Here is a 144,179-nt window from a genome sequence, read left to right on the forward strand (position 1 = left end):
CTCAAACCTGCTTCCATTAAAACGGTCATTATGAGGCAGATACTAATTACTTAAACTGAAAACAGTTCTCATGTAATTCTTTGAAAACACCCTTGTTAGAGGGGCTTGGGGAAGTGAAATACATATTTAAGATCAAGAGAGATTCCAAAAATTATTTTAGTATTCTAATCCAGTTTTCAGCATTCTTAAATACAACTTCAAAGGAAATTAATATTTCCTTCAAATTACTTTCTTCTTGTCACCCTTCCCTACACCTGTTGGAATTAGCATATAAATGAAAAACAAGTGCATCCAGGGGACAAATCCAGCTAAGAACAGAAAACTTTGACCCAGATCCTCAAAGGTATTTAAACTCCTAGCTTCCATGAATTTCATTCCAAGTTAGGAGTCTAAATATCTTTGAGGATCTGGTCCTTTACATCTAACAAATAACCCACAAAAGGGACCATTAAGGTCTGGCCTCCTAGAACCTGGCTACTCCTCATGCTTTCAGACATACACCAATCTCTTAACAGCTTATGAAGAAATTTCCCCTACAGGCAGTTTGCTATATAATGGTCTATTATGGAGCATCACCTGACTGGCCCTTGTTAGTGACAGAATATTGGACTAAATGGGCCAGGGACTTTATCCAATGTGGAATTCTGATGTTCCTAATTTGCAGTAATGACAGAACCATCCACTGTGAATGACTGAAATTTATGATTTAATGACTAGTTGAACTAATTGAATAAACAAACCAAACAGGATAAATAAGGAAAAGAATGTCATTTATTAATTTCAGTGATTGTAATTTATGAAATATCAATACATTTATACAAATGTACTAGTAAATACATTAGTATATTTTGAATTACAAAATGAAAGTTTTACTAACAGGAGACCTCATTACAGTGTTCTCCTATGATTTTATTATCTTGTTTATTTTCAATTCACAAAAGTCTCAATAGATGCCCACCCCATGATCTGGAAGACATTAAAACACAGTAGTATACACATTATTACATCTTTGCTGAGATTTATGGGGACATTGCTAATATTTTTTTAATGTGCATTGATTAATGAAGTGCAGATTAGCGAGGCTCTACTTAATGTTTTGATAACTATTCAATTAATTATCAATTAATTCAATTATGTGGAAATTAGAATGTAGGCCTACTCCCAAGTGGTTACACAGTTAAGTTCTAAGAGCTTGATCCTCCCATTGAAATCAATATCAATGGAATAGGATCAAGACTTAATAGCTGATGGACGTGCAGTCCACTAATTCTTTTCTCTGTTTCAGTTTGCCACTTCATATGGGTCGTAATACAAAGCCCAACAAAGTTAGTGGAAATAATCCCTTTGTATGAGTCTTGGATCCCATTCACGCACTTAAACGAGTCATCAGTCAGAACAGTTATCTAGCATGAAGAATTCTACTGGAATTCTAAAAGGAAGAATATATTTGCAATAAAGATAACTATAAGGCTCTATATATTTGGTAGCACATAACTACTTGTTCATTTACGTATTGCAGCTTTTCAAACTGGTTTAACTCAGGTGAGCCAGGACTCCTCTCTTCCTTGACAGTGTCACAATTACTAGCAAGCTAGATGGACCAGACTTAGTGACAGCTATAAACTACTTTGCTGGTCTGCCATGGCTCTTGTCAAGTTCTCATAAGAGAAAATTACCTTTCACGTGTTGTGTTTGATATCCTTAGTAGTCACAAATTTGTCCAGACCTTTGACAGCCAAGTCTGTTAGATAAGCATGTGTTTTGGACAACGCAAGTATAGAAATATATCTTAGAAAAACAGATAGGCCAAAGATACTTATTTAATTGATACGAAGTTAGAAGGCTTTGCTTAAAAATAAAAGGCAATTCCCCCATGCTACTTCCATAGTATGCTGAGACACTGAATCCATCCATGTGAGTACCAATGCTTTTCTCTTGGCTATCCCATGCCTGCCCTGTTCGGGGCCAGTGTAGAATCCACTTCTGCAAGCTGCAGAAGTTACCCACTCTCTGATTCCCGCTGCACAGTCCCACACGGGCTTACATAGTATGCTGGCCTTCCATCCCCGAAAAACTTTATACATTTATTGCAGAGTCTGTCAGCAAAGAGGATACTACAATGTTAATGGCATTCCGTAGCTAAAGATACTCAAAATAAACTATATCTCATCTGTTTAAACCATTGAGGGCTGTATCCCAGTGCACAAGAACTTAAAAAGTCTGCTATAAGGTACAAATGAGCAATCTCTTCTGAAATCTTTGCAACATCTTCCTGTTTGCTGGGCTTAATTTTCATAACTAGTGAGATCACTGTATCCGTTTAAACAAAGCAAAAGGAAAACTCTTTGCTGTTTAATCTGTGCACTGCAATGAAACAATTTCAGTTAAAAGAACAGTTAGCGTTTTCTGGGAGAATGCCCTTGACCTTAGAGAATATTTACTCTTTGTAATATGTGAACTGCAGTTGTAAAAGTATTTTATTTCAGAAATTATTATTAAAAAAGTGGAAGAAGAATATGGTTTAGTGTGTCCAAGAGGCCTCTGGATAATCACCTCCCAGGCAAGCTTCCATCACAAAGCGGATATGCTTAGTTCTAAAGATATTAAGCAACATGATGCTTGGTGCTCTTTGCTCAGTGTCAGTTCTTGGAATAGCATTGTCTAGCTTTGTGGAGGCCTCTTTCCTCCATCACGGGTCAAATACTACTGCAATGGCAGTTACAGCTAGCTGTGAAGTAGCCCAACATGACAGACACACTCAAGGCCTTGCCTACATCTGGGATTGCCAGGTGCCCAGTTTTCGACCAGAGCCCCCTCCTGCATCCCAAACCCCACATCCCCATCCCGGAATCCACACCACTTCCCACACCCCAACTCCCTGACCCAGCCTGGAGCCCCCTCCTGCATTCCAAATCCTTTGGCCCCATCCCCCAGCCTGGAGCCCCCTCCTGCACCCTGAACCCCTCATTTCTGGTCCAACCTAGAGCTCACACACCCAGTTAGAGCCTTCACCCCCTCTCACACCCCAACTCCCTGCTCCAGCTCAGTGAAAGTGAGTGAGGGTGGAGGAGAGCGAACCACTGAGGGAGGGGAAATGTAGTGACTGGGGGGTGGGGCTCAGGGTAGGGGTAGGGGCAGGGCTAGGGTGTTCAGTTTTGTGTGATTAGAACAGTAGTGGGCAACCCACAGGCTGCACACAGCCTGTCAGGATAATCCACTGGCAGGCTGTGAGACAATGTTTACATTGACCATCCGCAGGCAGGACCGCCTGCAGCTCCCAGTGGTTGTGATTTGCCGTTCCTGGCCAATAGGAGCTGCAGGAAGCAGTGGCCAGCACATCCCTGTGGACCATGCAACTTCCTGTAGGTTACCCATCACTGGATTAGAAAGTTGGCAACCCTTTATATCCCTAACTGTGCCAGCTGCCTCATCGGACTCCACCAGCAACACATGATTATGGGGGTTTAGTGTCTGAATAAAAAGAGTTAATGTGAACGCTTGTGCTAGTGAGTTTGCTAGTGAAGACAAGCCCTTAGATTTAAACTCTTCAGGGCAGGGTTTTTTCAGGTAGATGTTTTTACAGTGGCTAGCACAACGGCGCTCTTATCCCTTATTGGGGTCTCAAGATACTAATACAATATGTAAAATAAATAATAATATACAGAAGCCTCGGGAGCAACCTTTGCGAAACAAATAAAGTCTATACATTAACTGAGGAAATATTTTAATTAATGTTTTTAATCAATAATATATAAAAGTTTGAATTTCTAGTTAAAGTTTTTTTTCAAAAAAAAGTGTACTGCCTTTGAAAACACAGACCATATTATGGAACTCAAAAGCTGAAAGCAGCACCATAAAAGAGTGCAATATCTTACCAGAATTTAGATCTAGAAAAGACCTAAACATTCACCTAGGTCACCTCACTGGGGGCCAGTTCACGGAGTCATAGAATTTAAGGCTAGAAGGGACTACCAGATCATCTAGTCAGATTTCCTTTATATTCCAGACCACCACCATCACCCGCACCTACACACAGAACCACTTTTTCAAAATTGTTCCCTACAATATATTCTCTGTTGCTCTATCCAGTCTTGTTTGGAAAATCCTTTTACAGTTTACTAAAACTCACCATAAGGAAGTATGTTCTGATATTTGGCCTAAACTTTTTTCTGTCTATTTTTGCCCTGTTATTCTTAGCTGCCCTCTAGAGCACCCTAAACAATTCTTCTTTCTCCTCCGTGTTTAATCCTTTCAAAAACAAGACCTTTAGTTCAAGTTTGGCTTTGTGCAAGAAGATTTCTGAATTAGAGCTACTGTCTACTTAGGGCTTTCCCCCAATATTCACCTGGATTTCTAAAGAAGAGAGGCTCTCATCAAAGTTAAAAAGCATTTGAAGACTTTGTAACTGAGGATGTTCATTCAGGTTGAGTGTGTATGTAGTTTTATGGAACTATATTGGGATACCCACATTTTGCCCAATTGAGGTCACACTTGATAAGCAGCATGTACAGACCCCACTTTCATGACTACAGAGAGAGAAATGGGCTTGGGATGCACAAGGTGGGGGCACATGCATTCCATGGCATAAAGCCCAGTTCTACAGTCCAAATGGGGCACAGTCAAAGTACACCTCTCTTTGCAGCCTATAGTCCTCTCCACTGCTTCTGCCCACCGGGTCTACAGAGGCTATTTCCATAGCTGCAACCTAAAGATTATTTTCTCTTGCCGTCCCAGAGAGATGCCCACGTATACAGCACACTTCTTCGGGTGGGCAATGGGTCTATGGATTTGGATCTATTCTCATCTTTAATGAGGAGGGAGGCAAAAATTACAAGCTCCAGAATTAAATCTTCATTTTGCATCTTAAACTGAGACATCACAATATGTTTTCCTTTGGATTTATAGTTCTGTTCTTTATCTTCTAGAGGGTTAAGAAACCTGGTACTTATTCTTCAGCAGGAAAAAATGACAGCACTGCAAATCAAACCACCAAAATAACTCTAAAACTGGAAGATACAGTGAAATCCTGCTTATCTTGCCCCTATGAATATTCCAATATTCCAATTTACTTTGGTCCCTACAATTTAATATTCTGTTGTGATAAAAAGTGATTTAATGATAGTAATCAATCACTTTTCACATTATACAAAATATTATTGATAAATGGACATTTGTCTTAATCTTCCTGAATAGTTAAAGCAACGGGGGGGCGGGGTCGAGGATAGCTCAGTGGTTTGCACATTGGCCTGCTAAACCCAGGGCTGTGAGCTCAGTTCTTGAGGGGGCCACCTAAGGATCGGGGGCAAAATCAGTATTTGGTCCTGCTAGTGAAGGCAGGGGGCTGGAATCAATGGCCTTTCAGGGTCCCTTCCAGCTCTCTGAGATAGGTATATCTCCATATATTATATTTTTCCCTGCTACTAGTTTATTCCACTGATTTACATTTGTCAGCAACAGATTGAAAGAGAACTATCTATATTATGAACATCTAGCGAACTTTTCATCATCATTTTATTCCTATTCAAAGAAAAGTCAAACTTTTGGCACAAACTACTCAAACAGCATCCCTTTCAGTTTTAAGCTTTTCAAAGTGGATTCTGACATTTGTTTTATTGTTTTGGATTTTGGAGTGGTGGGGGGGAGCAGGAGAGAGGAAGGGGTATTAAAACCTTCACACGTTGTGGCCCCTTTAATTTCCATATTGCAAACAGTTTGATATTGCAGGGATAGTTACTGGAGCTTTGTACATTTAAGCTCCATCCTGCAAACATACATATTTAAGTTTAAGCATGTAAATGGTGGATGTGAAAAGTTAAAGTCTGCAAAGTTAATTACACTGGGCCAAACAACAAAGTAATCTTGAACATAGGATTTGTATATCTCCAAATGTTTTAAAAGGCATTTCTGTTATGGAGTGCATCATGTGCATCTCATTTTAACAAGACTAAGGAAACCCACATCCATGGGTACAGACAGTTAACACTGCTGTATTCTCTGGAATCTGAGCTTTTTCTAGTGGTGCAGGTTATCCTTTCCAGTGTAAGATATTGCCTTTTATTAGAACCTCTCTGTTCATAGCATAACAATAGCAACAAACAGGATGTGAAGTTTGCAAAAACTAGAATTAGCCTGGGGAACAAAAGAGTTAGAGGGGACTTGACTGAGATATTCCAACAGTATAAAAGTATAGTGAAAACTAATCATTCCCTTGTTTTTATCCTTTAACATAATACACCTCTACCTCGATATAACGTGACCCAATATAACACAAATTCAGATATAACGTGGTAAAGCAGTGCTCCGGGGGGGCAGGGCTGCACACTCCGGTGGATCAAAGCAAGTTCAATATAACGCGGTTTCACCTATAATGCAGTAAGATTTTTTGGTTCCCAAGGACAGCGTTATATCAAGGTAGAGGTGTACTAGAACAACAGGTCACTTGATGGGGAAATCCTGAATTCTGTACTTAGGCAAACTCCCATTGACTTAAAGGGAGTTTTATATAAATAAGTACTGAGTTAAGGCCCTGATCTTTCAACATTTATGCATGTGCTTAACTTTACTCCTGTGAGTGATCCCATTGATTTTATAGGACCGACTCATGTGAATAAAGTTAAACATCTGTATGTTCGTAGGACCGGTGACTAAGGGTACGTCTTCACTACCTGCCGTATCAGCGGGTAGCAATCAATTGCTCGGGGATCGATATATCGCGTCTCATCTAGACGCAATATATCGATCCCCGAACGTGCTTATATCGATTCCGTAACTCCACCAACTCGAACGGAGTTGTGGAATCGACAGGGGGAGCCGCGGACATCGATCCCGCGCCGTGAGGACGGTGAGTAATTCGATCTTAGATACTTCGACTTCAGCTACGTTATTCACATAGCTGAAGTTGCGTATCTAAGATCGATTTTCCCCCATAGTGTAGACCAGCCCTAAGAATTGAAGAATTTGGCCTTTCATTAATTAATCTTCATTAATTTAGAATAAAATGAAAGGAAAATACTAGTTCATAAAGCACATAGTTAACTTGTGAATTCACTACCACAGAAGGTCATTGAGTCAAACACTGTCATTGAAATTTTTTAAAAGGTTGTAGAACACAACAATGATCAATCACATTTGTAACCGTTGTACATCTGTAGGTATAATAAACAAAAATATCTGTTCTAAACATACTATGATAAAGATAATCAGATTTCATACTTCAGGGCTTAAGATGATCATTGACACACTGGAAGGGTCAGAAGGAAGCTGTTGACTATCCACTCATCATCCTATATGCAATTTTGCATAAAGAGTTAGGTGCATTATATTTTTTTTGTTGATGTTGTTTTTTAAACTTCCACTGCCACAGCAAGATACTGGATTTAATGGATCAATATTTTGAACCAGTAAAGCACTTCCTTTGCAACTACTCCATGCATTCTACCATGATGCAACCTTCCAGTCTACCATAACGAGCTAACACTACTTTTTAAATAGCCAAAACAAAATATTCTTCTTAATGCAAGGGCCAGGAGGCTCTTTATTATGTTTTAACTCTAAAACTCATACCTCCAAATGGAAGACCCACTTTACATTCACCAAATGAGACTCATTCCTTATCCTAGCTCAGAAAATGCATATCCAAGTAAGTTTTCAAAAAACAACTTCTTTGTAAATTCAGGGATCAGAATGCTACAAAAATTGGAGATATTGCCACATCTGATTTGAGACATTCTGAACTATGAAACCAATATAAACGTGGAGGACTCAGAACTCTTTTGAGTTATTTCAGATTTCATTAAAGAGACAAACAGTGGGCTATGCCAATTTAATTTCAGCATTGATGTTACTTCAGTCAAACTGCAGTTTAGCCAACCTACATCATATAAATAACTTTTACAAAGTTGCAAAATTTGCAGTTCTCTACTATACATCTCCTTAGTTTTCTAATTACTTCCTCCTCCATGCAGACAAAACAGAACAATGTATTTGCAGTTGTTCATTCCTACATAGGACTCTGCTGAATCTCACTGCATGCAATGTTATCACTCATCTACTGAGCTGAATGAGAATGTTTTCACTTACAAGATACCTGGTGGCATCTCCCATTAGTTTAATAGCATTTCATACATTTTGTTCAGTCTAAACAAAGCACCTAAAAAAACCCCTTTCAATATTAGAGGTATTTTTGAAAGATCTTATAGAATAAATGAACATTGTCTCTTGGCTTTGCAAGATTATGTCAGGAATAACATTACTCATAAATATCAGGAACAAAGCACACCAAATCAAAACAATCTCAGAAAAAGAATCAAAAAAGATTTTAAAAGGCTGCAAAATGCTTTGAATTTTTTTTTTTTTAAATTCAACTACGGTCTTAAAATTTGTTGCTATGAGTTTTATTTTTCACTTCCCATCTTTTATGGACAGACAATGCCAAAATTATGATGGACCAACATCATTTTCTAGATATGTGACAGGTTCCACTAACTGTACTTGTATTAAAACCCTCTCTACAAATCTCTTTGCACTCTGAAATACTAAACAGCTGTATCTACCTACCTATACATTCAATCTGCTTTATTTACAGTGCCTTGAGAGAGACAGAAAGGACACCATGATACATAACTGCCAGACTATCCCACATCAGTTTCAGCTTTTACTCTGAATAAAAGAGTACCATAATAAAATAAGTTATATCAATGAGTTTCTTTCCAGACATCAATTTTAAAAAAAACCCTGCTACCCAGAGACAGAAAAAAAAAAAAGTTAACTTTGTACTTTATGGAATACAAAATAACAATTAAAAAAAAACCTCTCACTCTTAATTAAAAATAAATCATAACAAATAAACTTACTAATAAGAGATTTCTTTTTGACCATTCTTCTTTTAAATTTGTTTTTTCAGACAAATGATCTTTACTAATTATAAAGGAAAATATTTCCTAAGCCATATGCATTTTTTAAGTCACACAAATAGATAAAGTCTTTTTTTATTATTATTTTTAAACTGACACTTTCTATCAAAGCCCTCTGTACTTTTCCCCCCTCTCTACTACCTCCAAGATGGTAGGAAAGTTGTTGTTTTGGAGGGCAGAGGAGCTGCTCTCTGATGTTATGTCCTCTCAGTGCCTGTAGTGGTGCTGTAGGAGGCTGCTGGCTCTCTTCTTGAGCAGCCCCAGCAGCCCTGCCTTCTTTGCTGGAGAATATATTCAGGGATTCCCCTTAATAATCACCTACCCTCTGAGCACTTTGTACTTTTAAAATAATAAAAAGCCCCCCAAAGCTTTCTCCCCCACAAAAGCAGGATCTCCTCAGAGCCAGGGGGGCAGCAGCTGCTCAGCACAGAGCCCGAGCCCATTCCCGGTCCCTCTGCTGGGGAGGAAACTCTGATCTGTCAGCCCAGCAGAGGGAAAGGGGGGAGAGGCGAGAGAGGAGAAAAAAAAAGCAGCTGGAAAGGTAAGCCAGGCCCGGCCTGCATCCTCGGGCTCGCGTAGCGCGGCAGGCGGCGCGCAGGAGGCAGGGCGGGCGGCCACGCGGACTACGCGAGCCCGGGGATTCGACGGAGTGCTGTAGGCCGCAGTGGGGGTGAGGGCTGTCGGAGGGATTTTTAAGACTTTCGGGTGCTAGGACGGCAGGAAAGCGGGGGTGAAGCGGCCGCTGGATCCCGGGGGACTGGAAGCGGCGCCTCAGTGTGTTTGAATGTAAGGTTAAGGGCGGAGAAGGGGGCGGGTAGGCCTCAGCCCGGCGGGGCCTAGCCGCTCCCCGCCCCCGCCGGTCCCCCCGCTGCGGCCCCCCACTCACGAAGACGGACGGGCTCCTCCTGCCCTGCATGCTGCTGCATTGGGCTCCACGGGTTTGGGGGGTTCGCCGAGGCCGCAGCAGGGGCTGGAGCCTCCCCGCGGCCGCCGGACGGGGATGTGGGGGGAGCGGAGCGGAGCCCCCGGGGGGGGGGGCGGCGGAGGAATTTCATAGGATCATATAATTACTGAAGTTATTTTAATTATAATTAGGGATTGAGAATGACGACCCCCCCCATCGCAGCCTGGGAGGCGGGTCCCGCGGGGGTGTTTGGGGGTGGGGGGGAGATTTAACAGCAGCCGGCGGCCTTTAAAGTTTAATGTAAGGTTTTCTTTCTGCCCCCTCCCAATAACCTGCCTGTTTTATACCTGCTGCTGCTATTTATAAGTAAAATCATGGGGAGAGTATTTTCTTCTTTACTAAATGGGGGGGGTGGGGGTTAAATCCTTCCCTTCCCCGCCCCCTCAACCAACCCGTCTCCCTCCTTTCTGTTTCATTATAGCCTCCTCGAACATGTGCATGTCAATTTTGCTTTGAGTTATTTTGTTTGAATTATAACTTTTTATGAGGTCCCGCCTTGGTTTGTGGAGGAGGCTAAAGGTTTGGGGACCTGGGGAATTGTTAAATGGACATAGGTTGGTCTCACTAGAAGCAGCCTTGCATCACTTGACTCCAACTCATTCTGTAATTTTGAGTGTGAATAAATCTTTCCCCCTCTTTTAGTGCCCCTCTTGCAGGGTCATTATATCTTTCCAGCTAACTTCTGTGTCTTTTTGAGAGTTTTGCAGGCGCTGTCATTGATAGTCCAAGCACACTGACACATGCAGCGTTCTTGGACTGACTCTAGATTTGTGAATGGGGTGTGTAAACTCCTCCTTATTTGAGGTCTGATCCTGCAGACAATTATTTTGTATAGGGTTTACTACCAGGAGTACGTTACGTAAGCCCTATGCTTAGTACTAAGTGTTTGCAGGTTGGGGCTGTTGGTCAGTTTTGTATAAAAAGGCTAAGGAAAGAGGTTTCCACAGACCACTCTTTGATAACAAGAAAGTAAAAACTTTTGCATCCAAAGGTGTTTTAAAACTTGGATCTTGATCCTGTAGTCAGACTCTGATAATCTGTGTGCAGGTCATTATCTCTGTATGGAATCTCACTCCCTAATTGCAATATCAAGGCCTGATTTATCAGTCATTTATAATGGCAAGTAATGAATTTGATGTGAATATAATTCTACCCAGGAACCCTCTTTACAATCCTAGTACATAAAACTGAAAACAAAAGCAGTTTTCCTGGGGAAAAGTCAAGTGTGTTAGCTATCCTTAAGAGGGTCCACTGTGGGAGACAGGCAAGTAAAATAGCTCTGATTTTTAATAGCTATAGATACTAGTGATTTTGTTCCAGTGCATTTTAAAATTTTTTATTAATTGCTTTGTACATATAACCTTGAAGCATTTTTAAAAGCAAAAAAAAGCTTGACTTGGCACCTGATATTCCACTTACAGATTTCAGAATAACCAAGTTGTAGTTAGCCCTAATTTTGTTACGTAGCAACCTGCAATAAATGTCTGTGTTCCCCGTTATGGGCACTTCTTGAGAGTTGATTTGCCATTCTTTGTTTGTAAATTTAGCAGTATGTCCTGTCCATATATTACTGTCCCATGTATCAAAAGTAGCTCATGCTTGGACTTTGCTAGCAAAGTATTACACTGGCTGACAACCCATCCTCCAGAGCACTATTCTGTTGTAAGAAACTGGCACTTGGAAACCAATGGGACAGCTTTAAATTTGTCAGAGCTGACTTATGGACTTCTAAGTGAAAGATCCCAATGCTGTTTTTATTTATACAAAGTTTCTACTTTTTATTTTTATTCTTGTTTTTGGAAAAATTATAGAAACTAACATCATTAAGAAAACATCCCAAATTATCTATATTTTCTTTTCATGTGTGCAATTCATGTTTTCATGAAAATGTAGGCTCTGATCCTGCAAATATTTATGCATGTGCTTACTTTTATACATTGTTTGTTGTAAATTACCAAAGCGCCATTGTGAAGCTATGACAGTTTACAGCAGCTGAGGGTCTGCTCTGTGAGTACCCCCAGTGACTTATTTCACACACTGTGAGTGGTCCTATGGAAATTAGTGGTGCTGTTCAGTGTGTAAAGATAAGCTTATGTGCAAGTCTTTGCAGCACTGGGAATGAAGGTGCATGTTTGATTTTTGTTAAACCTTATATGCAAGTGCATCATTGGAATTATTTCATATAAGTACTTCATAATGTCATGGCCCTCTCCCAGCAGATGTGGAATAGCTGCTAGATGTATTGCAGAATTTGTCTGAAGACAATTAGTTCACTTTCAAACCGTGCAAGTTAAAGTTATAAAGGAGGCCTTTTCAGGAGACATTTCTGGATTATCAAGGTTTTCACTGTCTGTCCTTCGCCTTTACATTTTCTCACTGGATTCTAGTTTGTTTTGACATTTATTTTGTACCAGTACAATAATTTTGTTTTGTTTTTTAATCTTATGATGGCTAAAAGATTCCATTTATTCCTTTTTCCAAAGACCTGTTTCCTGCAAAGAGAGCCTGCTCTGGCAGAGCAACATATGTGCAGAGAGCCTGTAGAAGTTAGTGTGGGTCTGGGTGGGCACATGGCTCTGCCTTTGTGAGTCTGACTGCAGGATTGTGGCTTTAGCATTTATCTTTAAATGCTGCAGTCTGTGTTAATGATAATTTAGAAGACATAGATCCTGATCTTGCAACCCTCACTGACAAGAATAATCCCATTGAAGTCAATGGGAATATTTCCTTGAGTAAGGTTTGCAGTCTCAGGCTATTTTGCTGTATATATCTCCCCTTCTGAGGATTCCCCTTTGCAGTTTAACTCCCGGCTTCCCCATCTTAAATGGTTACTGGTATTTAATGTTTGTGTATCTTCGTACTACTTTTTCCATGTGCTGATTATTGGGTAAAATGGATCAGCTAGAATTAAAATCCTTACTTCTGTGCACTTTCCAAAGGAGAATAAATAGAAGAATCAGTTCAGTTTTGTATCAATAAAAGTTAGTTTCTAAGTAGGTTCATTTGCTGCTGCCAGTTGTAATCCAAGCATTGTCTGACCATTATTAATCAGAGTAACACAATTATTTTACTACATTTTAGTATATTTTAAAATGTAATTCTGTTGATCAGTACTGAGACTGAAGGTACCACATTCTCACTTAGTATATTTTGGTTCCATGCAACCGCTTTGTGCAGACTTGGAGCCCTAATAGTTCTGAGAAGACAGAATGAGGACAATATTGTCACTTCTAGCTTCCTAGGTAGATTTTAATATATGAAAAAATAGTCAAATATAGAATTACAGATCATTAGAGAAAAATGCTATTATGATTAAATTAACATGTTTCTAAAATCTGAGAGCCAACATGGAAAGCAATACTAGTAAGCTGCCATGTAGGACCTGAATCACTTTGTTTCCTAAAATAACATTCAGTATAAAGTGTTAAATATTTTTTGCTTAAATCATGGCAACATTTTTTTAGTCAATGCATTTTATGTCAGCAGTGATAATTCAGTAATACAAGGTAGGGAGTGTGTGTTTGTTTGTATATGTACATGTTTGGTCAGTCACTGTTGTACCCCAATGAGCCTTGATCCCGCAAATTGACCTTGAGTGAACACTGGCACTCATGTGGAGCACTGTTGCTCTTGGTAGGGCTCTTCAAAGATCTCACAGATGAGGGCCAGGGACGTTCTAATTATGTTTTGTTAACTCTTGTCGCTGACTATCGTTCCCTCCATGCTACTATAAGTCTGTTCTGTCAGAAGATGGAAGATAGTTCTATCTGGCTAATGGAGTCTTTTGATTTTGTTCTGTTGTTGTTTCCAGAATTATAGCATATTTGGTTTTGTGACTGAATGTAGTAATGACCCGAGCTGTTAAATGGAATTAAACTAAAGTAATGATTAGATCATAGTATGGGAATAAGGGTTGTAGCTTTATGGTACTGATGAAGATCAAAATGAGGAGTGATGTGACTTTACTCTGTAGAATAGAAAACTCTTTAAGGAAAGACTAGATGGTGCAAGATTGGTAATATGAAATGGAACATGTCAGCTCTATCACTGATTCTAATCCAGCCCCTATCAGTAACAACTGGAAGTTTTATTCCTGTATGGTGTCTTTCAAATGGCTGGGCTGTGAGATGAGTTGGGTGATCTCAGTCAAGTTCTGAATAGATCAGATGCATGTCTCACAAACCACCAAAATTGCTATGCTTATGGGCAGTCTCAGCAGGGAAGCTAAAGATTTAACAAGTGTGAAAGCCAAACATCTGATACCTAGAGGTGGGCTTTCCAGGTCAGGGTTGAGGAGCAGTGTTGGAACTAGCACAACTTCTATGGATGCTGTATCTGTGAGTAAATAGAGGACTTCGGTCTCCTTGGCCATCAGATTGGCACATTTTAGAAACTCATACATGGAAAATGTATTTGTCTGTCATATGCCATGCGTACACATGAACCAATATCATAACACAAAATCCACACTACACATTTGAAAATACAAAACAACCAAACTGAAGTGACATCTTTAATTATGACAAGTGTTTGGAAACTACAGTGTGAAACTTTAAACTTAGTCCTCATAATTATACATCTTTTAGCCCCAGACAGATAATTTGCAATCCAATTTACAATGCACTTGAGGATTCCATTCCCTAAATGTGCCTCATACAGATAGAAATGTATATCTACAAGCATGCATTTTAAAATGTAACTAATCTGTGCATTAAAATATTATTATAATATTTGCAGTACAAGTGTCTTCTGAAAATTATGAAGGAGTGTATCCTTGGTGTGCTAGATTCTCCCTCTGTGACTGGGTCACCAATTTCCATCCTAGAGTAGAGCACATATCACACAGCAAGTTTCTGCATAAGATAATACTGACATTCAGTATATGATTATACAAGGGGAAATCTCTGCCAGTTTGCTGGGGGATCATACCACAGAGTGGCTTTGCCTTGTTCAGCCCAGCCTCACAACATATTCCCTCATGATGCTGAATTAGCTCTCATATACACAGACAGAATTACCAGAGGAACAGGTTTTCTCTTTTATTTATCCTCTCAGTAGCAAAACATGGAGAGAATGATGTGTTCCTAGATTTGAAATGTTACAGTATTTTGCTGAGACAAAATGGGTGAGGTAGTACCATTTATTGGACCAACTTCTGTTGTTGGAGAAAGAGACAAGCTTTTGAGCTACACAGCGCTGCTCTTCAGGTCACACTGCAAACACCTGTATTTTGCTGATACCTGTTTTGTGGATCCTCTGGTGTATTTCTCCCTGTTGCTGCTGACTAATATTAAACCTCACTTCTTTAAAATTATCTATTAATATATAGCCCATGCTTCTAAAAATGTGACTTCTGGTTTTCATACACAGATCTGGTTTTTAAGTAGCTTGTGTGCATACATGGGATAACTGCATGCACAAATTTGGAGAGTGAGTTGAAGCAGTCTCTAGCATAGGCACAAAAGATACAAATCAAGTTTCAGAAGGTTTTATGCCCTGATATTTTGGGTGTAAAGCACTTGGCTTTCCAGAGGAAGTCCACATTTCACAGTCTTCATCTGTTACTGAATATTGTGGGACAAAAATAATTTCTCTTCCACCCACTGTTTAACAAACATGGTTTCAGTTCTTTTCAGATAAGCTACTTGCGCTTATTGCAATGTATTGCTCTACTTGCTTATTTAGTGGCAAGAAATATTCTGTAAAAAAGAACTGTATTTCATTCACTGTAAAATACAAGTTCAGATCAAAATGAAAAAATATAAAGTTCTTGCAATATGTATATGCTGTGGTAATAAAAAGAAAAAGCTTCTTTAGATCCAGGGTTTCATTTTGTTTACATAGGCTCTGATCCTGAAATCAGACCCACAGATCCTGCACAGCTCCTCTGACTTCATTGTATGGGCACTGGGATCTGCCCCTGAAAATCGAATTGCAATATTAAGACATAGGCAGCTGCTCCAGTTTTATGTAATGGCTAGATTTGTTTTTGTTATCGTTGTATATTATTAAATCTACTGCTATATGATTACAGTGATGCAAGTGATCACTTCCTATCAGACAGAATATTTCACAAGGTACTGTTCACATGAGTTTGTCCTGGTGCATATGCACAGAATCCAGTAATTCTAACCCAGTGATTGATATGGACTGGAATATGTGGGGTCTGGCCTAATAGTCAGAGCAGGAATCAGGTCTAGTGGGAGCCAAGTGTCAGCACCAGACTCAACTGCCAATTACCAGAGCCAGGGATCAAGTCAGAGTCAGAACCAGGAATTGAAGCTGAGGGTCAGAGCTGAGATTAGATGCCAAATGCCAGAGCCAACGGTCAAGCAGCGTCAGAGGCGAGGGTCAGAACCAGGACTGGTAACTGATGATTGGAAGCAAGTTGTAAGGGCAGGCAACTGGAGGAGAGGCCAGGGTCAAGCAAAGAGCAGAAGCACAGTGGGAGGAGGAGCAAAGGCAGGAGCCAGGAACAGAGCAGGAATCAGAAACATGGGGGTTAGGTGCAGGAGGTAGGCACAAGCAGAGTCCAGTGCAGCCACAACAGGAAGTCATCTTGTTGCGGGCGAACTTCCTGTGCCTCCTTCTGACTTAGTGTGGTTGGACCAGTCGGTGGAGTCAAGCAGTCCTCCAATCAGAGCTCCTGGGGGTGGTGCCTTTGCGAACGCTGTAGTGCAGTGGTTCTCAAACTTTTGTACTGGTGTCCCCTTTCACATAGCAAGCCTCTGAGTGCAGCCCCCCTTTATAAATTAAAAAACACTTTTTAATATATTTAATATCATTATAAATGCTGGAGGCAAAACGGGGTTTGGGGTAGAGCCTGACAGCTCACGACCCCCTCCATGTGATAACCTTGTGACCTCCTGAAAGGTCCTGACCCCCAGTTTGAAAACCCCTGCTGCAGTGCTATTAGCTTGTCCGTCCACCATATTTCAGCAGACATTGGGTGCAGGGCCAGGATCGAGCAGCTGTTTGGGGGTACCCAGTCCTGGGTTCATGACCTGATACTTCACAGCGATTTCCCCCCTCCCCCAAAGATCCATTGCTTTCTGTTATTATTAATTGTTTATACTTTATATGACATCATAGTTCTGCGTGGTGCCTTACACATAAATAAAAAGGAAAACACTGTGCCTGTCCTGAGGAGCTTACATTTGAAGTTAATTCCAGAAACACAGCTAGCATGATAACAGACCTCAGTGGAAAAGTGATAGGGAAGTCTCTTAATGGAGAAGGGAATTCCGTTCATGGAAATTGGCTATGGGCAAACTACAGCAATGAAACTGGTTGGTTAGGGTATATCTTCTTAGTTATGTTGGAACAGTTTTAAATAACTTTTTTGATTTTCTTTGGTGTATCAGCTTTGAAAATCTTCACAAAATAAATTTGTGAGGAAAGATTTGAATGAGACCGTGATTGACCAGTGAAAGATTAGTCAAGGCCTATAAAGAAAGAAGGCATGAAGAAATGAATAGGAGAAGAAAACAGTGGGTGTAATTAGGTGGGTGACTTTTGTGGCTGAGAGAGAAGGGGATGAGGTGGGGAATAGGTAGTAAAGAGGCCAGCAGTGAAATTTCTGTGGCAGTCGTATGTATGTATTTTTCCCTCTCTGGAAGGAAGAAAAAGTTGACCTATCGGGCTGAATTCATCTCTGTGTTACACACTTCAAACCTTATTGACTCCATTGGTTTTGTATGATGTAACTGAGGGCAGAACTTGGCATACAGTGTTCTACTAATGGTTATAGAGGAAATAATTAAAGAACAGAAATCTGGCTTGTTGTGGACACAAACCTTATTCTGAGCTCACTTACACTCGGGACTTGATCAGCTTGAAATCTTGTCAGTAAAATGAGTTAAACTTACGTTGGGAGGGTCCTATGCTAATTTTTGTGGTTTTACAGTCACATTTTCCTATTTAAAAAAAAATCCTTTTCCATTGTGCGTATGAAAACTGCCACAATTTCCCCCCTCCCCTTGCAGCTCCCTGCTGCTTTCTGTTCTAGTAACCTTGGCTTTTCCTTGTAACAGTAGGAATAGGCTTTTTGGACAAAAGTCTGAATTCTTTATTTTTTAAGTTGTGTGTGTCTATTTTGACATCAATACAAGTTATCCTGGGGGTAAAGCAGGTGTTTGAACAAGACTTCCTAATCTGTATCAAAAACAGTCTTGTTCCTTCCAAGATGTTTGAGATCTCCATAAAGCTTTACTTCCTTTACAATGTATGTTTTTAATACAATTAAATCACTTTTATCACCTCTATTTTAGTTCCACAAATGCTCATCAGAGAGAGAGAACACGGCCAGCCAATGAATAAAATACTTTATTTAACAGAATGCATTATCTGGATTGCTGATTTTATGATGAAAGATTATTTTTATTTTATAAAAATTTGTCTTAAATTAGTTCCTCAAAATGAAATCTTGAGAATGGCTAATATATTTTTGGATGATGCAGGGAATGATTCTCTTGTTGGTACCATGTCAGTGATATGTATATGAACACTGTACAGTTAGTGTGATTTTGATTTCAGGGCAAAGCTTTTGAAACAGTTTGAAAATGTGATAACTTTCCAAACCATAGTTTCAAAAGGGAATCCTTTTGTCTAATAGTTGGCAAGGCCTTCCTAATAAGGCTACTTAAGTGTGTTTTATAGAAACATCTTTCCCTTGATTAATCCATTTTTGTGAGATCATTGTGCTGAAATACTGTTTCTCCCTACAGTAGACTTGATTCTTCACTGTCGTGCTACTTGATCAGTCACGTATGCCAATGAAAAGCAGGCAGAAAATGCTGCTGATTTCATAGCATTTTACACTGATTGTACACAGGTAAATGACTGCACAAGATGCAAGGCAGTGGAGAGTAAGTCCCAGTGTCTGCAGTCTTTGCATTTTAGCATCTGCAATGGAACTGTGTCTTTAATAGAACTATTTTTTGTGGGAGGGGGGGGAACAGGAGGTGTAAGTTTAAAAACTGTTAAAATTAAGAATAGAAATAAATACTTTTCTGTATGTTTTTTGTTACAGGAAATGGTATAAAAATATAGTTTAAATAATTTCTTAGTGAGTCACCCAGTTTTCAGAGGTGGCTGTGGTTGCTACAGGTGCTCTATACCTCTGAAACTCAGGCTACTTATTTAGGTGCCTAAATGTGCCTAATGGTAGACATCCCAAGTTTTCAAGGATTTGCCCAAATGGATTACCAAACTTGTGTTAAATAATCTCCGTTAACCCACATCCTCCTCTGCAAAAGCCCAGGAGAACAGTTGGAATGTACAGCTTCTCCTGCATGTCACCAAATCCAAGCTGTGACTAACCAAAGAGGAAAGCAAATTTACCAGGCAGTTAACTAGAGCACCTCAGATTATCTCAACAGCCACAGTAGTAGATGAAGCAATCTTTCAAATAGCTGGGATTGAAACCATTTATGGCTTTAAAGAGCAGATCCAGTGCCTTAACAGTCTTTGCTTTATTATTATTGTTATTTGTGCTGCTGTAGCGCCTAGGAGCCCTGTTCATGGACCAGGACCCCACTGTGCTAGGCGCTGCACAAACACAGAACAGAAAGATGGTCCCTGTCCCAAAAAGCTTCCAGTCTAACTATGACAAGAGACAACAGATGGATACAGACAGACTGGGAAGTACAAGGAAACAATAGATCTCCAATCCATTCTGATGGGATATATTCTGGTGACTGGTTTTGAATTTCTATAGTACTCGCTCCTTGGTGCATTCAGAGAAATTGGTTAAAGTAATTGATGTTGTCTTGAATAGTATAATTTGGGGTATGATAAGATGTTGATTTATATTTGTGCTTCATTGTTCTGGTGCAAATGAAGTACTAAAGTCGCATGTGTGTATGCGCGCGCAGAGAGTGATCTGGTATAAAAGTTTTATTGCATGTGTTTGGAATGGCCCTTGTTATTCACAGATGAGTTATGTAGCTCCCTCCAAACTTATCAGTAAACACTTTACAACATATTACCCCATCATGTATTCAGTGGCATATGTAACATATGTTACATGTAAAACTGTCGGGAATGTTTTATAGAATTTGTTCAGTTTATTGAAATTATTTCTTATATCCCTTTCCTTGTAAATCCAGGTGCTTTTGCTACCCGAAGTACCACTGTGCAATGCTTGGTGTGAGAGACATTTTAACTAACACTCACACAAATGACTTAAAACAGCTTTTCTAGACCTAAAAATGTCACAACACTAAAGTAGTTTTCTCAGGGAGCTATCAGGCGGGAAGTGATCACTAGACCATAGTGAGAAGCTCCCATTTCCAATATATAAAGCTCCCTTTCTAGTCCTGTGGGGCCACTGGATAATTAACTTTTACGGTATGACATTTTCATTTATAGAAAAGCTGTTGTGGCCCAGGACTGACCTGTGCTTCAGATAGGAGTGCAATTTTTTGGGTGGGGAGGAGGAAACCTTTCTCTGGCAGACTTTGAAGCTCCACAGTGATTTGCAATATTAAAATATTTCCCAGGAAGAAGGATTAGTGGGGGAGAGGATAGGTCAGCTGATCCTGGGTATGTGTTAAATTACACAAGCATATGACAAATCAACTTATCACATGAATAGCACTTCTACGTACATGGTGTACAAAACTTAATAATTGAAAAAATGGAGCACAGCAATTTCAGGACTGCGTTTCAATTCTTCAGGGTTGCTTGTTTAGTTAATAGTTGAACTCAATCATTACAAACAGTTTTGCACAATGTAAGTTGGGCATTAGCAAAGCAGCTGTATCATGTATGTAGAGCTGAACCTAATTGAAAGCTGCTCTGGAAAAGAAGGAAGTGATTGCTAAAAACTCCAGAGTGGTGGGAAATCACAAATGAAAGGGGTGGCATGTGAGATCACAGATTTATTTCTATATACCTTAGGAACCTCTGCATTTAAAAAATGACTCCGTGCTACAGCTAATGGGTGAAATCCTGGCTTTCCTGAAATCAGTGGGGGTTCTGCTGTTGACTTCAGTAGAGCCAGGATTTCACCCAATAAGCATGACAAAGTAAGTAAAATCTGGCTGGCCTTGGGAAAGGCTGATTACAGATTTATGCAGAGTCTGTGGGGATTACAAATTCCAAATACCATACACCAGATGTGGGCCATGCAGCTATAACAAAAACGTACCTGTGCTGCGTGAGTGCTGAAATTAAATTTTAACATATCAGGGCTGCTCTCTTCAGAAGGTTATTCTGAGCAAGGTATTCCACTGAATACTAGCGTGCAAAAATTTGGGTTAGTGATATGTCTACATTCCATTTAATAATTGGCTGTGGATTATCTAATTAATCCAGTTTGTTGAGTGTTGGCTGAGCCACGTGCTGAGAAACAACATCCAACACCTTGCCTACTATGCAAAACGGTCCCGTCTGCTTTAATCTTGACCGATTTGGACCTTTTTTATATTTTCCTTAGACAATCTGCTTCATCTGACTCGTCATCATTCCAGGATAGTGGTCTGCTTGGGGCTCTTTCCTAACATTGATATGGTACAGAAGATTTAAAATCAGGTACTGTCGTGTGCCCTTCCCCTCAGCAAAAACAAAATGCAGAACTTAATGCATCTTTTTTTCCATGTGATTTATCTTAACATTTTTGGTTCTTTCAGCTGATGTTCACAAGGAATAGAGTCACGTGATGTATGAAGGCAAACACATACACTTCTCTGAGGTTGACAATAAGCCCTTGTGCTCATATAGCCCCAAACTGTGCAAGCAAAGGCGACTTAACGGCTACGCCTTCTGTATCAGACACGTTCTGGAGGACAAGACTGCCCCCTTCAAGCAATGTGAATATGTGGCCAAGTATAACAGCCAACGCTGCACCAACCCTATCCCCAAATCTGAGGACCGTAGGTGAGTGATGGTGGCCCTCCATGAATTGGAAATAGCTTCAGTCAACTTGGCTACAAGTTTGGTCTTACTGATTGGGAACTGTCTTCATGGTTAGGGAGAAAGGGGTCAAACAGATTGAATATCAGTATGTTTCTGTAAGTCTTTCTTTTATTTTTTTTTAAAGACCAGTGTGGGGTTTTTTTGTTGTTTGTGGGGAATCAGATGGAAAAGGAAGAAGCAAAGTATATATTCAAGCAAGATTATTGCTTTTCCTCAAAGTTCACTTCAAACTCTACTGATCAAACCTTTACATAATACTTACTTTTCCACTTCATTTGTTTCTCTACTGAGTATACCTGGGAATTGATGCTCTTAAAAGGTGCTTGAATTGCTTGAGGAAGATTGTGGTTGGACATCTGGGTTTGGAGGGGTTGGAAAAACATATAACTGGGGAGTTGCAAGAGTGCATAGGCTCCTGGTGAGAGTTTGGGGAGCTCAAGGGAGAGTCAAAGTTCAGGGCTCCCTCAGTTTAGGTACTCACATGTCCCCTGTAACCATATTATTTGAACACTTCACACATGTTAATAAATATATCTTCAGAGTATCCCTGGCGGGAGGGAAGTATTACTATTTCACAGTAGGAGGATTGAGGCACAGAAATTAAATGACTTGCCCAAGGTTACATAGGAAGTCTGTGGCAGAGCCAGGAATTGGAACCAGACTTCCAGAATCCCAATCCTGTGCCTTAGCCACAAGACCATTCTTCCTTGCCCTTTAAGACTGGTTTAAATATTGACATCATTGGAGTTGCACGGGGTATAAGTAAGGACAGAATTTGGTTTTAATTTCCTTATGTTGTGTCTGACTTGCCTACAAGTTGTGGTCAGAAATGTGGCTGACTTCTAAGTTTGGCTGCATGGTGCCCATGATATTATATTTCTGAAGAGACACTATCACACCATTAGTATAGTATTTCAAACGATGAAATAAACTGTTTATTCACTATCTGAGATTGGAATTTGTACCATGGAAATAATTATTTTTAACCCCAAAAGTAAACAGAATATGACAAAAAAGAAATGGACAGCTCTTCACTGACCTTTCATTTTATTAGCTGCCATTCCCTAACCTTTCACATTATTACTAGTGTTCCCACTGTGCCCTACATATAACTTCCTTTTCGGTTCCCAGCTCCATCTGTTGTCTGAAACAACAGTTGGATTGTGCTCTAAATTAACTTGCACTTCACCTGCCATTTTAGTTGAGACTGATGAAGTGAGAAGAACGTTTACCAAAAGCTCTAAGGCAAATGCTCAGATGGCACAGAATGAATAATTTCAAGTCATGATTTGATAATCATTGACCATTCCTCTGCTAATATCCGGTAAAGACTGGAGATAAGTTTAAAAAAAAAATCATGGAAATTGTCAGATCAAACGATACATTGTCATTTCAGATGCAAGAACTAAGTGGGCCAAAATCCCTGTTTACCTTCTAACCATACTTTTTATAAAACCTCCAAAACGTAAGTGAAAGTTCCTAGGTCCCATGCGTCCCCGTGTAATTTGATATTAATCTTTCAAGCGTGAAACCAATTCATTGTGTAAAATAAAGTGTATCAAAATGTGTACAGTACACTGTGCTAACTTCTGGAGTGCGTTGTATCAGAATAACTAAACCGCACGACAAGCATTGCATTACAGCATTTGAAAGCTGAGGATAGCAGGTGTGTGAAGAAGGGAGTAAAACTTGAATCTCAAATGAGAGATGTTGGAATGAATATTTTCAAAGACGGCGTCTCAGAATAGAGTTTGCAGTTTAGCAATAGGGTTTCATGAGTTTCCAATAATAATTTGAGAGCAGGCACAAAATGACAGTTCTTGGCTGATGTGGCTATATCTATGTCATAGGAGACTGACTTTTCACAGTCAGTTCAGTATGGAGATATTTGCCATTTCTTCATCCTTTGCTTGCCACCTTTAATTTTCTATGCCAAGACTTTTGTATTTCATCTGACAGACAACCCACTTTTGTTCTACAGTTTGTTACATAATTGGGTAGGATCAGAAGTAAGCCATAGAACGCTTTGATAACTTTCATCTCCATCCTATATAATTTGGAAGCTTATTTAAAAAAAAAACTTACAACACTTTGCACTCACATGCAAAAAGCCTCAGATCTGATCAGAAGACGATAAAATTATTTCCTGACCCCCAAGCAGAAAAATAGTTAATATTCCTTTAACTTATTAAATTAATTATTAACCATTCAAGTTCTTCAAATTAAATCTATTAGTACACGACTTCATCACTTCAATTAGAAGTCTATTCTGCCTATTCAAGCCTCTCTGCAAAATTACATGTTCCCTCTTAACTTTGAATTTGTCCCCTAATTCTGATCTGTCCAAGTACTGCAAATAGATAATGAAGCTCAATTGTATTATTTTAATTATGTTACGTTACACTTTATATAGATTAAACACTTATCATTTCATTTCTTAATTGTCTTCTTTCAAAATGAAATACATCCACATTTGTCAGTCTCTTCTGAATTGTAAGTCCCTCCTTTCCATTTTTTCATCTTTCTTAACATATGTGATACTCTTCAACTTAACGAGATCTTTCTTTCAGTAAGGTAATTGGAACTCATCACTACTCCAAGCTCTTGTATACACTAGAAAGCAAAGTGTGTTAGACATCAGGTGTAAACATGGTTCCCCTAATCCCTTCACCCTTGAAGTGATTGTTCTGCTGGAAGTCAGTGGAGCTTAATATCCTTTGTATACTCCACATTTGACTGTTAGTTCTAATAGATATCAACCACATTCCCTTACAGTGTGTGTTGATCACAGTTCACCCTGTCTACGCCAGAGTGACAGGTGTTTTTATCACTGATTTTTGGGGTGGGGAAGGAGAAATGATCGTATTTGACATTCAGCATAAAGTACTTATGGCTTCCGATTTTCAGTTTTAACTGATAAACATCAATAATACACTACTCATCAATAGAAATTGGTGTTTATCCAATAAACATCAGAAATGGTTACTTGTGTATATAAGGGCTAATCTACAAGGAGCAGTAATTTGGACTACAGGGGTATGATTTTAACTGCACTAATGTGTTGCACATTAATTGGTCTATGTCGACCCTGCTGATGTGCACTAAAGATTCTCTAGTGTGCTTTAATGTACTGCTATGTTTGAAACAGTACTATGTTAAAGTGCACAAGGGAACATTACAGAGATTACTCATTACAGTATATTCTAAGAGAGCCCTGAACTACCTCTTCTTCCCCCCCCAATTTAGGACATATATATAAAACTCACAAATTGCTAAAAATAACCCCCCAAAAATGAAATTAATAAACTCAGAAAAACAGAAGCCCTAACAATACACATAGCTTAAAGAACAGACTCACTCTTTGTTTGTAGCATAGGAATGGCCTGCACGTGGTGGTCTAACCAGTGTTTCATGAAATGATAGCCTGATATCTTTGGATTTGTATCTAGAGAGATTACCTGTATAAGTAAATGTTCTATTAACTTTAAATCCTGCAGTACTATCCGTTAAGGATTTAAAAGATCCAGAGTTTTTCCCTCTACCATATTAAAGAGAAAATGTCAGATTAAAAATTATTTATATAAAAACAAATAGTTTGAAACTGGCAGTTTTTTGCAATCTAACTCCCTGTCCTTTCTTACTTATTTTTTTGTGTTTCCTTTGATTTGTGCAATGAAAATAGATTACTCAGTTTCACCTTCTGGCTCGTGCCCATGTACAGGGCTGCGTTGTTTGCAATACAAACACTGCAGGGAAATGTTTAAACCAAACAAAACTATTTTCATTGGATTAACCAAAAAAACAAAACAAAAAAAAAAACCCAGCATGGAAACATTTCCATTGTGCTTGTTTTGTACTTTTTTTCCCATTAAATCATTCTGACAGTGTCTCTTGCTAGACTGACACCTATATTAGTTAAAAATACTTAATTTCTTAACAATAAGCATGTGAGTACTCCCATTGACTTCAACAGAAGCAGTATTATGTCCTGAATGACTTTTATCTATTACAGCTGTCAATTTACAAAAAAAAAAAAAAAAAGTACTTCAGTATGCCTTCTGCAGGAATCGCCTTCTCACACTTTTCCACAAAGATTGCACACATTTAGTATCAGCCCTCTGCTTTCTACCTATTAATTCATTACCTTTTGTAATCTATTAACTACCTTACATTTAGACAATAGTCTATAGCAGGGATTATCAAACTTCATTGCACTATGACTCGCTTCTGACAACAAAAATTACTACATGACCCCGGAGGGGGACGGGGACCGAAGCCTGAGTCCACCTGATTCCCACTGTGCCATGTGGGGGAGTCAAAGCCTGAGCCCCACTGCCCTGGGTGGGATAGTGGTCAAAGCTGAAGTCCAAGGATTTCAACCCCAGCCAGGGAGCCTATAACCTGAGCCCCACTGCCCAGGGCTGGATCCCTCAGGCTTCGGCTTCAGCCCTGAGCCTCAGCAAGTCTAAGATGCCCTGGCAACCCCATTAAAATGGGGTTGTGACCCACTTTGGGGTTCTGATCCACAGCTTGAGAACCACTGATCAGTAGTGTTAAATTTTGTCATGAGGTTTTGAAAATATTAACTCAATTGTTCCTCTCCACATAGACGAAAAATAATTTCATTTTAAAATGCATACTGACTCATAGCTATTAAATAGTACCTCCCCGAACAGGTCTGTAAGCTATCAATAAATATCTCCAGTTTTTAATACAGATGTTAAACTTTCAAGCCTGTAATTTTCAGCCTCCTTCCTTGAATCTGTCTCTTTAAATATAAGAATTGTGGTCCCCAATCCTGCAACTTGAAATAGGCAGATCTCCATTGGCAACAGAGACTCTACACAGGTGCAGAGAAATCATAGTTGCTATTTCCCAATCACCTGGTGGTTCTAGAGTATCTAGACAGCCTAGAATTAATTGTTTATCTGTTAGATTCCCTAATCTAGTATGTCATCTGTCACTGTAGATCATCATTACTTTTAGTCCTTTAGTGTTAATACATTTGAGACAGACTGTCAGTGGTTTTAAAGTAAAATTAACTAGAAAAGAGTTCATTTGATAGCAGCTTGAAATCCATATTTGTGCTATAATGTGAGTGTACATTTTCATTACATTATATAAACAATGCACAGTGATGCCAGGATAGAACTTTTTTGCCTATATTAATATAGTTTTTGATCTGATTTACTCAGTTGCTCTTTATGATATGTACTTAACCATAGAAAGTAACATACAGTTAAAGCCATTTATTTAGTTGCTTAATCATCAAACACAAATAGTGGCCCTTCTCAGCAAAGATCTCCAATTCGAGACTGTCCCTGGAAAAAGCCTCTTGTAATTTGTGTCTCAGTCACAGAAGTGTATTAGCTCTATCTTGTCAACGTACATCATACTGAAACCATGCAAATTTACTCTCTGTGAAAGAACAGCCTGATAGCAGAGATAGTAGTCTTTATTATAATTTTAAATGTGGGATTTTAAAATGATTCCATTTGACTGGCCCTTAATAGCTTTCTTCTTGTCAGGGCCCTTCAGTTTATATTCTAATGCAGTGGTTCTCAAATATATATATTTTTTTTTCACGGACAACTTCAAAATTGCTGAGGATCTTGGCAGACCACTTAATGATCTTTCCAAATGTTGCTTGTACCGTTCGCTAACTATTGTAAAGCACTTTGGATAAAACCGCTATATAAATAAAACAATAATAATAAATTGTTTTTTGTTCTACAAATAAAAAGCACACAACTCATATTTTAATACACCTCTACCCCGATATAACGCTGTCCTCGGGAGCCAAAAAATCTTAGCGCATTATAGGTGAAACCACGTTATATCGAACTTGCTTTGATCCTCCGGAGCGTGCAGCCCTGCCCCCCCAGAGCACTGCTTTATCGCGTTGAATCCAAATTCATGTTATATCAGGTCACGTTATATTGGAGTAGAGGTGTATCAGTATTCTTACCTTTCTAATGCAATGGATGTACCCTCTCCCCTGCCGCGGCAGTTCCTGAGCTGGGGCTGGGAAGTAGGGGGGCTTCTCTCCCTCTCTTCCCCACCGCAGCAGCCTCCGAGTTGGGGCTGGGAAGGAAGCGGGTCTCTCCCTCCACTGCAGCAGCCACCGAGCTGGGGCTGGGAAGGAGTGGGGTCTCTCCCCGGCAGCCACAGCCCTGTAGCTGGGGAACGTTGCCTCTTTCTCTGGCCACCGCAGCCCTGCATATCCCAAATGCCCCCTACCCCCTCTTCTCACCCCACTGTCCCCTCCCACATACCCCCTATTCCTCCCAAGGCCACCACCTCACCTTACATTTGTGTCTTCTGCAGGATCCAGGCACCTAATTAGTGGAGCCACGTCTGTGCGGCTCCACCAATTAGTTGAGTGGCTCTTCATTCTCTTGTGTGAGGTCGCCAAGGCACGCACCTTAGCAGGAGTTATCCACAGAACACCTGACTGGAGCTCGCAGACCACTGGTGGTCCACGGATCACAGTTTGAGAACCTCTGTTCTAATGTATCATACAGTCCATTTGTCTTGTTCACCTTGCCCTGTATGTGTCCGTTAAGGATATGAGGGATAGATAAATATATATATTTTTTAAAGGATAGGTATTTGGCTCTCATATGAATAACATACTAAGACTTTTTAAAAATCCAAAAATGATAAATTCTCTCATGTGGAAGTTTTTATTTTATATTATGGATCTGAAAGATGGGAGGTGATTGTAGAAACTCATTAGTACACAAACATGAGTTAATAATCTAATTTTTTCAGTGGCAGGTCAGATGGTTTTTGTTGTTGTTGGGGTTTCCTGTTTGTGGTTTCATCTTTTTTGCTTTCTTAAGCGTGTTTGTTTTAAAGAAGAGAAAAAGGAACTTACTGTTTTCACTTTTGAAGGTACTGCAACAGCCACCTACAGGTACTTGGCTTTATACCTAAAAAGGAGAGGAAGAAAAAGAATGATCCAATAGAGGAGGTGAAGGTCAGGCACCAGATGGATGCTATGGCCTTCAGTCTGACAGTGCCCACGCTGGCCTTGAAGATGTCCAATGGACTGGATGGGATGTCCCTCTCTCCACCCGGGGCTAGGCTTCCTCTCCACTACCTGGAAGCAGAGTTAGAAGATCCCTTTGCTTTCAATGAGGAGGATGACGACTTAAAGAAAGGGGCAACGGTGAGGAAAAAGTTGCAGAGCAAGTTGGCCCAAAACCGGCAGCGCCAGAGAGAAACAGAGATTTTAAAAGTTCACCAAGAGCACTTTAGCCCCCTTCCTGCACCTTTGCAGCAGCAGCCACTGCAGCAGCAGCAGCAGCAGCACTCCCATCTGCCACCTTTATCAACTTCTTTAAAGCCTACAGGGCTATCGCAGGGCTTAGTCTGCAAGTCACCTCAACCTCAGAACACCAGCCTACCAATGCAGGGAGTGGCACCCACCACACACACTATAGCACAAGCAAGGCAGATGTCTAACAAGAGACCCCTGCCTCTCCTGCCACCCACCAGGGCTCCTGTCATGGACCCACCAAGGACTGATCGGGTCCTCATGAAAGCCACAGCCTTTTCTCCACACTCATCCTGCATGAGCCGGCTACAGAGACTGGTGAAACTGTGCACTCGAAAACAGCAGCTGGAAACTGATCTGTTTCCACATTTAGGTAGGTAGATAATTACGTACATCACTGCACTGTTTTTTCTGGTTGCTATGAGAGTATATGCCTTTAAATTCATCAGGACATGCACTTATACCTTTCTGAAAGGGGGAAATATGTCAAGAGATGTATAGGCAGGTCACATCTGTTTTACCACCTTTTTTTTTATTTTTTATCACTTGTTAAAAAAAATGCTAGTTAATGATTTTGAGAGGCCAAACTGAGGTATAACTCACTCTCAGGTGTGTATGTTTTTTGTTTTTGTTGTTCGTTTTCAAGTGAAGTGGTAAAGATGGTCCTGAGTGTTCCTAGGCTGAGTGTATAGACCAGATAGACATAGAGGCTATGTTGTAAAACCCGAATATTAAACTAATGAAAAAAGGAGATTGTAGAATGAAAGTGCAAATACAACTTTGAGGCTTTGAATGTGCATTCTGTGCACTCCCAAAACACCAGTTGACTTCATTGGGAATTTTGAGCGCAAACTGCGAAGATATGGGATCTGATTCAGTAAAAGAGAGACTAGTGGTATATTCCACTAGAGAATGAGCATTCAGAAGCTGATTGTGAAGGTGCTGTTCTTCCATGATTATCTGCAGAAGTTGTCCATTTTACCCATTAATAATATATACTATTATTAATTTATTATTATGCAGACACCACAGTAATAAGTTTTAATCATTGTGTTAACTGCCTATATGGTAGGTTTGTTTTTAATTTAAATTGTTTTACTGAGTTCTGCTTGTGGAAATACGGCTTTTTGAAATTTTAAGAGGTATTTGAATATGGATAAGGTGGTGGCTCATTGTCTCCATTGTAAATGGAGGTTGAGATACATACACCGCTGTTACCTTGCTTTTTAATTTAGCTTTAGATTATAGTTTAGTTTTACAGGGGTAAGAAAGTGGGCAGTAAATAGGAGAAACAAGAACTAGAAATGTAATACAATAGAAATAGAAACAGCAAGCCATTTGTATCTTAAAAATTTTTTACTTCTAGTATGGGGGCAATTATTTAACTAGTGGCACACATCACAAACATCTCTAATTTTTGCTATTTCAATAAATCATTTTTAATTTGCTATTAAGATCTGCCTTTTGGCACCTGTGGGACAATTTGGCTGTTTGTTGGGAAGCTAATTAGTATCCTACAGCATGTCTCTTAAGGATGTTGTTCTGAAAGAACTGTTTCATGATTCTCTGGATAATGCAGTTAATTTGAGGAATGAGGATACCAGGACCATCTCAAGTGTCAAGATTCCCAAATAGGTTAGAAAGTTGTCTGGCCTCATGAGCCTGCATAAGAGTAGTATTCTACATGTGATGCATTTTGTCACATGTGTCACATTCTACAGTAACACTTTCTATAAAAATAAGTTTTCCTATTGTACTTAGTTTTAGGAAAATGTTTGATCAGATATATATATATAAAATTGTGGAAATGTTATGCTATAATAAATGTGATAATGAAAATAAGATTATAGCATTTTATAACTGCTAATTAACATAATACACTTAATTATACATTAGCTGTGTGGGAGTAGATAAATACTTACTTGCGGGCTCACAGTATGGACTATTCTTAGAGACTTTTTTTCCTGGTAGAAAAACTTCTGGGATTTCTATTTAAGAAAATACCTAGTACTAGAGTTGACAGGCACAAGATATGAATCTTACTTTCAGCATCTTTAAAAAGATACCCTTAATTTTTAGTAAAACTATGCAAACTGATGTTTGTATAAACAAAATGGAAAAAAGGTCCAGTGCTCCCCATTCCCCTTTCAGGAGTTAAAAGATTTAACAGCCCTACTTATGATATTAGTTTTTAATTTGTGCCAAAAAATTGATTACACTGCATCCATTGTGCATGTGCCTTTATGGAATGTCAATTTAGCTAGTTTATTTTTCAAGTAAAATAAATTGAAGTGTAAGTCTGTTTTTATTTTTCAAGTTTCTTAGCGTTTACACCTGAGCCAAACTTCAAAGTCTAAAAATAGGCTCAAAGATAACATTTTCAAAAGTACCTAAGTGACTTAAGAACCAGAATTTAGGTTTCCAATTCCCGACTCTTAAATCAAAGTCCTGTGTCCTAAATCACATAGGTGCTTTTGAAATTTTTACCCCAAATCTGTATTTAGGTTCCTAAATTAACACAGGGAAGCTAGCCTCTAGACACCTGCTCTGGAAACTTGGCCCCAAATCTTCTTGGATAAAATACAATAATAAGGGGCCATTTCATTTTTATTTATTTTTTTTTTTGAAAAGCTTAACACTCTGTCCCCAACTCCTGCTCTATATTTAGGGCCATATGTAAAAACACATGAGAGAAGAACAAAAAAATCAGCTGATTTGGAAGGGAAACTGCGTTTTCCCATCCTTCTCTAAAAGATCAGCAAGGATAGGGTGGGGCCATGAAAAGATGCAGAAGATGAGAATCCATAGGAACCCTGGCTTGATCCTGCCCAGACATCTGGAGGGACTTCCCTCCATGGTCCTTCCTGGTTGACCTTTTCAGCAAAGTCCTGCAGTGCTATGTAGGATACTGTCCTGGGCTCTTTGGTAATGAGGGACACAAAAATCACAGAATGAATTGATCCTGCTCCAAAAATTGTTAATTAATCTGGTATTCTTGTGTGTACTTAAGCTGTGTAGGAAGGTGAACACGCTGCTTAAGAGTGACTGACCCCAGCTCTTGTGTCTTCCCCCTGGAGCGGAAGCCCCTTTCTCACTGATATCTGGTGGAGATGGCAGGTGATTTACACAGGAAAGAACAGAGGAACAAACTGTGTAGCTGTGTATCCCCCTCTGTCCTTATAGCTTTCTCCCATGGTTTTGCTATTCTCCAAGCTTTTCTGTAGGGGGAGCAGAGGGTCTATAATATGTACAGAAATAAGAAACAGGGTTATGTAATTTATTTAGACCATTTACTATTAATTATTGGACTGTCCACTCTTCATGGTAGGGACTTCTTCTTTATCTTCATAAAAAATCTAACATTGAGCACAGCAGAGATATTTGTCTTTACATAAGACTGGTGGTAGTTTTGGCTTTTATTTAATATATTTAGGGACAAAGAAGGCCAATAAAGAGATAAAAGGGATAAAACTGATCATTGAAAAATGCAGTTACATGCTGTTTATACACTATAATGAAGCTGCTATCGTAACTGTTACTGAGAAAATTACTTAATAAATCAAATATAATGCATCCTCACTACTATGCTATGTACGACATAGAACAGGCAGAGGCCGTTGGTGGTGGTTATTGCCACAGGTTATTCACAGATATTTGAGGATTACAGTCTCTCTTCATCCAGTCTTCATGTTTCCAATTCTCCTCTACTCAGGGCTGGACTGGTCTGAAGACAGTGGAGAAGAGTTGGAGGATTCAGAGCAAACTTCACCATACCAGGTTGCATGGTCTATTCGGGAAACTCTCAGATATGAAAGACATGAGTAAGTATCCTTTTTTGTATTGTTCGTATTGGCCCCTATTCAGCAAAGCAGTTTAACATGGGCTTTACTTTAAGCAAAGCTAGTGGGGCTTAAGTGCTTTGCTGAATTAAGACCTTTTATTATAAAGCAGTACTAGGTCAACATGTTGTTAAACTCTATCCAGAAGCTCTGCCTCAAATATCAGAAATGCGATCGGGAATCACAGTAACAGACTGAGAGTAGACTTCTAAATTCCATTTTACATTTGATGAGAACATAAATCTGATCTCTTCTCTGGATGAGGAGAATAATTAAAAAAAACTAATGTACAAAGAGAATAGAATATTTCTTAGAAGATAAAATGGGAGGATGAATTTTAAACCTTATTGTAGCAGCCTATAGTATTTTTCAAAATCTTTTGTTGTTTCTGTCTTTTGAAAATTGTACTAATCAATAATTTTGTCACTGAATTGTTCTTTTGCTTCTGGAGACAGTGGGTTCACTTTTGGTTTTAAGTTTGGTCTTATCATAATCCTGCTAAAAGATCAAATGTCATTATCAGGCAATGCCCAGGACTAGAATGCAAGTTATTTTAACTAGGGCTAAGATTCTGCAAAGATGGTTTTTTTTCCCCTTTCCCTGTGAGGATTGTTTCAGTTCATTTATTTGTAAGAGCTACGATTCTGACTCAGTCCCACAGAACCAGCAGTCTGCTGCTGAAGTAGGGCAGGGATAAAGGCCTAGATTCAGGAAAGGACCTAAACATGTGCTTAAATCCCACTTAATGGGGTTTAAGCAGACACTGAAATGCTTTTTGAATCAGGATGACTTTCTGTATTGGGGCCAAAATCAGGACTTATCTTTTCTGTTTTTACTACCTTTTAGTAATAATTTTGTTAATAAATTAATTTGTTTGTGATACAGTAGGGAGGAATATAGGATTGATAGTTTGCATAACTGTTCTTTTCATTGATAATTGAGAAGTGGTATTAAGCCTTCATCGACTAACCAGTAACATCAGGTTCTAGGTTTTAATTATAAACTGGCAGTACCTTTGTACTGCTGGTGCAGAACAGCTTAAAATGTTGTGCAAATATCTGTAATCCATGAGTGTGCCGTCTCACAACAGGATATGTTCCTATGTGTCTCTATGTTAATGTCATTTTAGCATGCAGGGAGTGAAGTATACCATTCAGAGTATTGTAATTAAATTGAGATAATCTAGAAGAAAGGAGTTTGAGGCATGTTAATCACAAAATGAAATCACAGCCTTTTTTAAGTTTTGTTATAGCTTGTATAATATGGTTCAGTTTCAGTACAGAACCAGATATTTTCCTTGTGTCTAAAAGCATTGAACCTTCTTCCAGAAGACATGGATTGGGTATGGTGGTAATACTTCTGTGCTCTTGCAAATGTGATATTTAAAACTGCAAAACTGAACTGCTAGGACACCAGCTTGCAGAAAAACATACCAATTTGTAAAGGCATTTTCATGGTGAACTGCAAAAGGGTGATCAAAATTGAGAGAAGGCCGGAAATATATGGTGAATGCCCTCACCTAGCCAAACTTTGATGACAATCAGCAGACCAAAACCATCCCTTTTAATATTCCTTTTCCCCAATTAAAAAGAAATTTTTTTTAAGCTGACATGAAAGTCAGTTGCTCTTTTGGGATCACAAGGCAGAAAAACAGCGAGCTTTCATAGAAGTTACAAATATTTTTAAAATAAAGCTAAATTAAAGCTTTTTTCCCCCGGTATTCCTCACAGCCTGGCTATTAGGGAACATAATATTAGGGAGCAAATGGAAAACTACAGTCAGCATGGAAGTATGTCTAGTTCATCTGTTAAACCAAATATAACCTTCAAAAAAGATCATGTGTCCAGTCAAAGAACTCTTCCTATGACTATAGTCTTCCCCTCCTTAACATTTGATTGGAATGTTACCTCCCAATTTCTTTTTCAGCTTATAGTGGGTTGTGCATTAGTTTCCTAGTCTGTGGTTTATTTTTTATTTGGTGGTGGTTGTTTTTTTACTTTTGCTGTATCCTCCATGTTCTTTTCACATGTTGATTTTTCTATTTCATTTAACATTGTGCACTTCACTTAAAACACCCTCTTCATTGACCATAACTGATAAATTATTGTACATCATTTGCAACTCTTACACTTCTATTAATCTGCCCAGTTCTACTCATAGACTCATAGACTTTAGGGTCAGACTCTTCAGCACCTTTTCTAATTTTGTTTATGGATAAACGTTGACACATTTGCTTGTTTGTAGTTGTTCAAAATTGTATTTCTGTTTGTCAAGCTTCAGTAAAGATTGTTATTAACTAAATATCTATTCCTTATTCTACTTTGACATTCTGCACCATGTTCTCTGTTTCTGAAGATATATTAATTTAAACTGTTCCATGGATGAGTTTGGTTTGTTAAAGTGGCTCTGCCTTACTAATTTAATAGCTACTCAAATTGATAGCAAGCTAACCAAAGGCAGCTAGCACCTTGTTTTTTACTTTCTTATGAATTTTGCATTGATTTTAATGGAAAACTTGAATCTTTTCCTAAAACTTAAATTCTAAAATCAGGTATCGAAATCTGAGGATTGGCTTTTTTTAAATTAACGCTGTATTTAACAATAAACATAGTAAAACTTAACTCATTCCATCTTTGACCAGATCAGCTGTGATGGGTAGAATCTCCTATTGATTCCTATGGGATGGCATTCTGCTTTAAACCATGCTCTTAGGAAAGTTTCAACTCTTATCTGAATATTTTATTTGTAGTGAATGTATTCCTGTTTTAAATTAACTTGTGTTGGTTTCGTAGACAGACACTGTGCACTATCCTTCACCTCCCCTTTGGCTTGTGTCCCAGTTGCTGCAGGGCAGGAAGATAGTGGAGCTGAATGCCAGAGAAATCTTATTTGTATTCCTACTCAGGCCTCACTGAAAATAACAATGGAAATACTCCTCAAGTAAGAAGGAGTAATAGAGTACACTATGCTGCCAAACAAAACAAAACAAAACAAACTGAAATTCAACAACATGGCAATGAGTCTCTCAGCCTGGGTTAACTGACGTAGGCTCACAGGGGTTGCCTTAAAAAGAGGGGAAAAACAGCAGTGCAGACACTCACAGCAGGGCTCTGAGACCCTCCTCCCTGGCTGGATTTCATAGCCTGGGTTCCAGCCCGAGGAAGAGCATTGACACTGCTATTGTTAGCCCCGTAGCACAAGCCCTGTGAGCCTGAGATAGTTGACATGGGCTCTGAGACTCGCTGCCCAGGTCGTTTGTTTTTTTTATTTCCCACCCCCTCTCCTGTGTAGACGTACCCATAGAACAGTGGTGAAAGTAATTTACAGGACTTACCGGTACTGCCGGAGTCCTGAGGGTGGGGCGTGCCCTCATCCGGAAGAGGCGGTGCCTCTCAAGATTTATAAAGGCAGCAAAGAGTCCTGTGGCATCTTATAGACTAACAGACATATTGGAGCATGAGCTTTCGTGGGTGAATACCCACTTCGTTGGATGCATGCTCTTTAAATCCGGCCCCAGCCCGGCTGCTGGAGCCACGGGCGGGATTCAAAGGGCTCTGGGCTGCCTGCAGCCGCGGGAGCTCTGAGCCCTTTAAATCCTGGCCCCAGTCCAGCTGGTAGAGCCGCTGCTGTGGGGAGCCCAGAGCCCTTAAAATCTGAGACTCGCTGCCCAGGTCTTTTTTCCTTTTTTCACCCCCCTCTCCTGTGTAGACGTACCCACAGAACAGAAGCCGGTGCGGTCCGGCATGGTGTACTGGCTCTTGCTGGTATGCCATATCGAACCATACTGGCTTACTTTCACCTCTACCATAGAGGCAAGTGATTGACATTGAGTGCAATTCAGCATTCACCAGGGTTGGGGGAGAGAATAATAGTGGTCAAAGCACACATTTTAAACCCAGCTCTGGGAGAAAGCTGTAAAAGGTTGAAATACAGGACTGTCAGCAGGGCCGTCCTTAGGATTTATGGGGCCCTATGCAGTATTATTAAACTGGTGCCCTATGCCGGATGGCAGCCCAAGCTCAAAGCCTGGCGGGGGATGGGGAGGAGGGACTTGACAGCAAAGGATAATGAGATGCCCAGCCTGCCTCATGGTGGCGGAGAGTCACAGTTCCCCTCAGAGACTTCCATGCACTCTCCCTCATGCAGAATGGACATGAAGAAAGTACCTAATTAAAAGGACTAAACTTTGGGAATAAAAAATGTCAGTCACAGGTTTTTTGATATGCCCTGAAGTTTGTCAGAGATTTATTTGCAAAAACTTCATAGTAAGGGTGAGTCAGCTGTGCTGCTGAATATAACATTACATATAATGGAATACATGATGCAGCTCTTCTCTGTTTTACATTTTCTTCATCAGTATTTCTAAGCTGAATTTATATTTTAAATGTACTCAAATCTTAAGCCAGCATTCCAGATTACTACATATTTAACTCACTGAAACAAAGACATTCTTTTAAATTAATCAGAGAGGTTTAGTGTGTTCATAACAATGTTCATTACTTTTAGAAAAAGGGAACAGTAATTTACTTTGTGCGATCTCCATAACAAGAGACATGTTTATGAAATTTCACCAACTTTAAAAAAATATGTTTCCAAAGATTTTAGGTATAACAAGGATTTTATCTTACTAAAGTACTGATTTTGCTGGAGGGTACTTTTAAAACTAGTTTGTCTGATAGTCAGAAGTAAAGAAAGGGAACTCTTTGTCCAGCTATCTGGAAGGGAAGGACTGTTGTCCCTTTAAGGGCTCTCTTCAGTGGGGAGTGGCGGGAGAGGTGGTGAAGGGATGGACAGAAAGGACAGGAAGACTTGGAAGCACTTTTTTTTTTAACTATAGTAATTAAAATGTGTATTTTAGATAAGGGAGGTCTTTTGAAGGATTTATTTAAAAAACTATGTGTGAAGATCCACACATTTAAGGCTAAAGATGATTGTGCATCTAAAACTCTATGCAAGCATTTTTTAGAAATGTGATTTTATAATCTTCTCCAGCTCACTAATGAAATATTTTTAAAGCAAATTTTAAACTAAGGTCCTGTAGACTGACATGTTCTGTGTAAATATTACATTAATGCACAACTGTTTTTGTCAGTAAAGTCAGAAACTGACAGTATAAAAATTTATTTGGGCATAAGCTTTAGTGGGCATCTGATGAAATGGGTTCTAGTCCACAAAAGGTTATGCCCAAATAATTTGTTAGTCTTTGAGGAGACACAAGGACTTGTCCTTGTTTTTGCTGATACAGACTAACAGGACTACCACTCTGAAACCTGTCAGTATATACCTTGGGGTTGGCAAATGCCTGTTAAATGGCTTTATTACCCCTTGAATGTCTCTTTAATAGTTTCAATGTTGTGCTAATAGGTCTGGCAGGCTGGAGGTTTTTTCACTTTTAACTACTAGATTCCCTCCCAAGGAAGACTCATCAGGCTAGAGCAGCCATCTGTGGGAGCCTGCAGGAAGGGTCAGAACAGGGATAGGAAAACAAGAGGCTGGACACTAAGACCCAATGGTGCCCCAAATTTTCAGGTGCCCTACGCAGCTGCCTATGTTGCCTATGCCTAAGGACGGCCCTGACTGTCAGGATGCCTGGGTTCTATTCCTAGAACTGCTACTGACTGATTATGTGAACCCAGCAGGGTGTAGGTTACAGCCTCTGCCTTAATTTCATCCTCTGAGATGGATGTAAGTATGCTCACCCTGCTCTTGAAAGCACCTTGGGATCTGTGGATAATTGGTTCTGTATAAGTGCAAAGAATTGATAATCCATTAGTGTTTGCAGAGTCCTTGGTATTCCTAAGATCAGGGATCTCAAACGCAATTTACCTTAGGGCCAGTGCCAGTTCTCAAATCCTCCCAGCGGGCCAATAGTGTCACTGAAGCTGGTGTTCAGAAAAGAAAACATTTTATATTAGTTTTATTATTTCTAAAAAATTCAAATTAAAAAATATATCATACAACTTTATACAGTTCTTCGCCTCCCGGAGAGTTTTAGTGTGACCAGCCACCTGGCAATGCTTCAGTTCTGTCAATTTGTGGTTGATTGGCCTCAGTGACTGATCAGTTGAAACCTTCAGAATTGCATAAAGGTGTGCATCAGATAGTTGTGTTCAGTATTTTGACTTGTATTTATTGTGGAAAAAAGTGGTGTTGCCTCCATGGCTGACTCTGCCCAGCAACTAATGAAGGTATCTCTGTCCCTCTCCCCCAGCCAATGGGAGCTGCGGGGGGCAGTGCCTGTAGCTGAGATTGCTGGCATGTGTCTGCCTGCATCTCCTCCCCTGGCTGCAGTGGGGAGGTTCTCCGGCGGCAGATGGCCCATGGGACAGGACTTTGAGACCCCTGCCTTAGAGGGAGGAGGTTGTGCTCTTTAATGTTGACACCTAGTGGCGACTCTCAGCACTGAAGCAGGATGGCGATGCCTGAGGCAATGCAGACATTTGCTGCATTAAACTAGTAACTGACCATCAAGAAAAGCTATATGGAGAGGCAATAATGGGGACGAACAACGCTCCAGTATGGCTGGTGGGCTGTGCTGGCCGGCTGTAGGCCCTGGCAGTGGAGCTAGGGTTGCAGGTGCCTTCCAGAGATCCAGCTGTCCTACGGACAAGTCCTTGCCGCTGGTGTAACTGTTGGCTCGGTATTTCCCATGAGCTCATCCTACAGACTAAAAAATGGAGTTAGCAGGAAAGGAGTGAAAAGGAGAGTATGGGCTGCAGAGTGGGTTGGCAGCAGCAGCAGAATTCTGAATTTTAGAGTCTCCATTTAGCTACTTCAGTGTAAAAAGGGCACATGTTAAATAGTGTCTTTCAACAGATCTCCAAAGTTGGGATCTGAGTTACTACAGAGAATTCTTTCCTGGATGCTGGCTGGTGAGTCTTGCCCACATGCTCAGGGTTTATTGATTGCCATATTTGGGGTCAGGAAGGAATTTTCCTCCAGGGAAGATTGGCAGAAGCCCTGGAGGTTTTTCACCTTCCTCTGCAGCGTGGGGCATGGGTCACTTGCTGGAGGATTCTCTGCACCTTGAGGTCTTTAAACCACGATTTGAGAACTTTAGTAACTCAGACATAGGTTAGGGGTTTGTTCCAGGAGTGGGTGGGCAAGATTCTGTGACCTGCATTGTGCAGGAGGTTAGACTAGATGACCATAATGGTCCCTTCTGATCTTAAGTCTATGAGGCTGGCTTGTTTTCAATACTTCTCCTCAAGGGAAACATTTCCTCTGTAGTATTCAATTAGACTTTTCAGTGATAGTATGGCTCAACATTCAGAGATCATGTTATTGGCTTAAAATTAATGAGATTTTAGAAATAATACAGTTGGAGTTTGTTTGCCTTCTGTTTTTTTTTTAATCTGTAGGGTCACATTCTGAAGCATAAAGAACGAGGGGTACTTGTGGTACCTTAGAGACTAACACATTTTTTTGGGCATAAGCTTGTGTGTAAAACATGGGGGCCATATACTTACTTTATTACTATTAAAATGAAAGTTGAGATTCTGGTGTATTCACAGGACTTCAGGTCTAGGGCCTTGAAGAAAAACAACAAATATTGCAAGACTATGATAAAATCCTTAGAGTTAGCAACACTAGAGTTAAAATCAAGAGTAACTGTCTTGCTGGGAAACCTCTTTCAGCCCAGGAAAATTCTTCATTGGAACACTGGCTCCTGGGGGAGGTGTGACATGAACAGTCCTTATCTTCATCTATAACTACTAATACCAAAGTGGTCTCTGCTTGCAACTCCATTGCCCTCTCCGAAGCTACACCATGGATGATTTGACCTTAGCTCTCATCTGCTTGTAAAGAAAAACAAGTTTATTTAAAACAAAGTCCAGATTTGAACAACTTTGTTGGCAATGTATATATTGAAGTTTGTCTAAAATGGTCAGAATAGACTGTTTTTGCCACTGAAAGCAATGGGAAGTAATTTTTCTCCATCAAAGCTATCAGTTCACAAGGAAGATAGTAGCCTTCAAAAATGAGCCTACAGCCATCAGCGCCGCAGAAATGTTGAAAGTACCAAAGCGTGTATAGTTGCAACCACTGCCATAGTGCCCACGGGTGTCAGGATGTGGTCCTGCAGGGGACTTTGCCTCTGGAACCTCTGTTGGCCGCTTCCCTTGGCCCTGCGATTGTCAGTCTCTCTCGCTGGAACTTCCATGGCTTGGTCTTCCAGTCAGGACACTTCTTAGGAGGAGCCTTCTTCTTCTGGGGTAACAAAAATCCAACTGTGAATCCAAATAAATCCAAACTAATCATTCTCCTGCCACTCTTTGCTACACTGAAGTTCTCTGCTCTTTTCCAGTATGTGTGGGCCTTGCAGAGTTTCTCCTATGCTGCTGCTTTCCAGCAAGTTTCCCCCACTGCTTCTCATTCCCAGGGACTCTGGCAGCTTACCTTAGGGATCTTCCTGCTCCTTTTTAGGTCCTGACTCAGCCCCCCAGGGCCTGTCTTGTTCACCAGTGGGTCTCCTCCAGCCTGACCTTATCAGGCCCTTCCCAGAGTGAGGGAACTTCTCTTGCTCCTCCCTCCTGGGTCTCCTGACTGAGTTCACAGCTCTGTTTCAGTAGTCCTCTCTCTCATCCCATCACAGCAGGGATCAGGAATTATAATTAAGTCTCCATCTGACTCATCAAGGGTTAACTTTCTGGTCACAGGCACGGTGAGCCTGCCTTACCATTAAGGGCCAGCCAGCCTCTGACACCGAGGTACTTCTTTGGAGTTTAAAAAACAGAACAAACAAATGAGATGATTGGTGTGAGGATGAACACTAGTCCCTCTGGCATACTGCATGGCAATAATATATAATAAAACCCACCAAATAAATACAGCTTCTACCACTTTAAAAAAAGAGGTATTAGAAATGGCAGAAGGAAGAGTGGAAAGATTCTTTAGAATCTTTCCTATCATGTTCAAAAGAACTACATTGGAGTGATTTTATTTTTTTATATATATATATATATATAATATATATATAATATATATATAATATATTTTTAACAGCAATGTTTTGCTAGCCTGTACCATACTCCAGATCTCCTCCTGAGGGAAGAGCAGGGTTCTTGGTTACTCTGTAGTAAAGAATAACAGTACAAAGAGTGGTTCCTTTGTTACTTCCAATAGCAAAATGACTTTTTTTCCAATTAAAAAATACTTTATACTTTCACCTTCCATTGTAGAGTGGTGGCTTTGCAAATGATTCACAAGAGGTCACTACACTGAGCTAGTCAATGGCAAATCCTGTAGAGAAAGTCACCTTTGTCCTGTCTGTTTCTTCATGCTACTTGGCATGCCCTGTTCTCTCTGCCAAATTTTAGCTCCACACAAGAGTCTCATTAAAACCTTCCTCAGAAACTGCAATAGCAACCAGCAGAGAGCTTCAGTTGGCAAAGTATGGCTGCATATGGAGAGAATGCAGTTAGGCCTAGGTCATCTTTTGCAGATATGACAGTAGTAATGCTGGGATTATTAGTTTTTCCAGCTCATTTTATTCTGAATGCTGCTTCATGGGAGGAGTCCTTAAGAAGGTTCTCTCTTTCAACTCCACGTTTCTTATTTCTCACCAATAAAAGGTCCACAGTTTGAGAACCACTGGGTTATGGTATGTGCATCAATTTCACTTCTGATCTCAAGTCAGGAACTTTTCATTGGCTTGAAGAGAAGCTGTTTATCACAGCACTTTAAAAACAGAGCACATTCTCTATGTTGGATTACTGAGTATTGGCTCTCCTAAAATCAGAGAGCTCCCTCTAAACTAGTCTGGATACCTTTTCCAGGAATCTGACATTTTTTACACTATGGACTCTCCGAGGCCCCTTTGTTGACGTTAGCAGTACTGGGTTGGTGGGCACCACCTGTTTGTTCTTCCTTTCTATAAAGTAGTGCTTTTTTCATTTTTTATGGTAAACAGTCAACATTTATTCTTTCAGTGTTAAACACATCTGAATTGTACATGCTGTTGAACATGCCTGTAATGGCATGGCACTCATCTCTTGTGAGCAACCTCTTCTGGTCAGGTGTGACCCTGGTTTTTAAACCACTCTTGGCCCTGGTATCGGGCCATACCCTCAGGGCTTCCTCCCTGGAGACAGTGGTTCCAGCTGGGCCTCCTGACAGTTCAGTCCTCTTCTGGGAGTTTACTACTGTCCAATTGTAGGTCCTTTCCCAGTAGCCTATGGGGGTTCCTGGGCCCGCCCACTACTCCAAGTCCCAGACCAGGGACCCTAAGAATAGCAGCAACACACCATTGTGTCTCTTTAGCAAAACTGCCTTCAGTTCCTTGGGCCACTTCCCCACGTCCCCAGCCTTCACCGACGCCTTACCCTTAGCTCAGGGTTCACGTCCAGGGGCACTTTCTCGCTCCCTCAGTCCCTACTAGCACCGAACTGTCGTTTGTGCTACAGTTCCCTCTGGCCAGCCAGGAACTCTGTCATCATTCCTCTTAATTTAGCAATGAACTGCTTGTCTCTGGTGCTGTGGCTCCATTTTATAGGGCCCTTCTAGGCCCTGATTGGCTGCTTCCTTGCAGCCACTCTAGCCTGCTTGGAGGACCTCTCCACATCTCCTTTCCTGGGATGAATATGGCAGGGGCCTTCAGGCCTAGTCCATCCCATCACAGTTTCACTTTTTTTAAAAAGATGGCATGTTAGGTTGTTCATTGAAAGACTTCCATGCAGTTACATTAATACTTTAAAAATGAAATGCCAGACTTTAAATCCTGGTTCATAGTACTCTGTTACACATGCTTAATGAGAATAAATCAAATGTAATTTGCTTAAACAGCTCAGCATAGAAGGGTGAAAATAAAATGTGTTTTTGAAATTTTGACACCAAAAAACAGTGGATGTGACTGCTGTTTTAAAGTCTTTTGGGATGTACATATATGTTTTGGCTAGGCTTGCTTGGAAGTGAAAGTCCTAAGTATTATTTAAAACTTGGTTGTCTCCCAGAAAATATAAGAGCCACTTCTGCAGTGCTTTCTGGGCCTCTGTGTGCCTCTTAACTTGTGATTTTCAGAATTATCTCATAACTCATCAGTCAAAAGGAGTTATACATGTTTTGACCTTTCTACATTCAGCTCAATGGGAGGTGAGTCAGAAGTTTATTATAATTGTTAAGACGTTCTCTGAAAGAAGGCCACTCAAATCAGAAAGCAAAACCTTTTCAAAACCACTTTCACTTTCTAATGCAGACTGTTTCCTTTCTCTAGTGCTATGCTTAGTTCCGAATACTGTAATTTTATTTAAATAATATAACTATTAGGCGCTTATAAGTATATGTGTGTATTACATATTTTTGTGTTGGCTGCCTCATGTAAGGAGAAGCTACTCACTCCCACCCATCTTCCTCCCCCATGGTGGTTGTTTAAAATAGAAAGAAAGAGAAAATAATTAAAAAGCTAGGAATTCTGTATATTGATCAAATTGACGTTTTAACCCACTCATTGCATTCTTATTTTTGTTATCATTATCTAAATATGTTAAGGGATACTCTTAATTATGTTAACTGATAATATTTTCCATTTATTAATTAGCAGTGGATATATTTGGTTAAGTTCTTATATAGATAGCTTTATATTTCTGTTATGATTGTGCTTCCTTACTGGAGTTTTTATGGACTTTTCTGATGGGTATTAAGTAGGCTTTCCCAAACAGAGAGGAACTTTCGCCTCTAAACTGAGAATGTTTGGCACAAGTTTTTCCATGAAAGAAATTAAATTTGAATCCCCTTCTCTTAGAGGAGCAGCTATCACTCTGACATTTCTGGATCTTATTTTATTTAATAAATATTGCAGTTGATGGTCAGCATTCAGGCTGTCATTAACTAGTTTTGCAATACGCTTTGTTGTTCAGAGACTTGGATTTCAATGTATTTGATTTTGCTGATCAAGCTCTGCACTTTGTATCATAGTTTTTAACTCCTTTGCTTTAGGGTTGCTAAGTTTAGCAAAAATTGCCAAGTTTTATTTTCTCCAGAGAAGACTGAACGGAGAATGTCTTATTTGAAATAAATTCACTCCAGTGCTCCTTGGTCATAAACATTGTTTTGCTGAGTGTTATCAGGGTGAAGCTGACTCCTTGGTACTATGAGAGATCCTAGATTTAAACACGTCCCAGTGATGATTTTTATTACTTCTACCGAGCATGTTTGGCAGGTTTGGGTATTTTTATGGTGTGTGTGCTTTGCCGTTTAGAAAAAGAAAATAAAAGGAGAAAAACCTTCCTGAGTAAATGGGGATTGACTGATTGGGTGCTCCCAGTTCATGCTTCTACTCAGTTTCTTGCATAGGCTTACCCAGATCCCTCTCTCACTACCCTGTATATTAACTCTGTAGTAAACTCTGCTTTCTGACTAAATACCTAATGCATAACTGTGTGTTTTGTGTGTGATTTTTACTGTATCTCATCATAACAGCACATAACAGGGAAGTCATCCATAGGCTTTAATATTAGTGTCTTAGTTTTACTACTTAAAAAATTGCCCAATGTACTAAAGACAAAGGGAAAAAATTCATCTCTGATACAGGTGGGTGCATCTACATGGACTTTGGAGTTATTCTGATTCACCAGGGGTAAAATATGGCCCAACTGAAGTCAATGGGAGTTTTGCCCCTGCAGTCAGTGAGGCCAGGATTTCACTCCAGAGCTACATAAGACCATAAGCTCGAAAGATTGTCTCTTTCACCAACAGAAATTGGTCCAATAAAAGATAATACCTCACCCCCTTGTCTCTCTAATATTCTGGGACCAACACAACAACAGTCACACTGCGAACAACATAAGTGCCTGTCAATTTGGGTAGTAAATATCAGAGACCAGATTCTAATCGTATTTGTAGCAATGTAAAGCTGAAGTAACTTCATTAAAGTCACTGGAGTTTCATTGGTGTAAACCCAGGGCAAGTTAGAGCAGAACTTGGAGCCAGCTTTCTGGGGAAATAAGAGAAAAAAGTTTACCCAGTAAAATCATCCATGAAGAAAGGACAACTGTTTGGTACGGTGTTCTTAGAATTCAGCCATGCTTCTCTGGCATGACCTTTCTTCCATCATTTTCCACTGAGTGTTTTCTCCTTTCCATAATTGCAGCTTAAATCAAGCTGTAACTTCATCTTCAGAGACATTTACAGTAAATAAAGGTTAACAGTATTCTTTTTAACAGCAAGTTCCGGACATTTAGATGTGTCAGACTCAAAGATAAATTGATGTAATCTCAAATATTGACATACTAAGAAGATTAAATACCTTTAAAATTTAAAAGGATTCCCACAGTTTGAATTGGTTGAGTTTCTCTTAGGGAACATATCCCTGGCTATTTTTAGCCTTTAGCTAAGTGTGAAATTATAAGAAAGATGCTTGTTGAATAATTCTGAGAGAGTTATAAATTTAGTTCTCTTTGAAAAAGACCATCTATTTTGTGTTTTCTTCACAGGTCAGATGATGATGATGATTCAGATAGCAGGAGTTCCAGGGTGACCCAGCTTTGCACTTACTTTCAGCAGAAATATAAGCACCTCTGCCGCCTGGAGCGGGCAGAATCTCGTCAGAAGAAATGCCGGCATACGCTCCGGAAAGCTTTGCTGCATGCGGCCAGCAGAGAGCCGGAATGTGCTGGACAACTGATACAGGAACTCCAAAGAGCTACATGCACTTGGACCAGGTTAGAGCTCATACATTCCCACCTGCCTGCAGTCATAGGCAAGGCCGGGTGAGAATCAATAGTGAAACAAACAGGCTAAGTTGAAATGTTGAACTTTCAACCACACGGATCCTGTACATGGAAGGCAAAATAATGCTGACATTATTATCCTGTCATTACTAATCCTATCTGTAGAGTACAGTAAATTAAAGCACGATTTATTTCTTAAAAGGTTAGGCATTTTTTAGCTGTGCAGTGTAGAAGATGGATCATTTGTTCCACAATATACGCCCATGATTTTAATTCCTTAGGATAAAATCATGGTCCCGCTGAAGTCAACAGCAAAATTCTAATTGACTTCATAAGGGTCAGGATTTCACCCGGAGTATTTTAGCTTATGACTTTTTTGTTACTGATTCTCTCATTGTAACTGATCACCCACCCACATGTCTTGGGTTTTTAGTTAAATGCTTTATAGAAACATTCGCTCTGCTCTGCACATTCCCTCAACAATGCAAACTTTAGGGGGGGAAAAAAAAGTTTGTGTTCCCGTTACCTCTTTCTAGCATATCGTCAGAAGCTCTCATAATTTATTAGATTTCGCTCAATCTAACATTGAATGAGATTCAACAGTGAAACAATATCCTCTAACAACTCTGAAGGTTACTTTCTGTGGGATTTCCTTTTAGATAATGTCAACATCCCTCCAGTTTTTGTCATGCATGGAGTTGCTTTGTATAGAATATTTGCGCAAATCCTGGTGTTATGTCTTTGGTATCAGCAGCTTCCCTCTGCTGGTTCTGTCCTCACTCACCAAGGCATGTGGCTCTGGGGGACTCTGAAGACAATTATTGGGGGGGCAGGTGGCAGGAGTAGGCTTAAAGCAGCTTCTACCCTCCTTGCACAGAGCATTCTCCGTGGGGGTGCTCTTAGCTCCTCTGAGGGATAAAGAAGGTCTCAGGGCTCTGCTTTACGGTGAGGGATATATTGAGGCTGGGAGAAAAGGTTCCCATTTTATAAGGATAGCTCAGAACCTCAGTTGTATTAAATGGTTTCTAATTGAACTTTTAAAAATAAATACATAAATAAAGGTCTTCACACTTAAACTACATGATAAACCTTGCCAGAATGATTTGGCTAATTCAATGCAACTTGGTCAGATTATTTGGTAACCTAAGTAAAGTCTACTCTGTAGCACACACATTAGTTGTGTAATTAGAAGTGAGTGAAAAATTAAATTGGGAGTAGTCTGGCAAAATAATAGAGCTCTATAGTCACTGTTCCAATTTCATAAAGTGTAGGAACTGAACTGATCTTGTGACTCCAAAATATTTCGTGTTGGCCATAGGGGATGATGTTAGTTACTAAAATTATTTTGCTCAGCCTTGTGATCTAGCTTAAAACAGTTGATGACGCCCTAAGGGTAATAGTCGGAATGTCTGCAACGAACCTTCAATCAGCGTCGAGAATAATATGCATACAAGGTGAAATTCACCCCATGCAAAGGGCCAGTCCTATTTTGAGGTCTTATATAGGACTTCTGCATTGCCTAGGCCTTGTGCAAGCCTTCTGCATGTGAGCTGAATTTCAGTGAGAATGCAACTCTGGGTTCTATCATTTAATATTTACATTGCATGCCTGGAGTCTCTGATCAGGTTCAGGGCCTTGTTGTGTCAGATGCTGTAAACAAACAACAGTTGTGATGAAGTCTTGCTCGCCTCATTCTGTAGTGCTGTTACACCGATGTCACCCTTGCCCCTTGTTTACATCTGTCCTATATCCAACTCTAGAGAGTAAATAACTACACAGATGTGAACTGTAAACCACATATCCAGAGTGTCATGCTTCACTTTGCTTGTTTAGTGTTACTGTTATGCCAGGATATCTGCTGGCAGTAGATTTATTTTATTTTATTTTTTTTAAACTCCATGTTATAATGTATTTTTGTTTCAGCACAAGCCAAGCCAAGCAGAGAGATGCAGAACCAACAACATGTAGTGGAACTGTGAAGGGTGAACAGTGCACTAACAAGGCCCTTCCATTCACCAGGCATTGTTTTCAACGTATCCTCTTACCTCCCCTCTTTGCTCATTGAGGAAGGAAACACCATTGATATAGTTTCATTCTTTAGAGTGACAGATAATTTTGTATCAGAAATACTTATTTGCAAATGTCTCCTGAACCATTTTGGCTTTGTGTCTGTCTGCTCACAGGTATTTAGGGTGGTGAGAGGTGATCTGTTCACCCATAGGCAGAGAAGACCCATAGTTCAAGTGACTGGTATCTGTCATTGTTACACTCCTCCTACCAGCAGCTTTACAGATCTCATTCTTTGATGGGAGGGTGTTTTCTGCACTGCTCTTGTGTAGTTGATGGTAGCTTTCCATAGGATGTCTGGATGGTCTTACAGGATTCAGTTGTGTATGCAGAAACTAGGAATACTGTGGAATAAAGTGGTAGCCTAGAGTGAATGAATGGTGAAGGTTCTAATAGCCTGCATTGCTAAATGAGGCGGTGCGGGGGAAGAATGAGAAGTCCCTAGGACATAGTTCTGGGTGAGGGAAAAACCTGTATGTGAATGCATGAGATTTCAGGAAAACCTTACAGAAAAGTGATCTGTGAAGGTGTAGCATTCTCCTCAGAAAGTGTGTGTATGGGGGAACCTTGGGGAACCTTGTAAGAGTCAAAACCAGCTTCCATTTCCTAACCTGGAGGCTAAAGAGGCTGATTATGATCATGAATTTGTTATGATTATTTTAAGTACTCTTTCTTACCTGACAAGACCCACTTGCATCTTCTCGCACCTTTCTTCCCTCTCCTCCTCCCCACAAAACTATAGCTGTGAATTCACAGCCACCTTAGGAACTGAGGGGGTGCTGCAAAATGATGAGGGCGGGAGAATGAACGCAAAGGGTAGAAAGGATCTAAATGGATGAGGCAAAAGCAAAGTCTCTTAAAATGTTGGGTGTAAAATTGAGTTACCATAAAAAGCTTTTAAAACCAGTTCCTCTGAGAGGGGGAAATCACAGACTATTCTTGGCCCATTTAGGCTCTTATTAATATACATTTTTAAGATACATTAATGTCAGTTGAAATCAAAAGCTATCAGTGGCCACTGACAGTCTTATCCAACATGGGCACCATGGTCCAGTGGAAGGCACACTGGACAGATCTGGCCTGCTGTTTGACTTTGAGCAAGTCACTTCGCTTCTCTATACCTTCTCTTCCCTGGCTGTAAAATGAGGGTGGCAATACATTGTAAAGGGCTTTGAGGCTTGTGCATGATGAGCTAATTGGCTTTTGTAACTTACTCTCTGCGGGCAGCGGGAAGTTACGTCCCATGCTGCGTCTTTGTCTGTATCTGAAAGGAGCTGACGGTTTTGTGTGGCCTTGCAAAGTTCAGCTAATAAGGCAGGGATGGGTGGGTACTAGATGGTGCACTTTGGCCCTCACCAACATAGTGCATCTCTGCATTGTCCCTGCAATGGCTGCAAAATACAATGCTGATTTCTAATTTTATATCTTAAAAATACAGATTTCTGTGAACAAGAGCCTAAATGTGGGGCAGTTACAAGGCTTAGATACATGGGGACAGATTTTCAAAAGAGCTCTGCACCCAAAGGGGGTGTGGGTGTGTGTACACAAATACAACCCCCTCCTCAATTCCCACAAAAATATTATTCTGCAATGTCTCAAGTCCAGTTCAGAGAAGCAGAGAATGTATTGATCTTGCTTTTCTCTCCCCTTCACTCCTCTCCCCCAGAATGAGAATAGTCTCTTTCTACAATTTTCAAATACTTGTTTCCTGCCTTATCCATCCTGAGCTTTTCCCTTTTTCCTTTGTTATTCTATATTATATTTTTTCATTCTATCAGGGTAGTTAAGTTATGAAATAAGCTTCCAAGGGAAGTTGTGGAATCTCCATCGTTGGAGGTTTTTAAGAAGAGGTTGAACAAACACCTGTCAGGGTTTATTCGGTTCTGTTTCAGCTCAGGGGGCTGGACTTGATGCCCTCTCCAGGTCCCTTCCAGCCCTGTGATTCTATTAGCAGTTTGACTATGACCTACTCTGGGCAGAAGGAAAGCTGCTAACATTACTTGAAAAAGAAAAAACACCCACTGTGAAATATGTATTTGACTTACATTAACGTCTGAAAACACCAAGTTTCAGTTTAGATTTATTTGACCTTTTCAGTCCGATTAAATATCTGCTTTCAGAGGAACAGGAAGGATCTTAAAACTTTTTGGGTTCTCGAGAAAGAAAGGTAAATACCAAAAATTTAGCTTAAAGGATGAAATTAAGAAATTCTCTTTTTAATGTTTTAGCAGGGACAGTCAGTAGGAAATAGTCCTGCTGACTACAGTGCTCCAAACTGATACTATTGATTGAGTCTCCAAGAAAAATACTTTTTTTTTTTTTCCCTAAGAACTCATTAGCAAAATAGCTGCATCAGTGAACCCTTCATAACAAATGATAAAATCCTTAGCAATGCTGCATTAATGCAATTTGTTACTTGAAAAGTTGGGTTTGAGCTGTACCTAGCTTTCAGCTTAAACAACAACAGTTAGATATTCATTAAAAATAACATCTCGATGGGCTGTTAGAATTCAAGGCTTTGTTTTTTATCATATTGGCATTTCTCTATCACTGTCTGGTGTGTTGTTCCTGACCCAGAAACGCATAGATATCCTATTGAACCGTTCTCAGCAGCTCTTCTCAAGTTGCACAGCCAAGTTTGCAGATGGGCAGCAGTGCTCAGTGCCAGTTTTTGACATTACACATCAGACACCTCTGTGTGAAGAACATGCCAAAAAAATGGTAAGTATAAACTGCAGCTGTAACTATTCTCACAAATTGGGGTCATCAGGAGTTCTATTTATCTGGTCTGGGTTTAGCAACTGCTATGCTATTTTTACCAGGAAAAAAAAAATATATATATATATATCCCAAAGGGTATAAAATAGCTTTATATATACTTTTTTTTTTTTCCAGGGGAAGGAAATATACTAAAAAATGGAAATTGCCCTGACCTTTCCATGAAATAGTATAGTAAAACGTAGTGAGAGAGTTTCAGGCTCAATATGTAGGGTTGCCTATGACTATGGTATCGCAGTAGCTGTGACCCTGCAGCATGGTGTATTCTGGAGCATTGTAACAGACTGGGAACCTGTGGAACGTGAGACAACAGCCTCGATTTTTCTGATCTCCACCGACCTTCCCCAAAAGCAGCATTTTTAGGTTAATTTATGTGCCAACTGCCATTTAGTCCCTGTCATTTAATTTTTTTTCAAAAATATTTTTGGGTCACCTTTAACTCTGAGGTTCCCTTTGTGTTTTATTGGTGTAACGCAGACCCTTAAAGTTTTAATCCAGTTTTTTTTTCCTTTCTCTCCAGGTAAATCCTCAGTGTCCCTATCAGAGGCCTGAAGATTGTCCCCCATTTTTTCCTTTGCTTGGCACATCAAAGCCCTGTGTCACAACCATCATAATCAAAATCGAAGACTGAATCCAGCTTGCTTCAGAGCCTATCAAATGGCGCTCATTTTGTAATTGGCCAGTGGGTTGCTCTTCAGGAGTACAAGGCCCTGCAGTTGTGCACCTGCGTCCCCTGCCAATTCTCAGTCCTACAGCCCTTACTATGTCTCTTCAGTGCTCTCAGTCCTTTACAGCAATGGGAACGTGACTAGAACTCTGGTTTACACCTAGCTGCACACATCCTTGCCACCAGGTCACCCCAATATTGTTCATTCTTTTGATACTTACCTGGGGTGTTCCAAATCTTTTTACTTTGGAGTTTATGTGCATTAAACTGTAGTTCTACTCAGACACAGTCATTGAAAATGTCACTGTGGGCTTCCATATTTGCTGTATCTCGGTGATGCAAATAGTGTGGGATTTTTGTCTGACTGCCAGCTCTGCAAACCTGATCGGAGAATTAAGCTGGGTTCATTCTTTCTCACTCACTATTACCAGTAATAAACATCCCAGATTGTGCCCTCAGTTAAACCTGTGCAACCTCATTTGCCTACAGAGAGGTTGCATCGGTGTAACTAAGGATGTAACGTACATGCTTGTTCTCAGTGATGATGCAAGAGGAGAAAAGGAAGTAACTTCGCTTTCATATCCATGCTTGGATTTGCAGGCTGGCGGTTAGAAATATCCTCTCTTCACTCACTTTATGTCTCAATGTTTGGGAATGGCAAGAAAAGAAAATTGCATTTGATCCTAATGTGTCCCTTCTTCCTTCATTCTTTCTCCAACAGGATAATTTCTTGAGAGGGGACAGCTCCCGTAAAGTTCAGCACCAGCAGCAGAGGAAACCCAGGAAAAAAACGAAGCCACCTGCACTTACCAAAAAACACAAGAAGAAGAGAAGGAGGGGACCACGTAGGCCCCAGAAACCTATTCCTCCTGCAGTGCCCCAAGGGAACCTCAGCATGCCCACCAGCATCTCACTGCCAGTGGAGATCTCCCACATACGGTCAGCGCCAGTGGCGGCTCATTTTATTTATTTTAGCTTTTTAATTAAAAAATTAAATATAGGAAAAGGCGGCGGAGTCAGTACACTGTACAGAGTGTGACTAAATGAAAGCTGGACACACCTCAGCACCAATGTTATGGGCTTAATCAGGTCTGCTAAATATAGACGAGGAAGGGCGAACTTTCCTTTTTCTTTTCCCCACCGCTTAATATTTTGGCTTTCCAAATTCGTTTGGTGTTTGAACTGAAATGAACATCTTCAGGTGTCTCGTATCTCTGTCATTGCTGAAAGGAAGAATTGGAAAATGTTAATTTCAGATCTCAAGAAAGGTTCGATTAAATGGATAAAATGTTTTGTTGCCGATGCACAACTTATAAGTGTCATTAGTAGAACAAATTGAAGAGTTTTTTAATGAAACTTGTCTAAAAGGCATTCTTTCCACTTGTTGATTTTAAAATATAAAAAAGGCAGAGGAGCCAGAGCAAAGACTGAAACAGACCTTCTGTAAAGTATGCTGCAGTAGTGAGAAATCAGGATTTAAGAGTGTGACTGACATCACTGTCTCTCCAGGAGCCCCTCCACGCCGGAGTTGAGTACAGATGAGCTGCCCGATGACATCGCCAATGAAATCACAGACATTCCACATGACTTGGAATTGAATCAGGAGGACTTTTCTGATGTCCTACCACGGCTGCCTGATGACTTGCAAGATTTTGATTTCTTTGAAGGTATATTTTTATTTTAATTTATGTGAAAGTTAATACAAATCGTGAGGTGAGGAAGTGAACAGTCTAAAATGTGCGTTTGAGGGTTCACCTGCTTTCTTGCAGAGAAGAGAACTATTAGACAAAGAGCGTACATTCATCTACTGCTTATACATGACCTGTAAGAAAGGCATGTTTTTGAAGACATGCATGTGTGATTATTTGGTTGTTTGTATACTTAGTGCTACGGAAGTCCTGGTTGATTTTTGTGCTCTTCTGCATGTCACTGACAATTGCAATTTAATCAATCAAATTCTCAGTAAGAGATCATTCTGTGACTGGGATTACAGCCCTGTTTTATCAATATCTGTCTTTTTATCAAAGGAAAACAGAAATTAAAAAAAAACCTGTGAAACTTGCTTGTGAGCTGAAATACACCTGAATTTCTGTGTGTGTGGACTTCAGCGCCCACTAATGGTGGGAAAAGGCTCAGAAGAACCACCAGGAGTTTTGGAAACCTCTTGCTGTGCTTTTTGTCACTTTTCTGAGCTGACATGATATCAGAATTTGGCATTTTAATCCTGTTAATAAAATTTAGGTTATTCATGGAATCCAAGGCGAGAAGGGACTGTTATGTTCATACAGTCTGGCCTCCTGTATGACAAAGGCCATAGAACTTCCCAGAATTAATTTGTAGAACATGTCTTTTAGAAAACTATCCACATTTTAAAGTAGTTGTTATACCATAACATAATAAGCAAAATGGACTTTGTAGACTGATCTTAGTACTATGTGGCATCACACTTTGAAAAGATATTTAAGCTTTTATATCAGGGATGGCCAAACTTACTGATCCTCTAAGCCACATACACTGAAACCCTGCAGGTGCGGGGCTGTGGTTTCTCTCTGGCTTCAAGAGGAGCTGCGGCCCCACGCCTGCCGACAGAGAGCACTGGCTCCCATAGCCTGAGAGTTCTCTGTCCCCGGCAGGCGAGGGACTGCGGCTCCTCTTGAAGCCGGAGAGAAGCCGCGGCTCCGCGCCTGCCGGGGACAGAGAGCACCGGCGCCCGCAGCCCCGGCAAAGCCAGAGAGAAGCTGCAGCCCCGCACCTGCTGGGGACAGAGAGCACCGGCGCCCATAGCTTCGGAGTTCTCTGTCCCCAGCAGGTGCGGGACTGTATCTTCTCTCCCCTGGCATGGTATTGGGGACCACTGGTACAGTACTGTATTATGCCTTAAAGGTGAGCCAACCTATGATCACATTATATGCGATTTCGCATTATGGCGGGCACATTATTGCGAGGTTTGAGTATACTATAATCTTCAGAAGTTTGAGAGCCTAGTGCGCTTGCTTGAGGCTTCTGCCCTGCAGCAGGGTAGTGGGACTAAGCCCTACGAGAGGCACCTGCCAGTCCTCAGGGCTTCAGCAAGAGCGGAGACCATAGTCCCACCAACCCACTGCAGGGCAGAAGCCCCGAGCTCCCCCTACTCCAGTTTGGTAGGTGAAGAATGCCACACTTTAACTGTAAAAGAGCCGCATGAGGCTCGCAAGCTGCAGTTTGGCCACCCTTGTTTTATAGACTAATGTAAATCCGGCAAATGTTTAAGGCTTATTATTTTGCATTTACACTGGAAAAAAATTCATTTGGAAAAAAATTTCCAACTAAGCGCAAATTTCTTGTTTTTTTCAGTCCTGTCACGAGCCATTCTGGAAGTTTGTTTTAATTTTCCGGTAGAAATCCTATTGAACTTTTTGGATAGCTGTAATCCTAGGGCCACAGTGTGAGGCATATCTCTGAAAAGCAATCTAACTTCTGTTGTTCCTGTTTCTGTAGGTAAAAATGGAGACCTCCTTCCTACTACAGAAGAGGCAGAAGAACTGGAACGGGCTCTGCAGGCTGTAACTTCTCTTGAGTGCCTGAGTACCATTGGAGTACTTACACAGACAGACGGTGTGCCAGTTCAGGAGCTATCAGATAGAGGGATAGGGGTGTTCACCACAGGTGCTGGAGCTCCAGGAATGCAGTCCTTGAGCAGAGAGGTTAACACGGACCTGGGGGAGCTGTTGAATGGGCGTATAGTACATGATAATTTCTCCAGTCTGGAGCTGGATGAGAACTTGCTCCGTTCTGCTACCTTGTCTAACCCACCTACGCCCCTGGCAGGGCAGATCCAGGGGCAATTCTCTGCCCCAGCCAACGTTGGCCTTACTTCTGCCACTCTGATAAGCCAGAGTGGACTTGGGGAGAGAGCCTTCCCAGGACAGTTTCATGGACTTCATGATGGCAGCCATGCCTCCCAGAGGCCACACTCTGCCCAGCTGCTGAGCAAGGCAGATGACCTAATCACCTCACGACAGCAATACAGCAGTGACCATTCGCACTCCTCACCCCATGGAAGCCATTACGATAGTGAGCATGTGCCGTCTCCCTACAGCGACCACATCACATCCCCCCATGCCACATCCTATTCTGGTGATAACTTGGCAGCTACCTTCTCAGCAGAGATGCCCATTATGGCACAGCACTTGCTCCCACCGCAGCTGGAGGTGCCACTTAGCGGGGTGGTGAACCCCAGAACTCACTGGGGAAATCTCCCTGTCAATCTTGGTGACCCCTCTCCGTTTAGCAACCTCCTTGGTGCCGATGGACACCTTCTTTCCACCTCCCTGTCCACACCACCTACCACCTCGCACTCAGAGACCACACAGCCTGCCTTCGCCACTGTGACCCCCAACAGCTCCAGTGTGCTTCCGGGGTTACCGCAGACCAGTTTTAGTGGCATGGGTCCTGCCTCTGCTGAACTAATGGCCTCCACTTCCCCCAAACAGCAACTCCCTCAGTTCAGCGCAGCCTTTGGCCATCAGCTGAGCTCACACAGTGGCATTCCTAAGGACCTGCAGCCCAGCCACAGCTCCATAGCTCCTCCCACAGGCTTCACAGTAACAGGTGCCACAGCTACTAGTACCAATAATGCATCTGCTCCCTTCACCACCTCTAACTGAGCTGATCTGTCTGTATTTGCAGGCAGATGGGGACCCTATGTTTTCTATCTTCTTTTTCCTCTTTATTGTCCTCCCCTTCCTTTGAAGAGGATTTTGTTCTCTTTTGTTTTTTAAAAGAGGGGGTTAAATAAACCTCCTGCTTCCGTATAGACCAGGTGGCCCCTCAGTGAACCTCGCTCTGGTGTTCACATGTGCTGTTTGTGCACTGGTGCTCATTTATTACTGGCAGGTTCACCATACCCCAAAAATGTCCTTAAGGATACAGCACAGTTACTGGATGTAATTGACCTTAGCAGTAAGACCTAGAAATGGGACGATACCTCAAATTACCAATGCACGTTACTGTTTCCTAGGGTTAAGATCAGTGCTTTCCATCCCATTAGCATGTCATGTAGGAAGTTTTTATAGCGGGGAAAAGTCTCTTGGTTTTAAAAAAAGAAAAAAGGTAGCATCTGGGCATGGAAACTTGGCTCCACAATCGGGTTTGGTAATGGTTCACCGAAGCACTCAAGACCATAGTTCAATTATTCATTTGACAACTCCTTAAAAATAGTCTTTTGACCTCCTCTGTGGGCGTGTGTGTGTTTGAGGAAGCAGCAGTTCCTTGTAATCTGCTGCTGAGACAACAGTAGTTGTGTCCTCTTCTGAAATTGGTCACTGTTCCTACTGAATGTTGATTTATTTTCTTTATTTTAGATTCATTGAGCAGAGAGGGGATTGACTGACTAGGCAAATAGGTTTTACCTGTTTGCCCAGGGCACTGAGGGTTGTTGCTGTTTCAAAGGTTAGCCCAGGGAGAAAAGACAAGAAAATGGAATTGGATTGGAATAATGGTCTAGTCAAGACTCATGCAGAAATTCCCACCAGTGCTGAATTACTGTGATGTTGTAGTGTTTGATGATTTGCCTTCTCAAATGTGGCTTTGTCCAGAACTTTGCACAGCAGGTGTTTCCTAGCTGAAACTGGAAGAATTCTATTGGTATGTATCCGAATGCTACCCATTCAAACAAATCTATGTCAGGCCCCTTTGGTAAATTTAAAATTACTAAACTTCTCAAACTATCTGTTGCTGTTGAGACTCTTTCTATAATAATAGTGATTTTGTACCAGGAGCCATATGGTTTTTGAGACACTTGTGAGACTGATGCTCTGTACGTGAAGTTGAATGTATGTGGGAACCAGCGGGTACATATTTGTGGTTACCAAAACTAAGCTTACTTAAGCAAAATAGGGAAATTCCTTCTATCCACAATACCTTGTTGCTTTTATTGCCTGTTTGCTGAAAATGGTTTTAAGTCTCCATGGTCATAATGTCAGCTTCTTATAAAGGCAGTGGATTCCTCTTGTATCTGTTTCTTCCCTAAAGAAGAATTACATGATTCAAACAAACTCTTTGTGATTCTGTTATCTCCCTCTTCTCCCTTCCCTCTCTGTCCCAAAAAAGGGAATGTGCTTGAGGAAAATTGTGACTTTATAACTAGCCACTGTGTGAAAGTAATTCCTACCTGATCGCTATCAAAAGTCTCCATTGTTTGGTTTGCTTCTGAGCTGCATGTGAGAGAAGATGAGAAAGCAAAGCAAATCTGTCTCTCCTCATGTTGAAGGCAGTTTCATTATGAGGCTTAATAATTTCTTTGAGCAAGGGATTATTCAACTGAGTTCAGTTATTCCCTAGTATGTGGAGAGTAATATATCTTCCCTCAATATATATATTCTGTTCATGCGAGTGATGATGGGGCCCAAACCCTCTGCTCCCAGACTTCCTGAGGGTAGGGGTTGAGATCTGGATCCAAACTTCCTGTGTGCAGCCCATCTCGTGTTTATATCCCACTAGTTATAGCCATTCCTGTCTTTATAAAAGCTTTGTCCCTTTTTAATTGTAAAGAAATAAGCCCTTTGGGTACATCCCTTGCTGAAATTGCAAGCATATGTGGGTGGAGGGGGAAACATTTATTTTCAGGTTTTTGATATTGGGAAATCCTTATTCCCATACCTGGTAAAGTGGGGCTTAATATTCTAATATATCTCAGTGTTCTCAAGTGTGGTCTCAGTTTGTCTGTAACTGATTTAAATGTTTTCAAATCATGTCATAAGTTGAAATGAGGCTTAACAAAACCCCACTATATTGTCCCACTGATTGAGGAATGCCCATTGATATTGTGAAGTGAGGAAAAGCTGATAGGATTTTTTTTTTTTTTAATTCTGTTCTCTCCCCTCCCCGCGTGCTTGTGAGGAGACAAATGTTTGATTTGCATTGTTTTCCATTGTGTTAATATACTTTCTTTAGTGTATTGAGATGATTGATTTGAAAAAGAAGGGTGAACTAGTTTGCCAAATGGGTAAATGATCAGTTGTTAAATCTACCAGTATTAAATGTCATGTGACAGTAAGTTCTACAGATGAGTTTGAGGATTTTGATTTATGAAATATTTCTGACGCTCGTCAAAATTTGTAATGGAACAGCAGCCTGTTCTCTTCTTCCCACACATTCATTACTTTCCTTTACCTACCAGTCGAGAAAATGCTTGGGCCCAATTTCTGATCTCAGTTACATCTGTGTAAATCATGGAGTAATTCTCTTAGCCAGATGAGTTACTATGGATTTACACCAGTGTAACTCAGAACAGAATCTGGCTCTTAATCTAATCATTTATTTAGGCTGGGATTTTCCAGGATGCCCAAGAGAATGTAGGTGCATAATTCCTATTTGAAATCAGATTCCCATAAGACAACTTCGGAAGTCTCACCCTTTAGATCTCAGCTTTATGGATCTGTGGGTGATTTTTCCTAAACATTGGCTGCATAACATTTTTCATGAGCAGATCGAGTTTGCAGACAAGCTGCACTACTTTAAACAAGTTTTCTATTTGACATGCATTAGAAAAGGAATCCCTATCTACTTTCCAGTACAGAGCTTTGAAGTGGTCAAGATTGTTGCCAGTTGCAGGTTCACCTCGTCTAACTGAAGTATAACTAATTTAATGAAGTTGCATCCTAGTAAGCAGTTCTCATTTCAGGTCCTAAATCTGCAGTGAGCACCACACAGGTGGATCCCTATACCCACACAAAGCCCACTAACTTCACCCACATAGAGTTGAGTGCAGGATCAGTACCATAGTGTTGTGGGAAGAGTAGTGGACCCAAGGACAAGGGGTTATGCAGCCAGACATGTCACTTCTCTCCCACCAGGAAATACGTTTGCTTCATATGGGATTTGTCGTGGTTCTTATGGCTGCCATTGATATTGTTCTCATTCATGCTCTCTTGAAAAGGGTGACTCTTCTATAATACAGCAATTAGCACTAATTACCCTTTCACCAAAGAGTCAGAGCAATTCCAATCCATTTGTTGAAATGATCGGTATCTGCTGTGCCACTTATACATGAAATGAATAGAATAAAGCTAGTTTAGTAACTAAAAATTATGTTCCTTTCTATACATTTGGGGTTTTAAAGAATTAGAAGGCATTTGACTGAGAAGTGTAGAAGCAGTAATGTCTTTCTGGGTAGTAATGTCAGGTGATTTTAGCACAGAGGCATAAGAATTGGCAGGGATTACACCCTTGGCAAAGGTTAACTTTGCTTGGACAATTTATGGAGGCCAGTGAGGGACAGCATGATGCTGGCCTGGTTTATAAAGCAGTTACGTCTAATATATATTCCATACAGTGAGAATTTCCTTTGATCATTCAGTTTGTTAGTCAAATTTAGCACTGGCATAAGCGGACTCAGGTTCCATTGGCTGTTTTAATGGGAAAAAGGGAGTGAAATGAAAGGCTGGTCCGTTGACTCTACTACTTGCCATATTATGAGAAGTACCTTTGAATATCGTCCACCTTTCCTTTGGTCAAGACATTTGTTTGTTTTCCTTGCCTCTGATTGCCTTTATGTATTTGCACATCTTAACAATGAGCATTTCTTCAAAAATAACTTATTGCAGTTCTGCTTAACCCCCTGAGTGCCAGACTATGCAATAGAACGACTTTCCAGTTTCATGTCATAGGTTCATGAAACAAAGGACTGTTTTCTTAAGCAATTTAAGGTTCTCATTTGGTAAGCATTTCTAGGGTCCCTCCTTGAGAAGCTTGTAATCTTCCAGCGAACATTGGAGATGAGATTGCAAGCGCAAATGCAAGAGAAATATTTTTGCTGTCAGGAATGTGTGTTTGTTCTTCAGTGGGAGGGGGCAGAAGAAGCTAACTTTTAAAAAATAGTAGCTTCATTGAAAGCTTTATTACTGACTTCATGAATTGCTTTCTTTGGAGATCATGATCCTAATATTTAGACATTGAGAGGTCAGATTCTCAGCTGGTGTAAATTAGTATGGCTGTATCAGCTTCGTTGAAGCTGTGCTAATTTACCAGAGCTAAGGCTCTAGCTGCGAGTGTCTCGCCAGGAACACAGAACAGAATTGAGTTTGTTAAAGCTTTCTCTGACCGTTGAATTACCCTGTTGGAAAACTAAGTTCACCAAGGAAGAGGAAAACAGTCCTTTGAGAGTATGCCTTCACTTCAAAATTAGCCCAGGCATCCTACTCTGGGCACCTGTGTTAGTGTAGACTGGGTGTGAGCAGCCACACTGCCCTCCCCCCCATGTGTCGCTGGAACGGCTGGGGGCATGGCAGGTGGTGCTGCAGTAAGCTGAGTTGGTCTGATTCTTTCCCAGGGAATTGTGGAAGAGCTTGTCCGTCATTGTGAGCACACAGCAGGTGGGGTGAGGGGAACATGGGAAGGTTCTGGAGAATTGACAGGCTCTAACCCACATCCCTAGCTGTGCACGTAGGTTTTTGTGTGTGAACAGGAGGGGAGTTGGGGCAACACTTGAAAAAGAACGCTGGCTGACTCTGTAGTGAAGACATACACTGAGATGGGTGGGTGTGTCTTTAGCCTGATTTTCCTTTTTAGCAGTTGCTTTTATCAAAGGGCTTGTTTCTCTTCTTGCCAGCGAAGGAGGCTTTAACAAGCCCCAAAATGAAATAGCCCAGATCAGATGTGGACCCAGAATTCCAAGCCCCATGTTGGTGGAAGCGTATTTAACTGAAATAATAGATTCACGCTGCTGGGCCCTCAGAGCCTTCTCATAAGGCTCTTTAACTTAGGCTGGGAGCGGGCAAGTGTTATGGGAAGCTCCTCTTGCTTCCTTAAATTTCATCCCCTCTTTCCCACTCTTTTTGCCATCTTTTTTTTATGCTCCTCCACCACTACCTCGACACAAAAAATTGCCAGTCATTTAAAATCCTGTATGATTGATAATGAGCAAATATTCTGATTGTTTAAAAAAGGGTTTAGGAGAGGTTCCTGCGAGTCATAATATCAGTTTGGAAGTCAGAGCTACAGTGCAATAGAATATTGAGTAAGAATTCACAGAGTATGGCGTAAAATGAAAATACCATGTAATATCACATGGCATTACCAGTAAATTGTGAGCTAGCTGCAGAGAATATAACTGTGGTCGCAACAGAGAGAGCTCTGTATGCTCAGGAACATTACATGTAATCTTTTTCTTCCCATAAGTTCCTTTTATTTTAAAGGAAGTTGCCAATAGAAAATGACCTGGAAAAACTTTATGGACTTGGCCTTATTTAAAACACAAAGTTGATAAAATACCCTCAAGAAGAACCCCACTAAAGTACAATGATTATGAAAATGGGAAAACAAAATTCAGATTCATTAGGATTTAACCCAGGTCTTTTAGAATTGGTTCATGAAGGACTTTGGCACTATCAGAAGGTAAAAAACACTAGTAAAATATACTGTTTGTGTGAACTAACAGAGGTTGGGGTAGGAAAAAGCTACTCATTAGCAGAAGAAAGCAAACTGCAACCATATATCAAAAGGCAATTCTGTGATCTCTGATGGCTGGGTCTGTATGGGAAAAATGACTGGATTCTCAGGAGTTTTTCCTAAGCAAATCTATAAAATCTGTAACTCTGGCTGTGTCATGATTCAGTTACCTCTCTTGTTTTTCCCTCACCATATTGTGGTTTTTCATGCCCTAGTTTTCCAATTATCATGGAACAAGGATATGTAGTGGAAGCATGAAGGAAGGAAACAGACTTTGAACTGCAGTTTGGAGGTGGCATTTAGAAGTTTTGCTTTTTTCTAGGTAGCCTGAAGTCTTGAGTCGGCACTTTTTTTTTTTTTTTTTTTTTGTCTTCCCTAGTTCATAGAATTCAATTTGAAAACAAATAGGATAAAAAAAATAGGCTTTTGATTTTTAAAACTGTATATATTCAGTGTAGAAAAGTGCATTCTTCATTCCCCCTCTCCTCCCCAGTCCCCAAAACACACACACACACAGATTGTATGTGTGTGAATTAGATACATATGTTGAACTTGGTCTAGTAAAACAAACGTGTTTCCCACCTTCAGTCCCCACTGAAGTAAACTGTGGATAGGTAATGCTCCCAAATCTCTCCTGGAAAACTTTAACTGTGATGCAGATGGCTCTAATGCAGCCGACTGCTACACCATTGCTTATATTTTGGAGTAGACTGATTTACCCTGAAATGACTTTCTAACCTGCGTCTTAAAAAATACAATTGGTTCCAGTGGAAATAGATCCATTCTGAAGTGATAGACAGTTTGGCTCTCATACAAAGTACATCTATTTCGAAGGGGTTGAACCAGTTTCTCTGAACAGTGATAATTTTCACTGTACAGTTTTGGGTATGTCTCAGGGATTCCTTGTGGAAATAAGGGCAGTTAACATAAAAAGTAAATAGTTTTAAAAGTAAATAATAATTTAAGGTAGAGCTTCATCTAAATGAGAGTGCAAGAAAGAGAAATCTTGTTGAGTTTTGTAGTCCATGGTGTCTGGCTTAGGGCCTTTTTCTCTTCTCGGGGTGCTCATCTCAAATTCAACATACAGAATCTTTGTCCATCACGCTCAGCTTTAAAACTTTTATTTAAAGATACCCTTCCCCAATGAGCTTTCAGAATACTTATTGTAGATTTTAAGAGAAAAGGTATATTAATTTATGCTATTAACATCACCTCATAAATTATAAGTTTTATACTAAAGCTGTATTGAGTGTAATGAATTATGTTGCATATGTGTTTTTAATAGCTATAAAATTATATACAAGCTTTTTTGGAAAAACAAAAACTAGTAAAGCACCTTTTTACACTGGATCTTTGCCGTGTCAAGGTGTATAGCTATTCTTTGCTACCTTGCAGATATATAAAAATAAAATGGTATCCTGTATCAACAAAACATAGATCTCTTGTTAACCTGTCCATATATTACTGCTCCTATAACGGTTTTATTTTTTTAATTTTTTTTTTTTTTTTACTACATCCTGCAATAATTTATCTGTGGTTTGTACCAGTAATGGTTAGATGTTTAGTTACAGGGTAAATAGATCAAATTAAAAATCCAACTACTGAAGCTGGAAGTTGTGAACCAAGTTTTTAAGAACTTTTTTTTTTTTAATGTATTTGTTTCCAGTTATGTGAGTTGGAATTTGACAAGACAGAACATTAAATCTTGGAATCCACAGTGTCTTATTCAGGAACTTTTCCCCCCTCCTTTCCTTACAAAGGAATTCCCACTGTGACTTATAAATAGAATTAGACGGCTTGTGTGCATGTATGTATTATATACACACACAAAAATATGCATTTTGGGGGGGCTGTATGTGTGATATGAATGTGTATACTGTACGTAGGTCATAGTTTTTTGTAAAGAGAAAAGTAGTTGAGAGGTGATGGAATGTACTTGTAGAAATGTGATTATTTAGAAGGGGGTTACTCTGTCCTCACTATTGTAAACCAAACTGTCTCTGCTACATAGTCTTCTGTTATAAGGCTAACTCTGATATCATGTTGATTTTATTCTTTTTAATTGAATTGCATTGAGCCCTGTTAAAATGTCATGAAAATCCCAGGTTCCCAAGACAGCCTTAAAAAAAGGAGGGTGAGTTGTATTCTTAAAGAAAATTTTAAAATGAGATTATTTATATTTAGGGTGGTGAGATATAGGAATTAATGTCCATTTTCAAGTTAATACCAGAATCTCTCATACTCTGACTTTAGAATATGTCGTCAGTCAGTCCATCCTTGTGTTTTCAGGTTAAAAAATATTGAGACGAGTGGGTTTGTGGTGTTTTTTTTTTTGTTTGTTTTTTTTTGAACCAGTCTCCATTCTCTTTAAAGGGTTTCATTTTTAAAGTTATCTGATTTGTTTTCCTAAAGGGGTCTGTTATTTTAATTTTAACCAAAATGTTACTTCTGGGGACTTACAAATGTATACAAAACAAAATTTACTTCCAATCCTGAGAGTTTCGTTTGTGCTGTGAATTCTAAACTGAAATATGGGTATTTAAATTTATTCATAATTTGAGAGGGAAATTATATATCTGTATGGGAGTTCTTACCTGAGAAACATAGGAAACCCAAAACATTCCTACTTATTCACCTTGTCATCCTGATATTCATCATTACACCATCCAGGCTGGAGAGAGTAAAATCCTAAATGATGCACGTTCTGTTGCTGTTAGTTTGAATCATGAAAATTCTGAAACTTTAAAAATCTGTTTATTAGAACAGAGCTTCCAGTGTTACAGATATTTCCAATTTGTTTTGGGCGACTTTTTTCCTTAAAAAATAGTTGCAAATCCAGACCTTTTTTATGTTGTTGAACTAGGGTTTTTTTGCATCCCCAGCCTTTCAAATATGTTTTTTTTTTTAAATGATAATTCTTGTACAGATGCCTACAAAAGAAGGGCAGGGAGGTGGAAGTTGTCTGAGGCCTTTTCCTCCCATTAGTTGATCATAATGGGAGTTACCAGCATAAACAATTTTATGCATTTATGGGGAAGAATAGAGCCCTCTTGTGTATATCTATATAGAGAGATGTATATGAGATCTGGGTAGCACTTTGCTGAACGTGGATTTGCCCTCATGATGTGCAGTACATACATATGAGTGCAGCAGATCTAAATCTGTATATACATACATGAAATGTACATACATATCTCAGACACACAATACATATTATGTGTGTGTGAGCGAGATCCAGATATGTATAATATCCACAGAGTGCATGTTTAACCATGAAGCAATTGTCACAAATGAAGTTATAGTTCCAGTGAGGAATTTGGATGGCGTAAATTGCTGACTTCAGTGTTGTAACTATTGATCTTGTTACCTGAACCCTCAAGATGGAATTTCCTGGTACATTTTTGCTTATGTTTATACTATATTAATGTTTTGTGAGGCCTCTTCCAATACCCACCTCTTATGCTGCTCTACACCATTATCTTCATCCCAATTAATCTCCTACCCCAGCATTTCAAAATCAAACTTCCATTAGCAGTCAGCTTTAGAGCCTGATCCAGTTCTCATTGTACTCAGTAGGAGTCTGATTGACTGCAATGACAGCTGAATCAGGCCCTGCACACGCACACACTGCTCTCGCGATTGTTCATGTAAATCCAGAATTTCAATGTGACTGTGGTGATTTTTGTTTTGCGATGTGAACTGAAATACTTTTTGAAAATGATATGCAAAGCTGTTCAGTGTCCCAGAATGTTAAGTCAAACGCATGTTGAGTTAAAAATTCAGAATTCTAAAACAAAATAGTAAAAATTCAGGCCTTCCTTTTACTTTCCTGACAAAAGGAGAGTTCCACCTTCTGAATCCACAGATGCTTAAAGCAATGCTGAGAATGCAGCTTTGTTCTAGGTATTGGTGATTTCATCAAATGTCTTGAGAAATGCGGATCTCTAAATTCAACCTTAGAGACTTTAAAAAATAAATCACGGTTACCCTTTAAGATATTTGAATTAATATGTTCAGTCTACTCATGTATTAAATTATTGGACTTTTTCAAAGAGTTTTTTGTATTTCTTGTTTTAAAACAGTATTTTAGTTCACCTTTTTAAGCGAAATCTGGATTCAATAACCTTTTAACAGAAAGTGACAGTTAAAAGTCTGCTCCTGGCTAACCAATATTTTAGTTTTTCCAGTTCTGTTTTCAAGTCTTATTGCTTTCAATATTTTTAATATTTATTTTGTCACAATTCAGCTGTGGAATTTTGTCTTACAGACAATTCTGTAGGAAAATGTAACCTTATGGTAATGTTTCTTCTGCTCTTTCACATGAAGACTTCTGTAATACATATGTTGGGGCATGTGTATGGGTATATCGGTGTGCTGAGTGTGTGTGTGTGTGTGTGTATTACACACAGTATTTCAATTTACATAAACGTGGAGAACACATTCGTAGGTTCCTGATATGTACTCATGCATATGTGTATTAAACATGTATATAGAGTGTAGATATATTGCATATACACATGTATATGTGTGAATTTTGGTTGGCAGTTTTTTACATTTAGCAAAATGCTGTCCCTTATGGAATACTTTCACTGAAACTGCATTTATATATAATGAACAGAAAATAATCAAAATTTTATTTAAAAAGGAGATTCTTAATTATCCAAAGTCATTTGAATAGTCTTTTTAACTAGAAGGAGGTTATTATAAAAAACCTACCATTCATCATAAAGGCATCGGAAAGAAATTAAGACACTAGTTTCTATGTTTTTTGTTCTTTTTGGTTTTTCTGAAGCCAAGGCATACGGTAATCAGGGATTTTCCTTTCTGTTCAACTAAACTGCAGAAGACTCAGATTTTCCTTAAAATGTTCCTCCTCCAGATTTTCTCTCCACAAATATTTTTGCATTGTTTGCCTCATACATTCAATAATATTGATTTTACTAAGGAGGCTTTAATATTCTCCCATCTTTGCAGGAAAAATGTCAGTTCATTATTATATCCAGTGTCGTAGCCATATTAGTCCCAGGATATTAGAGAGACAAGATGAGTGAGGCAATATCCTTTATTGGAGCAACTTCTGTTGGTGAGAGAAATGACTTCTGAGTTTACACAGAACTCTTCTTCTAGGAAACTTACTTGGAGTGTCACAGCTGAATACAAGGTGGAACACATTGTATAGCATAAGTAGTTTCATATTTCAAGGGACCATTCAAGGTGAAGTGGCCTATTAAAACCCCTCCAGTCATTGGGGGGAGAGGAGGGGGAAGTTAGTGGGTTATACATTGTTGTAATAAGCCACAAATCTAGTGCTCTATTCAGTCCATGATTTTTATTGTCTAGCAAAGTTATGTATTTAAGCTCCCAGGCTCATCATTTGAAAGTGTTGTACAGGTTTCATTGGAGGATGAAGACTGAGAGATCAGACATAGAGTGAGCACTTTGTGAAAAGTTTCTGCTCACAAGTGATAGGGTGTTTTTTGTCTTTTATCAGTTTTGTGTATGAGGTCATTCAAGAGCGTAGTGATTGTCTCATTTCGTTTAATGCCCCAGTAACATCTATGTAGGTGAAATGAGACAATCACTATGTTCTTGAATGAACTCACACAGAAAAGTAAAGACAAAAACATCATGTTACCTGTGGGTGAACGCTCTACACAAAGTGATCACTGCATATCTAACCTCTCAGTACTCTGCCTCGAAGGAAACCTGCACAAGATGAGTCTGGGAGTTTAAATTCATAACTGTGCTACACACTAACAATCATGGACTGAATAGAGACATTGGAGTAATCGCATTTATAGATTTACAGTAACCTATAATCAACTAACAGCGCCCTACAGCTTTCATGGAGAGGTGTTAACAGGCTACCTCACCTTGAATGGTCCCTTAGAATATAAGTTAACTACTTATGCTGAACAACCTGTTCCACCTTTTATTTAGCTGTGGTACTCTGAGTACATTTCCCAGACCTGAAGAAGAACTGTATGCTCAAAAGCCTGTCCTTTCTCACCAACAGAAGTTGGTCCAATAAAAGATATTACCTCACCCACCTTGTCAGCTCATCATTATTCTATTACTCTTTTCATTCCATGTAGAGGGTGAATTTCTCATGAAGATGCCTGGAGTCAAGCTTTTAATTTATTTAATTTGAAAGGCCTTCAGCAGGAAGGAACTGTGTTTTTTTTCAACGAATTTCTGTAGTTGTTTCTTCACCATCATGTACTCCCCCCCCCCCCATCTCCGAATAGTATGTCTGTGGACAGGTAGGGAAGAAATGAAGGACACAAGTAAAATATTGTTCGTTTGAACAATTAGCAGTAAATAGCTTTATCTACATTTACTGGAAAAGAAGAAGGCAAATGGACAATGTGAAACGTTGAAATGTTTCTGGCTGTCCTAAAGAAGTTGGTGTTTGTGTCATTTTAAAAGGTCACTTGATTGCAGCTTGATATCAGAAACAGCCTTGTGACAAAGAGTCTCATAGCAATTGTTTGGTCGCTAAAGTTTAAAATGTAAACGAGTTGCAGTGGGAAGGCAAAGGTGAGGCAGTGCATTTTGAAGCCCGTGAATCACAGCTTGTAAATCATAACTGATTTTGAAATAACTGCATGGTAGCAAGGACTAGCAGTCTCTACACCCCTCTGATTGTTCATGCCCCCAACACACAAATGTGTTTAACATGCCATACACTGGGGGGCGGGAAATAACCTACAAATAAATACATAACTGCTTAAAGGGAACATACAAACTTGCACTGCTGTATCCTCTATCGTGATATTAGCTAGAAGACTAGCTAATATGCAAAAAAAACAACAACAACAAAAAAAACCCAGTCCAGTTTGCTTCTGCAGATACATTGCTTTTAAAGAATATGGTGGATGGGGATGCTTGAGAAGAATAGTCATTTCACATACAGTCCAGCATCAATAGAAACTTACACTAATGCTTTTAAGTGCTGGAGCACTTGAGGACAGCATTCCAGGGGTGGGTAGCCAGGTTGGTGTTTGTACTTTCCCTTTAAATAGGAAGAGTTAGCTCACATGTTCCTCATTCTTCTCAATGAATGTACTGTATTACCATTTTAAAAAAAAATCAATGAAAAGAATAGATTGGTCTCCTTTTGTTATCTGGTCCTTGTTTAATTTGTTTAAGGGTTTTTGTATACAAAAGTTTACATTTTTATGTATATTTTTCTTGTGTAAAAACTGATGTAATATGTGTATAAAACACTGTATGTATTATCTGTATATAGTGTGACAAAATGATTTTCTTTCTTTCTTTTGGATGTATTAATAAATCTTGCTGTGAAGTAGCCTTGTTTACTATAGCGAAATCCCCTCCCAAGGTATTACTGGTGAATTCATGGAGACTATTAGTACTATTTTATTTTGCAGAATACAAGGTGTATGAATATTGCCTGGGCCATAAAAATCTTAAGTATAGATCATTTTCCTGTAGATGAATGACTGTACTTCTATGTATCCTGTGTAGGTACAGATCTAGGATCTGATTCTGCTCTCACTAGTTTTATGCTGATTTATAATTCCATTAACTTCAGTGGAGTTATTCTTAGCTCAAAGATGAGAATTGGGACCTTAAGACATACTCCAGATTCCAATTTTAGGATTGTCCAACTCCTGAGCAGTGATTCCAGAAAACTGATTTTTTTTAAGTCTTTTATCGGAGGCATAATTTGAAGTACAATCTGAGGTTGTATGGAATATAACTAGATTTTTACATACTAGAGTGCCTTCAATTATATATAATTTTTTAAATTGTGTGACTGTAGGCTTAACCACACAAGCTGGTTACTCCTGATTTGGGGTAATTCTTCAGAAGTGCCACTCATGATAGGGTTACTTTAGATTTCTACACATAGGCGCTAGAGGAGGCCTTGCAAAGGGGTTTGTATTGTAATTACATGAATCACTAATATACACTAATGAACATTTTCTTCCACTCTTGATATAGAGAGCTCTGCAGTAGGATGAGGGCTACTGGGTCCCAGATTGTTTCAGAGAGAGGTCATTTGAGTAGGCATCAGATGGCGTGAAATACAGTGGTGGACAACAAACAGAAGCTGCACCCTCCTTTGGGACTGCCTGGCCCCCACTAACTCCCTAGAGCAGAATTAGCCCTCTTGTGAGAGCTTTCCTCCCAGCATGCCTTTCTGTTGATCCTATAAATTTGGCAGAACAGAGCTGCTGCAGCTGTACAGTGGCTACTTCACTGCTAGTGGCTGTATCTCCCTCTCTGGTAAGTCTTTTTATTCCTGTAATGTCTTTTCCTAGTCTTCCTTTTCTTATTCCTGAGCATATAACACATTCTTCCAGCTGATACCAGTTATTGCTGACTGACTGGACTTGAATTTGTGACTTGCAGGTGAAAAGCACTAATGCCCTAAACTCTCTCATCTCCTGTCTTCCATAAAACATCTTTATAGGAATATAGCACTGATGGTCAGAATAATAATTGAGTAGAGATTACTGTCAGTGCTTTGCCTTTTTTAATAAACTCTGCCTGAAGCATTCTACAAAGCATAATTACAGCTGCTTTTCTTGGTGTCTGATTGTAATGCAATCCAAGAGTTAGCCTGATTAGTGATGTGTGTTACCATGTATGCACTGTATTGTCATATTGCACAGTTGAGGAGGATACTGGTTCACACTTTTAACATCTTGGCTCCCTGGAAGGAGGAGTAAACTGCATGTTAGTGCAGTGTGCAAACACCAGTCAAGATAGTGATACAAAAGGATCTGGAAAGATCAGGCATGAAGGTAAAAAAACAAAAGCAGATCTAATTTGGAAAAAAAAAAAGCTAACTAATACAGCTGGGGAAAATCAGAAACAACTGCTCATGCTGAGGAACCTGCTGAGCTGTAAATGATGAGAGACCTAATGAGGGTGAAGGTGATAGTGGGGAGATTGGCTATGTGCCAAGGCCAATGGAGTTCTGGGCTATATGACCCTCTGGAGCTAAGAGGAGTGGTTCTGGAATATCATGTGCCAGAGGGGACACCACACTGCTAGAAAGATGAGACTGGCGAATCACTAGAGAAGAACAACAAAAATGGTGAGAGGTTGAACAGATTGCTTTATAAGGAACGAAATATGGCTAGCTCTGCCATAAACAGTGTCACCACTTGAAGGGCATAAAAGACCAAGAAAATCAAGGAGATGTTCAGTATGGTTTGATTAGGAGTGATAAGGTGGGAAATCAACAAAGGAAAGACTCCAGCTGCATATCAGATACATACTGCTGGTAAAAGTGGCTGGGAAATGGGGGAAGCTTTGGATTTCTAAACTGACTGGACAAAATACTAGAAAACAGAGGGAACTCTGTTGACCCAGGGGTATGGCATGAATGATCTAGGACAGTGGTTCTCAACCGGGGTACATGTATCCCTGGGGTACACAGAGGTCTTCCAGGGGATACATCAGCTCATCTAAATATTTGTCTAGTTTTACAACAGGCTACATAAAATGCACTAATGAAGTCAGTACAACCTAAAATTTCATACGACTTGTTTATACTGCTCTCCTATACACTGAAGTGTAAGTACAATATATTCCAATTGATTTATTTTATAATTATATGGTACAAAGTAGAAAGCCGTTTTTCAGTACTAGTGGGCTGTGTCACTTTCGTATTTTTATGTCTGATTTTGTAAGCAAAGAGTTTTTAAATGAGGTGAAACTTGGGTTAGACAAGACAAATCAGATCACTGAAAGGGGGAACGGTTGAGAGTCACTGATCTAGTAGGTTTCTTCCAGCTTTAACTTCTGTGACCATAAAAGATGTTACTCTGCTTTTTAAAATCAGTGACACATTTTGAGTCTTCAGAACAACTTGCTGTGAACCTAGCATCTCTCTAGCTCTGTGTTTCAAAAAACAGAGGAATCATGGTTAACTTACTAGCAAGGCATCAGTCCCAGCAGACTCTGTTGCCTACTTGCATGTATTGTGATGATGCTCCTCAAGGAACTTCAATCTTTTTTAATAACTGGCAATGGTTTTTATAGAAAAGCTCATTTAATTCTTCACCTGAAAGGCAGATGACTCTAGTACAGCAGGGATACAATGGCTGATGTTCATATGCCAGGAAGCAATGGAATGGATGGAGTTTAGCTGTCTTTATAAACCATTGAGTTACCCAGTTGTGCAGCCTGGACTCAGCTGTCCATTCAACTAGATTACCACTTTCCATTAGGAATCTTATACTCTGGCAATAACTGGAAAAATATGGCCTTGCAGTGAGGAATTTAGAATGAAATCCTCTTCACAATACAGTAGCTACTGCCACACATGGGGAGATAGCACTTTGCAAATGTCCCCTCTGAATTAAATGTTGTGTGATTGATGTTCCTTTTGGAAAAATATTAACCTGTAACCATCCCATTTCCTGGCATGAGGTCCACCCTGGAGATGTCTGGCTTGTTTTTAATTATTGGTGAGCTTGTGGAAGGTGCCAGCCTGAAAGCCTTGGAGGGTGGAGGGGGTGGTTTGAATCCCTCTGTTTATCTACAGAGGGGAGGGTAGCAATGCAAGTTTCCCACCAGTATGCCTGACAGCTCTCTGAGCAGTCAGAGGGCAGTGTGGACTCTGCGCCCATTCGTTCTTTGCTGCTTGTTTGAGATTGCCAACATGCTGGTTGACATGGCAATTGTTTTCATTATGAAGATTGTGCTATTATGCTCATCACTACTGGAGCCCTCTCAATTAATGTATTATTTGCAGGACTGTCGAGCGATTAAACAAATTAATCATGATTAATTGTGCTATTAATAGTAGAATACCATTTATTTAAATATTTTGGATGTTTTCTACATTTTCAAATATATTGATTTCAATTACAACACAGAATATAAAATGTACAGTGCTCACTTTAAATTTATTTTTATTACAAATACCTGCACTGTAAAAAACAAAAGAAATAGAGCAGAAGGATGGGATTCTGCTGAAGACTCCTCAGATGACCTTGGGTGTGAAGTTCATAGTATTCCTTTATTTTTGGACTTTTAATACCCTGGAAGGGGTGGGACTCAAATAGGACTCACACAGAGGGTTAAAGCAATGTGACACGGGTTCCTGTGAGAGGCAACTGTCAGAGACCCCACGGCTGGGTGAGTAGTGCCTGATTGGGCCACAAAGGGGCACCACCAACCTGGGCCCTGCCACCATAGCTCACTGGTGGAGCTGGGTGTAGAACTCACCTCTCCTGGCTCCTAGTCCAGTGCCTTATCTGCTGGACCTCACATTTCACATGGTTTTAGCTATTCCCGCTAAATATTTTTTCTCTCGCATGCTGGAAGTACTACTCTGTGTTTTTGACTTTAAAAACTTGCCAATGATGTACATTCTATTGGCACTCCCCTCGGATCCTTGTTTGGCCTGCTGGAGCCATCTCAGTTGCTGTCTTAACTAAATGTGGAAAGTTATGTTCCCATGAAATGGCCAATGCTGCTATGATATATCTGACTTGTGTTTCCCTGTTCACTGTCATTACTTGGTGTTTTTCCTTCTTTGTAGTTGGACTGCACTGGAGCATTTTCAGGCTGCATATTTCTTCCATTTGTGGCTTTGTCAGCATGGCTGTACATCAGGAAAGTGGTGGTATGCATTAATATATGCTTGGAGCCAAATCCCAGCTAATGCAGGGGAAATAATGTAACCCTTCCACAGATCTGTAACTGGTGTAAATATGTCGATTCCTGCAAGCTGAGGATCTGGCCCACACTCTGCAAAAGTTTAGTCTTAGGTCAGTGAGTCTGATTCGTCTCTCCTTTATACTGGTGTCACTTCAGTAGACTTAATCCTGATTCACAACAGTTTAAAGGGAACCAGAATCAGGCCCAGTATGTGCCTGTGTTTCGCCTGAAATCAGCCCCGTGTGTCCCCTCATGTGTGCCTTACTAAATATTTTAATAATTTGTACAAATATACCGTTGGTTGGTCCACACAACTACATATGGACACACAGACCATGACAACCTCCCAGCCTCTGTCACGCTGGTCAGCTGAATATGCTAGAATCCAGGTAACCAGTTTCTCCTGTAGGCTACCAGGCTTTCTAAGCAATCTTGAGAAGACCTAATAATAATAGTACCAAGTTATTATATAGCACTTCTCGTCAGTAGGTTCTTTACAGAGGTCAGGAGCTTTTGCCCCATGTGGGGAAGCTGAGTCATAGGGAGGTTAAAATGACTTTCCCGAGGTCACCCAGAAAGCCAGTAGCGGAGCTGGGACTAGGCCTTCTAGGTTTCTCCCCCACCAATCTCTTGCTGCAGAAGTTCAGATCAGCTGTTTGAGTTAATGGGATAACACCCATTTAACATTAGCTGAGTATCTCTTCCCAAATGCGTAGTCTCCTATACTTTTTCTACTGGCAATTTGCATACATTTGATACGGGTGCTTTAGTAAAGAGCGTTTTCTGTCTGGCTGAGTGCTTGGAGCCAGGAAAGCCACTTGACTTAAAGCTGGGAGAGCGCTTGTTTCTTCCAAACCAGCCACTTTGACGCAATTAAACTGCTTAGGTGCAACAGATTTTCCTGTAGAAACCACTGAAGACTAAGGCTTTGTCTACACTAGCGCTTTGACAAAAATTTTGCTGACAAGGGATGTGAAAAAAACCCCACACCTCTGCCTCACATAAGTTTCACCAACCAAAGCGCTGGTGTGGACAGAGCGAGAGACGCACTCCTGCCGCTCGTTGGGCGTGGTTTAATTAGGCCAGCGGGAGAGCTCTCTCCCACGGGCATAGAGTGACTACACGGGAGAGCTTGCAGCATCGCAGCTGCAGGGGTACAGCTGTGCCACTTTAAGGTCCGTAGTGTAGACGTAGCCTGACGTTCTCTTCATGGGGTCAACCATTTAGCTTCCTTATTGCTCTTGTGTTCTCATCTCCTGCCACTCCCCTTTTTAAAATCCCCTCCCCCGCCCCATCATAGCATTTTCCTTTTCTTTTCATGGTTGTCATTAACATCACAGGGGGGCTGACAGGCAGAATTAAAAGTGAAGCGACAAAATAGTTTTCCTTCTCATCTCCTTGAATTTCTTGTGTTTTAACTCCATCAAGCCTGAGTCTCCTCTTGCTCACCCCAGTATTTACATGGGCGTGCCATTTACTTCAGTGGAGTGACTTCCGAGTTACATGAGCCCAAGATTTGGTGGTGATGGGGGACTTCAACTATCCAGATATATGTTGGGAAAATAACACCGCAGGGCACAGACTATCCAATAAGTTCCTGGACTGCATTGCAGACAACTTTTTATTTCAGAAAGTTGAAAAAGCTACTAGGGGGGAAGCTGTTCTAGACTTGATTTTAACAAATAGGGAGGAACTTGTTGAGAATTTGAAAGTAGAAGGAAGCTTGGGTGAAAGTGATCATGAAATCATAGAATTTGCAATTCTAAGGAAGGGTAGAAGGGAGTACAGCAGAATAGAGAAAATGGATATCAGGAAGGCGGATTTTGGTAAGCTCAGAGAGCTGATAGGCAAGGTCCCATGGGAATTAAGACTGAGGGGAAAAACAACTGAGGAAAGTTGGCAGTTTTTCAAAGGGACGCTATTAAGGGCCCAAAAGCAAGTTATTCCGATGGTTAGGAAAGATAGAAAATGTGGTAAAAGACCACCTTGGCTTACCCTTGAGATCTTGCGTGACCTACAAAATAAAAAGGCGTCATATAAAAAATGGAAACTAGGTCAGATCACGAAGGATGAATATAGGCAAATAACACAGGAATGCAGAGGCAAGATTAGAAAAGCAAAGGCACAAAATGAACTCAAACTAGCTATGGGAATAAAGGGAAACAAGAAGACTTTTTATCAATACATTAGAAGCAAGAGGAAGACTAAGGACAGGGTAGGCCCACTGCTCAATGAGGAGAGGGAAACAGTAACGGGAGACTTGGAAATGGCAGAGATGCTTAATGACTTCTTTGTTTCGGTCTTCACTGAGAAGTCTGAAGGAATGTCTAGTATAGTGAATGCTTACAGGAAGAGGGTAGGTTTAGAAGAGAAAATAAGGAAAGAGCAAGTAAAAAATCACTTAGAAAAGTTAGACGCCTGCAAGTCACCAGGGCCTGATGAAATGCATCCTAGAATACTCAAGGAGTTAATAGAAGAGGTATCTGAGCCTCTAGCTATTATCTTTGGGAAATCATGGGAGACGGGGGAGATTCCAGAAGACTGGAAGGGGGCAAATATAGTGCCCATCTATAAAAAGGGAAATAAAAACAACCCAGGAAACTACAGACCAGTTAGTTTAACTTCTGTGCCAGGGAAGATAATGGAGCAGGTAATCAAAGAAATCATCTGCAAACACTTGGAAGGTGGTAAGGTGATAGGGAATAGCCAGCATGGATTTGTAAAGAACAAATCGTGTCAAACTAATCTGATAGCGTTCTTTGATGGGATAACGAGCCTTGTGGATAAGGGAGAAGCGGTGGATGTGATATACCTAGACTTTAGTAAGGCATTTGATACAGTCTCGCATGATATTCTTATAGATAAGCTAGGAAAGTACAATTTAGATGGGGCTACTATAAGGTGGGTGCATAACTGGCTGGATAACCGTACTCAGAGAGTAGTTGTTAATGGCTCCCAATCCTGCTGGAAAGGTATAACAAGTGGGGTTCCGCAGGGGTCTGTTTTGGGACCGGTTCTGTTCAATATCTTCATCAACGATTTAGATGTTGGCATAGAAAGTACGCTTATTAAGTTTGCAGACGATACCAAACTGGGAGGGATTGCAACTGCTTTGGAGGACAGGGTCAAAATTCAAAATGATCTGGACAAATTGGAGAAATGGTCTGAGGTAAACAGGATGAAGTTCAATAAAGATAAATGCAAAGTGCTCCACTTAGGAAGGAACAATCAGTTTCACACATACAGAATGGGAAGAGACTGTCTAGGAAGGAGTATGGCAGAAAGAGATCTAGGGGTCATAGTGGACCACAAGCTTAATATGAGTCAACAGTGTGATACTGTTGCAAAAAAAGCAAACATGATTCTGGGATGCATTAACAGGTGTGTTGTAAACAAGACACGAGAAGTCATTCTTCCGCTTTACTCTGCGCTGGTTAGGCCTCAACTGGAGTATTGTGTCCAGTTCTGGGCACCGCATTTCAAGAAAGATGTGGAGAAATTGGAGAGGGTCCAGAGAAGAGCAACAAGAATGATTAAAGGTCTTGAGAACATGACCTATGAAGGAAGGCTGTAGGAATTGGGTTTGTTTAGTTTGGAAAAGAGAAGACTGAGAGGGGACATGATAGCAGTTTTCAGGTATCTAAAAGGGTGTCATCAGGAGGAGGGAAAAAACTTGTTCACCTTAGCCTCCAATGATAGAACAAGAAACAATGGGCTTAAACTGCAGCAAGGGAGATTTAGATTGGACATTAGGAAAAAGTTCCTAACTGTCAGGGTAGTTAAACACTGGAATAGATTGCCTAGGGAAGCTGTGGAATCTCCATCTCTGGAGATATTTAAGAGTAGGTTAGATAAATGTCTATTAGGGATGGTCTAGACAGTGTTTGGTCCTGCAGTGAGGGCAGGGGACTGGACTCGATGACCTCTTGAGGTCCCTTCCAGTCCTAGAGTCTATGAGTCTATGAGTTACACGAGTGTGCCAACACACATAGGCCAGGGCTACACTACACACTTCAGTATAACTTCACTCGGGGGGAGGGTGTGTGAAAAATCCACGCCCCTCAGCGACATAGTTCTACCAACCATAACACAGTGTAGACCGCCTCTCCTGCCAACATAGCTACCGCCTCTCCTGAAGGTGAGAGTTATTAAGCCAGTGAGTGAGCTCTCTCCCATCAGCTTAGAGTGTCTTCATCAGAAGCGATGCAGCTGCACCAATGCAAGTTTGTTGTGTAGATCTGCCCTGAGTCTCTCATTCCAAGTTACATTTTGCCCAGGGATTCTGACAGATTCCTTAGAAAGCAAGGGAAATGTTCATGCTCTGCAAGTCATGAGCCAAATTCTGCTCTGTTACACTGATATAAATCCAGCCTTCCTTGGTGGTCAATGGAATTCCTCCTGATTTACACTGGTGTAACTGAGAGAAGAATTTGTCTTTAGAGCTGCAGAATTATTCCATGAAGCAGCTGTTTTATATGTCAACACCCGAGAGTCAGAATGTATATTAAAGCAGATCACTTTGGATCAGTTAGAGGGGAAAAAATTGTTGCTCATCAAAATTATTTTCAATCTCTTCCTGACCTCCAGAGCGAAACCTAAGCAAATCTTCTACAGCATTATGCATGCCTTGCAAATCTGGCTACCGATAGCAATTACCTATCATATAGCTGTAATCTTTTGAGCACTCTATCAGATAGTGCTTCCCATAAGAAATTTTAAAAAGACAGCAGTCTTGTTAGTCCCAATTGTTCTGTTGTCTTCTATTATATGGGTAATTGTCCCTTAGGCCTTGGACTGAGATGAGCAACTTATCTCATGTGGCCCAAGATTTCACTTTGCTGCCATCAGTGATTCAAATGACTATCTGATTCATCCTCCAGTCATTCAGCCAAGCCCATCAGTCTTCAATTTGCCCTGCACGTGCAGTGAAGCTGCTGACCCTCCAGTTGTATCTATCCCTCCAGGTCTAGATTTTATATTCTAAAGGAAGACTGTCATGCTCTTTCAATGCCATTTCACATTAATATTACTTTAGGGTCCCGGAGTTGGAATATGATGTGTGTTGCATACTTCTTAAATCAAGCAAAACCCATAAAAAAAACAACCCATCCTCTATATACATTTTTTGCATACGCTTTCCTCTGTTATAAATCCTTCAATGCCATAAAAATACATTTATTCTTTCACATCATTCATAATTCAGTCTAGTTTCCCCTCTGCCTCTTGCTTTTCCCATCAGCTATTCATGGCTTGATTTGCAGTGGAATATGTTGTTTGATGTAAGGACTATACACACCAAAACAAGCTACATCGATCTTCTGTACTTGGAATATTATGTTCTATGTCTCTTCCAGGCCTAGAAAATCAACACATCTTATTTTATTTTTAGTTTTGGACGTTTTTCTTGGATAATTTTGTCATCTTCATACAGAGGAAAATGTTTTCACGGCTTCAATTTACTGTGGGAAAATTACTTAAAAGGGATTATTGTGTGATGCTTGCATTGTAAATTTATGCTTTTATGCCTGCCATTTCTTGTGAAAGGTGACAGTTTGCCAACAGCAGAGAATGAGGTTTTCTCTCTTATCCCCAGAACACATAATTCACCAGTAATCCCCTAAGGATCACATGGTCCTCATGCCCATAGTCTCTGAGCACCTCATACTCATTAATGGATCTGATCCTCACAACTGCTATGTGAGATAGGGAAGTATGATTCCCATTTTACAGATGGAGAACTAAAGTAGATTAAATGACTTGTCTGAGGTGATACAGCCAAGCTGTTATAGAGCTGGGAAATGAATCTGTGTTCCCTGGGGCTCGGGCCAATGTCCTTTCCACTAGACCAGTGGTTCTCAACCAAGGGTACACGTGCCCCTGGCGGTATATAGTGGTCTTCCAGGGGGTACCTCAACTCATCTGGATATTTGCCTACTTTGACAACAGGCTACATAAAAGGCACTACCAAAGTCAGTACAAACTAAAATTTCATACAGACAATGACTTGTTTATACTGTTCTATATGCTATCCATTGAAATGTAAGTGCAATAATTACATGATAAAAATGAGAAAGTAAGCAATTTTTCAGTAATACACCTCCACCCCGATATAACACAACCCGATATAACACGAATTCGGATTTAACACGGTAAAGCAGTGCCCCGGGGGTGGGGGGGAGGCTGCGCACTCCGGCGGATCAAAGCAAGTTTGATATAACGCGGTTTCACCTACAGCGCGGTAAGATTTTTTTGGCTCCCAAGGACAGCGTTATATCGGGGTAGAGGTGTAGTTTGCTGTGACACCTTTATATTTCTATGTCTGATTTTGTAAGCAAGTAGTTTTAAATGAGGTGAAACTTGTGGGTACGCAAGACGAATCAGACCCCTGAAAGGGGCACAGTAGTCTGGAAAGGTTGAGAGCCACTGCACTAGACCAAGCTTCTCCCTAATGGAAGTGTAAGCTATACACACACTTGAGGGACCACTCTTGGGCATTCCCCTTCAACTGTTGGCTTTTCTGGTGAGTCTGCCAGTGGTGCATTAGGAACTGGACTGCCAACTCATTTTGCAGACACTACCAAGTGGAAATTATTTTCACCACAGACCTCATCTGGATTTGAATCAAGAGATGAAAAATTCTGTATCCCATCACCAGTCCCCTGAGCCAGCAAGTCCCTCCCGAACATATTTTAATCTTTTAAATGCTTTGTTTGGACTTAGGTTTCTCATTCATTAATTTCCCAATCAACTTCCTTCTTAAAGATGATAAAGGAAATGTCAGTAATAACAGTCATTTACAATCCCACGTCCTACAAGAAAGAAACGCATCCCTAAGCCACCTACTCCACACAAGAAAACTGGTGTAAATTGATGTAGGGCTGTTGACTTCGATGGAGCTGTGGTGACTTGCCTCAGCTGAGGATCTGGCCTCAGCCAATTCATGAAGAATACTTTCAGGGGCGCAGCCTAAGACTAAAAAGCTATGTGCATAATGTGTGTGATCTGAGTGGCGGGAGACAGCCCTAGACGTAGGTTCAAAAGCAGCAAGGGTCTAGCAGTGTCATACGTTCTTGCCTTTGATGTAGGCCATTTGCTGCAAACCTGAACCAGGATCTAAGCAATGTTTTTGTATCATTTTAACTTTCCAACTCTTATTTGACTTGAGGATTTCAAAGAGCAGCTTGGTGTGATGGCAGCCTATCAAATTCCCTGTCAGTCACAGCTGTCTGTCAGGATCTGAAAGCTTCAAATTAAATGACTGAGGCCTTTTTTGACTCCATTGAAACTTTCTGAAAAAGTAACACGCCTCTTGTATACTGGCTTGTTTGTTCCCTCTTGTTTGAACTAAAAATGAGCCCAAGCTCTGAAATTGAGACCCACATCTGAATTTCCCCCCACGCCCATGTGCTGTGGCCCAGGACATATGAAAGAACCTCCTTCAGCAGCAAGCAGTCATCAGCAAGCATGTGTGAAGTGCTGAATGTGGCGTCAGTCCATATATGAAGAACTGACCTTTGGATGGAACAAACAAAGGGCACAGGGCCAGGTTCACATGCAGTTTTCTTGGCTATAATGGAGCTGCACCAACTTCTACCTGCAGGATATATAGACAGAGCTGTGTACCTCTATCCACTTTGATTTTACACTTCTCCTTGACTTGCCACCCTCGTGTGTTTTAGAATACAGAATGATAAAACTCTTATCAGTAATATTTGCTGTGGGTCTGAAATCTCCTCTCACTTGCACCAACTTTACCCTGGTGTAATTCCACTGCTCCAGGGGAGTTACTCCTGGTTTACACCTGCAGTAACTGGGTCCAGATCCTCAGCTGGTGATTTAAACAGAGCTATGCTGCTTTGCACCAGTGGAAAAGCTGGCCCATACATTTAGTTCTCATGATGCTTTGGCCTTTTCAGAAATAGAAATGACTTTGTGTAATATTCACTCCAGTGTATATACTAATTCATACAGAACTGGTGGTGGCCAGACAGAATGAGATAAGGGAAGAGGAGCAGGGAAGTGGGATATCTTTATTACTTTTTAAAGGGAAGATTCTTGTTCAGTTCTCATTGCCTTTTGTGTTTCCTTTTCTGTATTTGTGCTTTTATGTTGGGTTTGATTCTTGCTCGATACTGCTCAAGTGAAGGCTAACATAGTTCGTCAGAGTTGTCTGTTATGTTTTCTGGGCTACAAGTCCCAAATAATACTAAGCATTCACATGCACACACACCTTTCTTCCTCCCATTTCATCATTGCCCTTTATTCTTATTCACTATCATCACTTAATATCATAAGGAGGATGCAATTCTTCAATGCCTGAGTGACGTATGTCAAAATGTCTCAGTGGGACCCCTCGCTATGTGATAATTCCGTATATCCTGTTTCCAGAGCTGAGGAAATACATTTTTGTCTCTTTGGCTCATTACTCTTTAGGAAATTGCTTTTCTTCAATTATCCTGACAATTCAGATTTTTGACAGCTCCAGACTTGCTGCGTAAAGCTTCTAGCAGCCCTGCAAACGTTTTTCTCAAGACTTCTGCCATCCATCTTCCATATGTTTGGATCCGTTTCCAAGCCTCGCGGTTTTGTTTTTACTTACATCAACGGAGTTTTGGTATCAGTGGGGCATAATGTGGCACTTGAACTCCAGTTGATCAAAAATGCCATTTGACTGGCCAATCTCAGAACAACATACCAATGATTTTTGAGACTCACGAAGATCATTGTGATTATTTTGTCTTAAGGTCTGCTTTTGAGTTTCATTTTTATGGACAACTTTTGTAGAAGCTGTCACTGGAGTTGTTTAAGACAGGCGACGCGACAAAGCCTTAGAAAGATATACTATAGGGCAGTGTTTTTCAACCTTTCTGATACCAGGGACCGGCTTGCTACCTTGCTAAACTGTGCCAGGGAAATCTCAAGGATTGGCGCTGGTCCATGGACCAGTCGTTGAGAAGCATTACTATAGGGAACAAGCCTGCATTGGAAGGGAATGAACTATATGATTGATGGGTATATTTTCAGTCAGGTCCTCCACCATATTGACTTGATGGTGCTCTGCTGATTTACACCCATGCAGGAATTGGCCCTAATTCTGTAATTTATATGATGCTCTGGAGTTGTCTTTAGAAGCTTCAAGTTCTGAGGCAGGACGGTCTAGTGGTTACGGAGCAAGCCTTGAGCTTGGGATCAATTCGCTGCTCTGCCAAAGACTCCCTTAGGCCAAGTCACCCAGTATCTTCATGCCTCGATTCCCCAGTAGCACTTCTCTACCTCACAGGGTGTTGTGAGGAGGAAGATTGTGAGGTGCTCAGATTTCATGGTAATGTGTGATATAAATACTACAAATCTATAGTAAACCTTTATTTTATTCTATAAGTGACTTTCAGCACCAGAGGTCTGAGGTCACCTCTGCACATGTGTGTGTTAGCCTCACCTGTCTGAAAGGCTGTCTTGCCATTCAAGTCATCTGAGATTTCTAGAAATCTCATGTTTCAAGCATAATGAGCCTTTCTCCGCTGTGCTCATCTCATTTTTGGTTTTGAGCAACTTTTAAATGGCAGCATGAAAGTAAGCCCCGTGCTCGCTTTAATAATATAAAGCCTCAGCCCCACTCAGTTTTTCTTTCATCGCGTCTCTCTAAAAGTTCTTCCATGCTTTGTGGCAAAGTTAAAAAGCCCCTTATTAGATACCAGCCCCAATCAGGGGAGACTTGGCAGGGCCCATTTGTATGCCTGAGCCCTCCAAGCATCTGTTGATGATACTACCTTGCTATCTTGTGTTCTGATCGTATATCTCATTTTCAGGTGTAATGAACCTCTCTAAGCTTCCTCTCATCTTATTTTCAGCTTTGAACATTTTTTGGCATTTCAAATAACAGTCTGATGGAAAAGGAAGCATTGTTAGATGAGTGTACTGTTTTCAGGGTTTTTTTTCCTTTTGTCATCGGAAACTCCTATTCTGTATTCAACACCAGAGCTTATATTTGGTGGGGGAAAGAATTTTGTGGAGGAAAGTGGTAGGATTTTCAGCATAAAAGATTCTTGCATGAGAATGTCTGTCTGATTCTCCTTTTGCACTATTTTTATACCTGCAACTCTACAATTTCAGTGGAATTGAACCTGGTTTAAACAAGCATTTGTGAGATCAGAATCAAGCCCATTGTGTTTGTCACTTTAGTATATTTCATTAGTTACCTTTATTTTGGTTCTGATTTTTAGGTGGGTCTCAACCAGCCTCCGGAACTGCAGGTGCTCTTTTATGTCAGCAAATGTTTTGCCTGCAACTAAATGCAGGCACCAAATTGTGGGTACCGTTAATTGCACCTGTGAATTATGCACATTTAAGTATCTAGCTACTTCATTTGCAAGTTGAGTCAGGTAGCTTAGAATCTAAGGGATTCCAATCCTGCAAACCTTTATGCATTTACATAACTTTCAATGTGTAAACAGTCCCAGTGAGTTCAATGGGGTTGCTCATAAGGGCCAAAGAGGGTCCACTTGTGGGCATAAAATTGTACCTTCATTGTTGGAGGCTATTTTTGAAAATTTTGATCTTTGTATGTTCCTCGCCTGTGAATATGATAGAGATGTTTTATCACAGGTGGGGGAAGTAGGGGGGCAGAGTTGCTGCAGAACCCTCAGGTTTTATGTGGGACCACTGGCCCCACTCCCCAGCAGCTGACTCTGAGCAAAAACCTGGGGGTGCTTCCTGCACCTATGCCTTGGGCCGGCCCTCTGCCCGCACTCTGCTCCCCATCCTCTCACCTCACCTGGGGCTCAGGTCCTGGCTGCCAACCCCACTCCCCGGCTGCTGACCCCATACCTGGGGCCCCACACCCAGCCCCTGCTCCCAGGCCTCCACCCCCCTACGCCCAGGGCTCTGCTCCTGGGGTCTCGGCGGCTGGCCTGGCTACTGGCCCCAGGACCCCACTCCTGGACTCCACTCCTGGGGTCCAGCACCCAGCCCCACAGCTGGAGCTCTTGGCCCTGCACATGGGATCCTGGCTGCCATCTCCTGCCCATGGCTCTGCTTCTGGCCCCACCCACGCCTGCCCCGAGCTGTGGCCTCAGCCCCCTTACTCCTGTCTGGTTTCCCCTCTCCCGGAGACACAGCCCTGCTCCTAGCCTCAGCGGGCGGGGTGGACAGGTGTAAGGGGGCTGGCTTTCAGCACCCCTACTACTAAAAATGTTCATGTTTATGATATACTCCTTGGACATGCTTTATTGTAAATAAATGAACAGCATGTTTCCTGCTTGGGGCATGATTCTGATTTCACTCCAGGTTTATGCTAATACAACTCAGTTGATTTCAGTGGAGTTACACCCGGTGTGAGTAAGGTCAGAATCTGATTGTAGCCGTGGGGACTCATCCCCATGCTGCCTCCTGCTGGTGACTTCAGGGAATTAGCTCGGTCCCAGCCCGGAGTGCCCTCTGCAGGCCGGTGATCCACCTGTCCTCTGGCCCGATTTCCCTCCCTGGACCCAGTGCCCTTTTACATGGAGTGCTGCCCCCAAGCAGTCACCCCTTTCTCTGAGGGTTTCCCCTTCCCGGGGGACTCCTACCCTCTATCCCCACTTTGCCTCAGTAGATGGCTACTGCCCAGTCTCCATCTAGCCCCCGTTCACTGGGGCAGACTGCAGTATCAGCCACTCATCATAGGCAACGGGGTTTGGACTGGCTGCCTTTACCCACCCTCCGGCTGCCCCTCTGCAAGCCCAGTACCTAGGAGGCCTAGAACTAGGCCCTACAGCCTGGGGAGTTGCTGGCCTAGGGCTTCCCCGCTCCTAAGGCCTTTCCCCAGCCCTACTTTCCTCTAGGTCCCCTGGGAGAGTTCCCAAGCAGCCAGGACTGTCTCCCTCTCCAGTCAGAGAGAGACTGTTTTCTTCTGGCTTCCCTGGCCCTGTTGCTCTGTTTGGAGCATGGCCCCAGCTGCAGCCACTTCCCCAATCAAAGCAGCCTAAAGGCTGCTTTCCCCAGCTACAGCCCCCTTTCAAGGCTGTTTTTAACCCCTTCTGGGCAGGAGCAGGGGTCCACCCTGCTACACTGATCCTTTAATTTACCGTGGTGCATAGCTGAGCCTAGCACAGCCTCAGCTGGCCTCAGTAGGAGCTGCACCCACTTACACCAGGGCTTCTAGAGAGAAAAGTTCTTCAATACAAATAAGAATAATAATCTCATAAAATGCAGATGTCCTCTACCTGGGGATGGTGAAGATTGTCCTTGAGGCAATAATAGAATTGGAGCAGTCATAATTTAAGCCAGCAAAGAACATACAACACCACAGATTTTCATACCAAGGACCAACATTCCAAGTGTACACATGAAATCAGCCACCAGTATTTATAGGGCAGGAAATTGGGCAGAATACTGCTAATCCAAAACTCTCAACAGAAATTTGACAGACTGGATCTGACCAACAACCAGCCTCAAAAGAAAGAAGCACCAGCTGCTTCAAAGGAAGGCAGAAGAAAACAGAGGTAAGCAGGTTTGGGGTAATTTTCCCATCCGGAAGTTTTCTTCACCCCACCTGTTAGTGGCTGATTTATGCCTTGATGTAGGAGGGTTTGTATCGCTTCTTAAAAAAAAACAAAAAAACCCAAAACCAACCTTACTATTGTAACTCCAAATGTTGTGGTTCTCCATATAAATGCGTGATCCTTTCTGGAATTCTGCTCAACTCTTGGCTTCAGTCTCATGTGGAAATGAGTTCCACAGGCTCATTGTGCTTTTTGTGAAAAAGAATTTCCTTTGTTCAATCTTAAATTTGCTTTGTTTAAAAAAAAAACCAAAAAAAAAAAGGACCAAGACAAGAAAAACTTGCTACTGGCCCAGTCTTTCCTCAGCTGGATTCCATACAGAGACCCAAGAGCTAACTGCTGAGGACTTTTGACAGAGGCTATTTACATCTTAGTCAGCACTCACATTTTTTCCAAAATACTTTATGGAATAGGAAATAAATCAATTTGCACAATCATCAGAAAATTGATTGTCAGCATAAGCCATGGTGAAAAGTGCTGTTGGGAGTAAGAGGGTCATTGCACAGCTAGAAAACTACTGACTCCAGAAATGCAGGAGCGAGCTCTTGGAGCTGGCTAAACTGTGGGGACGGATGTAAAGCTGATCTTTCTCTGTACTGCATCTCTGAGAGTGTGTTGGGCCTCCTAGAGTGACTTTGAGAGACTCTCTCCCTATTGGTTAGTCCAAGATGGAGGCTCTAGAGAGAGACTCTGTTTTCGCTCTGATGTCAGGATTTTCTGTTTGTTCTTTGGAGACAAAGAAAGGCCTGGTGGTTAAGGAACTGGAATAGGATTTAAGAGGTTCTGGGTTCTAATCACAGCACCACCCATAGACTTTGCTGTGTGTCTTTGGGAAAGTCGCTCAATCCTTCTGTATCTGCCTCTACTGCCCTGGGCCCTTTAAATAGCTGCCGGAGCCCCGCTGCCGCTACCCCAGGGCTCTGGGGCTATTTAAAGGGCCTGGGCGGTAGAAGCAGGGGAGTCCTGGGCCCTTTAAATAGCCCCCGGAGCCCTGGAGTAGGAGCAGGGCTCTGGGGTATATTTCAAGGGCCTGGGTCTCCCACTGCCTTTATGGCCCCGACCCTTTAAATAGCCTCCGGAGCCCTGGGGTAGTAGCAGTGGCAGCCGAGGGCTCTGGCAGCGGTTTAAAGGGCCTGGGGTAGGGTAGTGGCAGCTGATCCCTGGGCCCTTTAAACTGCTGCCGGAGCCCCTGGCTGCCGCTGCTACCCCAGCGGAGGAGGGGGAGGGCACTTACTGGTATAGGACGGGCTACGGCTGGCTCTGACTCCCTGCATTCCTGCCCCTTCTGCTGAGGCCCTGCCACTTCCAGGGGCCAGAGCCAGCCCCAACCCAGCCCCATACCGGTAAGTCCCTATTTCTACTTTCACCCCTGGTGCTAGGTATCCACCATTCCAATTGACTTCAGTGGGCACCCGGCACAGGGGTGTGGAGGGGATTGAGTCACTGTTGTTTGCTTAGTATTTTGAAGATGTAAAGCAATATGTGCCTGAGTGCTGCATATCACTAAGGGTACGTCTACACTACGGGATTATTCTGATTTTACATAAACTAGTTTTGTAAAACAGATTGTATAAAGTCGAGTGCACACAGCCACGCTAAGCACATTAATTCGGTGGTGTGCGTCCATGGTCCGAGGCTAGCGTTGATTTCTGGAGCGTTGCACTGTGGGTAGCTATTTCCATAGCTATCTCATAGTTCCCGCAGTCTCCCCCGCCCCATAGAATTCTGGGTTGAGATCCCAGTGCCCGATGGGGCAAAAATCATTGTCGCGGTTGGTTCTGGGTAAATGTCATCACTCATTCCTTCCTCTGGGAAAGCAACGGCAGACAATCATTTTGCGCCCTTTTTCCCTGGATTGCCCTGGCAGATGCCATAGCACAGCAACCATGGAGCCCGTTCAGCTTTTTTTTTTTTACTATCACCGTATGTCTACCTGATGCCGCTGACAGAGGCGATACTGCAGCGCTACACAGCAGCATTCACTTGGTTTTACATGATAGCAGAGACGGTTACCAGTCGTTCTGTACTGGCTGCTGCCATTGTAAATTGGCAATGAGATGACGGTTATCTGTTGTTCTGTACTGTCTGCTGCTATCATGGGTGCCCCTGGCTGAGGTCAGCTGGGGGCGCAAAGGCAAAAATGGGAATGACTCCTAGAGTCAATCCCTCCTTTATGGTTTCTAAAAATAGAGTCAGTCCTGCCTAGAATATGGGGCAAGTGTACTAGAGAACCGGTGTATCAGAGAGCACAGCTGCTCCATGTCAGATCCCGCAGAAATGAGGAGCTGCATGCCATTCACGGGGGTTGCCCCTGCAACAACCCCACCCTTTGCTTCCCTCCTCCTCAACCTTCCTGGGCTACTGTGGCAGTGTCCCCCCTATTTGTGTCATGAAATTATAAAGAATGCAGGAATAAGAAACAGTGACTTGTTAGTGAGGTAAAATGAGGGGGAGGCAGCCTCCCGCTGCTATGACAGTCCAGGCAGTACAGAATCTTTTCTTTACACAGTAAAGGGAGGGGGCTGATGGAGCTCAGCCCCCAGTTGCTATGATGAGGACGGTTACCAGCCGTTCTGTACCATCTACTGGGAATGACCAGGAATCATTCCTATTTTTACCCAGGTGTCCCCGGCTAGCCTCACCTGAGGCCAGCCAGGAGCACTCACGGGCTGATGGTGACGATGGATAGTAGTCATGTTGTATCATCTGCCGCCGGGGAGGGGAGAAGAGCGGATACTGCTCTTCACTGCTGCAGCATCGTGTCTACCACCAGTATTCAGTAGACATAGGGTGACATTGAAAAAAGTCAAGAAACGATTTCTTTCCCTTTTCTTTCACGTGGTGGGGGGAGCTATACCCTGACGAGCTATACCCTGAACCACGCCGGACAATGTGTTTGAACCTACAGGCACTGGGAGCTCAGCCAAGAATGCAAATAGTTTTCGGAGACTGCTGTGGACTGTGGGATAGCTGGAGTCCTCAGTACCCCCTCCCTCCAGGAGCATCCATTTGATTCATTGGCTTTCCGTTACGCCTGTCATGCAGCACTGTGTAGCCTGGAGATTTTTTCAAACACTTTGGCATTTCGTCTTCTGTAACGGAGCTCTGATAGAACAGATTTGTCTCCCCATACAGCGGTCAGATCCAGTATCTCCTGTACGGTCCATGCTGGAGCTCTTTTTGGATTTGGGACTGCATTGCCACCCGTGCTGATCAGAGGTCCACGCTGGACAAACAGGAAATGTAATTCAAAAGTTCGCGGGGCTTTTCCTGTTTACCTGGCCACTGCATCCGAGTTCAGATTGCGAGTTCAGTGGTGCACTGTGGGATACCGCCCGGAGGCCAATACCATCAATTTGCGGCCACACTAACCCTAATCTGATATGGTAATACCGATTTTAGCACTACTCCTCTCGTTGGGGAGGAGTACAGAAACCGATTTAAAGAGCCCTTTATATCGATGTAAAGGACCTCGTAGTGTGGACAGGTGCGCCGTTAAATCGGTTTAAACGCGTAGTGTAGACCAAGCCTGACAATAGTAATGATTACTTTCTTAACAAGTATCTGATGGGGCAGTAGGAAGCGCCACTAGCTTTTCACCCCTGGAGACTTGAATTCAAATCGTGCTTATGGTTTGTAGTGAAGCAGGTTGGTGGTCTTATCCTAGCCCATTTAGAGAGGCAGTATGGCCTAGGAGTTCATGGATGGGACTCAGAAGACCTGGTTACTATGCCTGGCTTCGCTACTGCTTTGCTGGCTGACGATGTGCAAGTCACTTCCCCGGTTTGGGCCTCAGTTTCCCCATCTGTTTAATGGTGGTGATACTGATCACCTTTGTAAAGCGCTTTGAGAGCTACGAAGGAAAATGCTATCCAAGAGCTAGTCATTATTACTAATGTATGTGCACATCACCAAATTATTGCATAGGCAGGCCCACTTGGTAACCATTAGTTATGAAAGCTCAAGACAGAACAAGCCAAGATATTTGTGTTCACAAAGCTGTGGAAGGAAACTTGCATGTTGTCTGCAGGCTCCAGCCAGTGCTATTACTCAGATCCTCAGAAATACAAAGTGCCCATGCCAGCTCCCCTAGAAATCAGTGGGATGGAGCCCTTTAATTGCTTTCACTGGGGACTGGAGGGGGCCCTCCAGACTGGATTCTGATCTGACTTTTAGCCCAATGTAACTTCAATGGATTTGATTCAATGGGATGATATGGGACGTAGACTGATGTGTCTATGTTCAGAATCTGTCCCACTGCACTGTTCAGGAGGCTGATACAGCTGAAAATTAGGGTTGGTGAAAGTTGACAGTTATGGAAACCCTCTTAGAAATGACTAGACAGAGAGATACCTGGGATGCACAATTAATTAAGCCTTTCTCAGCTTTCGAATTCATTCTTTTTTCCATTCTCCCCAGTGGCAGAAAGTATCTCTGGCTAAATTGCTGACAAGAGACTAGGCCAGGCATCTGGGAGTCCTTAGCGGAACTGATGCGGTGAAATCTGGTTGGCTCGCTGAATAAATAGATAATTTGAAATTATTAGACACCTGAGTGAGCCCTGATCAAACAGAGAGAAATTACCTGCAACGGAGAAAAATCGAAGAGTCTTGGGGAAAGCAGGAACACAGAGGAGATAAAAAGCTCAACATTAGCCTTCTCCGGAGAAGTGGTACTAGGATATTAATAACTGGCTTGAGCTTTTGATTTTTTTGTGACTGTCTGTGAAATGAATGTTTTGTTCACTGCTGGAGGAATATTTTGTTGGTGGTGTGCAGGAGGGGATGAAGGCACCAGTCCGAGTTCATCAGCTCACTGTTTGATATTGTGCCATCTCTGCCCCTAGAACAGGGGATCTATTGACAGGGATATTTTGCAGGTACATTTTAGTTGATTTAGCTGTGTACAGTTTTTATTTGAGAGGAAAGAGCTACCTCAGACTCTCCAGAGAGACCAGAACCCTAATTCCTGGTGAGTGTCACAGAATTTCACACAGTGACCGAGCTGGTAAATAGGCACATTTACTCTTAGCCTTTGGATCCCAGGCATCTGGAATGTAGATGCTTTAAAGTATGAAGCAGAAGAAATGAAAGGGAAGATTCCATGCAATGACAATCTGCATTGAACTAACAGGCCACGGGAAATTGCTAATCACGAAAAGCACTTGAGAGCGCATTTGAGACATAGACAGAATAGCTATGCTTTCCACGCCTGTCATCCATGCACAGCTTTGGAAGCAGGCGGTATGATATCAAAGCGGGTGGCAGGTGTAATTCTGAAATAGCAATCACTTGTAATAACTACATGTAATTCCATGCTCCTGGGTGGGTCATCTACCAACACGAGCCTCTGTTAGCTAAGCTAAAAGACCCAGTTCTGTTAGCAAGTTTATCACCCGCTGTATCCCAGCTGCCACTAGAGGGTGACAGAGCACCACATGGAAGTTGGCGTGGGTTACCTAGATAAGACATACACACATGCACTCAAATGCTCAGTTACGTGGCAGTGCCCATGTCAACTTCAGGGGGACTGCTCAAATGTAACTGAGCAAATTGTAGTCTAGTGGGCATAGGTAATATTTAAATTTTATGGCATAGATGTGAAAGCCAATGATGTTACATCAGGAATGAATTTGGTTAGGTGTGTGCACAGGCGTGTCAGTGTAAATCTGCAGCATCTGGGAGAGTAGTACAACAATACTAGTAATAAACAGCTGCCATTTCTCAAAAGCCAGCCTGTCACAGAAATGTTTCTTCCTCCCCCTCTCCAATATGGACTCTCTCTTCTAGATTACACCTACCCAGGGCCCAGAATGGGCACAACTCAGTCCGAGGACAATGTTAGGTTTTTTCTTCACATAACAATGGTGTGACTTTAAAGTTCAAAATCTTGTGACCTCTCAGGGGTAGAAAGGGCAGTTTTATGCTCTTGGAAAGGGGCCTTGCAGTTTCCCGAAAGAACTCACTGCTTGCCTCTAACATTCAAAGGTCTGAGATGAAGGCATGGCCTGCCCTAGACCAAATGGTGCCCAGGCGAGGAGCGTCTTCAGTGCCCCACCTCCATTTGTTAAGCTTTTGAATACCTTATATTTTGCTGCATTTGTAGCCCATTTCACAACTTTGATGCATGATTTGCATGCATGATTTATCCCAGTCATATAAGATAATAAATTCGCACTCTAGGATCTGTAAATCTGTATTTATTCATGCCATATATAAGCAAATAAAATACATTTATTTCCTCTAAGCTTATGCCCTTGCAAACTGAAGCACAGTGTCAGAGAGATCCAAAGGCTGGCCAATGGCATTTTCAAGTGATAAAATAGCGATGTCAGTCTCTCGTTGGCCATTGTTGATTGAAATTATGTTTTAATGAGCCTGACCTTCGAAAAGCTGCACTCGCCACTCGAGACTGTGACCAGCAGTGTGAGCAGAATCCTCAAAACTATCCACACATTAGGAAAAGTGTCCTTCAGCTCTGCATCATGAATGAATTGGAGAACTTGAAGTGGAGACTGCTTCCCGTGTTGCAAAATGTGATGGATATTGTCCAGCTCAACATAGAGGTTACAGTCAACAGTTAGTAGTCCTGCAATTTCACATTTGAATTCCTTCAGAATTCTTGGGTGAATACCATCTGGTCCTGGTGACTTATTACTGTTTAGTTTATCAATTGATTCCAAAACCTCCTCTAATGACACCTCAATCTGGGACAGTTCCTCAGATTTGTCACCTAAAAAGACTGGCTCAGGTTTGGAAATCTCCCCCACATCCTCAGCCATGAAGACCGATGCAAAGAATCATTTAGTGTCTCTGCAATGACCTTATTGTCCTTGAGTGCTCCTTTAGCATCTCGATCGTCCAGTGGCTCCACTGGTTGTTTAGCAGGCTTCCTGCTTCTGATATACTTACAATTTTTTTTTTTGCTATTTCTTTTTGAGTCTTTGGCTAGGTGTTCTTCAAATTCTTTTTTGCCTTTCCTAATTATATTTTTATACTTCATTTGCCAAAGTTTATGCTCTTTTCTGTTTTCCTCACTAGGATTTAACTTCCACTTTTTCAAGGATGCCTTTTTGCCTCTCACTGTTTCTTTTAGTGTGGTGTTTAGCCAAAGTGGCACTTTTTTTGGTTCTCTTACTATGTTTTTTTAATTTGGGGTATACATTTAAGCTGAACCTCTACTTGGAACAGGATATGGTGCCAAACCACAACTGAGACCAGAAATTTTAAGTCAATGACTGGTCTGTCAGGCTTTGCACCTCGTATCTGAGTCCAGGCTTGGCTTTACTCGACTCTGCCAGTTCCATTAGGGCATCACAAACCTCAGTCACTTGGCACCTCACTGGCCTTATGCCATCAATGCGGCTCTCCCAGAAAGTGTCACTTAGCGGCTTCACAATCAGGTTTGTAACGTTGTCCATGAGGATCTTCCACCTGACAGCTGATGCTGAAAACAGGACATGCATCCTTTGCAGTACTCGGAAGAGAGATACTGAGTCTAAAGAAGATGACACTGCATCTGACACAACCAGGTTGAGTGAATGGCAGCCACAAGACATGAAGAAAGCTGTTGGATTCAGCGCAAGGATCCCTGACCCAGATGCCACTGTTTCTTCCTTTTATGTTCATGCAATTGTCATAGCCTTGGCCGCAGCAGTCCCGACGCTTTATTTTCTTCTCATTCAAAATGTTTATGAACAGTTCTGTTAGGCCTATTCCAGTAGAATCCTTCACAGACCGGAAACAGATAAAGTGTTCTTCTATTTGGATACAGCCATCCTTGTCGTCAACAAACCTTACTGTAAATGACATCTTTTCACTGTGACTAATATCGGGAGTACAGTCCATTATTACAGTGCAGTACTTCGATTTGTCAAGTCACGTCAATATGTTATCAAGCACCTTCCTTGCCATAAGGCCAGTCAATTCATTTTGAATTGTTTTGTTGTAGTAATGGTCCATCGCTTCTTTAGGAACTACTCGGAGTAGGTACTCATGCATGACATCATTGTATTTCCCTAGCAGCTCTACCAAACTGAGGAAATTGCCGTTATGTTCAGTGAACAATTTACGCGATGAGTCCTGGAAAGCCAAATTATTCTTTCCAAGGAAGAGGGTAATTGAGATCAGATGCTCGATCACGCTCCTCCAATGCTGGGTTTCTATATTAATAATGTGCCAATTCTGTTTCTCACCATTCTTGAGCACTCTTCCGCAGTTTGACTTTGAGAATTGTTCCTTCTGCTCATTTACTGGAAAAGTCATATCCTTGATTTTGCCCGGCCCAATCATATTGGCAGAGTTTAGGATCACCAGCCATAAAGCACGATCTGATGTATCAATTTGTGGCATGCCATTTTTCTCACTGCTGTTTCTGTCATCATGCAAGGCTGATTCTTCTTTATCATTTCTCTCCTTTTCATGTAAACTAGATTTTTCTTTGTCATTTCTCTCCTGTTCATGTGAATCACATTCTTCTTTATCACTTTCCTTTATGCCACCAGGAAAACTGGATGATTCTCCATCACTTTTCTCATCTTTCCATTCCTTATCTTCAAGTAAATCTGCTAATTCCTTGGTGTTAGGACTTCCATCATTTACACTTTGCTCCTCAATTTCTTCTGCACTGGGACAATTACTACGGCCTGACAGGGGTGGCTCTAGGTATGTTGCCGCCCCAAGCATGGCAGGCAGGCTGCCTTCGGCAGCTTGCCTGCGGGAGGTCCCCAGTCCCGCGGATTCGGTGGCACACCTGCGGGAGGTCTGCCAAAGCCGTGGGACCAGCGGACCCTCTGCAGGCATGCCACCAAAGGCAACCTGCCTGCCGCCCTCGCAGCGACTGGCAGAGCGCCCCCCATGGCTTGCCGCCCCAGGCACGCGCTTGGCATGCTGGTGCCTGGAGCCGCCCCGCTGTCTGAAGTCCAGGCTGTGTTCTGTTTCAGATATTTTCCCATCAAATTTGCCCTTGCTGCAAACTAGATTTCAACTGAGCATCTCACTTCCTACACTGAGCACCTGAAGGCTTCTTTGGGGGTATCTTTTATTGTCTACAGGGGAGAACAGACAGTATTAGGGAGAGCAAAAGTATGTTCTGCAATCTTAGAAATTCATCAAACATGTGCAAAGCATGGCAAAAGAAGTAACTATTTCCTTTATATTGTTGCATAGATAGGAGTTTGATAGATCTCTCTGGCATCTATCTGTCCTTTTTTTGTCACTGCTTACACTCTTCAACTCTTAAAACACAAATATACTTCCACAATTACACAATAAAACAAGATTCACAGTATCTCAGCTTGGCTCTTACTTCACTTCACTTCATTCTTATAACTCATTAACTGACTGGCGACGCCCTGCCCCGTATATACCTGCGAGGGCATGGCTGAAAACATTCTAGGAGGTTTGAGGAAAATGTAGTTCTCAAAGTCTAGAAGGTTCCATGAGATTCTGCAAAGGTCCAGGACATTCTGGGAGGTTAATGAAAAATGGATCCACATACAGAACACCTGAAACATGTTACTTCCAACATTCTATTTTCCCTTTTGTCGCTAACAACAAAAACAGCACCTAGAGCCCAGTGCCCCCTGGGCCCCAGCACCCTAGCCAGTCGCCTGGGTCACCTGCCCCTAAATATGACCCTGGATAAAGAACTTCGAAGTTATGACATATTTAGGTCTAGAGCAGCTGTTGTAGATCATTTGGCTCCATCAGAATCCTGCCCAGTTGGACTCAGGAGCTAGGGTTTTCAAAGGAGCTTAAAGAAGTTAGGTAGCCAAATCCCATTGAAATTCATTGGGAGTTAGAGACCTGATTCCTTTCAGCCCTTTTAGAAATCCTACCATGGTAACTAATTTTCTGATCTAGCAGCCATGAAAAACAATGGAAAGTTTCCTGTTGACTTCAACAGGACTGGATCAAGCTCAAAGTACTTGGACATTATAGGTGGAAGGATACATAGTATAGCACCAATAAAAAATGTACACTCACTAAAATATTATTAAAAGAGTTTGTCTGTGGATATACTGAGTGGTAGTATGGCAAAAGATTTTACTGATACTCATTTGGGTTAGCTGCATCACTCCTGGCATATACATATATGCTAGGTAAATATATGTAATCTGTCAGAAATAGCAAGAGGCAATTTAAACTGTTTTGCAAGTAGGAGGAGCAGGTGGGAGTTGGCTAGAATCCTGAAATGTGTGTGTGAATATGGGGTGTCAGGAAACCAAAATAGCAATTCCATCCAGTTAGCTGAAACATCAGCTACATTTGTTTCAGTTTCAGGGGCAGATGGTGAGTTAGCCAATCAGCTCTAAAATACAAGTCATGGGGTAGCTGTTTAGCTGTCGGGAATTGCTGGAAGCACTTAAGCGGGTGGACAACATTTTGAAATCAGTGCTCCCTCCCCGCAGAATCTGCTAATGTTTAGTTCCTTACAAATGGTTTTTAATCAGGTCTACTGGAGAAGTGCCAGTGATGGCGGGTTTCATCATTATTTTATTATTTGTAGTATTGTCACACCTAGGAGCCCTAGTCGTGGACTGGAATCATTGGTGCTGGACAAATAGAGAACAGGAAGACAGGCCCTGCCCCCAAAGCTTAACAATCTAAGCATAAGACAAGAGACAACAGGTGGATACAGACAGACGGGGGAGCACAAGGAAACAATGAGATAATAATGGTCAGCATGACAGGCTGTGCTCTCAGCACACCACAGCCTAATTATTGACAAGTTTTTTGTAGAAATCAGGGTAAAGGACCCTGGGCTATTGAATGCAAACCTTGGACTCCAGCCCCTACTCCTGAACTGGGCTTATCTCTAGAAAAAACATTAATCTGCAATCCAGCTGGCAGCCCCAACACTGTGTTCCTCAGGCAATGGACGTTCCCCATGGTAATTATTACATCGGTTAACCAATTGATTCTGCTTGTAATTCCACACGGGGATTCAACTGCAGAACAAGAGCTGTGCACATCCCAGGGAAAAGCACAGTTGAACAAGCTCCCCTGGGCCTAGAACAGGAATCCATGGGTTTCCATGCCCCTAACAAATAGAGAAAATTTAAAGATGTCCAAGGAACTTTACCTGTGTAGGCAGCAGATCAAAAGCAACTGTAACCTTTCTGCCCATCTGAGTTGGCAGCAACAAGGGCCACGTTCAGTATCTAGGGGTTCTGTTTCAATAACACAATGCAAAACCGTCTCAAGCCCCCACCCAGTGACCTGGGACAATTACATACCACCCCCCAGGTGCCTCTAAGAAGCAATACTTCCCCTCTTGCAAGTACTGAGTCTGAGTGTAGCAAAATCCTTTTAATAAAGGAGGGAAACAATGTGGCATTATGTTGGGGAAACACCACAGACAGGGTTCATAACACAAACCATAAGCAAAAACCCACCCCCAAGTAAGTTTGTCAATGTCCTTTTCCTCTCAGAGTCTTGAGTCCAGCAACCGAAAAATCACCCAGAAGTCCAACAACCCAAAAGTCTCTGTCCCTGGTCAGTGCAGCCTCAGAGTTCAAAAGTTTATCTACAGAGTTTTCCCTCTCAGCTTGAGGGGCACGGTGGTGTTGAGGGGCAACTTATGTGGTCTGAGGCTGACTGCCCCACCTCTCCATGGGGTTCTGCTGCAGCCTTCACCGCAAGCCACTCCACCAGCTGCTTCACTCCACCAGCCATCCCATGAGCTGCTCCAGCTGTCCCATGAACTGCTCTGCTAGCCGCTCAGCAACATATCTAAAGCCCCCCTCCCCCCCCGAACTCAGTGACTTCAGCTCTTAGTAATTTTAGCACTTTAGTGATTGAAACTTGTAGTAGGGGAGCCTCAGTGCTGGTGCACCATTGGCCCAAAGTGAATTCAGCTCAGCAGCCTCTAACTAAGCTCCTAATGGAATCAAAATTAGCTCTGATATTCTACAGTGGAGAAAGGAGGCAGTGCAATTGGTGTTGCAGACCCATCCCCAGCCTCTCTCAATTCACTAGGTTTTGGAACCCATGTTCCTTGTCTAGCAAGTGCTGCTTAGTTGAAGGCGAGTCCCTCTTTCATAAAACAGTTCCACTGTCCTTGGTTCACATAATCAAGGTAACAACACTTTATTCTTCCTGCCCCAATAACAGAGAAACTGAGGACCCCACAGCAGCCCAAGTGACCATTCGGGCTGTTGTGGGCTCATGCTAGGCAGGATGGGTGTGCCTATGCAAACAAGATCAGCCCCTAACGTTCTTTTCCACAACTCGCCACAATTCACCACCAGATATCAGGGTAGAGGTCATCCTGACTCTACTTACATCACCTATAAACACATGAAAAGCAACCACCGAATAATTCCGTCCATGTTTTAATGAGAGAAACCTTTGAGGGAGGTGGCATTGGGGTTATGTGGAGGGGAAGAGTCGAGGTGCAATTTACAAGAGCCATAGCATAAATCCAGCAACAATTCCAAATACTAAAAGCACTGGGTTTTAGGAAGGAGGGGAAATCCATTCATTCATCACCCCTCAGTAGCTGCCCCTGCCTCGAACTTTTACCTCATTCACCTAAGGGGACTTACACATCTCTGACTGCATGAACCATCTTGTCTTGAGTGCTTCTCTGCACAAGGTTCTTTCCCAGGGTGCATGGATTCTCATTTCAGCACTCACTTCAGTTCTGTTCTGTAAGGCTCTTTGGGACTCTTGGCACGAAAGAGGCTGTGGAAGATACTGTTTTGTTTGTTGTCATCTCTGCTACATTTCAGAAGTGATTAAATTTGATGTGTAGGAAAATTCCATCATTGCCAGCTCAAGTGAATCTCCCCAATCAAACTTTTTAAATTTCACTTTGTGCTAGTCCATACTGAGAGAGCTATTTTTATGGTGTCTTTTTAAAGAGGAAAACACAAACTCTTGGCCTGATTCTGGTCTCATTCTGATTTGCTTCACACCACTCTAATGCCATTGGCTCCATGCCATTGCTATGATTTACACCAGTGTCAGGAAGATCTGGATCAGGTCCAATTGCTTCTTTTGCCAGAACCTTCTGGCATCACTACATGAGATGCTCATGCACATGCCTGGAGCAGATGGGAATTGTGGAGCTGAACTCCTTTCTAGCTTGGATTGTGTTTTCTGCAGACTGCTGATATATGGTATATCAGGAGCCATTTGTCATGGCATCTCCAGCTTTGAGCAGAAATGTTTAGGGGTTGGCTTTTGTAATAATCTGCAACACATTCTCTGTCACATCCATTTTCTTGCTTGAAATCCACAAAATACTTCAGCCTCATTGAACAGGGTAGGAACCATGCCCCTGGAACGTCTCTGAGTTTGACTGCACATCTTAGGAAAAGTTTTGCCAGGACTCAGAAGCATCTCACAGAAGGGAACATGTCAGGATGCAGCAAACTTTAATTCAGCGCCTAAAACTTAATAATCAAAAATTATATATTCTTGTTTTTCTCCAAACACTCCACTAGATGGAGCTCTGAGTTCATGAACAGGTGACAACTGAGTCGACTAGCCAGCTGCTCTTCGTTTCCTTTGCCATTGAACTGAAGAGAAGAGCAGCCTCCAAAGAGCAGGTGATGATGCTGCCATCCCCTGACTGACTATTCCCCCGGTCATGCTCATGCCTTTTGATACATGCAAGGTGAGGGGGAGGGGGGCAGAACTGGTCGTCATTGTTTTTCACTGACTTATCAGCTAGTCCTGGCGTCAGGAGTGAATGAACATAGGCGGAAGCTGGAGTGAAGCATTTCAGCAGGTATTGGTGACCTGGAGAAATGCTCTGTGTGGCTCAAAAGCTGGTCTCTCTCTCTCAGAAGTTGGTCCAATAAAAGATATTACCTCCCTCACTGTGTCTCTTTTAACAGATATTAGTGTTAATTCCAAATCCCAGAGAAGCAGTGATCTCCTGATCACTTCATTATGCCGGAGGTTTAACAGTGAACAAAGAACATTTCCCAGCAGTTTATTATGGCAGCTAATTTGCATCCAGAGGCCAGATTTCCCAATTGTTCCATTTTCCACCCCCAAGACACCTGTCCCACTTGAAGCAAAACATTTCCCACGTTCGCAGCTGCCCAGAGGAGGGGAAAGGAAAACGGATAATTTCCTGGGACCTGCCATATGATAGGGACCCCAACTTGAGGGGCATTGCGACCCGGTGCACAGGGTTGCAGCACCACTCAGGTTTGGCCTGTTTGCCCAATCTCCATTTACAGATGGGCGACCAGGCCAAATCTGATTAGCATTTGTGTGTGCATTAGGTCATGATGTCTGTCAAATTTGACCTGTCCTAGCTTCCGTCTCTGTCTACAGAAGGGTAGACAAGCCAGACTAGAGTGATGCTGCATCCCGCTTAACCACTTGAAATGTTGGGAAGTATGCAGAGATGATCATGTACCTAAAAGCCACAGGGCTTTTCCGCAGTGTTAGCTCATGGTATCACTCAAGTTTTGCCACTAACCAGACTCTCCTTCATACACCAAAAATCTCTAGCTTGAGTTAAATAGTGCTTTAAACAGAAGTTAGATGGCCTGTCAGAGATGTGATGGGGGTGTATGTGTAACGCTGCTGCTGCTAGAGCTAGCAGTGGAATGGGGAAGTGGCAGCTTGAGTTACTACAACAGCTCATGCTCGTGCTAATCCAGTCACATAGTGCTGCTAATCGTTCTGTGCAGTGTCTTGTCTCCCAGGGTGGTTGCTCTTGCTCCAGCTAGCGGAGTTAGTACTAATTTGAGCCAACTCTTGCAGTGAAGAGAAGCCCTGGAAGTAAAGCTGTGACTAGCTGCAAAGGCAGGGCCTAACCATTTCTCCCAGGTTGTTTGGCTGGGGTGAAAGAACAGTGCCGCTGACCTCACTAGGCCTGTCTACTCTCCTTCACCTTTTGGAGAAATGTCACCAGTTTAAAGAGACAAGGTGAGTGAGATAATATTTGTTACTGAACCAATTGCATTTGAAAGAGACCCCCTCCCCGCCTCCCACGGGGTCCCAGCGCTCAGGCTCCAGCCCGAGCCTGAACATCTACACTGCGATTTTACAGCACTGTGAGCCTGTGTTAGCTGGGATGGCCAGCCGCAGGTGTTTAATTGCTGTGCAGTCATACCCAGAGTCACAACTAAACACAAGGTGGAACAGATTACATACTCTAAGGGAGCCATTCAAGGTGAAGTGGCCATTAAATGGGCTCAAGTGGGATGCAGCACATTCCAGTTTGGCTTGTCTACCCCTCTGTGGATAGAAATGGAAGGCCTAATCGTAGGACAAAAAAAAGGGGAGCGGGTGAGGGGGACAGGTTAGTGGGCTACAGATTGTTGCAATGAGTCATAAATCCAGTGCCTTTATGAAAATCGTGATGTTCAGTGTCTAGCAAAGTTATGAATTTAAGCTCCCAGGCGTGTCTTTTGAAAGTGCTATGCAGATTTCGTTTGAGGATGAGGACTGAGGTCAGATACAGAGTGATCATTCTGTGAAAAGTGTTCACCCATTGGTGTTTCTGTCTGCCATCATTTTCCCGTGTGAGTTCATTTGAGAGCATAGTGATTGTCTGGCTTCACCCACGCCGTTGTTACTGGGGCATTCAGTGCATTGGCTGAGGTAACAACATGTTGTGATGGGCATGTGTAGGACCCATGGGTCTGCTAAGGTGTGTTGAGAGGGTATTGCTTACAGGGGGAGGGATAGCTCAGTGGTTTGAGCATTGGCCTGCTAGATGAGTTCAATCCTTGAGAGGGCCACTTAGGGATGTGGGGTAAAAATCAGTCTGGGGATTGGTCCTGCTTTGAGCAGCAGGTTGGAATAAACAACCTCCTGAGGTCCCTTCCAACCCTGATCTTCCATGATTGTATCAGTTGAGATATGTCTATAGATTTTGCATCTGTTGTTATGGCAGGGTCTGTTGCCACTTTGAGTTGGTGTGTCCTGATCTGTGGGAAGCTTGCGTTGGATGGTGAGGTTGGAGGGTTGTTTGAAGGCCAGAAAAAGGGGTTCAGGAAAGATTTCTGTCAGGAAGTAGTTCCCATTGAGTATGGGTTGTAACTGTTTAGTGATATCCTGAATGGGTTCCAGTGTGGGGTGGCAGGTGACAACTAGGTGTGGATGGTTGGAGAGGTTTTTTTTTCTGTATTGAAGCAGGTTCCCTGGGGGTATTTGGGTGACCCAGTCCATGATGCAATCTATTTCTCTGATGGAATGTTCTTGTTTGGTGAGGGTGGTTTTAAGAGAGTTACTGTGTGTATCCTGGGCTTTCTCCTCAGAGCTTATGCTGTGGTATCTGAGATTTCTTGGTGTGTTTGGGGTGGTTACTGAATCTGTGAAGGTAGACATGGTGATCTGTGGGTTTTTGCATAGTGTGGTCTGTAAGACTTCATTGCTGAATCTGATCATGGTGTCTAGGAAGTTGGTGCTGGTGTGAGAATATTCTAGAGAGAATCTGATGGATGGGTGGTGATTGTTGAAACTGTGGTAGAAATCAGTGATGGCATTTAGGTTGTCTGCCCAGAGGATCAAAATAGCATTGCTGTATCCCAAGTATATTATTTATTTCATGGTGCAATTGTCCAGAAACTCTCACTAAAGGTGGCCCATGAAGAAGTTGGCATATTGAAGAACCATCCTAGTACCCATGGCAATACCCATGCGTTGGACAAAGTGCTTGTTGTTGAATGTAAAATTGCTATGGGTGAGGATGAAATGGATGAGTTTGGTGATGTGTTTGGGGTGGATATCTGAGGACTGTCCATTATCTTGTAAATATTTGAGGCAGGCAGCAATGTCGTCATTGTGAGGGATGTTGGTGTACAGGGAAGTGACATCCATGGTGGCAAGGATGGTGTTCTGAGGGAGGTTGTTAATGTTGCAGAGTTTATGGAGGAAGTCAGTTGTGTCGTGGAGGAAGCTGGCCCTTTGTGTGGCGAGTGGTTTGAGGATGTATTTCTCTGAGTCCTGATATTCCTTCAGACAGAGTGTCGTGGCCAGATATGATGAGTCTGCCTGGGTTCCCTCGTTTGTGTATCTTGGGAAGCATGTAGAAGGTCCCTGAAGGGGGTTTGTGAGGGATGAGGTTGTAGAGTTTCTCTTGGAGTTGTTTGGGAAAGGATTTGACAATATCCTTAAATTCCTGCATAAACTATGGTGTGAGATCTTCTTTGAGTTCTTTTTAAAGCAGGTGGTGTAGGAGAGTTGTCTGTTGGCCTCATTGACATAGTCATCACAGGGTTGTTATGGTCATTGCAGAGGTGTTAATGGGCAACTTCACCTTGAATGGTCACTTAGAATAAGTGTTATCCGCTTATGCTAAACAATCTGTTCCACCAGGTATTTCACTGTGACGCTCTGTTCCCAGCTCTGAAGAAGAGCTCTGTATAACTCGAGAGCTTGTCTCTCACCAACAGAAGCCGGTCCAATAAAAGATATTACCTCACCCACCTTGTCTCTCTAATATCCTGGATCCGACACGGCTATGACAGCCCTACAAATGAGTTTAAAGGCTAAGATTATCTTCCTTGCCCCCTTCCCCAGTTTCTGCAGACTGACTTGCCCATGGGGCATATTGACCAGCTTGTGTCAGCAGCCATGGAGCAGGGTAAGGTAATGCTGATAAAAAATGCATTATCTGGTGCAAACAGTTGTCATGATGATATTTTTCTGAGGAGGAGATATAAAAATATAGGAGCCTCTGGCTAAATGAGAGAAACTTTATTGTAAGTGATATTTTCTGTTTACTGCTGCCTTCCTTATTCTGCCCTATTTACAGTATTTAATATATGTATTACGCCAGGGCCAAGATGCAACACCCATTGTGCTAGGCACTGTACGAACAAAGAGACAGTCTCCTTGCCCTGAAGAGCTCACAATCTAATAGACAACAGGTAGCTGTGAGAAATGGAGATGACGCAGCACAAGAAACCATGAGATGATATTAGTCAATATGAAAAACAGTGTGTCAGCTGCCTGACCAATGCTGAGTGCTTTGTAGTCACCACAGAGGAGAGTGTGAAGGAGGACAGTGAGGTGGCTTTGTGAATATTTACGGGACCTCCTTCTATTCATAAGTGGAGTCACAGGAGAAAGCATACTGATTTTTGCTGGAACCTTTTCTTCAAAGCGAGGATAAAGGGACTCTTAGCTTTTTTTTGCCCCCCCAAGAATTATCTAGTCAGCAACAGGAGATATTTATTGAAATCCATCAGTCAGTTGCCAAGGAAGCAGTGAACAAATGAAATGAACATTCAGAATTTTGGTGAGCCACATATAAAAACCGCCCATGAGCTCTCCCTGCTGTTAACTAACCGATATTATTGCTTGAGCTGTCAACTTGCTGTCAGGCATCCCTAAGGGAGATGAGGGTGCTCAGGCAGCGAATCAGACTAAGATCAGCTGCTCATGCTGATGCCTCCAGCATTAGAAATACAATGTTTGTTAAGTAGAGAACGAATGACATTTCCTTTCCATTGCCCCTCTCTGATGGATCGCTTTGTATGTCCAGGTTGGAAGCCAATATATTCTTGTAAATAGCTTTGGGGAAAGTGTTGGGAACAGGATAAGAACGTGTCCTTACTTGCCTACCAGATAATTATAGTCTCAATTTCCTGTTTAATCTCAACATCTTTTATACCGTCACCACCACTTTATGGCATTAGTGAGACCATTACTGCAACACTGGGTCAAGTTGCAGTGCTCACACTGTTCAAAGGATATTGACAAATTGAAAAGGGCTCAGAAAAGAGCTGGGTGAATGTCTTGAGGTTTTCAAAACCTGTCTTACAGCGAGGAAGCTAAAATTAATTTTAGCAGAAGAATGAGAAGCTGAAAAAGTGGCTTGATCACTATCTCTGGGTACATTTACACTGCACTAAAACACCATGGCACTGAGTCTGAGACCCTGGGTCAGCTGACTTGGGCTTAGGCTGCAGGGCTAGATATTGCAGTGTAGATGTTCGGAGCCAGGCTCTGATGCCCTCCCCCTTTCACAGGGTCTCAAAGCCTGGGCTTCAGGCAGAGCCTGAACAGTTGCACTGCAATTGTATAGTCCCGTGAACCCAAGTCAGCTGACCCAGGCTGTGCTATGGGTTTCTTATCTCAGGGTAGCTAGATTCTAAACGTAACTACCTGCCACGGGCAGTGAGTATAATAGGCCGGGGGAGGCTAAGCCTCCACTAAGCCATGCCCTGGCTCCACTTACGCTCTGCCCTCTCCTCCATGCTGGGGCCCAAGCCGGCGGGAGCTCAGCTCCGCTACTAGCCAGAGGCTAGCGGGTCGGCATTGGGGGCTGGTGCTGGGGGCTGGTGCTGAGGCCAGCCTGGGAGTGGGGGCAAGTGCGACCACAGCCCGGCACTGGGGGTCGGCGCTGGGACGGCCCAATGGCCCAGTGTTGGTGCTGGCTGGGGGCACTGGGTGGTTTGGCTGGGGCTCCTCTGGTATTGGGATGGGGGTTGCTCAGGGCTTTGGTGAACGGTGGGTGACGGTTGCTAGGGGCTCCAGCAGATGGCGGGTAGGGGTAGCGCCTTGGGGAAGATATATACCTGGGGAAGTTATTTCTGATAGCAGAGGGCTCTTTAATCTAGCAGATAAAGGCATAACTAGATCCAGTGGTTGAAGCTGAAGCTAGACAAATTCAGACTAGAAATAAGGAACAAATTTTTACCAGTGAACATTAGAACAACTTATCTAGGAACACAGTGGATTCTCCGTCCCCCGAAGACTTGAAATCAAGACTGGATGTCTTCCTAAAAGATATGCTCTGGGCTTGAGATGCTGTGGCCTGTTACACAGGAGGTCAGTGTAATAGTCCCTTCTGGACGTGACATCTATTGCATCTACTCTTGATTTATTCTTAGTAGTGAACTGTTGCTGCAGAACTGCGCAATTTGGCTGTCAGTTTCTGGATGATGATAATCCCAGATTCTGGGTTTTTTTCTCCGCACTCCACAACTCTTTCTCTCTCTAGAAACCAGTCCTGTATGTCATGTCATTTGTTACACTATACACGGGTAGTTTCCATTCGAACCTTCCTTTTTTGGTGGCTCATACTTTCATGGATAGATTCCTTTGTAGCAGAAATTTTCCATGTTTGGTTTACCCAGAGATAAATTTTTCATATATGAAAAGTTTGAGTCATGGAGCTTGAACAGACCACATAGGTTTTGAGAGGTGCAGCTGTTATGGGTCAGGACTCTTAATTAAATCTGTGCCAGAAGCTAAACAGGTACTACAGTATGGCTTGATCTAACGGTGTGTTTAGGGCTGGTCAAAATTTTTCTTTTAAAACTTTTTTGCTAGAAAATTGGGTTTTAGATAAAATGAAAATCTTCATGGCAAGTGTCTGAATTCCTAGAAAATGTTCAATCTTTGTGTCAGAAAGCCAAAAAGATGCTGTTTTCCACTGAATTTTTTTAGGGGGGCGGTGGAGTAGATTTGGTTGATGAAGTGCAAATTTGACTTTTGTTTCTCAGATTAAAACTCCAAGTTTATGTGGCAAAATCTCTCCATTTTTTGGATCTCCTCTAGGTACACTGGAAAACCCTCAACTTGCTGAGTCCTTGGTTTCTCAACCTTCATGTTGTATTGACACTCACTCTTGCATTTGAGATGCCTTCCTTGAATAACTTTGCTCTGTTGTTTATGCTCTGGGTAACTCCTCAGCTGCTGTAAATTGCTATAGCTCCATTGACATTGGTATTCCATCACGTTCCCTTTTCACACAGACATAAAAGTCACCTTTGGACAGACACCAAAGGCATCTGTTTGGTCAAGAGAAATTTGGAGATGGACGTCAATGGAGCGCTGTTGGTTTTCTCCAGCTGAGACCTTGCCCTGTTTGTTTAGCCTTTGCGTTCACTAGCTCTCCGGGATTCCATTTGTCACATTCTGGATTCCTAACTCCTGCACATTATAATGAACTACATCCAGGAAGACAAATTCCCTGCCCCCAAAGTGTTTTATGGGCCACAGGCCAGATAGTGACACCCTTACTCATCCTAACTAACGCCTTCCTGCGCAGGTGACCCAATTGACGTCAGTGGGACTGCTCGGTGTTAGTAAGTGTACCACAATGTGTCCCTAAGAAGACAAGCATAATACATGGCCAGCCAGCACACAGACTGCCAGCCAAATACAGGGTGAGGGAAGTGATCCATTTCTGTGGCGGTTTTGGGAGCTTTCATACTAAATAAATACACATCAGCTATACCTGATGTCCACTCACCCTGTCCACTAGCAGTGATCAAGATGTTGTAGGCATCACACAAGGAAGGAGAGAGAGCTACATAATCTATCTTAACCCATAGACCAACACACCACATGCCAGATCCACAACTGGGCCTGGTAGGGGAATATCCTGCCGTGGGAGGTGCAAGCTGCCCCAGGCCCTGCTCCACTGCAGCTGGCCTGTGGCACTCATCAAGTGGCTGGTAAGGAGTGTTGATTCAGTCTGTCTCCTGCACAGTGTCCAGGGCTCCAGCTCCAGTTTGAGGATAATACTCAATTCCTGAAGTCGCAATCCAGCTTTCAGTGAAATAACTGATCATTGAATCGGGCCCATGTAGCACTCTTTGTCCATAGATCTCAAGGTGCTTGACAAAGGAAGATAGATATCCTGTCCCTGTTTTATAGATGGCAAAACTGGGGAACAGAGGTGAAATGACTTGCCCAAGGTTGCCCAGCAGGGCAGTGACAGAGTGGGAACAGAACCCAGTTTAAAGGTATTCACTGTGGTGGAGAATGGTGCTGTACCACTGCTGACCCCCTCCCTGGAGGTGAATCCTTGCTTGGGTTCACTAACTGCACCCCCATCCAGCCTGCAGCCCTGGGGTGAATCAAAACAAACATTTTACAATAGAGTGTTTGCAGTTTTTTTGGTGATTCCTGCAGCCTGCACCAGTGTTTGTTTTACAAAAGTGACAGTTTTCTATCTAATGGCTTGGCTTTATACCATATTCAATGGCTCTGTCTATTATTAACTCTTAGTACTCTGGCCTTTTTTAGCCTGCCAGCAAAACTGAATAGACATAAGCCAACAATTTCCAAAAAGTTCTTCTCTGACGAGAAACATTCTCAAATGATTTTTGACATTCTAAGCTGTAACCACATCCATGGATGCCTTTCGCTCTAAAAGTAAGTGAAATGACCCTAGAGGCCATGGTGCACTTTCTAAATGGAGCTCTGCTCCTGTACATCACACAGCTCCTAAAGGCACAGATCAGTCACTAATGGGGATGGAGCTGAAATTTCTAGCACTAGTGCTCTGCTATTGAGCAAGAAGAGCAGTCTAAAAGCCACCAGAGCGTTATCCTAAATCAACCATGGGTTCTTTTATGCACATCTTCCAGCTGTGCTGATACATTATCAGGCTGACCCGTGAAGTAGATCTATAGTCCTGGTAAGTGTTTTTACTTCCACACTACTCTTTTTCTATTAGTGCTTCCTGGGCTGCAATATCAATCCATCACTATTGCCCATCGCAGTTTGCAGTGGGAGAAGTAACAAATTTCTACCAAGAAGAAAGAAAACAAAAGGGAATAACACAGCTGGAACCTTCTTCTGTGCTTCTCTTATGAGATCAAGTGCTAGATCCTCAGCTGTAAATTGACAGAATGCAGTTGACTTACATGAGGTTACACCAATTTACACCAGCTGAGGATTGCGCCCCCTCATGTCTAGGAAAACTTGATTAGGTCCAGTGGATTGCTGACTTTCTCTTATGAAGAAGCTGTACAAAGTTCTTTTCTTCTGCTAGTGCATCTCTCCCGGGACTTGTTGGCAGAGAGAGTGGAATCTCTCAGCAATAATACATTTGAAAGTTATGATGCTGGCAGAAAAGAAACACAAGGATTTGCTCTCAGTAATGTTTTTTATTACAGGCCAGAACACTAAAAATAAAAATAACTGAACTTGTGCAAATCTCGAGGCGCGATGAGTTTTCCAAGCCTGCTGAAATTTGGATGGCTGTAAACGGAGTCAACTGCTTGTTTTTTATCACGTGATGAATGATACTCTTTGATATCTAGAGATTAGGCTACAGTAGACAGACAACACCCCTCACCTCGCAATAGCTGTATATTTTACAATTTGCGTTGGGAGGCAGTGTCATCCGGAGCTAGAGAACTGGCCTAGCATGCAGTAAGACATTCGTTCTAGTCCCATTACTGCTACAGAGCTGGGCAAATAAATCACTCTCTTGTCGATTTAGACTCTTTGAGAAAGGGGATTATCTTTCAGTCTTTGCATTGTGCTTAGGATAATGGGGCCCTGATCTTGGTGTATGCTACTGTAATAAACATAATACGAATTGTCTGATGCTGGAAATGGCTAAATTTCCATTTCTACAGGTTAATCCTCCAAACAAATGATTTTCTGCATTATGGGATATGCAGAGTGCTGCAGTATTGGAGGTTAATGTGGTCCAAAGCAAAGGCACAGGAAGTGATAAAGATTTACTAGGGCTAATGTGGAAGGGATTGATAAAGTCTTTGTCAGGCCAGTAGGTTACACTCTGTTGATGGGCTGAAGGGTTTGCTGTGGTGTGGAAGCCTCACCTAAGAGAAGCAATATTTGCAAATAATTTTTTAATGAAGTGCTCACTGTATTTCCAGTTATGGAAGAAAAGATTCTTCAGTGGTGCTCCAGTTCTTTGAAATCTGTGAGGTTCAAGGGGCTGATTTTATTGAACACCTCATCAGCCCTTGTTGAGTGCTTAATCAGCGTGGCGAAGTCTGGGACAGGCTGTGGGAATGTCCAGTGCTCTGAAAAAGCCTGCTAACCTCAAATCAATAGCAAACGAAATTTGAGCACATTAGTTTACGATGCACCCTCAGCTGATGAGTGGAGATAGGCAGGACTAGCAGGCTGTTCTGGCTTAGCAAGAGTTTCTTGGTGGCTTTTTGATTTTGCAAAGGGTAGTCTGGATCCGGATCCAAAATTGGTGAGGAGTTGGTGATCCATTGGTACTGATTGAGGCCCTGACTTAAATGGTAATAGAAACTGGTTCCGGTATTATATCTTACAACTGAGCTGGCCTCAACTAGCTAAGAATGAAGTCACTTATAAATAAAGTGGTGTGGGAGGAAAATGTGGAGGGAGAAATTACATGAAAGAATGATACATCTGCTTAATTACTGCTTTGCTGCTTGAGATGGGATTTCATTTAGTCGCATTGCCGGTGACAATATGTACTGAATTCTGTCCATTGCATCTTCTGTTGTGCTAGAAGAGTTATTTTGATCCAATGAATAAACACAAGATGTTTCAGCCACTTCCCATGAAGGTAAGTGCATACACATCAAGTGTATTGCAAAATGAATTTAAATGAGTGAGATTACTCTTTGTCAAACAAAGACCATGGAATGTAGCTATAATTCTTTGTGTCTTTACCTCAGGATAGTTTTCTTTCTTACTTCAACCCTGTATCTCCTCCCAATTTTGAATTTTTCCTTACAGCAGAGCAGGTCTGTGCCTTGCTCTGATATTTGCTTATTTTGCTTTTGACTGCAGACCTTGCTGAAATACCCTCATCTGCCTTATTTCACACTGAATACACTTGCAGTCCATTAAAATCAAGTTAAGAGGTTGGTCACTGTCTTAGTCATAGTGTTCAACAGTGCCATACAGAACACCCAGGTTCACTACTGCTCATTACTCCAGTCGTCAACTGGTGAAACTCCATTGATTTAAATGGAATAACAGCAGCATAGAGCTGTCATAATGCAGTAGAACATCTGACTTCTCCATCTCCAGCATCTTATTCCCAGACAGAGGGTGGGGGTGGGGGACCCTGTGGCTGCAACACTGTGACATTCTATACCTTGGGGGAATGTACTGTAACCCCCATATTCCTCATTTTCACATAGTTGTGATCTTACATATAAAGCATGCCTTGTAAGGTATCAGGGGAACAGTTATGATCTGCTGAAAGTCATTTCTCTATCCGTATGTGTATATCATCAATGCATATGAAGTTATAAGAAATGTGTTATAAGAAATGGTTGTCACTAAAACATGCTGTATGTTGGGGAAATCAGCCAGCTATTAGCTCCCCAGAGGCAACAGCAAGGAAAGTAACAAACACCTGGGCAGGGTGTCAAACAACCCATCAACAAGCGTTGTCCAGCAAGGGAACTACAATGCAATGGCTCACCTGTATGAAGCCACAGCAGAGGAATTGCTCAACCTTGCTTACAGAGACTCGGGAATGCTCATCTGACTCTGCAGGGTAGGGGGGCAAAGCCAAAAGGAAGGAAAGGACATAATAAAAGGCAGAGATGTTTGCCATGCTCCTCCTCTCTCTTCCACCTACATCACAGACACCACACCAAGTGACTGAAGTGCTGAAAAAAGGTCAGAGCCTGGCTGAAGAGCAACCAGCCAGCCTGTGGTGAGAAGCATCTCAGTTTGTAAGGACATTGAAAGTGTTAAGATCAGCTTAGAATGCGTTTTGCTTTTATGTCATTTGACCAAATCTGACTTCTTGTGCTTTGACTAATAATCACTTAAAATCTATCTTTATAGTTAATAAATTTGTTTGTTTATTCTACTTGAAGCAGTGCGTTCGGTTTGCAGTGTGTCAGCGGCTGCCCTTGGGATAACAAGCCTGGTACATATCAATTTCTTTGTTAAATTGACAAACATATATAAGCTTGCAGTGTCCAGCGAGCATAACTGGACACTGCAAGATGGAGGTTCCTAGGGTTGTGTCTGGGACCGGAGATATTGTCTAGTGTCATTCGGTTGCAAGTAGCTGGGAACAGCTTACATGCCAGAGGCTGTGTGTGAACCGCCCAGGAGTGGGGGTTTTCACAGCAGAGCAGGGTAGGCTGGCTCCCAGAGTCAAGGATAGGAGTGACCTAGCAGATCACCGGTCCGGACAACACCACAGGGGAATATCACAAACACCTACATCTGTTAGCAAGCCAGCCATTCCCTCAGCTGATTAAGACGCAGGAGTGATGCCAAAGATATTTAGAAGACACCGTGCAACCATACAAACACCAGTTTTCATCCAGTCGAAAGCAGACATGTCTGTTGTGCCAAAGTCCATAAAACTGCAGACTCCACAAGCCACTGGCAGAAAATCAACACCCACTCCTTCCCGCTGCACTCACCCAACTTATAAACCTGGGATAAGGAACACTTGGAAGAGCAGTATTTCAACAGGCAGTGGGCGTATAGCTCTCCTGGTTTTATGAGCTCTCTGTTCTATGGGAACATGTCCTTTCTGGGCTGCCAGGCAAATGAAAATCAACATTTCCAAATGGCCTACCACTGCACAGTTGGGCTCCAAAGGGATTCTTGTCCACTTGTCCTCTGTTAGGAGAAAGAAAGTCACAGTGTTGGCTGGGTCTTGGTAGAGAGACTTTTAAAGTGAAGGAAGTGGGATGATGAGGGATTTAGAGGGTCTCTGGGGCAAACATAAAGAAGCAGTTAAAGGTGAAATGAACCCCAGTAATGGGTAAGAATGCCACTAGGTCTTCCAATTACTCCGTCTGCCCATGTGCTGCAGGAGAACTTGGAATACATCTTGTATTATCCCATCACTAGGCACAAGAGCTAATTAAGAAAAAACTAAATTTGAAGAGACAGATCCTCAGCTGGTGTAAATTGGAGTGTCTCCTTTACACCAGTCGACACTCTGGCCCCAAGGACAAAGGACCATTTCCTTCTTCTGTTGAAGTCAGTGACCAAAACTTCCCTTGATGATGTTGGGATCTGGAGTTGGTCCACAGGGATCAATGCCGAAATGGCATTTGCTGTATGTAATAACAGACCATGCTGGGAAGAAGGAGGTGCCAACGGGCTGGGAATGAATACTGTGTTACTGGAGGGTAATATTCCCAGCTGCTTAGAAAATGTTCCTAAGTGGCAAAAGACAATAGGAAGGGCCAGATCCTGAGCTGGTGGAAACTGGCATAACTCCATGGAGGTAAATGGAGGTACTCCATTTTACACCGGCTGAGAATCCACTCCATCATACCGAAGTGGTAAAGGTGAGGTGATGGCCGCAGTCCAAAATGGCAGAATGTAAATGACCAGGAAGTGCTGACTCGGGAAAAGGGTAGAATTCTCCCAGCATATATGGCTTCATTTGATATTGTGTGCATAGTGACTCCATAAACTGCTCGCACGCAGACTGCGCCTCGCCATGACATGCAAATTAGATCAGCATGATACAAAATATTTACTATCATGAGCAAATGTTTTTGGACGGGGAGTCGGTGCTTTGCTTTCTCAGACAGGGGTGACTTGTAATACTGATGGTTTTTGAAAGAAAAGTAGATTATCCTCCAAATAAACTGTGAAACTTCAACTTCAGATCACAGTCACCTTTAAATTAAATTGCTGATGAAGTGTAAGAAGTGCGGCTGAGTGAGAGTGGAAAAGTCTTTAATAGATCTGTTTGCTTAAAGGGATGCTTTTTTGAAAATCAGGGTTTTTTTTTTTCCCACTAGTTAATTCCTTAGTCAATACGAAAAGCATTTACATTAGCAAAACCAGCTTTCTGCTTTGTTTGCTCTGAGCAGTGTTGTTTTATGAACAGATATGTATAATTGCATGGATAGCTCTAAATGGGAAAAATTGCAAAGATCAGAAATTACAAACGACTTACTCTGAAAATATAACAAAATATTAATTAAACAGAACAGTAACTGGGCACATAAACTCAGACCTCCAAACCTGCGAGGAGAAATCCTGGCCCCATTGAAGTCAATGACAAATTGAAGTCAATGGCAAAATTGCCATTGATTTTAAAGGGGCCAGGAGTTTGTCCTCGGTCTCTACCATTTGAGCTAAAGATAAACTCATTTAGCTACAAAGACGTAGCAAGCTGTTATAATGGTTTGAACCAGCTACTAGAGGGGCACATGACTATACACGCTAAGCCCATGTATTGTAGAAATATCTCTGTTAAATAAGAACTGAGGGATTGCCATAGTGGACCTGGCCGGTGATCCATCTTCTCTTCCAAACTCAAATGTTTTATGGCCTCTGTTTGGCATAGAATTAAGCATGTGCTTAAATTCCATTGCAGTCAGTGGGAAGTAAGTGGGTGCTTAATGGGCTGTTGAGTGATCCTGCAGTGCTTAAGGGGTTTGCAAGTGACCTCCTTAATTTTGTGTCTGATTCCAGCTGCCCGTGCAGAGCAACAAGAGTTTCACAGTGCCCCACTGAGTGTCTCAGTCTAGGAAGTTTAGCCCTTAAAGGTAGAGGCCCCAATTCCACACTTATGTGCTTTGCTGAATTAGGGCCTGGAGGAGCCATATAACATGCACCTAATGTTAAATGCCCACATCCACTGTAAGCAAACTGCAATCAGTGTCACTGCACATATTCCATTATAATCAAATGCATGCACCAATCCAGGGCTTGATAATGAAACAGAGGCTGAAAATCAACCTCTTTAACTATTAACATAAGTACGATATTACACCGCTACCTCAATATAACCCCACCTGATATAACATGAATTCAGATATAATGCAGTAAAGCAGTGCTCGGGGGGGGGGCGGTGCGGGGCTGCGCACTTCGGTGGATCAAAGCAAGTTCAGTATAACGTGGTTTCACCTATAACGCGGTAAGATTTTTTGGCTCCCAAGGACAGCGTTCTATCGAGGTAGAGGTGTGTTATACATAATATGGCCTAAATTCTTCCCTGGGCTAGGGCTACTTTCTACCAGGATACAGGGATAAAGTGACCCTAAAGCTGGCATAGCTGACCATGGGAAGACCTACCCCAGGGAAGGGGCACCCTTTGGTGGTATAGAGCTAGCATAATGGCTCCTATGCTATCCTGCCTCCCTGCAGCTCCCGTAGGGGGTGTGGCCAGGTTGTCCCTATCCACCAGTAATTCCTGATTGTCATGAATGTCCCTTGAGGCCATTGACAGGCAGTATAATCTCGGGCAGCCTTCAGACTGCTCTAAATGACACTGAGGGACTGGTTTGGTGCACAGAAGACCCAGGTTTCAGGATAGCATCCCTCTCCTGAATGTCTGCATCATGGTGCTTGTTGTTTATTTGTTTGTTTATTTATTTACTATTTGCACTGTGGCTGCATCTAGGAGCCTCAAACACGGACCAGAACCCCATTGTGCCAGGCGCTGGACAAACACAGAACAAAAAGACAATCCTTGCCCCAGAAAGCTTACAATAGTTTTCCTCCTGAGGTACCTTGGAGCCTCTTTGGCTGCAGCTTGGGCTTCAGACCAGCAGGTTTCTAGACATTCACAGCACTACAGTGATTTCTCTCACAGCCCATGTGCAGAATGGGCTATCCGACTGCTTCAAAATGGCCAGTTTGAAAAGTTTGATCTCTTAGCTTGGCCTGCAGGCTAGTCCTCAGTGAGGCTCTGAACCCATCAGGGTCACTTCAGCTGGTTTTGAGTTATGCGTGAACACCAACAAAAAAATTGTAACCCTTTCACAACCCAAAAGAGCCCATTTTATTCACTTCCCCACAACTCGGAAATGGATTTTCTCAAATGTTAAAAAAACAACCACCATGTTTGGACTCGGAGCCAAGCAGGGAACATTTCTGCCAGAAGCAATTTTTTCAGCAAGTTACAACCATGTGAAAAGAGGAAGTAATGGAAGTCTCACCAGAGTCTTAACTATAGCTTTAGCTGCAAGGGAACGTCCTAATAAACTCGGTTAACAACTCCGCTGGCCAATTTATTGCTAACACAACATAAAATAGATTGGAATGTGGATGGGATTACCAGGCAAAGCGATCTGTACGTGAGCATCTTGCAGGAGAGAATTTCCACACTGTTGCTATGCACTGTAATTCAGTGCAGAGAAAATGCTTGAAAGCTAGAGTTAAACTCCTTGGACGTCGCAGGTGATAGATATGATGGATGAAGAACAATAGTTGTTTCTCTCTGCAGCAAAAGAACCTGGTTGCAGTGTGGGTCTAAGGGTGCTTATGATTCACTCTATGTATTTCAGAAGCGCTTGGATGCCCTAGTTGGGATCAGAGACCCATTGTTGCTGGGTGCTGCACAAAAGACAGTCCCTGCCTTGGAGAACTTGCGAGACCAGAGACAACAGGTGGACGTAACAAACCATTGGAGGCAATGGGGGTGGGAGGGTGAGGGAAACAGTAATCAGAACATGTGTGTATGTAGGCCAGCTATGGGGTCACCCTGCTTGTCCACACAGGGGTGTAAGGATTCCCTTCTCCTCCTGTACGAACTACTCCCATCCTCCAGCCCCTGCACAAGGAGAGGGTAGCTTCCATTCCCATTGGCTCCGCTCATTCCCTAGCAGGCTGGTCCAGTGCAGAGTGGGAAGTAACCTGTGCTAGCAATAGAAATGACTCTGCTTACTTCCTTCAAAGAGCAAGGGAGATGCTGAGGCTGAATCTGGGGGTATGACTACATTTCAATTAGACACCCGCAGTTGGCTGGTGACAGCTGACTCAGGCTCACAGGGTGCGGGCTAAGGGGCTGTTTAATTGGGGCTTGGGCTGGAGCCCAAGCTCTGGGACCCTCCCACCTCACAGGGTCCTAGAGCCTGGGCTCCAGACCAAACCTGGACATATAATAATACAATAATCCCTTAGCCTGAGCCCCACCGACCCAAATCAGCTGTTCCGGGCCAGCCGCAGGTCTTTAATTGCAGCGTAGACATATCCTAAGGGCAAGTCTGTGTTGCTGTCAGAGGTATGATGGCGGCACATGGAGACTTAGTGGAGCTAGCTTTGATCTAGCAATAGCAATGAAGGTGCAGTAGCTGCTTGAGTGCACACCTGCTGTCCTGAGTGGGCTTATACAGCCTGAGTTGCCACCCATGTGGCAGTGACTGCTGTTGGTACCTGAGCTAGCTAGCTCCAAGCTAGCTCGGAATGGTTCCATGTGCTGCAGCCGCCCCTCTGCTTGCAGAGCAGACGCACCCTAAGTCACAGTCTGGTCCTGGCCCGGCTCCTCAGACAGCACAGCGCCAGGAAGCCCCTCGCTCAGGCTGGAGCGCAAAGTGCCAGACACGTCTCTGGGATTGTCCATGTGGGTTTGAGTTCGTTACATTTTACTTAAAGAAAAAAATAGTTTTTTTTGTTTATCAATGATAAGCTATAAGTAAACACGTCTGAGAAATAGAAGAAGTCCCAACTAGCCTTCTACCTTGTCATTATTTTTAATTGGTGATAGAGGTGGGTGCTGAAGAGGGATTTGATAGAGCTGTGAGAGAAATTCAATAGCCATTTAACCATTTGTAAACAAACCATAAAATCATGTTGACAAAAGGCCTATGAAGCACTCTTCAGTTTGGAACAACTGCTGGAAAATATATTTCCCAAGTGGAGGCTTCAGCTTTAAAGAATCTCTTATTGAAGTAATCAAAGAACATGGCAAACATCCTATCCGTAAACATGATATGTCAGACTGGATCTAGTTAATATGCTTATTTAACCTCTTTTGACACCAGCAGCCAGAAGCTTCTGCCACTAAGCACTCAGGCATTTAACGTCGGTGCTTTCTGTCCTGAAATCCCAAATCCCAACAGCAAAGGGGTAAATGGTAGTCCCTCTGAGAACGGTGACCCCCAACTGCTTGGAAAACAATATTTAGAGGCACAGGAGCAGGGCAGGGGACTGTCCATTCCTGTGTTCTGCAGAAAGTGAGTTCCTAGCCAAAGACGTGCTGCATAGGAGTGGGCTGGAAGCAATGTGTAGGAAACTATAAGAAAAGGAGAATTTTTTTCTGTATCCAAAGTGGAGGATCCTAGCCACTGCTGCTAAAGGACAAGTTGGAGCAGTCATCTGATCCAGTGTGATAACTCTGTTCAGGGGACCCAGACCTATTGTACTATGAGTAGAAGCAGACCTGGTTTCGTTCAATAGATAATGATTCAGATTCATTACTGATGTAACACCATGAACTTCAGTAAGGGATGACGCTGGCCCTCACTGGGAATTTCGACAGAGCCTAAAGTGCATTGAAATTCTGAGGGAGGTCGGCGCCTACCTACCTCAGGCACTTTGGAAAACACCAGCCCCAGTGTTCTGACCTTGGCATTCATCATCACTAGGCAGCATGTTTTCTAGGATACTAAGCGTGTTCTCTACTAATGCAACTTTTATACTGAGATGAATTTAAGATCAAATGAAGTTTTTAACATGTAAATAGCATCAAAGCCCATCTTTTTTTTTCTTTTTTTTTTTTTTTAGAAGTTCACCTCCTCCAGATCTTCACAGTCATCAAGTTGCTGAGACTGTTATCTGAATATGTAGGAGATAATGAGAACTTCATTCAATGAGGATATCATAACCTTAGTCCCAGATTTGGACCTTAGCGTCCAAAATATGGGGGTTAGCATGAAAAACCTCCAAGCTTAGTTACCAGCTTGGACCTGGTACCTGCTGCCACCACCCAAAATATTAGAGTGTTTTGGGGCACTCTGGTTCCCCTGAAAAACCTTCCCTGGGGACCCCAAGACCCAAATCCCTTGAGTCTCACAACAAAGGGAAATAATCCTTTTTCCCTTCCCCCCTCCAGGTGCTCCTGGAGAGATACACAGACACAAGCTCTGTGAAACTACACAGAGACTCCCCCCTCTCTGTTCCCAATCCTGGAAACAAAAAGTACTTTCCTATTCCCCCAGAGGGAATGCAAAATCAGGCTAGCAATCCAACACACAGATCTCCCCGATTTCTTCCTCCCACCAATTCCCTGGTGAGTACAGACTCAATTTCCCTGAAGTAAAGAAAAACTCCAACAGGTCTTAAAAGAAAGCTTTATATAAAAAGAAAGAAAAATACATACAAATGTGCTCTCTGTATTAAGATGATACAACACAGGGTCAATTGCTTAAAAGAATATTGAATAAACAGCCTTATTCAAAAAGAAGACAAATCAAAGCACTCCAGCACTTATATTCATGCAAATACCAAAGAAAAGAAACCATAGAACTTACTATCTGATCTCTTTGTCCTTACACTTAGAAACAGAAGACTAGAAAAAAGAAACTACTTCTCCAAAGCTCAGAGACAGCAGGAAAACAGACAAAAGACTCAGACACACAATTCCCTCCACCCAAAGTTGAAAAAATCCGGTTTCCTGATTGGTCCTCTGGTCAGGTGCTTCAGGTGAAAGAGACATTAACCCTTAGCTATCTGTTTATGACACGCCCCCCAAATTGCAGACAGTGGGGAAGCTCACTGGCGGCGATTTCCTTCTAGAACTTGAAAATAAACAGATTAATACAACACATACACCTTTACATATACTCCTAAGTATATAACTAACAGACTTTTACATTTTAAGAACACTTTTTAACTACTGAATTCTGGGAAACTCTCACGGGAGAGTGCATTAGCTACTTTGTTAGAAGCTCCTGTGATGTGTTGAATTTCAAAATCAAAATTTTGGAGAGCTAAACTTCAACGAAGAAGTTTTTTGTTGTTCCCCGTGGCAGTATGAAGCCACCTGAGTGCAGCATGGTCAGTTTGTAGTTGGAACCGCCGTCCCCAAACGTATGGGCGTAGCTTTTCCAGGGCGTACACAATGGCATAGCATTCCTTTTCACTGACTGACCAGTGACTTTCCCTCTCAGACAGTTTCTTGCTGAGAAACACAACAGGATGGAAGTTGTGATTTGTTGCTTCCTGCATGAGCACTGCTTTTATACCACGCTCAGATGCATCTGTGGTTACTAGGAATGGCTTGTCAAAGTTCGGGGCCCTGAGCACAGGGTCAGACATGAGCATCGCCTTAAGCTGGGTAAAGGCCTTTTGACACTTGTCAGTCCACTTAACGGCATTTGGCTGGGTCTTTTTGGTCAGGTCGGTCAGTGGGGCAGCGATTTGGCTGTAGTGTGGTACAAATCGCCTGTAGTATCCGGCCAAGCCTAAGAAGGATTGGACCTGCTTCTTTGACTTTGGGACAGGCCACTTTTGGATAGCATCCACCTTGGCCTGTAGGGGGTTTATGGTTCCTCGACCCACCTGGTGCCCCAGGTAAGTCACTCTGTTTTGGCCTATTTGACACTTTTTGGCCTTAACAGTTAGTCCGGCCTTGGTTTGAAAAAGTTTATAGTCATTCATTTGCAGCTTAGGCATTTCAGCTGCCACCTTTGCTAAAGGTCCACTGAGCTGTGACCTTAATTTTACCATGTACTGGTCTTCGGGGATGTTGTACCCAAGACAGGCTCTTTCAAAATTTTTCAAGAAGGCCTCGGTGTTATCACCTGCCTTGTAGGTGGGAAATTTCCTGTGCTGTGGAGCAATATTTGGCGCCGGGTTGTTAGGTTTGGCTGGCACAGGCAGCCCAGCTTTTGCCAACTCCAGTCTCTTCGGGGGGCGTGGGTTCGAATCCCACCGCTGCCACCATATCATAACCTTAGTCCCAGATTTGGACCTTAGCGTCCAAAATATGGGGGTTAGCATGAAAAACCTCCAAGCTTAGTTACCAGCTTGGACCTGGTACCTGCTGCCACCACCCAAAATATTAGAGTGTTTTGGGGCACTCTGGTTCCCCTGAAAAACCTTCCCTGGGGACCCCAAGACCCAAATCCCTTGAGTCTCACAACAAAGGGAAATAATCCTTTTTCCCTTCCCCCCTCCAGGTGCTCCTGGAGAGATACACAGACACAAGCTCTGTGAAACTACACAGAGACTCCCCCCTCTCTGTTCCCAATCCTGGAAACAAAAAGTACTTTCCTATTCCCCCAGAGGGAATGCAAAATCAGGCTAGCAATCCAACACACAGATCTCCCCGATTTCTTCCTCCCACCAATTCCCTGGTGAGTACAGACTCAATTTCCCTGAAGTAAAGAAAACTTCAACAGGTCTTAAAAGAAAGCTTTATATAAAAAGAAAGAAAAATACATACAAATGTGCTCTCTGTATTAAGATGATACAACACAGGGTCAATTGCTTAAAAGAATATTGAATAAACAGCCTTATTCAAAAAGAAGACAAATCAAAGCACTCCAGCACTTATATTCATGCAAATACCAAAGAAAAGAAACCATAGAACTTACTATCTGATCTCTTTGTCCTTACACTTAGAAACAGAAGACTAGAAAAAAAGAAACTACTTCTCCAAAGCTCAGAGACAGCAGGAAAACAGACAAAAGACTCAGACACACAATTCCCTCCACCCAAAGTTGAAAAAATCCGGTTTCCTGATTGGTCCTCTGGTCAGGTGCTTCAGGTGAAAGAGACATTAACCCTTAGCTATCTGTTTATGACAGAGGAATTTCAAAATATTAAAAATGGAAGCAAGCAAAGGCTGCTATATTCAGAAAATCCTAGCGCCAGGGGAAAAAGGCAGAAACGTACAACTTGGTAAAGTGCTTGGATCGGGTGAATAGATGGAAGGGCTGAGTGGAAATGACACTGGTATATGGGCTTTATATGATAAAAAAGAAGTTGAAACCTATAAGATCCCTATCCATCATGTAGGAAAAATACATTCACAGCTCCCTTCAGTGCTCTACTGTCTCATTCTGGTTTTTCACTGCCAAAGTACATTCCCTGAAATGAATTACGACACATGCACCGGGTGCTAATGACAAATGCAAACACCACCCATCTGCATAGAGCAGTGCAAGTGCTACAAATTAGGCCTGGGCTACACTAGCAGAGGGGGTTCAAACTAAGATATGCAACTGCAGCTACGCAAATAGTGAGTAGACTGCCACGGCTCCCCTGTCGACTCCGTTTACTCCTCCTGCCAAGGTGGAGTATGGGCGTCGATTCGGGGATCGATTTATCGTGTCCAGAAGAGATGTGATAAATAGATCACAGATACATTAAACACTACTCACCGATCCGGCGGGTAGTATAGACATACACTTTTTGTCTTGGGTGGCTAATACTTGAGAAACCCCAACTCTGAATTTCATATGGAACTGAGCATGGTGCGAGGCTATGGGTACTGTCGCCAGAACTGATAGTAAGAGTTTGCAGCCAGGAAAGGGGACTGGGATGGATACATGGGTTGGGGGGATCTAGCAGAGCAGATCAGGAGGTCTGGGCAGAAATAAGTGCTGGGAGGGGAAGCAGTGCAGGAGAAGGATGACTACATGGTTACAGAGGGAAAGATGTGTTGTCCATTGCTGCTGATCTCAAGTGTTCAAAAATCATGAGTCAGGTCTCCAAAAGTCATGAAATTGGCTTAAAAATCATGAGATTTAAAAAAAATAATAAGTTTTTATTTGTCCTCTGTTTTCTGAGTCCTGAGGGGGTCACATCTTTGAAGTGCTAAAGACTTTCTTTAAAACAAGAATATATATATATATGAAAGCTGAGATTCTTATGTAATTACCAGGAGCAGCTCCAGGCCTCAGCACGCCAAGCGGGTGCTTGGGGCGGCAAGCCACAGGGGGCGCTCTGCCGGCACCGCGAGGGTGGCAGGCAGGCTTGCTGCGGGAGGGCCGCCAAAGTTGCAGGACCAGCGGACCCTCCGCAGGCAAGCTGCCCAAGTCAGCCTGCCTGCCGTGCTTGGGGCGGCAGAATGCCAAGAGCTGCCCTTGGTAATCACTAGACTCCAGGAGCTGGAGGTTTAAGAAAAAACTCCAAATATCACAAGACTCTCAGTGAGATTGCGAGAGATGGCAACACTGATTGTGTCTCCTGCACTCCCTCGTTTCCATTTTCTTGTTGGATCTCTCTCCCCACAACCTACAGTTACTCTTGGGAGTTTCTCTCCTTCCATTGCCCCCCCCCAAGTCTCTCTCTCTTTCTCACACACACACACACACACACACACACACACACACACACACACACACACACACACACACACACAGTACTCCTGCTCCCTCCTACCCCTCCCCCTTTTCTATCCTGTCTCTTTCCATGGGTAAGAATCACCTCTGCATCTGGGGCACCTCTTAAATCCTATTTTAAGGGTTTAAATGGGATTTAATTGGTGACCCCTTGAGCAGGTTCTTGCAGAGGGGAGAATTTCACCGCAGCTTAGCAGCAATGTCAGCGAAATTGAGTATAATCTTCCTTTTCCAAGTGTTCTGCAATACCACTGACATGCTGCTGTTAGGGCCTGATCCAGAGCCCACTGAAGTCTAGGGAAAGACTACTATTGATTTCAGTAGGTTTTGGATCAGGCCTTCTCGCACATGCAAGGAAGAGAAGGAAACAGAAGAGAAGGATGATGCAGGGTTACACATTTCATACATTTTCTGTCATTGAGCTCTCCCTGGATCACTCTTTTTACTTATGTGATTCACATGAATCAAAAGCCCAGACTGACTCTCAGGGGGCTGGGAATCTCTAACCCAGCACTCCCAATGCCGAGATGTTTTTCTAAAATGTTGATCCCTGTGTTCTGAGACCTGAAGTCACTCAAGATGGAGAGATGTAACAGCTTCTTTTGGAAATCTTTAAGCAGAATTTTAAAGAGAGAAAACATTCACCCTCCCAAAATGACGATTTCCAGATCGCCAGCACATTGTGACATGGCCAGACGTTTGTGCTGACGTCTCATTTCCAGGAGACTGGTGTAGAAGGGATTTTTCATTAATCACAAAGCCAATATGGGCCGGGTCCTGTTCCTATTGAAGTCAATGGGATTACTGCAATACCTCCGAGGCCCAGTGAAGTCAGTGGAAAGATTCCCACTGACTTCTGTGTGATTTGTATCTGTCCTGGGTTGGGAACAGGCCCTTAAAAGTGCATTTTCTGCCAGGAAGGTCCGAGTAGATTAGCCCCGCATAACCAATCCCTGAGGAAGGAGCACAGTTGTGGCTGTCAGCCTGTCAACAGCGTTGACAACACTGTTGTGCTGATTGCAGGACATGGTAAAACTGTAAAATGTTGCGGGACCCTGTGATATGGTCTCATTTGGTGATATCATGTAGTACTGAGGTGGCAATAATATATGCCTCATGATGTGGTGATGTATTGCACAATGTCATAATACAAACAGCTGGTCATGACAGGAAGGTTTTGTCTCAGAGAAGAGGGCTTAAAAAGTTCTCTCTCCTAGTTGGAACTGGGAAAAGAAAAAGATATATATATAAAAAGCGTAGGTGCCTAAAGTAGTCTCTTGTTTGAGGTCACACAGCTACCTCTCTCCATTGCCAAGATGCCAGAAGGAGCCTCGAGGAAGTCCAGAGAAAATTGGGCTGTGGAAATAGAAAAACCTGATGATAATCATAACCTAGAATCATCTAGGAGCCTTAACTTCAACATTCAGAAGCTTTGTGACTGCCAGTAAGTGACGCTTGAAAAATGTGGCGCCAGGGATCTTAGTAACTTTTGTAGCCTGGAAAATGCATCTGCTTTGGGAATCAAGCCCAGGACAGTTATTATCCGCTGTGCGGAATGAAACGTCTGTTGGGAGCTTTTATGAAGGCAATCATTCTTCACAAATACTGGTCTTTTTATCACCTGGCTATAATGACTGTTCTTGGGAGTATACCAAGATATTATAGGGATGAAACTGAGACCAAGAAACCCATGTAGGTCTGGCCCTTTTGGAGAAAAGTGTTTACAATTTTCTGCCAAGTAGTTACCACCATTGTCAAGGTAGTCACTGCCCACATAATAAAAAAATCGCCAGTGGAATGTGACCTCCTGGAGGTTTCTTTCAGTTGTTGCTTAGCAGGACAGCATCGCTCCCAACTAAAATGTATGCCAAGCGACAATTATAACGCACCATTTGTCATTTCTGTAAGGACAGATATCCAGTGGGTATTCACCAGTGACTCAATGAACTCTCCCAACAAGAATAATATCATTGTGTGTGAAATGGTCCTGCTGCAGCCCAATTCCTGGTAGATGGCTATCTGTAAAATGCATCGTTCAAAACACAGCTAACCTGCACTGACAATGGGATTTCAGTGAACAAACACAGCCATCATGTTCCCAGTTTTGCATTTCCCACATGCATTAGCAAGCTGTGCCCATTTGATAATTTAGAATGAAACTACATTGAAATCCATATCACTTGTGGGAATGGGAAGTATTTTACAGTGCACATATATTAACTTTCAGTTTAGGTCAGAGTCAAGATTTATTGTCTCTCCAGATACATATTGAGCGAGGTGAAGCCGCGGTCGATTAAGTTTGTCTCAGTCAATAAATTTAGGTGTTGACTCCAGCAGAATTCAGTGTCTGTTTATTATTCTGTGACCAGCATTCATTGACACTATTCTCCTAGAAGTGGGGTGTTTGGCTGAGTTGACACCATTTAAAACTACAAAGAATATGTCAAGCTGTGTCATGAATTTTAGAAACTTTTGTGCCACATTGGAGTGATGGAAGAAGGTTGGTTTGGGGCTCAGGAGCCCTGAGTTCGGTTCTCAACCCAGCCAGAAACTTCCCGTGAGCTTGGACAAGTCATGAGGCCTGTGCTGTGCAGGTCAGTTTAGATTATCACAATGGTTCCTTCTGGATTTAAAATCTATGCTTCTCTGAATCTACCCTTGTCATGGCGTATATCCCCCACTCTGAACATTAGCGTCCAAAAAATGGGGTACCAGCATGAATCCCCCTAAGCTTAATTACCAGCTTAGATCTTGTAGTGCTGCCACCAACCAGGACTTGCAGTGCCTGGTACACTCTGGTCCCCCAAAACCTTCTCAGAGGACCCCAAGACCCAGACCCCCTGGATCTTACACAAGGAAAGTAAACCCTTTCCCCCACCGTTGCCTCTCCCAGGCTTTCCCTCCCTGGGTTACCCTGGAAGATCACTGTGATTCAAACTCCTTGAATCTAAAAACAGAGAGGAGTGCACCTTGCCCCCTCCTCTTTCCCCCTCCCCAAGAGGTAATACAGATTCAAGCTCCGTGAATCTAAAACAGAGGGATTCCACTTTCCCTCCTCCCTTCTCTCTCCCTGTCTCCCACCAATTTCCTGGTGTGTACAGACTCAATTCCCTTGAGCCTCAACAAGGGGAAAAAATCAATCAGGTCTTAAAAAGAAAAAACTTTTAATAAAAGAAAGAAAAAAAGTAAAAGTTGTCACTGTAATTTAGATTGTAAATGTTACAGGGTCTTTCAGCTTATAGACACTAGATAGGAGCCTTCCCCCCAGCACAAATTACACATTAAAATCATTCCAGCAAAATACACATTTGCAAATAAAGAAAACAATCAAAAAGACTAAACCGCCTTCTACTGGTACTTACTATTTGAATAGAAAATTAGAGAGCCTGTAGGTATGTCTGGTTACCCTCTCAGAACTCAGAGAGAACAACAGACAAAGAAAACACACAAAGACTTCCCTCCACCGAGATTTGAAAGTATCTTGTCTCCTGATTGGTCCTCTGGTCAGGTGTTCCAGGTTCACTGTTTGTTAACCCTTTACAGGTGAAAGAGACATTAACCCTTAACTATCTGTTTATGACAACCCTGTACTTTCATTCCCCAGCTGTCAGATGGAGGTCATACATCCCTACAGCACAGAGGTGTTGAGAGGGTAAAGTCACTTCGGGATTTTGAGGCACTCAGATTCTGGTGATGTGGGACATAAAAAGACCTAGAGAGATTGTAAAACTTCATCTGAAATTGTTTGAAAGCTTTCCGAAAACTGCAGATTGGTATTTGGATCCATGGAGTACGTGGTTTTGGCAAAATGTTGATCATGATTTCAAAAAGGATGTCTTAAAAATGTCAGGACAAATGGATCCATTTCAGATGTGTAAACAACTAGATGAACTTTGTTTTCCTGTTTTATTGACTGTTCTAGGTATGAAACTGTGATGCCTGGTGGGGGGTTTTGTGTATGTGGGTACTCTGTTTAAGTGTCCAAAAACTTTACTAGCGGTCAGTGTTCAGCAGCCATTTTGTCCTCACAGTTAGTGAGCGTATCAGAAAAGACGCCATGCTGTCTCACTGAGCCTTGTTGTTTAACGTAATCAAAACGAAACGTTATTTCGACAGAAAGTACCTACGTCCCCATTCACCGCCCTAGTCACAAGATCAGCTCTGTGTAAATTTTAGTGGATGGAGTATCTTCCTGATGATGGCAGTTTGAGCCTAAAGATTAAAGCATATGGGCCAGACCCTGAAAGTTGGTATCAACCAGCACAACTTCTTCGCCTTCCATGGGCCTAGGCCAGTTAACAGCAGCTGCAGATCTGGCCCAAAGTGAAGGGCAAACTTGATGATAGGAAACTCAGGTGTTCCTGATTATCTGGCAGGAAATGCTCAAGAAGAGGAAACCAGGGAACAGTGGGCAGTTCAAGGGCCACATGTGACAAAGAGCATGTGCAAACTGATGTGCAGCCCTTAATCCACAGTCCAACACTAAAACGCTTTAGAAGAGGGTCTTTAACACAGCATTTTGAGTGAGATTGATTTAACTAAATGCTTCCCTCACAGTCCGGGCTCCTGGGTTTCCTGATTAACCAGGCATCACTTCTCTGAAACCTCTCTGTTCTGTGACACAGGTCCCAGCCTCAGCTAAGGACGATGGACTTTACACTGACTTGAGTAGTGGGGGGTTCTGAGAAGTGAGGTGCAGAGAAACAGAGCTACACAACACTGAAGAGGGAATATAAGGTTAATTTTGATGCAGGGTATTTTCCTAAATTGGGTGCAGACTCTTCAGCTCTTGCCAACTCTTGCTTAATAGAATTACCCTGTTCCGTTGCTCAGGGGGTCTGGTTCTGTGCATTAGCTGGGGGTACTGTGGGTTGTTTGCACATTTCATCCGGAGCGTAGTGCTTGCTAGAGTGCACTCAGGTTACTATGGCGACAGAGAGATGATGCTCCTCAGTATTTGCTACATAATACTTCAGAAGGAGGATTTAGAGAGGCAGAACAAAGCATCAGAGGGAAGCATCAAACCTAATAAGTCCCTGGACTGAAAGAAAGCCAGACTTCTGTTTAGACACCAGAGTGTTCATTCGTTTTGGGTCTGGGAACCGTTCCAGGTCTGAGCTAGGCATGTTCGTTATACCTCCTGTGTGCTGTTCAAAGAGGCCTCTACATTCAAATGACACCGTTTTCTCACCTGGCTGGAAAGGGAACCCACTGAGTGGAGAACAAGGAGAGAAAGCGGAGAATTTTTCTCATTCAAATAACATCCCTCTGTACCTGATTTATAAAACATGAAGAAAACAGCATGAATATTGAGCAAGTTGCCAAAATGAACCACAAACTATCCCATGGTGTTTTTATTGAGCTGTGCGAATAGCAGCCTTAGATTTGGTCTTGTTCAGCAAAGCAACAAGTGTTCAAAGGGCTCTTAGTCAAACAATGCTGTTCAAGGTGTTTTTTGTAATATTTAAATAATGATTTACTCCCCATCGCTGTCGTTTTCATGTGCCCCCTTGGATGTTGGAAGCGGACATCTGTTTCTTTTCCTTTTTTTAAAGCAGCATTTTCAAAAAGGAAGCCACGAAACATGTTTGCTGCCCAATAACAAAGAGCAACCCAGCCTCCGACATGGAGCACAGCAAAACCTGGAACTGATGAGTTTCCAAGAAGTGATTTAAACTGCCCCCTTGGCAATACGCTCACCTCTCATGGCAAGGAGGTTAGGAAAGGGCAGGGACATTTAGTAGCATTGTTCTCTGTATTACAGAAGAGCCCTCATATCAGCCTGGGTTGCTAGCGCTGTATCCTGCTGCTCTGACACAACCCCAGCAGAGGACGCCGTGTGTGGGGGACTCTTGCTGTCACTACAGACTTGGCCCTAGTGGGGTGGTGTTGGCACCACTTACACATAGGGTGAGTTCTCCCTCCTTGGGAATGGAGGCTTGAAGGAAAGTAGGGGTTAGAGGCATGCCGAGGCCCCAGCCTGCCCAAAGAGGAGTGGTGATAAATTGCTCTTGTGTGAATGGCCACTCTGTTGCCTCCCCAACCAAGGGCAGGGCCATGACACACAGCTGGGGTGCCTCAGGGCCTGGATTGCATAACCTTGTCCTGCAGGATGGAGCTGATTGCTAAGAATCCCTGGCATGGTTATTCAGAGGCAGGCGTGCGACGGGCTGTGTGGTAGGCGATGTGGCGATAACACCAGCTGTATTTTTTTCCTTCAGACTGTCTCTATAATTGTTACCTTAGACTCTGCTATCTAAAGGAAATGCCAGACTTTACATTATCCCTATGAAGTGCTCTGACAGGCTGACAAGGAGCTTTTGGGTTTTTTTCTCTCTCTCTTCTCTGTTAACTCTTTCAGTGCAGTGGCATTTCCAGGAGAGAAGCGTGTTAGGACCAGACGATGGGGAATATTTCATTTTGACTGACAGACTTTGTGTCTGTCTGGAAGCAAATCTACGAGGCCCCCTTGTCCTAGTGAGGGAACGTGGCTGTGACACACTTTTTAGAGCCCACGCAGCTTTGTGTGTTGGTCGTGGCTTCTGTGGAGGGGTTAGGGTTAGGGTTACGGTAGCTGGAATGATTATCTCAGTCCTGAGATGTTGCTCTTCACCTCCCTTTCTTAGCATTGACACTACCCTTCCCATCTAGGTATCAACACACCTCTCTCCGTGGTTTATTTACACCATGAAAACAAGTGATGTTTGATTGTGGCTGTATAACATGGTTTGGTCCAGCTGCGTGGTGTTGGCTTTGTTCACACTAGATTTTGCGGGGGTATCTCCCACGAGTGCAGCCCCACCAGTGCTAACAACAGTGGAGGTGCTAGTGTAAACAAGGCTCAGCAGGCCACTTGTATTGTGACTATTGTGTTATCTAGAGCTGCTCCAAAAGGTCAGATGACAAGGTGGTGAAGGTAGCAGTCTACCCTAGCACTACATTGCCATCACTGGTGGGCCTGCACTCATGAGAGACTGCCAAAAAAAGACTAGTGTAGACACAGCCAAAGTAGCCAAGCCAGGGAGAGAGGCTGATAGGCAGGCTTGCCGCAGTCACACTGACTGGGCAAACTGGTTCATAAACCCAATTCAGCCACAATACAGTTTAATAGCCATTGCTGAACTCGGTTCGTTTGGTATGTGGAGGAGGAGCATCTCCAGTTCTCCTAGCTGAGTCCTCAGGGCTCTGAAGCCTCTTCATTTCCTCATTCCCTCTGCATCACTGGCCCACCTGCAGTCAGCGGGGATGACAGGCTGCAGAACGCTTTGAGTGCCGTTCCCAGTTGCCCTGTACGTGAACGCAAGCAACGCTTTCTGCAGTGTGTTAACACCATTGCTGGTAACCTGCCAGTGCGTGGGAAACAAACAAACAGGTTCAGGATGGGTAGGGACAACAGTGGTACTGCAAGCTGGCAGATGGCAATCAAAAACAGAGACAGTGAAATTGCAGGAATAATGAGCCAGATCCTCAGCTGGTGCGAACTGGTGCCACTCCATTGGCTTCAATAGTGATAGGCCAGTTCACAAAAGCTAATGATAACACTTAGCTCTTATACACTGCCTTTTATCAGTAAACCATAGAATCATAGAATATCAGAGTTGGAAGGGAACTCAGGAGGTCATCTCAAAAGCAGGATCAATCCCGAACTAAATCATCCCAGCCAGGGCTTCATCAAGCCTGACCTTAAAAACCTCTAAGGAAGGAGATTCCACCACCTCCTAGGTAACCCATTCCAGTGCTTCACCATCCTCCTAGTGAAAAAGTTTTTCCTAATATCCAACCTAAACCTCCCCCACTGCAACTTGGGACCATTACTCCTTTTTATGTCATCTGCTACCACTGAGAATAGTCTAGAACCATCCTCTTTGGAACCTCCTTTCAGGTAGCTGAAAGCAGCTATCAAATCCCCCTTCATTCTTCTTTTCTGCAGACTAAACAATCCCAGTTCCTTCAACCTCTCCTCATAAATCATGTGCTCCAGCCCCCTAATCATTTTTGTTGCCCTGCACTGGACTCTTCCCAATTTTTCCACATCCTCCTTGTAGTGTGGGACCCAAAACTGGACACAGTACTCCAGATGAGGCCTCACCAATGTCGAATAGAGGGTAATAATCACATCCCTCAATCTGCTTTCAATACCCCTAGTTATACAGCCCCAAATCCCGTTAGCCTTCTTGACTGCAAGGGCACACTGCTGACTCATATCCAGCTTCTTGTCCACTGTAACCCGTACGTCCTTTTCTGCAGAACTGCTGCCTAGCCAGTCGGTCCCTAGTCTGTAGCAGTGCATGGGATTCTTCCATCCTAAGTGCAGGACTCTGCACTTGTCCTTGTTGAACCTCATCAGATTTCTTTTGGCCTAATCCTCTAATTTGTCTAGGTTCCTCTGTATCCTATCCCTACCCTCCAGCGTATCTATCACTCCTCTCAGTTTAGTGTCATCTGCAAACTTGCTGAGGGTGCAGTCCTTGCCATCCTCCAGATCATTAATGAAGATATTGAACAAAACCAGCCCCAGGACTGACCCTTGGAGCACTCTGCTTGATACCGACTGCCAATTAGACATGAAGCCATTGATCACTATCCATTGAGCCCGATGAACTAGCCAGCTTTCTATCCACTTTATAGTCCATTCATCCAGCCCATACTTCTTTAACTTGCCGGCAAGAATACTGTGGGAGACCGTATCAAAAGCTTTGCTAAAGTCAAGGAATAACATATACCCTGCTTTCCCTTCATCCACAGAGCTAGTTATCTCATCACAGAAGGCAATTAGGTTAGTCAGGCGTGACTTGGCCTTGGTGAATCCATGCTGACTGTTCCTGATCACTTTCCTCTCCGCTAAGTGCTTCAGAATTGATTCCTTGAGGACCTGCTCCATGATTTTTCCAGAGAATGAGATGAGGCTGACTGACCTGTAGTTCCCCAGATTGTCCTTCCCTTTTTTAAAGATGGGCACGACATTAGCCTTTGTCCAGTCATCTGTGACCTCCCCTGATCGCCATGAGTTTTCAAAGATAATGGGCGATGGCTCTGCCATCACATCCACCAACTCCTTTAGCACCCTTGGATGCAGTGCATCTGGCCCCATGGATTTGTGCTCACCCAGCTTTTCTAAATAGTCCCAAACCACTTCTTTCTCCACAGAGGGCTGGTCCCCTCCTCCCCATACTGTGCTGCCCAGTGTAGCATTCTGGGAGCTGACCTTGTTTGTGAAGACAGAGGCAAGAAAAGCATTGAGTACATTAGCTTTTTCCACATCCTCTGTCACTAGGCTGCCTCCCACATTCAGTAAGGGGCCCACACTTTCCTTGACCTTCTTTTCATTGCTAACATACCTGAAGAAACCCTTCTTGTTACTCTTAACATCTCTTGCTAGCTGCAACTCCAAGTGTGATTTGGCCTTCCTGATTTCACTCCTGCATGCTGAGTAATATCTTTATACTCCTCTCTGGTCATTTGTCCAATCTTCCACTTCTTGTAAACTTCTTTTTTGTGTTTAAGATCAGCAAGGATTTCACTGTTAAGCCAAGCTGGTCGCCTGCCATATTTACTATTCTTTCTATACATCAGGATGGTTTGTTCCTGCAACCTCAATAAGGATTCTTCAAAATACAGCCAGCCTCCTGGACTCCTTTCTCCCTCATGTTATTCTCCCAGGGGATCCTGCCCATCAGTTCCCTGAGTGAGTCAAAGTCTGCTTTTCTGAAGTCCAGGATCTGTATTCTGCTGCTCTCCTTTCTTCCTTGTGTCAGGATCCTGAACTCAACAATCTCATGGTCACTGCCTCCCAGGTTCCCATCCACTTTTGCTTCCCCTACTAATTCTTCCCTATTTGTGCGCAGCAGGTCAAGGAGATCTCTGTCCCTAGTTGGTTCCTCCAGCACTTGCACCAGGAAATTGTCCCCTACACTTTCCAAAAACTTCCTGGATTGTCTGCACTGCTGTATTGCTCTCCCAGCAGATATCGGGGTGATTGAAGTCCCCCATGAGAACCAGGGCTTGTGATCTAGTAACTTCTGTTACTTGCTGGAAGAAAGCATCATCCACCTCATCCCCCTGGTCTGGTGGTCTATAGCAGACTCCCACCATGACATCACCCTTGTTGCTCACACTTCTAAACTTAATCCAGAGACTCAGGTTTTTCTGCAGTTTCATACTGGAGCTCTGAGCAGTCATACTGCTCTCTTACATACAATGCTTCTCCCCTATCTTTTCTGCCCTGCCTGTCCTTTCTGAACAGTTTATATTCATCCATGACAGTGCTCCAGTCATGTGAGTTATCCCACTAAGTCTCTGTTATTCCAATCACATCATAGTTCCTTGACTGTGCTAGGACTTTCAGTTCTCCCTACTTGTTTCCCAGGCTTTTTGCATTTGTGTATAGGCACTTAAGATAACTCATTGTTCATTCTGCTTTCTCAGTATGAGGCAGGAGTCCTCCCCTCTTGCGCTCTCCTGCTCATGCTTCCTCCTGGTATCCCACTTCCCCACTTACCTCAGGGCTTTCGTCTCCTTCTCCTGGTGAACCTAGTTTAAAGCCCTCCTCACTAGGTTAGCCAGCTTGCTTGCGAAGATGCTCTTCTCTCTCTTCGTTAGGTGGAGACTGTCTCTGCCTAGCAATCCTCCTTCTTGGAACACCATACCATGGTCAAAGAATCCAAGGCCTTCTCTCCGACACCACCTACATAGCCATTTGTCGACTTCCATGATTCCAAGATCTCTACCCAGGCCTTTTCGTTCCACAGGGAGGATGGATGAGAACACCACTTACACCTCAAGCTCCTTTATCCTTCTTCCCACACAATGCTTTACAAAGGAGATCAGTATCATAATTCCCATGCCACAGATGGGGAAATCAAGGCACAAACTGGGGAAGTGATTAACCTATGGTCACCCAACAGACCAGCTGTAGTGCCAGGAATAGGACGCAGTACCCTAAGTCCGAGTCCAATGTTCTATCTGCTAGGCCAGTGGTCACCAACTGGAAGATTGCGATTGACTGGTCGATCATGGAGCTTCTGCCAGTCTCTGGTTGCTAAAAGTTCGGCGGCGCAGCGGGGCTAAGGCAGGCTCTCTACCTGCCCTGGCCCCGTGCTGCTCCTGGAAGTGGCCAGCAGCACGTCCCTGCGACCCCTGCTCCTGCCTGCAGGTACCACCCCCACAGCTCCCATTGGCCGGGAACAGGGAACTGCAGCCAATGGGAGCTGTGGGGGTGGTGCCTGCAGGGAGGGCCAGTACACAGAGCCATATGCACCTCGCCCAGGGGCCACGGTGATGTGCTGCTGGTCGTTTCTGGGTGCAGTGTGGGGCCAGGGCAGGCAGGGAGCCTGCCTTAGCCCTGCCACACCACTGCCCAAGGTAAGTGCCACCCAGCAGGAGCCTGCACCCCTCACCCCCTCCCACACCCCACACCCCTGCCCCAGCCCTGAGCCCCCTCCAGGACCAGCACCCCATACCCCCTCCTGCACCCTGAACACCCTCCTGCACCCTAACCCCCTGCCCCAGCCCAGAACCCCCTCCTGCACCCAAACTCCCTGCCAGAGCTTGCACCCCGCACCCCAACCCCCTGCCCCAGCCCAGTGAAAGTGAGTGAGGGTTGGGGAGTGTGAGCGGTGGAGGTAGGGAAGATGGAGGGAGTAGGGCGGGGCCTCAGGGAGGGAGGAGGGCCTAAGGGAAGGGGCCGGGTAGATCCTGGGTTGCACTTAAATTCAAAATGTGATCTTGTGCTTAAAACAGTTGGAGATCACAGTGCTAGGCCATACTGCTGAGGCTCTGGCCCACTGTATTTAAGTGGTGCAATCTAGGTACAGCACAAAAAACTCTGAGTAGAGCCATCTGCTCTCTTTGCTACATACCAATGATGCCACTGGGGGTGAGAGAGATGCGAGTTGTCTCTCATAGTCCATTGGAAAGCTGATTGGAATTGTAGCCGAGCTATTGGTTTTAATGGTAGAATTGTGAATGGGTGTTCTTGCTGTGTTTTGTGGTCTCTGTGAAGCCTGGGGAAATATGAATTGGAAAGAAAATATTCCCAGCTGAGTGATATATGCACGATCTTTTCAAGACTGCAGGGGTGTTTTGAGAAGGAGCAACAAGGTAAGAGGTAAAGGAAAATAATAGGTAGAGCTGGTTGGAACCCACAATTCTTGTTCTGTAGGAAGTTCTGATATTTTAATTTTTTCCCTATTCTGAATCTAAATGAAAATCCAAAATTTCTTGCAGAATGAAAATTCCAAAATTGTTTCAGAAACATCAACATGACATTTCGTTTTGACTTGATCAACTTGACTTAAATTATATTATAGTGTAAAAGTAATGATATAAAAGTTGAAATATTTTGACTGTTCGATGAAATATAATGTGACATAAAAGGCAAAAAGATAACGTTGAAATGCAACGTTTCGATAGTCGAAATGAAATAGCTTTATTTAGACTAATCCTTTTGATAATTTTCTGTTGAAAATTTTGACAAAGTCAATACATTTCCATAGCTCTAATGGTAACGAAAGAAATGAAAAGTAAAGATATTAGCCTGGTAAGCTACCAGTGCTAGATATGTCTTGGTACTAGGAGAGAAATGAATACACCACAGTTTTACTTGGATGTGGCATAACCACTACTCCTCCAGTCATGGCTACTATTGGAACCACACTGTTGCTCCTTCTGTCCAGTGGGTATATGAAATATATCTGTGTCCACTGCCCCAAAATTGCTGCTGCTACAGTTGCCCATTAATTAATAATTCTGCTGTGTTTGCATTGTTATACAGCTCCCAAGAATGAAAGTTCACTTGTTGCATGCTGTCTGTTACCACCAATGCAACAGTCAGAGGTTTTACAGTCACAAATGTCAACATATGGCCCCTGGATACCTCCAGCCATCAGAGGTGATGGGAAGAAATATTATGGAATGGTTATTCAGTCTTACGTGTAAACTATGTTCTGCTGTCTGGGAACTTTCTCCTGGGTAATCTGAGACTGTTACAACAGTTGTTTGGATGCAAATCCAAAATTTGCAAATAAACAGAAAAAATAATATATCAACTTCTGGCCTCCTGATCTATCTTGAAACATGTCACAGATACCTTGTAGCTTTTGCTGCTAATTTTTAATAGCAATCTGAGGTGACTTCCAAATGAGCAGACCTCTAGGCAGACTCTCTTCCTGACTCATTAACATGCCTGACAGTGTTCATTAGACACAGGCCCCAGAAGCCAAAACACAACAAACAAGTCTGTATGGACCTTTTGGGGTCAGAAGCTGCCTCCTGTGACTTTCTGAGTAAAATCGGTGGATGACATGGTGGCATGCTTCTGGCTCTGTCCTTAGGGGCTGGAGAAGAAAACAACAGTAACTAGATGGTGTCACTTACTCTGTAGCTGACAGTTGAACCAGAATCAGTGCAAATCATGAACACACTCTCCTCATCTGGAAGACTTTTAGCAGCTTAGAGTATAGTACGAACAGCCTGGAATGCAGAGTGGCCAAGAGACCCCGGTACTCGTAGCAAGAGTGAGGAAGTTGTGGAACATATATTCATGTTATCTCTGGGATGGAATGCGAACCTACATCCAGCTCATGGAATTGGGGTGTGGAAGAGTGTTTTAGAACAAGGCTATCCCATCAGGGCTGCTGTGCATGACGGTGTGTTACTTGCAATCCAAATAACCAGGGCTGAGGTTCTCAACTTTTTCCATACCACAGTTCCATAATACAAAGGAAGAAAGCTTTGGGACTTGCCTCCTACCTAACCATAAAGGATCAAGGGTCATCAAGCTGCCCACCCCGAAAAACCTGTTTGCAAGCCCCAAGTTGAGAATCCCTGCACTAAAGTGAAGCGGGGGTGAGGTGAGTGCGTGCTGCAGAATGATGACGATGAACTGGTGTCTGGGGAGGAGACTGGGTGTACACTCAGCATGCACTGGGAAGCACTGAGCAGCTAGTGGTGAGGAACAAGGCTTCGTGGCCCCAGGTCAGCTCTTCCTAGCGCTCAAGTATGTCTTGGGATAACAAACCTGGCTGCTGCACCTGCCATTTGCACTTGTGGCCCTGTTCCCAGGATAGCATTTAAGGCCCCTTGCCCTGTCCACACCTTGTTTCCTACCCCTGATTTCTCTCCCTCCATCCCAGCAGGCCACCCTCCTCTCTGCTAACTGGTGCACATGGGGACGGAAAGTTGTGTGGCATGATGCACGTCTCAAAGCCATGTGTTCATTGCTAGCGCTTTGCCTTGCCACCCTGCCTTCATCAGCACCTGGCAGCCCACGGGATCAAGCCCTGGGAGGGGACAGTGTATGATTTTAAACCTTGACAGCTTGGGTCCCCAGGATCTGAACATGCATGGGGAAGAGCAAGAGGGTGACACAGCAGTTTGGGTCAACGGTTGCTGGTTGGCTGAAGGTTTGAATGCAGATACTTTCTGGAGCTCGGCAAGCTGTCCTGCTGCTTTTGCCATTTAATATCAGTCCTGGCTGAAAACGGTAAGTGGTAGTGTGGCCATACTGTAAATAGACTAAACAATAGGACCGAGCAGCCCAGTCCTTTATTCCCCACCAAGAGAATTAACTTCTACTGGAATCCTGAACTTTCCCAACCACATCACATTGTCACATGCTTCAGCATGAAATAAAAGGCATCGTTTCTCCCTCAGCCCTAGAGAAGAAGGCGAACTTGCTGGAGGTTCAGAAGATGCATTGTTGGGCTGCCAATTACCGATGTTGAGACGAAAGGACTGTGATCCTGAAACAAGGACCTGAAGGAGAGGAAAAGGGTGGATGACTAGGAGAGGACAGCTCGAAGGACGTATCCTCCACAAAAGAACAACAAGGAAGGCAGGACAAAATGTCCAAATTGTGATGCTGATAGTTAAGTTCCCATAGCCACATTAAGGGAGGAGTTTCAGAAGTGCTCATTGTTGATCTAACTCTGCTCCCCAGGGAAGTTTATCATTACATTCAGTGGGAACAATTTGTAACCCTTACTAGTCAAAAAGGTCACTTCTGAGCCCTTTTGAAAATTTCACATCAAAGTACCTCAGTCAGGGTGCCAAGATACTATTCATGGCTTTAACACTGACTCACAGGGTGACCTTGGTCAAGTCACAGCACATCAGCTATGCCTCAGTTTCCCCATCTATAAAATGAGCATAAGGATACTGACCTTCCTTTAGCAAGTGCTTTGAGATCTTTGGATGAAAGTGCTATGTGAGAACAAAATATTATATATTTATTTATTATTATTCATGATTTATTACATAAAATAGCCTGGTTTTCAAAAGTATTTGGCACCTATAGCTCTCATTGGCTACAACGGAATTTGTCTGTGCTTAGCACTTCTAAAAATGAGGCCATTGATATTTAGGTGACTAAATATGGATATAGGTGCCTAACTCTACGTACGCAGATTTGAAAATGTGGCATGATCTTCTGTGACCCAGGATCTGCAGCTCAGGGGAGAGGGTGGAGAAGGTGTCTTTTGAAGTCACCTTTGCACCTTCCCAATCCTGGGCTGCTTCAGAGGCTGGGAAGGCTCTGGGCATAACACAGACATCCCTAGGAGCCTAAATCACTGCAGCCTCCCTGGCGCTGCCCTATGGACCACAACACTGTCCACAATCTCCAGTTGCTGTGTGCCATGGCCCTGCCCTGAGAAAACTCTCCCACCCCCCCACTCCCTATGCCAGGAGATCGGTGGAAGACAGCGTATGGTTGTCTCTGCAGAGTCCCCCCCTGGCTGGAGCATGGGCTTTGATGCCATTCCAGCCCTTTTATGTGACTTTACAGGGCTGGGGTAACACTGAGGATCTCACTGTTGGGTCTTGGTTCCCATAATCTAGCTAGAGTCTATATTCTGTTTTGAACAGTTTGGGCTCTGGAAATAAGCAATTAACAGTGAGTTTCTCTGTGTAGCAGATAATAGTCAAAACATCTTGAAAATGATTCGTAATGAGAGGTTTAAGAGCCGCCGTTGCTCCACACACACACAGACAGTGAATACTGTCATTAAGAACTCTTTGAATGACAGTTTCAGCAGTTCATTATCCTGGATCGCTGCTGCTGGCGGAAAAAAATAGGTGTGGGATTTTTTAATAATACTCTTTCAAAAGTCATTTTCATGGTAAAGCGGAACAAAATAAGGGCAAGATCCTACCTCCCCTATGCGAGGACCGAGCGTGTGACTCACGTAAAGCAAACACCCACTCACAGATAAAGGAGCCTAATGTGTCATGACACAGGAACTAGCGCTGCAGACCAGACATAGGCCCCATTCTCGGCCTTGACACCACCAGTTTTGTGGAAAGATGCCGGCAGGTTCCTCTGGGAGCAGCAATTCTCTGATGCTGGAGATCTGACACAGCTGGCCTCTCAGTACAGGGGTTGTGTTGACTGTGGGGTAAGGGGTGTGCCAGGGATCAGAGCGGATGAGGAAGAGCACATGGCATTTGATCCATTCCCCAGTGATCCATTTCCCAGCACTGCAATAGGTGCAATTTAAAGAAGCCCCTCAAATGCTTTGAATCTCCCTGAGGCCATTTTGGTTGCCTGTCAGGGTATGGTCAGGGGAGCGGAAAGGTGGTTTAGTCACCAACCCCCTTCTCTCACCTCAGCTGCACTGACTAACTTTGGCCCAGCTCAGGTTCTAACCTATAAAAGCCACCAGTTGGGATCAATACAATTCCAGCAAAGGTGGGAGTGAGATGCCTACCTACCTTGGGAGATCTGGACTCGCCTGCCAAGTGTTTAAAAGCTGGACTCCATTTGTGCTAGCAAACTGGTTGCATGGAGTTGTCTGAAAACCAGGTTCACAAGTGCAAACAGGTCCGCAGAAGTCCAAGGGATGGTAATTGCCTGCAATGAATTGTGATGTGAGTGGAATACTACACCCACAATTACCTGTACCTCTGCATTGTGTGGGAGCAGAAAGGAAGGCCTAATTTGGTGCTAAAAGGGTAGCAACAGGCCGGGACAATGCCAAATGTGTGTGGGTACACTGCAAACATGGAAGGAATCTCCAAGAAAGTGGCATGAAATCCACTGGCTCCCCCAAAACAAGAACACAATGGTGGACTGAGAATGAGTTGTATCTTTTGGGGGCGACGGGATGCTACTCACACAGCTAGTGTGAGGGGATGTGTAGGACCACACGGCACTTCCCTTCTGCTTTGGGAATGGTTAGGTCTGTTTTCTGGAGAAATTCTTCTATTCAAATGTTTTGCCTTCAAACAATGTGGCACATGGTCCCTTCCAGTCCACTAGCTCTGCTGCCTGCCGGGCCACAGACGTGTGTGCTCCCTCGTGGAGATCACGCACTCGCTGTTCTCGTGGTTGTGTGGTAGAAATGCGGTGTGTAAGCTGGAGGTGAATATGAAACTGAAATCTGCTCCCTTGCAAACAAAGCAAAATGTGCCACGCTGGCGTCTGCATGCCCCTGTGGCTTTCCCGTCCACACACAGTCTGCTGTTAGCAGGAGATCATTTTTGCTGTAATCACTGAGCACTGCTCAGGATGCTCTTCCTTTTTCTCCTTCTTAGCTTAGTGCTTTTAAAGGGCTGTGGCTTTGAACCCTATTGTGGCACATTCCCTGCCCTGCTCTGCTCTGCTCAGGCAGCACAAAGGGAGCGAAGGCTTATCTGCAAGCCTCTCGGTGGAGATTCTACAGGCACTGGGAATGCATGTGTCGGGGGCTGGGAAGAGCAATGTGCTCTGGCAATCTCTAGCTAGTGGCTGTTTCTTTACAAGTCATTACCAATTGGTGCAGCTCCCATGGCTGCTCTAACCTGCTCTCAGGACCAGGGGCGAGGCAGCAAACGAGGATTGTAACTGGCCCCGTGTCAGCCCCCCTCTCCACCCAGCATAAAGTAGGTATGCAGAGAATATGGTCCTGCTTATCTAATCCAAGGTGGCCTACTCCACCTATAACCCATAGCCTCCCTCTCTCTCCCCCTTCCTGCCTGCCACAGACCATCCTCCCAACTTCTCTTCATCATTGCCTAGGTCACGCTGTAACTGTAGTTGCACAATGTGATGGGATACAGTCTCTCTTCTCATGGGCAATGACCCCCATTAATTACTTTTGTGACATTTTGAGATGCACCTGAGAAGTAAGGAAGGGGTTAATGCAGGCACTAGGAATTGAGAGGTTCCCAGCTGTGCTGCTTATAGCTTCTTTAAAGGCTGGCCTGAGAAGAGACAAATGGGCTTGGGATGATTTTTCAAAGGCACCCAGGGCCAGATTTTTCAAGGTATGTAGGTGCCGAACTCCCATTGAAATCAATGAGAGTTAGGTTCCTAAATACCTTGAAATATATGGCCCTCAATTCCTATTGAAAGTCTGCTTTGTGTCTTCAAAACTCTCCCCTTAGCACGTCTGAAAATTGGGCCTCTTTAATTTAGGGCCTCTTTAATTACTCTTTAGGTTCCTAGTTTTGGGCACCCAGCTTTGAAAATATCAGCCCCAACCCAACAGACCTTGACTTCAAAGGAAGTGTAGTTTAGGAAGGATTGACGAAAGCCTGAGTGTGGACCTCCAAATTTGACCCATTATAGCAGAATGGTGTCTGACCATCAGAGAAGTGAAGTTCTGGAACAGCCTTCCAAGGGGAGCAGCGGGGGCAAAAAACTTAACTGGCTTCAAGTCTGAGCTTGCTAAGTTTATGGAGGGCATGGTATGATGAGACTGCCTACCGTGGCATGTAGCCGGTCTGCGACTGCTAGCAGCAACTATCTCCAACAGCCGGTGATAGGACACTAGATGGGGAGAGCTCTGAATTACTACAGAGAATTCTTTCCCAGGTATGTGTCTGGTGAATCTTGTTCACATGCTCAGGGTCTAACAGATCACCGTATTTGGGGTCAGGAAGGTGTTTTCCCTTGGGTCAGATTGGCAGAGACCCTGGGGGTTTTCACTTTCCTCTGCAGCATGGGGCATGGGTCACTCCCAGGTTTAAATGAGTGTAAATGTGGATTCTCTGTAACTTGAAGTCTTTAAATCATAATTTGAGGACTTCAGTAACTCAGCCAGAGGTTAGGGGTCTATTTCAGGAGTGGGTAGGAAAGATTCTGTGGCCTGCGTTGTGCAAGAGGTGAGACTAGATGGTCATGATGGTCCCTTCTGGCCTTAAAGTCTATGATGTTAGTGCTGAGATTACTTGGGAAAGGTAACCGATGAGACTAAGGCTAGAATATTGTTGTCTTATATAGCTGTCCAGTAGCGCGTTTTCAGTTTGGTAGCAGATGTGGTAGCAAAGTGAGCGAGACAAATCAAAAAGCACATTCCATGTTAAGTTTAAAAAAAAAAGGAAAGGAAAAAAGAACAAGAACAAGCAAAACCACCGAATTCTGGATTGTGAATCCAGGATATTTTAAAAACGTGTCATGGACCGTGTATCATGATTTGTCATGCCCCTTTGATTGACTGGCACAGCCTGCTGGCAGAGTGCGAGGTACTCACCAGATACAGCCCCTTGATTCATTATTCACTGGCACATCCCAGTTGGCTTGCACGGGACTCTGGCAGAGCCCAGAAATGTCACAACATCTGCTTCACGATTAGTCATGCTTGCTGTGCATGGTACGCGTGGGGCCCTGGCAGTGTCCAGCATTTCATACTCTGTCACAGAATGTGTTTCAGGATTTGTCATGCACGCTGTCACTGGTTGACGTGTTAGCATGGTGGAGGGGCCCAGTGGTTTGCTCAGATCACGGGATGTGTTTTCCTGATTGGTTATGCATGTTCTGATTGGCTGGTGCTGCACAACCAGCAGGGTCCCGAAACCTTTTCAACACTTGCAGATGTGTTTTTGTGACTCCCTAATGGGCATTCCAATGGTCTGTGCAACAAACTGGTAGAGTCTCGTATTTTGCATAACGTGGCCGTGATGACTCACATCCACTTTGATTGCTCTGCACAGCGTGCTGGCAGAATCCCGGATTTTGTACAGTGTCACAGACTGTACATAACTGCTTGACATATGGCACCTGGGAAGAGGCCAGATTTTTTGTTCAGGTCACAGAATGTGTTTTCATGATTAATTATGCAAAACCTCCCTGGTTAGAAAGAAGGCACCGCTGGCAGAGTGCCACATGTTGCTTTACATACTGTAGAAAGGGAGAGACTTTGGCTCACAACTCTTCTTGTATGACTGCTTTTCCTCTCAATGTCACCAGAAATGTCATCTATTGATTATGCTAACAAATCCCTAGGCAAAACTCTTGCTTAGTCTCCACCACAAAGTTCTGCTGGCATAGTTGCCTAGGAGTGTGAAGAAACCACACCCACTAACCGACGTAGCTAGGCTGGCAACACTGCCTATGTAGTTGCAACTTTTAGCTAGTGTCGTTTGAGCAGGTGGTTTTTAAGTATGCCAGCACAGCTCTTCCTCCTGTCAGCTCACGCTGCGTCTCTACTAGAGGGCTCTAGCAGTGCAGCTATACAAGCAAAGCATTTCTAGTGCAGACAAGCCTTCCCATAGACTTCAATGGGACGTTTGCCTGTGACGATGGAGGAATAATAGCTCTTATATAAAGCTTTTCATCTGCAGATTGCAAAGCATTTTGCACAGGAAAGTAAATATCTCGATCTCTATTATACTGGTAGTAAAGGCAACATGATTCAGAAGAACATATGCATCATGACTCATCCAGTTCCTATCCACTCTTTTATTGAATTTCATTAATTAATATATTTGTTTCCATGTATTTTTTATTTGTGGGTGTGTTTTCTTCTTAGAAAATATAAACAGATATTTTGCTTTAAAAAACTTTTAATAAC

General features: G+C 42.6%; 1 protein-coding gene, 1 long non-coding RNA gene and 1 other non-coding gene across 5 annotated transcripts; 2 read left to right on the forward strand and 1 right to left on the reverse strand.

The window, feature by feature from the left end:
- Nucleotides 1–753: 753 nt before the first annotated feature.
- On the reverse strand, nucleotides 754–9,247 carry LOC127059022 (uncharacterized). Its single transcript, XR_007776522.1, has 2 exons — nucleotides 9,054–9,247; nucleotides 754–1,429 (listed from the first exon to the last, which is right to left on the reverse strand). It is a non-coding gene; the product is annotated as an uncharacterized LOC127059022 (long non-coding RNA).
- A 10-nt stretch (nucleotides 9,248–9,257) lies between these two features.
- INO80D (INO80 complex subunit D) lies at nucleotides 9,258–69,832 on the forward strand. Of its 3 annotated transcripts, none has more exons than XM_050969575.1 (12): nucleotides 9,258–9,453; nucleotides 21,317–21,411; nucleotides 21,510–21,756; nucleotides 28,693–29,450; nucleotides 32,790–32,898; nucleotides 46,347–46,574; nucleotides 48,507–48,616; nucleotides 51,238–51,371; nucleotides 52,817–53,034; nucleotides 53,605–53,762; nucleotides 55,573–56,685; nucleotides 57,438–69,832. In XM_050969575.1, the coding sequence occupies exons 3-12, from the start codon at nucleotides 21,539–21,541 to the stop codon at nucleotides 57,464–57,466; spliced, it is 3,075 nt and encodes a 1,024-aa protein (XP_050825532.1). In that variant the 5' UTR covers nucleotides 9,258–9,453; nucleotides 21,317–21,411; nucleotides 21,510–21,538; the 3' UTR covers nucleotides 57,467–69,832. The 3 variants fall into 3 exon arrangements, with proteins under 3 accessions (XP_050825532.1, XP_050825531.1, XP_050825530.1); XM_050969574.1 differs by adding an exon at nucleotides 19,380–19,570 and having other exon boundaries at nucleotides 9,259–9,453; nucleotides 55,573–69,832; XM_050969573.1 differs by having other exon boundaries at nucleotides 9,259–9,453; nucleotides 55,573–69,832.
- Nucleotides 47,257–47,377, forward strand: LOC127030559 (small nucleolar RNA SNORA57). Its single transcript, XR_007768420.1, has one exon. It is a non-coding gene; the product is annotated as a small nucleolar RNA SNORA57 (small nucleolar RNA).
- Nucleotides 69,833–144,179: the final 74,347 nt, after the last annotated feature.

Source organism: Gopherus flavomarginatus, chromosome 10 (genome assembly GCF_025201925.1).
Source record: "Gopherus flavomarginatus isolate rGopFla2 chromosome 10, rGopFla2.mat.asm, whole genome shotgun sequence".
NCBI classification, from domain to species: Eukaryota; Metazoa; Chordata; order Testudines; family Testudinidae; genus Gopherus; species Gopherus flavomarginatus.

What these genes read in the sequence shown, in the direction of transcription:
- INO80D (XM_050969574.1), top strand. Translation starts at nt 21,539, where the DNA reads ATGTATGAAGGCAAACACATACACTTCTCTGAGGTTGACAATAAGCCC. An exon ending in TGATCTGTTTCCACATTTAG is followed by an intron (nt 29,451 to 32,789) that starts GTAGGTAGATAA and finishes TCCTCTACTCAG; the next exon opens with GGCTGGACTGGTCTGAAGAC. An exon ending in GCTACATGCACTTGGACCAG is followed by an intron (nt 46,575 to 48,506) that starts GTTAGAGCTCAT and finishes TTTTTGTTTCAG; the next exon opens with CACAAGCCAAGCCAAGCAGA.